The sequence below is a fragment of the Xyrauchen texanus genome, chromosome 47 (assembly GCF_025860055.1).
Source record: "Xyrauchen texanus isolate HMW12.3.18 chromosome 47, RBS_HiC_50CHRs, whole genome shotgun sequence".
Classification (NCBI taxonomy): Eukaryota; Metazoa; Chordata; class Actinopteri; order Cypriniformes; family Catostomidae; genus Xyrauchen; species Xyrauchen texanus.
In genome coordinates, this window is record NC_068322.1 from 11,329,699 (window position 1) to 11,473,877 (window position 144,179).

At 38.9% G+C, this 144,179-nt stretch overlaps 4 protein-coding genes and 1 pseudogene across 6 annotated transcripts; 1 reads left to right on the forward strand and 4 right to left on the reverse strand.

Moving 5' to 3' along the window:
• Positions 1 to 16,875: 16,875 nt before the first annotated feature.
• On the reverse strand, positions 16,876 to 26,464 carry gxylt1b (glucoside xylosyltransferase 1b). Its single transcript, XM_052120826.1, has 7 exons — positions 25,667 to 26,464; positions 22,232 to 22,418; positions 21,804 to 21,935; positions 21,133 to 21,384; positions 17,794 to 17,917; positions 17,525 to 17,697; positions 16,876 to 17,315 (listed from the first exon to the last, which is right to left on the reverse strand). Exons 1-7 carry the CDS (start codon positions 25,978 to 25,980, stop codon positions 17,154 to 17,156), a joined length of 1,344 nt encoding a protein of 447 aa, XP_051976786.1. The 5' UTR covers positions 25,981 to 26,464; the 3' UTR covers positions 16,876 to 17,153.
• Positions 26,465 to 26,582: 118 nt separating this feature from the next.
• yaf2 (YY1 associated factor 2) lies at positions 26,583 to 43,933 on the reverse strand. 2 transcript variants are annotated; one of them, XM_052120827.1, is made up of 4 exons: positions 43,807 to 43,933; positions 43,383 to 43,508; positions 32,453 to 32,605; positions 26,583 to 27,770 (listed from the first exon to the last, which is right to left on the reverse strand). In XM_052120827.1, exons 1-4 carry the CDS (start codon positions 43,830 to 43,832, stop codon positions 27,527 to 27,529), a joined length of 549 nt encoding a protein of 182 aa, XP_051976787.1. In that variant the 5' UTR covers positions 43,833 to 43,933; the 3' UTR covers positions 26,583 to 27,526. The 2 variants fall into 2 exon arrangements, with proteins under 2 accessions (XP_051976787.1, XP_051976788.1); XM_052120828.1 differs by having other exon boundaries at positions 26,584 to 27,770; positions 43,778 to 43,916.
• Positions 43,934 to 45,288: 1,355 nt separating this feature from the next.
• On the reverse strand, positions 45,289 to 50,495 carry LOC127638854 (zinc finger CCHC-type and RNA-binding motif-containing protein 1-like; annotated as a pseudogene).
• On the forward strand, positions 50,191 to 81,976 carry LOC127639016 (periphilin-1-like). The gene is made up of 10 exons (XM_052120825.1): positions 50,191 to 50,341; positions 50,837 to 50,889; positions 52,028 to 52,092; positions 52,226 to 52,435; positions 52,528 to 52,592; positions 59,327 to 59,461; positions 59,584 to 59,756; positions 64,642 to 64,718; positions 69,167 to 69,298; positions 81,041 to 81,976. Coding segments are annotated over exons 2-10 (1,053 nt in total). The 5' UTR covers positions 50,191 to 50,341; positions 50,837 to 50,888; the 3' UTR covers positions 81,236 to 81,976.
• Positions 81,977 to 82,110: 134 nt separating this feature from the next.
• Positions 82,111 to 110,924, reverse strand: LOC127639015 (prickle-like protein 1). Of its 2 annotated transcripts, none has more exons than XM_052120823.1 (8): positions 110,706 to 110,924; positions 90,186 to 90,368; positions 88,043 to 88,156; positions 87,167 to 87,301; positions 84,961 to 85,164; positions 84,648 to 84,834; positions 83,712 to 84,557; positions 82,111 to 83,614 (listed from the first exon to the last, which is right to left on the reverse strand). In XM_052120823.1, exons 2-8 carry the CDS (start codon positions 90,354 to 90,356, stop codon positions 82,701 to 82,703), a joined length of 2,571 nt encoding a protein of 856 aa, XP_051976783.1. In that variant the 5' UTR covers positions 90,357 to 90,368; positions 110,706 to 110,924; the 3' UTR covers positions 82,111 to 82,700. The 2 variants fall into 2 exon arrangements, with proteins under 2 accessions (XP_051976783.1, XP_051976784.1); XM_052120824.1 differs by lacking the exon at positions 110,706 to 110,924 and adding an exon at positions 95,932 to 96,015.
• Between the last annotated feature and the right edge of the window lie 33,255 nt (positions 110,925 to 144,179).

Consider the following 144,179-nt stretch of genomic DNA (forward strand, 5'->3'; position numbering starts at 1 on the left):
CACCACCACTAGTGCATAGTATATTAGGTCAAATGGGACACACCAATTTTTCTTTGTAGCAGCTTAAATATGTAATGTCATATCTATATTGAGTGCACCTGATGCATGCTTTTGTAAAAATGTATCTCCTTGAAGGATTTAGGGCAGCGTTGATAAGACACACTAAGAATCAGGTTTATTGCACCCATTTGCCACCTGTTCCCATCATGGACTTGAACTTGTGACCGTAAAGCCAGCAATGGCCATGATTTGAGAGGAGGCAGATCCTCCATCACACCTATATAGTCCCAAGATAAGTTTCTCTGGAAAATTGGGTTAATTTAAGGGGTCGTCCTAGAAATCCCCACCATGTGACAACCTGTGATTAACAGTTCTGTTCCCTCAATTGATTACACCAGCTCAGATCTTTTATAAATGTATCTTCTGTCTAACTCAAAGGCTGTTTGGGTTTCGCATCATTACAACTCAGTGGAGAGAGACCATCTTAACCTCCTTTGAGGAGATCAGAGCCGTTTGAAAACAATCCAGTCCAATCATTGAATGAGAATCATTCTGCTCATAATTGAAACTCGCCACTTGCTGCAACAAGATGATGTCATATTAGTGGCTTGAGGCAAGGTGAGTCAAATCAAATGCTCATTGTATTATTAGATAATGAATTACAAATATTGTCAGCAGAGATCAGTTGTTGAAAATTTCATGACCTCAGTTTGCCAGAAATTAAAAATTCCAGATAATAGTACATTAAAACTAGTTAGACAAAGAAAGGTGCCCTGATTATATACTTTTTAAAATGGGTCTTTGAAGTGTATACTTTAGCAATATTCGCCACAACTCCTTACACAATGTAGGGGAGGATTTTTTCCCCCAACAGTTTCATTAAAAAAAAAAAAAGTTGCAAAGCTAAGTAAAGCAACCTAAAATGTACATAATATTGAATTTTAAGTCAAATTATTTAGATAGATGCTAATGCTAGCATGCAAGATTATATGACGAAGGGGTCTGTTGTGTTGAGACACTCATTTAACATGCTATTGCTGCCTTCAAGTGCACCTGGGAAGCTTGTACCTCTGAGTCAGGCATTCGTTACTACAACATGTCATGCATTCACGTGGGAAACAAAATACGGAAGAAGCCAAACTTAATTACAAAATGAACGACGGCAAAAAAAAAATGTTTTCTGTTGTACCAATGAATAAACAGGAGTGAATAACCCTGCATCACTTATAAATGACATATATGATTTATTAATGCACTGTATCTAACATATAATTAATTAATTTGCATAACATAAACTGTGAAGGGTGAGTCATTAGTTGACTGTCATATAAAACAAATTAATAATATTGAAATAAATTACAGAAATTTAAATAATTTTGTAAAATCATTAATTCCTATCATATTTCATGTAGACACATCCCTTCCAACATCCCAACTTGGAAACTTGTGTATCAAGTAAATATGACTTTGCGGGATCATTCATGTGCTCGGCACTCCTAATAACAATATTTCCAAATCCAATTGAAGGGCACATTAGTCCCAATACTGGTATGTTGTTTTGCTACACATTCAAAAGTGTGTAATTTGCACTCACCAGCAAAGTACATTCTATTAGTGCATAGTAGAAGCAGATAGCCAGACATTAGAGAGGGTGTCTTTGATTAAATTGGCTGAACTGGTTAGCCACAGCAGTATTTAAATGTATTGACCAAAAAGCTTAATTATATTGAATTTGATGTCAGTTTATTGGCGTACATTGATGCTCTGTTGAAAAAGAGAATCAAATTAATTTATAATGTTAACACTTGACAATACGGTTCCATTTGTTAACATGAGTTAACTACATTACTAAATTAACAATGAACAATACAGCATTTATTAATCTTGATTAATGTTAATTTCAGCATCTACTGTACGAATAATTTTTTTAAGTTTAAAGTTGTATTTGTTAACATTAGTTACTTTACTCACAGTCAATGTACAATACTAGCGTCTTAGGCTAAAATTAACGCACAAACATCCTCATAGCTCATTCTGATCTTATCATCTTATCTTATAATTATTATTTTTTTACATAAAACAAGGATTGAATTCTTTATTTGTTTGTGTGAAAAAGTTACAATTTTGCATGCATCATCCTTGGGTCACGTGCTAACATATTCTTATAAAAAGTATTCAACGTACTATATCAACATATATAGATGCCAACACCGAATCAAATTTAAGCTGCTAATAACTTGCGTAAAGAATTGCCGATCTTTATGAAATTTACAGTGAATTAACAGGTCGGCAAAGTTTGGCTGTATCTAAATTTGGAGTGAATCGGCCAGAAGGTGGCGCTATACTGAGCTAATTGCCATTTTTGCTAATAATTTCCAAACCTAAAGGGCTAGAATACAAAAATCTGTTTGTTCTGTATCCATCAGTTCCCCCAAATCATTTGGTCATGTTCTGGTCAAACGTGCTTGGACCCTGATGATTGCCACTTGTGACTATATTTTCTAATTTAAAGTCCATTTATTTAGCTAGATACTAATGCTAGCATGAAACAATGCATTACAAAGGGGTCTGTGATGTCGAGACACTTATGACATGTTATGTCCCAATGCTGACGTGTACTTTACCATCAACAGCGAAGTCCATACTTTTAATCCATAGTATAAGTAGGTTACCAGAAATTAGGGTTGTATTGTTTGTATTCATAAAGTGTTGCCTTCCTCTCGAGTTTCTGCTCAATTTGTTGCAGTAAATTAGAGGGAACACCCACACTTTTATTGCCTGCACACATTGACAGCCTCTAATGTACTACAGTATTATGATGATGTACTGTTCATTAGAGCAAATGTCTTTCAGGACAAGCTGTTCACTAAAACACTTTTCGGCTCAAACATCAAAGAGCCATCGGGCTGGAGATGTATGAAAGTTCTTTAAGTGATTTCCACATTTTGTCCATTTGTGGTAAATACTCATTAAGCCTTTTATAAATAATCCCTTTTTGCATCAATATACATTCTGGGCTTCCTGAGACCTCAATACGCTGAGTGTGTCTTTCTAAGAACCAGGGTGTATTGCTCATAACCAGAAAGGGAGCAATTATTCAGAAAATGTGCTGCGGAAAGCAATACTGGGCAAATATAGAAAGACCTAGATACAGAGAAGAGTGAAAACTAGTGTGAACTGTATGTGTGTGTGGTTGTGTTATTCTATAGTGTTGGGAAGACTCTTGTTGAACGGATCTGAATCATTTGAAACCTTTGTAAATTTTTAACGCTCCTTATCCTTTATATGTGACAAAGATGTATTGCACCAAAATGAGTATCTTTCTGTGATGTGTGTGTGTGTGTGTGTGTGTGTGTGTGTGTGTGTGTGTGTGTCTGTAACATGCCATCTAAAAATTCCCTTCGGACTAAGATCTTCACCAGGGGCCGTATTAAGCAATTTATCAATCTTATATGTTAGGATTTCAGTTAGGATCTCATTTAGAACATTGAACTTAAAGAGATAATTCACCCAAAAATAAAAAGTCTGCAATCTACCTATATGACATTTTTCCATGGAACACAAAAGGAGATGGCCTCAGACACCATTCTCTTCCACTGTAATGAAAAAACATGCAATGAAAGTGAATGGTGATTGAGACAAACATACTGTCTAACATCTCTTGTGTTCCACAGTGCATCCTGTATACCTCGAGTTCCTTCTGATGAAATCAGATTTAATTTTTGTGCATAACAGTGAATGAACAGTGCGTGGGGACACTGGGACTTCACGCGAGCACAAACACCACTGTGCTGTCCACTCATACATCTCGCCCCATCATAAGTCTGGCACATTAATTTGCTATATTTCGCACTGTCCATTAACATATCTCAGTTTCATGTTGAACCGACACTAACAAGAAATGTCAGTGGTGTCATCAACCCGAAAAGCAAGGAAAGGAGCAGCATTCAACTCTGTGTCTACTTCGTTCTGTGTGACCCAAGCAATACTGTCAGTTCTGTCATTTTGAATTGACTTTGACATACCTCAGAACACTGTTGCACTTCCCAAATGTTCTGCCAGAGTGTTGTCAAATTCTGCCAACAAGTTCTATGAAATGACCTTTGTTTGAACAATTCTAGAGCTCCTACATTCCAAGATTGATAACGGCATTCATCAGTTTTTTCAAGATGTCATAGATTTTTGTTACTTGGTCGTTACATTTCACCAACAATGCAGCAGCCTGACTGAAGGCCATGTCAAATCTGACTTTCCCAAACAGTTTCAGCTTCAGAGTAGATGATACAGTATTTGACTTTTTGATTTGACATGTCTGTCTATCCCTTTCCATAGGTTTTTTAGATCGTTGAATCCATCTTTCACTCATGGGATATGCGAGTCCCATTCAAACAGTAGACAAGGTCGACAAAAAAATCTGTTCAACACAGACGATACTGTAATCCATTCTTTTTTCATATGGAAACATCATGGCGGAAACTGGTCCGTCCTCCCTGTTGTGTAATTGTGAAATTGCATACTTCCGTCAGTATTCCGTGCGTGTCATGTCCGTAAATAAAGAAAAGAAGGTCCTGCTATACAGAGCATGTGTATGTGCGGCGATGGGCGTCATAGTAGTTTGAAGCAGAAACCTTGTAGTCACAACACATGAGCAACATTGGTCATGTATCATTTAAAAAGGCAATCCTCTGGGGAATCTGCCATTTTCAAAATAAAGAAACTTTGAAACGAAAAGTGTCTGCAAGCAAAAAGGGAAAGTGACAGAGCCCCTAATAATAAACCACGAAGAAACATCGGCTTGGCTTTTTCAGAGGTGGCGACAACTCAGAGAAGAGAAAGCAATAACTTTTTTAACGTTATTTATTTTGAAACAATTGTTTTCAAGGAGTCAAAACAACAGCGGAAAATGTGCTACTTGCTAATAAGATGGATATAGATGGATATCCACCTTTTTCTTCCTTTAGTTATTTATTTAATAATTTGTTTAGGGGAGGGGGTGAGTTTTGTTGTTGTTAGTGACATTCGCTCTGAAAGGTTGATCACTTGTAACCATGTTAACACCAGTACTCCTCAAACCATCAGATTCATCCGCATAGAAGAGCAGAGCCAAAGACCAGCTCACGTAATTACCAAAACTATGTCCCTCTGCAAGCTCTATTCATTAATCGCTAGAGGGCCAAAAGTTACATAGTGTAGCTTTGAGGCACGGCTGATAAATATTTTTTTATTATGACTGGTTATTTATGCAGAATGACGCAAATTTAATTTTGCCTCCCTTCAGCCTTTTTTGGACACGTTTTTAATGTAAGCAAATTGCGTTGCATTATTTGAATATTCTGATTGGTCAACTCGCTAATGAGGAGGAGAGTACAAGATCAAATAATTTTTATTTTTGGGTGATTTATGGCTTTAACATAAGACTTAAGATCTGTGATATGGCCCGAGAAGAGGTTTACACAAGACCCACCAGCTCCCATGGATAATGGAACTTCTCACACAAGCTTGAAGTCTCTAATCTGCTATGGTTCTTTTGAACTGCTGGAGGTGGAGGTGTCTATAAATGGATTGCATATGTGCTGTTGGTTTGTGCTGCGGGCAGAGCTTGTTTACCAAAAGTAATTTATGATAATGTTCTTGGGCAGTCATCCTGTTGGTAGATGAGTTGATTTCAATTCCTCTACCACATTTCATTCATTCACAATTTACAAATAAATGAATGCTGTTGTTGTTGGTTTTGTTGGAAATGTATATTATGTAAATGTATCATATGCTAAAGGCTCAAAAAGGACACACTGATAAGACTCAAAGTTCCCAGCTTGAGTGTCTTTCTTTCTTTGTTTCTTCAAAACAACATATTCATGCTCCCATCAAGATTGATTGAACTTCCTAGGTGTCTCGATATTCTCTAGACAGTACACCACATCCCCTGGAGCATCAGGTCTGTCTGAATCTGTATTCCCTCACCAGTACCGACACATCCAGTGAAGGACAAATTAATTAGCTGGTCCAAACACTGGCAGATGGCTTTGAAGGACACTCACTCTGCTTTTTGTGAAAGCACTTGCTTATAGTCATTCCCTTATAAATTCACATAGATTTCCCATGTCACAATTTTTTTTCCACCACTTAACATGATGCAATTTGTCCAGGGGTTGTCATGCACCTATTATTTTTAAGGGGGCACAAGTGTCAGTCCTGACTCAATTTGTGCCTTAGGCAAATTCAGACATGACCTAAAAAAAAAGAGACTTTTTGATATAACTTAGTAAAACTTGAATCAGTTGCAATACACATTAGTCTTTCAGTGATGCAGTGTTTTGCTTTTTGCTTAATGCGAAAGAGGACCTTAGCTAAAACCCTGCTCTAAGTCTATTATAAAACCAAGAAAAATTGCAAATGAACATTACAGCCAGTCATCACCAATCACCATGCATGTTTATTGTATGGAAAAGAGCAGTTTTGACATTTTGGAAAAAAAAGTCATTTAGCTTTTGAGCAATGTTCCCTCGAAGCTGGTATGAGTATTTCTGTAACTGATGAGCTCACACAACAGTCTATAGAATTTACTCAGAATGGTGCCAAAAACAAAAAACATCCTGTGAGCGACAGCTCTGTGAATGGAAAGGACTTGTTGATGAGAGAGGTCAACAGAGAATGGCCAGACTGGTTAGAACTGACAGGGTCTATGGTAACTCAAATAACCACTCTGTACAATTGTGGTGAGAAGAATATAATCTCAGAATGCTATATATGGAATATATATATATATATATATATATATATATATATATATATATATATATATATATATATATATATATATATATATCACTGTTTTTTGGCCCTGGCACAAAATGACCAGCTAACATGATTTCACTAATCATATCAGCAGCACCTGGGAAAGTGTGAACGAGTACTAGTCTAGTGAAATCACTCTATCATTCTGATTGGATTATAAGAGCAGACTGATTGCTATAAAATTAGGGAAGAAGTGCTTCCAATCATTGTGTTCTTGTTAGCAATGGTTACCTCTAAAGTCTAAATCTAAGTCGTGCAGCCATCATCGCTTTGCATCAAAATGGTCTCACATGCAAGGAAATTGCTGCAAAGAATATTGCACCTGAAAGAACCATTTACCGGATCATCAAGAACTTCAAGGAGAGAGGTTCAACTGCAGTGAAGAAGGCTTCAGGACGTCCCAGAGTGTCCAGCAAGCACCAGGACCATCTCCTCCTGAGGAGTCAGCTACAGAATCATGTCACCACCAGTGCAGAGCTTGCTCAATATTGGCAGCAGGTTGGTGTGAGTGCATCTGCACGCACAGTGAGGCGAAGACTTTTGGATAATGGACTGGTGTCAAGAAGGGCAGCAAAGAAGCCACTTCTCTCCAAGAAAAACATCAAGGTCAGACTGAAATTCTGCAGGAAGTACAAGGATTGGACAGCAGAAGACTGGTGCAAAGTTATTTTCTCTAATGAAGCCCCCTTCTGACTGTTTGGGACACCTGGAAGATCGATAGTCCGGAGAAGAAAAGGTGAACGATTCCTGTGTCGTGCCAACAGTGAAGCATCCTGAGACCATCCATGTGTGGGGTTTCTTTTCATCCAAGAGGAGTGGGTTCTCTCAAAATTCTGCCCAAAAAACACTGCTATGAATAAAGAATGGTATCAAAACATCCTGCAAGATCAACGATACAGGAGCAATTTGGTGATGATCCGTGCATTATCCAGTGTGATGGAGCACCATGTCACAAGACAAGAGTGATAATGAAGTGGCTCAGAGATCATTACATTGAAATTTTGGATCTGTGGCCAGGCAACTCCCCGGATCTTAATCCCATTGAGAACCTGTGGTCAATCCTCAAAAGGCGAGTGGACAAGCAGAAGCCTACCAATTGTGATCAACTCCGAGCACTAATAAGGCAAGAATGGATCGCCATCAGTCAGAATTTGTCCCAGAAGCTGATATCCAGTATGCCAGAGTGAATTGCAGAGGTTATGAAGAACAAGGATCAACACTGTAAATATTGACTCTTTGGATATATTGAATGTTTGGTAACACTTTAGAATAATGGTCCGTAGTTAACAAGTAGCTATGCAGGAAGTAATAGGTAGTACTGCATTAACACCAAACTTAATACTATTAACTAATATGGAAGCAATATTAACTAAGCAGTAAGTAATAGGTAATTTAGTACAAAGGTAGTTCCTTGGTAGGTATTTGATTATTACTAAAGAAATATATCCTCATTGAGAACTACTTGTGAACTAAGAAATAATAACCAATTAATTACTAATCACAAAAGTAACATGTCTAAAAGTGAACAATTGTGGGGGTATGGTCATCATGGTCATAACATTTCAGAAGCATGTGCCTCAATTGGGTTCTTTGTGGAAACCAGTTTATGAATATTATCTCCCCCCAAATACATTAGCTACAGGTTGAGATTGTGACTACTACTCTTGCCAAAGGATGAACGTATGATCTCTGTTTATTTCAAACTTAAACATAGAATAATACTAATAATGATATATTTTTTTTAAATCTTAAATAATTAGGAAGTGATGTTGACACTCTCATGATTGGATTAGTTCACTATCATGAGCTCTATTGAGTGTCAGTTCAATATATCTCAGACTCCAAAGACCTACCTTTATGTTACAGTGGCTGCCTGAGGAGGACTTCTCTTTAGGATATGAATATAAACATTGATGTTCTCTTGTCAAAAACAATTTGCATCTTTAATGAAGAAATTGGCTGCATTTATGTTGCGATAAGCTTAAAACCACATCTTCCAGATTACAGTGTTTGTTATAGTGCCTCACAGAACCTGTACAGTATGAATCAAATATAAAATTAAATAACTTGGGTAACACTTTAGAATAATGGTCCGTAGTTAACAAGTAGCTATGCAGGAAGTAATAGGTAGTACTGCATTATTCACAAGTAGTTCTCAATGAGGATATATTTCTTTAGTAATAATCAAATACCTACCAAGGAACTACCTTTGTACTAAATTACCTATTACTTACTGCTTAGTTAATATTGCTTCCATATTAGTTAATAGTATTAAGTTCGGTGTTAATGCAGTACTACCTATTACTTCCTGCATAGCTACTTGTTAACTACGGACCATTATTCTAAAGTGTTACCGAATGTTTTTGTCAATAAAATCCTTTAAAACTCATGAAATGCTTATCATTGTTTTCCAGTATACCATAGAAACGTGAAAAAATTATCTACAAATACTGAAGCAGCAAACTTTGCAAAACACAAAATGTATGTCACTACCAACACATTTGGTCACGGCTGTATTTATATATATATAAAGGGTTGGGGAGTAACAGAATACATGTAACGGGATTACGTATTTAAAATACAAAATATAAGTAACTGTATTCCACTACAATTACAATTTAAATAATTGTTAATTAGAATACGGTTACATTCAAAAAGTATTTTGATTACTGAAGAGATTACTTTGCATTTTATTGTCATTTGTTTCATTTAATTTTTAGTCCTTTCAGATGGAAACATTTATACTTGTATGATTATTGTTTTCCTGTAAAATATCTAAAAATCCTTAAAACAAGATCAGTTTGATTTATCTTGTTTTAGAAGCAACACTGTTACTTTTGAAATGTATTCCACTTCAGATAACAGAATATATGCAGTAAAAGGTCAGTAACGTAATCTAAATACTTTTAAATACTTACTTCTACCCTGGTATATTTTTTTTACTTGTTTTGACAATAAAAACTTTGCCAGTACAGTTAGACAAAATATACATTAATCAGATAAATCAAACTGATCTTGTTTTAAGGATTTGTAGATATTTTTACAGGAAAACAATAAAAAAATTATTATCAAGAATATATGTTTTTTTTTTGCCCTAACATCAAAGGTCTTACTAGAAAAATAAATTATTATCCGTGAGTTTTCTTGATTAAAAAATATGATTGTGTCTGGTAACATGGTCATGTTAAATGGCTATAAATAGCATTTTAGCTTAGCGTAAAGCTGACAATTTTTACAAGGTTTATTTATATTTCTTCTGCTCCAAACTGACTTCAAACTTACTTCACTGTCTGCTCGTATGAATGTAACACATCATAAGAAACTTTAAATTGCATCATTTTTATGTATAAATGTTTTGAAAGGATTACATTTTAAATAAAAAAAATGACAATAAAATGCAAAGTAATCTTCAGTTAACAACATACTTTTTTGAATGTAACTGTATTCTAATTACCAATCTAAGTACAATTACAGGAATACAGTTACTTATATTTTCTATTTTAAATACAAATTCCTGTTACATGTATTCTGTTACTCCCCAACCCTCTATGTGTATGTGTATATGTATATGTATATATGTATATATTTATATATTCTGCTCAGGTAAGGGTTCTGCCAAATAGAAATAGGATTATCTCAGCAAGATGAACTAACAATGCTTTTTTACAGCATTTATTAATCTTTGTTTAAATTAGTTTACAAAAATACTATCGTTCCTTGTTTATATTAGTTCACATTATTGTTAACAAATACAACTTTTGATTTTAAAATGTATGATTATGTGTTGAAATGAACTGTAACCAATATTAATAAATGCTGCCAAAGTATGTAGTTAACCTATGTTAACAAATGGAACTTTATTGTAAAGTGTTACCGATACACTTTTGTTTTTAGTTATGCTGAATTGCATTCAAAATCCACTTGGCTTAAAAACCAGTTGGAATGGGCATGGCACTTCTGCATGTGTCTACTCCAGAGAAGCCCTAAAGTATGTACTTTGAAAAACATCTGCTGCCGTATGAGCGTTTTATGATAATTTATTTCAAACAAAACCTCTTATTGGAATACTATTAACTACGAAAAAGAGGATTAGGAAGATTAATTCAATGTCTGAGGCAGCAGCGTCATTATAAAGCTCATGATTTCAGCAAGTTGGAATGGAAACTAGTACGATTCAGTGTGGCCCTCTTTCACTTCCAACTGCAATTACAAATAATCAGTCCAATCAGTATGCTAATCTCTCGTGTTCAAACCGACGATTCATCAAAGTCACTAATTTGGTGGCTGTCTTGGGTCTTTTATTTTGTCCTCTTTTCTGCAAATGTAATAACCGGTTAACATTATCAGTGCCTTATCAGGCCAAGGCCAGAACAATGGTACCAGTCAAGCTTAAATGAGCTGAAAAAGTGGCAGAAAAGACTATGTGCCAAATAAAGAGAGAGTGTAAGGAGAATGAACGGAGAGGCCTATCAATTATAGCTCAATTGTTTCCCATTCATTTATATTTGAATGAAGGGGAGACATGGCTGTGTAGCTACAGTTAGCAGGGAATACAAAGAAACCAGTGCGTAGGAATATAGAGACTAAACAAATGCTTGCGCATGCGTGTCAGATTTTGTATCTAGGCACAGGTGAATACAGAAAACCCCTGAAGTCCCATGTCCCATTGTTTGTGTGCTTGAGTCAATCACATTGAGGAACTAAAGATCTAAACACAAAGCTAAGCTAATGTTACAGCAGCCGCTATTCGTGAGCCTCCATGAAGTAAATAGAACAACAGTGAATTCATTATTCTGTAGATGAGAGAGACATTCTTTACAATTCAAATTGCAGTTTTATCTGTTTTTAATCTGTCGTCATGTCTAAGATTTGATGAAGCAGTGTCTTTTGAGGGCCCAGTGCCAAATGATGATGTGTTTATCAGCAGAATCGCATAGGAGCCGTAATTATTCTCACACAGTGATTAAGATTTAGATTTCCCTCAAGGTATAAAGACTTGTGTTACGCATACTCATGCACACAGATTGCAACAAATGAATGTAAACAGTAAGCCATCAAATGAATGATTAATCCCTTCTAATTGGAGATGTTCATTTTAAGGCAACATCAGCTGCAGTGTGTGGAAGAGTGCATGGCGGGGATGCTTTATCGTCACAGGTCCTCGCACAAATCAAAGGTGCAGATAACGGAGTGAAGCCATTCAAAAGTCATCTACAAGTGATGGATACTCTTCTGTATTAGTGGAATGTGGTGACTGCTGCATTTTTGTATTGCAAAGTGACAGTTTAATTACCTTTGCCTAACATGAAGATGGAATGGGTGCAAAGTCACAGTGAGAGCAGATATACATTTACAGTGTTGAGAGGATGTTGTTGAGTTTTTTCCCCTTTAAATTATCCTATGAATCACAGGAATGCTCTGAATTTTGGTGAGCACAGCTAATTTTAAACCTGTTCACCCCTTATGTGGATCCAGAGCTGCTATCAGACATCATCAAGTGTCTTTGTGTTCAAAACAACATTCACTTTACTGAATATTAATGATGGTGCTTTTACCAAAAAGCATTACCAAAGAGGTTTTATGACCAGAAAACTAGTTGGTTTACAAAGTTGGGTAGTTGACATGACAAGTTTCAGTAGGATCCTGCAATGTGATGCGGTATGCTCCATCTAAAAATACCTTAAGCCAAAAGTTTTCCATTTCTTTCATGATTATGAAGCACCATATTAATCTCATACTGCATAGTAAAATCTTCATATAGTCTTCTTATTTATAAGCATCATATATAGAGCTCATATTGAGAGACTATGCTTTATCACTGCAGAAGCATTTAAATGAACTTGTAAGGGCAAAAAAGGTGGAAATATTGGCAAAACTTGAAGGAATTGATGACCAGTTCTTTCATCTAAAATATACACTTTTTTTGTGTACATTCATCTATTTTAGCCTAAAAACACATTTTGATTGGAACAATTTTTTTTGTTGTTTTAAGTTGAGTTTGTTATTAGTCATAAGTTAATGTTGACTGTTCTGCCAGTTTCCGTCTCCTCCTTGCCCATCCTTTCCTCGTTTCAATGTTGCTCCAAAATTATTCAAATATCTTTCAGATGTTCAAGTTACCCATGCCATGATCACGGTTACGTTTATGTGCATGGAGCGATCAGCAATGCGGATGCGGCAAGTATACTTTGGCCTTTAGCCTCCTCGTTAGTGCACATCCCTCCCATGCCGGAGACGCCGGTTCGAATCCCATTCTGTGCAGGTCAAGCAGGACCGGTTACAGTGGTGCCGTGACCTGGATGGGGGTAAAGCTTAGAGAGCGAGTGTATGCGGAGCCAGCTGGTACATGATAGTTGTGCAGTATGTGTAAACCTCACTCCCCTGACCTTAAGAGGTGCACTAGTGACTGACACTGGAGGCTGTTTTGTTGTATTACCACAATATATATTCACTTCTGTACCATCTTTGTAAAGAGGGCTAGAAAAATTAAAAATTTGACTGCAAAAAAGCATCTTTTCGTAAAAAGTAACAATTTAACATGAACATTCTTTATCAAAGAGAAAACACCTTTTCTTTGACATTACAATGATGATGATACAAAAAAAAAAATTCTCTCAACACTGTGGCAACATACATTTTTATTCCATAGAAAAAAAGGTAAGAGAGTGATACACTCATAATACCAGTAAGAGAGTGATACACTCATAATACCAGTACATTCATACCAGTCCTTTAAGCTTCACATTCAGCTATTCAGCCAATCTCTATACAAAAGCATAAATATGCAACAGAATAAAGATGCAACCCCTTCATTTATTCCCCTGCCTCTGTACCTGTTTCACACAGACTCTGCTTGGCCATTGATTAGATGTTGGATTGGCTGGGTTTGCACTTTCTGCAGTCATGGACTCCTCTGAGTGACCACACAATGGAATGATTTGGGTGCCAGGTAACTGGCGTCTGTGGGTGACAGGTGCCCCCACAATGCAGCAGCGCTCTCTGTCGAGTCTATTCACATGGCTGTAATTACCTAATTGAAAAGCACGCTGGGGGAAATAAGAGAGAGAGAGATAAGGTCTATTTTCCAAACCACTGGCTGCTTTTCTGTTGACCAGAAAAAACATCTATTTGTTGCCACTTGGGGTAAATATTGTCCAAGGGAGAAATGAGGGGAAGGAAAGTAAAGATGGGGATCCATTGTGAATAAGGGGCTGATTCAGACAGGCTCTGTTTGATAAGAGGACATACAGATGAGGGAATGCACAACAGACCCAATGATTTTTTGTATTGGCCTCCATGAAGAGAGGTTGATAACAAAGAATGGAGAAGCTGACAAATGGTATTGTACAAAAATATATTGAACATTTTTATATCTGTTTTTCACAGGGCAACAAGGTTGGAAGTTGTTCAGCTGATAAGCATGTAATTTAAAAACAAATTAATTGGTATAATGGTTTCTTTTTCTTCATTTCTATACACTAACTTTAAGTCTACAAAGCATAAAAGGTTTTCTCCTTTTTTTTCTTTTTTTTGCAAAATGTATATTTACACACCTTCATGTCATCCCAGATGTATTTTTTATTCTCTTGCAGAACAGAGACAAAGATTTTTATAAAAATATCTTAGCTCTTTGGGTCCATACAATGCAATTGAAAACTTTGAACTTTGAAGCCCCAAAAAGCATATAAAGGCAGCATACAAGTAATCCATAAAACTCCAGTTCATAATTCCATGTCTTCAGAATGAAATGATAGGTGTGGATGAGAAACAAATCAATATTTTAGTTATTTTTTTCTATAAATCTCCACTTCTTTTTTTTTTTTTTTTTTGGCGATTCGCATTCTTTGTGTACATCGGCACCTACTGAGCTGGTCAAAGGTAGATATTTATTTAGAACAGCTGCTAGTATGGTTTGTTTTAGTCAACGAGAATAAATCAGTTGACAAAACTTAGTGAAACACCAATTATTTATTCCCATTAAAACTCAAATACTGTATTGTTGTGTCCTAGTATTATTATCCTGACTATTTTTAAAACAAGAGGAAGACCTCTTACAGGCCATCATAATTGTTGAATAAGTTCCAGCCTGTGACCTGCACATCTGTATATATCAGCACTGGAGCCTCAGGTGGTTCTAAATATTAATTATTTGTGGCTACATTGATCTGTGAGATTTAACTATGATATGTGACATTAGTCTCCTCGTTGTGGATTGTGAAGTCATTTTGACTTTCTTAAGCAAATGTTGTCAATGATTGAAATGAACTGTATGAAGCCTTGTGCATTAGCAATTAATCTAGATAGTTGCTGCCTGTGTCAGTTTCCATCCATTGGAGAATGCAGTATCCCCTCATAATTATTGGAGATCCACAGATTCCTACTGAATCTACTGTAAGTTTGGGGATGCAATTGTCTTTTTTTTTTTTTTTATCTTTTCTTTTTGTGCTTTCACAGCACAACTGATATCTCAATAGTTTTTATATTGAGTTGAAACAATGCTGCATCCTAGTGGACGTTATTATAAATTCTGGCTCTTAGTGTAAATTTTGGATAGTGTTATTTTGATTTGTGATAATACAATTGGAGAACAGAGGTAAATAATACATTATGTTTGGCAGCTTTGATGGTTTAGAAGCAGGTCTTTCATTTTTATGTCAGATGTTTGTGGTTTTATTTTCATATTATCTTCTAGTTTTGAATTACAGTTCCTTCAGGCTCACAATATATGGTATACATAAAATAAATATATATCTGTCTATCTATCATTGTCTTGAAAATGAGAAAGGCAATTGTAACATAAGGAAACTTCTGCATATAGCTTAAAATAACATTCCCACACTGAAAAAAAACATAAACAAATCTGTTGGATTTCATTAAAATATATATTTGGCATTTTTGCTTCATTTTTGATTTTTTAAATATGAGAGAATTTTCATTTTTGGGTGAACTAAACCTTTCTCACCCTCATGCCATCCCAGATGTGTTTGACTATTTTGCAGAACACAAATTATGATTTTTAGAAGAATATGTAGGTCCTTACAATACAAGTGAATGGATGCCAAAATGTTGACGCTCCAAAAAGCACATAAAGGCAATATTAAAGTAATTCATATGACTCCAGTTAAATCCATGTCTTCAGAAGCGATATGTGGGTGAGAAACAGATCATTATTTAAGTCCATTTTTGCTAGTAATTCTTCTCCATCCTCAGTAGTGGTGATATGCATGAAGAATGCGAATCACCAAAAACAAAAGAAGAATGTTAAAGTGGAGATTGACTGAGCAGGACGGAGAATTTATAGTAAAAAAAATATTGATCTGTTTCCCACACGTATTATATCGCTTAAGGTACTGATTTAAGCACTGGAGTCTTATGGATTACTTTAATGCTGACTTTTGATTTTTGGAGCTTCAACATTTTGGCACCCATTCACTCACTGTGGACCAAAAGAGCTGAGAAATTCTTCTAAAAATCTTCATCTGAGTTCAGCATATGAATAAGGGTGAGTAAATGATGAGAGAATTTTCATATCAGAGTGAACTATTCCTTTAATAACAACTAATTAAATGCCCAAATACGTTCTTTTTGACCAAACAAACAAGCTTAAATTATTGGAGCGCAGTGGCTTATGGGTATTCCTCACAAACTCAGTTCTGCACTTGATCATTTGAGTAAGTAGGACTTAAAACCTTAATGTTATGGAGTTTTAATCCACAGAAGTTGAAGGAACTCACTATTATACATTTTCTTTGTCACTCTTAAGTTCATCTTAAAATTGATAATTGTGTTGTACACGTTCATGAAAATTAAGAAGAGCTAAAGATTTTATAAATATGTGCATTTCTGAGTAAAAACCTATTTGTGTATTTATGGTTGAATTGAGAAATAATTTTAGTTTTTCAGTGCATCTTCCCCACTTACATTTTTTCTGAAACTGAAAGGATTCTCCAAATGAAAACTGTATTTGTTCAAATAACATTGAAGTAACAAAGGCAAAGTCTAAATCTGACAATAGTGAAATAATTTAATTTTATTTATATGAACATAACACAAAAAATACATATTTACATTTTCAAGTATTTCCCACTTTGTGTCTTACATTCAAAAAAAGTCTTTACCAATTTAACAAAAGAAGCAAACGGCACCATCGCAGATATCTGTAAAAATGTACTTGTCAGTTTGCTAAGATATAAAAACTCCAGCTGAGATCCAGTTTTTACCCGTTTTATGTTGTCGGAGCTTAAACCTGCATGTCTGGAACGGAAAGTTCACAGATTGCACAGATACGACTGGAACAACATGCGCTCTATCCAGTCTCAGAGAATCAATTATACGCTTTAAAGTCACAGTATCACAGCTCAGCCACCTGGTGGAGTCATTCTCTGGATCCTTCTAACAGTCTTTCCAAGTCCTCTGGTAAATAAATTACTAGCTTTCCCACAGTATGTGTGTGTGGTCCCATTCAGCGCATCCTCCAGGGGTAACAAGAAGGATTTTACAAGATCCTCTCCAAATTTGTACTGCCAGTGAAAAGAAAAAAAGAGAGTCAGCTCTGTCTGAAAGGCATAACCATTGTGGAACATGCATGGGATGTAGGAAAAGTTTGATTCTTTGCACCTACAGTATGTCAGTTACCATAAACAAATTGCTCTGATGTCATTTCATAAATTCTGTTTGATGGTGGATCTAACTATAGCCAATGCATGGATAAAGCTGGCAGGTAACGCACCTGTTTAAAAGCTTCATACACAGCCTTGAACGCAGGCTGTTTGTCACTATGATACACTCCTCTGTTGCCGTGTAGCATGACCACGCCCTCCTCCTCAGCAGGACTGCAGTTACTGCCGTAAATACAGTGGTCAGGACGGTAGTTCCAATGGCAGGGGAAGATGAATAGCATCTCTGGGTGGACACACATACACATCTGTTACTGAGACTTGAACAGCCCTGAGGCTACAAAGAATGTTGATTCAATACAATCAATGCATAAAGGCCTACCTGGATTATAATGGAAGATGATGTTAATGAGGTCTTGATCGCCCCAGGTTATGTTAAGCTTATATTTCTGTAGTAAAGGCATTAGAAGCTCTTCCCAGTGAAGACCAACCAATGTCATGTCATTCTGTCCACATAAACAGTCAAAAATACAAAATTTCTAATTATATTAACAAATTATAGGGATGAAGTATATAAACACTGAATATACCAAACAAAACATACACAAGAGCAGAACAGTTTGTAACCCAGCCTTTAACCAAGTAGCCAAGTAAAACATTTAATGATAGCATTGCCACCCTCTTCTGGACTAAAATGGAATTATAAAATATTCAAAACACCACAGGCCGAACACACAAGTTCAATGTTTAAGCTTGATCAATTTAGCAGTTAGCCCCTGATAGCAGATACAAAAAGCATGTTTCTCTATTGAAGACCATTCAAAAGTAGCTGTGTGTATATAGATATATTGAAAACAACATGTAAATAAAAAATTACTATTATTATAATACAATAGTATGTCTGTCTGCTGCAAATTCTAATACAGAGTGATTAGTCACATGGCATTTATGGCTTAGGTGATTGGCTGTGTTAAATGAAGCTTAACATTGTCGTTGTGTTTTTTTTTTAGTTGCCACAGTATGCAACAGACTGGCATGTCTTAAGGTCAATATAAGGTCAAAAATGGCAAAAAAGAAACGGCTTTCTCTTGAAATTCATCAGTCAATCATTGTTTTGAGGAATGAAGGCTATACAATGCTTGAAATTGCCAAAAAAAACTGAAGATTTCATACAAAAGTTTACATTACAGTCTTCAAAGACAAAGGACGACTGGCTCTAACAAGGACAGAAAGAGATGTGGAAGACCAGATGTACAACTAAACAAGAGGATGAGTACATCAGAGTCTCTAGTTTGAGAAATAGACGCCTCACATGTCCTCAGCTGACAGCTTCATTGAATTCTACCCGCTCAACACCAGTTTCATGTACAACAGTAAAGAGAAGACTCAGGGGTGCAGGACTTATGGCAAGAATTGCAAAGAAAAAGCTACTTTTGAAACAGATTAAATAAAATAAAAGGTTAGAATGGGCAAGAAACACAGACATTGAACAACATATAATTGGAAAAGAGTGTTATGGATCTTAACCCCATTGAGCTTTTGTGGGATCAGCTAGACTGTAAGGTGTGTGAGAAGTGCCCGGGACAAGACAGACACATCTATGGCAAGTGCTACAGGAAGTGTGGGGTGAAATATCATCTGAGTATCTGGACAAACTGACAGCTAGAATGCCAAGGATCTGCAAAGCTGTCATTGCTGCATTGGATTTGTTTGATGAGAATTCTTTGAAGTAGTTAAAGAAGTTATAGTTTTATATAATATATATATATTTTTTTTTTTATTGTAATAGAAATGTTCACATTATTAATGTCCTTGATGAATAAAAGTACCAATTTCGTTCCATAAGAGCAAAATCCATACATTATTCCAAACATTTGGCCACCAGCGTATGTATATATACAGTGCCTTGCAAAAGTATTCGGACCCTGACCAATTCTCTCATATTACCGAATGGCAAATGGTACACTGAAATTTCATTCTGATTGATATTTTATACAAAACACTTAATCTTAAAATCAATTATTGTAAGGTGACATCGTTTTTTTGATGGGAAATATTTTTATGAAAAATACAAAATAATTACATCTTGCTTGCAAAAATATTCAACCCCCACACATTAATGTTTGGTCCAGCCACCATTTGCTGCAATAACTGCTTTAAGTCATATGTACCAGCTTTGCACACAGTGACAATGTGATTTTGTTCCATTCTTCTCGGCAGATTTGCTCCAGGTTGTTCAGGTTGGTTGGGTGAGGCTTGTGGACTGCAATTTTCCTACAGTGCCACAGATTCACAATAGGATTGAGATCAGGACTTTGACTGGGCCACTGTAGGACATTTATCTTTTTGTTCTTGAGCCACTCCAATGTTGCTTTGGCCTTATGCTTGGGATAATTGTAATGCTGAAAGGTGAATATCCTCCCAAGCTTCAGTTTTTTAGCATACAGGTTTTCTTGCAGTATTTACCTATATTTTGCTCCATCCATTCTTTCTTCAATTCTAACAATTTGCCCAATCCCTGCTGATGAGAAGCATCCCCACAGCATGATGCTGCCAACACCATAGTGGTGTGTCTTGAGGCATAGGAAATGTTAGGTTTGAGCCACACATAGCACTTTGAGTTTTGGCCAAAAAGCTCCCTCTTGGTCTCATCTGACCACAAATCCTTCTCCCAGCTGGGTCACTCACATGCTTTCTGGCAATTTCCAGATGTGCTTACAGATGGTACTTTTTGAGTAACAGCTTTTTTCTTGCCACCCTCCCATACAGGCCAGCGTTATGCAGTGCTTTTTATATGGTTGACTGGTGCACCATTACTCCACCTCAAAGTGATTGTTGGCCTCTCTGTGGCTTCTCTCACAACTCTCCTTTTTGTTAGAGTACTGAGTTTTGAGGATGGCCTTTTCTTGGCAGTACCTGGGTGGTGTGGTGCACCTGCAGCTTCCACTTCCTGATTATGGTAAATGGTCTGCACTTATATAGCGCCTTTTTTAACCTTTTAACCTAACCCAGAATTATTGATCCAACTCTGCTCACTGAGATATCCAAACACTTGGATATTATTTTGTACCCTTTCCTTAATCTATGCATTTGTATTACTTTATCTCTAACTTCTGTGGAATGCGCTTTTGTCTTCATTTTCCTTCAGATTCACAGGAATCCAATGATCCTTCATCAAAGGGCTTTATATCCAGAAAATGTGATTGCAACTTTAATGATTCACAGGTGGATGCCAATGGAAAAGTAACTGTGTCCTCTTTAGGGCAATTTCATTAATCGGTGTAACATGGCAGCTTCCACAGCATAGGGCTTGAATACTTGTGCAAGCAAGATATTTCAGTTTTTTGTTTTTTGTTTGTTTATATTTCCCAACATAAAAACAATGTCAGCTAACGATAACTGATTTTGAGTTCCAGTTTTTTAAAATAAAATATCAAACAGAATGAAATTTCAATGCACTATTTGTAATTCAGTAATATGAGATAACTGGTCAGGGGTCTGAATACTTTTGCAAGGCACTGTATATATATATATATATACACTGGTGGGCAAATATTTTCTTTTTCAGAACTGAGTGCCCATGAAGCAAAGATGGGTCACATTCTTCCACCAGCTGAACAGCTGTCATTAAGATACTAACAGATAGCTCTTATCAGGTATATTAGACCTCCTTGCAAATACATTGAGGAAGAAAGTTTGGTGTCCGACCTTCTACTCTCACCTTGAATTGTGCCATTCGCATACGGGTCATATTCATCAACATGACACCAGAGTTGATGCCAGTTTTTCCATAGTATGGATGCCGGGAGAATCGACTGTACCAGGCAATCTGAGGCTCCTCGTGCTCTGGTGCCACGGCTACCAACTGATTGGAGTTAAAGTGTGCCAACATGCCCCAGATTAGCTCTACAGGCTGCAGGAAGAGGACATCTGTGTCCACATAGAGTAAAGAGTCAACTTCCTTCAGGATCAGCTATAGAGGAGAAAAGACAGGAATGGGAAACATTTATTACAAATAATTTGTCAAACTGTTAGATCCCATAGTAAATTACTGTTTTATACTACAATAACCTCTTATACGTCTAAATACATTTTTTATTACTCATTTCCCCTTTAAAAGTGAAAAAAAGGTCAAATGCCACCCATTAATTAGAAATTTATTTTGAACACTGTAGCCTAGTAGTTTGTAATATATGCAAATTAGGCTGCCATTTCACCAAACAATTTGGTGTAATTTGACATTGAGAAAAAAGCATTTTCAAGTGTTATCACTGTAACTTTTTCAGATATTTAAAATTCAAAATCGCATAATCAAGCAAAAATTCAGACCATGTTTCAAATATTTTAAATTGAGCATGCTATTTCCATTTCTAACATTGCAGTGATACACACTGGGATGAAGAGTCTCTGTGATGCACAAGGCTTGAAAAGCTGACTCCACTCTTCATGGTTCTCGTGGGGGAACGAAATGGGATGAACAACATAGCTGAATTTCACTCTGATGAAAGCTGGCCAGGAATCCAACTGCACAAGAGGAAAATCGATTGGAAATCAGTAAATCTTTACTCTCTTTACTTTCTCAGTGGTAAAGTGACACTGAGACGATATATGAAGTCTATATATGTTAAATGTTGTAGCACAACAAAGTCAACACACAATGACTACATGAATTTGCATATCAAATAAAAATTATAAAATTTAAGATGACTTGCTTTAAAAAGATTCTAGGGCACAAAATGCAGATTTATGTTGTTAATGCAGATTATCAAGGGTATATGCATGCACATGTCAAAAATGGCAGCTAAAAGGCTCATACTGACTGTTGCCTTTATACTGGTGTGCAACTGTTCCTCTGCAAAGATGTGAAATCTCATGGCACGGCTGCTAAGCATGGCTGCAGTCTTGAGCATGTTGACAGCTTCCCCATGTCTCTGTCCACACGCCACCACAGCCAGGTGCATCAATGCCTCTTGCTGTCCAGCAGAAGTCACTATGTGTTCAACATATCTGGATGGATGGGTAGGGACACAAATAAGACCAAAACTTAGGCTAGAACAGAAAGTCATAAATCCAGCCATCATCACTATTAAGGATTGAATAAGACTTTTAACTGCATTGTATTTTGTCTTGAATGCAACAATACAGTACAGTACATGTGATACATGATAAATGTAGACCAACATTACTCCATGATTGTATTCTTTTTCATATATTAGTTAGATGGAGGGTACAGTATTCTGTATTCTGGCATGGCTCAACAAAAACATTAACAATGTGAATTCTGCTGATTTAAATATGTAACAAAAGCAACATTATCTAGCTGGCTCACAATAGGTTTTTCAAATTTATGAAGATGACTAGTGACAGAGAACTTAAATATTAAACTCATTTTCTGACACATAAACATCTTTAGGGATTGAAAAATGTTTTTCATTAATTTCCATTTCGAGCAGAAACTGTAGTTTTTCGTTCCGGTTCCGTCTCAAATGGTAACCGGTTTGAACAATATAAAAGAGCGGTTAATAATGTTCTTTTTTTAAATGACAGTATTTGTGTTAAGGTTGGGTGTTATACCATTTGCAGTGTTTCCAGATCTCACTTTGAGAAACAAGGCACCTGTTTTTGAAAAAACAAGCTAAAAATTAGGGACTTGTTTCACCCAAAATAAGCAAAACTAAGCGATTTCATTTTTTCCCATGTGGGGGAATTATCAGGATAGAAATCAAAACAAGCATAGTATACAGAAGCAAAAATAAAATAATGTATTTTCATTAAATGTATTCGTAATATAAAATATATACTGTATCCCAAAATATTTCAAATATTTTAAAGATTCATTTGGCCACCTAAAATCAACAAATAGCCAAAATCTGTCTCTTCTGCATGGGCGCGTTTGGACTAAACGTCATCTTTTGTGGGCCACATACTTTGTTTTTTACATTTTTTTTATTTTTACATTTTTTTAAACAGTTTCCTTCAGAATGAAAGTACAGGCCTATGTTCTACTAAAAAGAGAGAAACCTAATTTTTTTTCCAGCACACACACACACACACACACACACACACACACACACACACAAACACAAACTTGTTTTATATCATTTTGGGGACTCTCTATAGACTTCCATGCATTTTGTGGATTTTATACAGATCTAACAATAATTTCTATCCCCTACCCCTAACCCTCACAGAAACCTTTTTACATTTTCAAAAATATATAGTTTAGTATGTTTAATAAGACAATTCCCTCATGGGGGCAGCTGGGCTGGGCCCCACAAGGTATGTGATCTCAGGTTTTACTATCCTTGTGGGGACATTTGGTCCCCACAATGTAGTATAAACAAGTGCCTGACCGATTTATCGGTCTGTCGATATTAGCCTTTCACAGATTTATCGGTACCGGTGTATATTTTTACCAATATGCGCAAATATAAAAAACATTTTCAGAACATATAAGGCAGAAAACAATGCTTTAGAATCGGTGTCATAATGTAGTCTGTCCAGCAGAATGCGCACCGACATTGTTTACAGAGCTGACTCTGAACTGACGATGGCTCTGCAGACAGGGCGGAGTTAAGCGGTGTCTTCTCAGTAAGTTGCTAACTAGTTTGTCAAAATACATACTGGAAAGTTAATAAACAATGATCCCATCATTTTCCCTTTTCAATATAACCAATATAACGTTAACCCTGTCCCTGGCAACCATATCACTCATGTTTATCACATCTTTATGCTATGTTAGCCAGCTATAATTTGTCAGTGCAGTCAGTAATGTAGCAGATTGAAAGGTAAACATCAGAGCATCTTTTTGCAGCTCAGCAGACAACAGTGCGGTGGTGGATTGTGTCTGTTGAGTGTTGATTTCATGCTACATTGTTACGTAGTTGGTAAGACGCAATGCTGGAAAGTAAATAAAGTCCATCTTTTACTCTCTGTGACAGTGAGCTTATAGCTAACTAGTTAACCACATCGCTCCTTTCATTGCTTGTCAGTTGATTGGAAGCTAAGGAGTAAACATGTATTCACCAAATTGTTTTATTCAGGATTCACAGTTTGGTACCCCCTTCAACCGAACAATTGCATTTATAAAATGTAATAATTAAAAGTCTGGTTTTCCACCGTTGAATGTTTTCGCTGAACTTGTATAGCAGAATACGGTGTAACACCACTGATCTCTTGACTCTTGTTTTACAACCTGCCCATAATTGACTGCCAGTATTAATATAGCATTTGATTAATACTAAACAGTACTGATGTTTATTTAGTTATTTATTGTATTTTTATTTATTCTTTATTTTCCTCAGTGTTCATTTCTAGAATTTGTTGACAATGTATAATAATAATGTTGAATATTATTTGATAAAAAATAAAGCAGACTTCTGAGTACCATTGTATAGTCATATCGGTGCACAATCCACATAGAAAAGGTCTGTTTTCATTCCGGCTCAAAAATGAATTATATCGTCAAAAATATCGGTAATCGGTGAATTTTCCCCCTCTGAAATCGGTATTGGTCTAAAACAATCCCATATGGTTCAGGCACGGACACACACGCGCGCACGTAGTGGGCCAAGTGAAAATGTAGGTAAGACGAGCAAAATATCGACAGAAAATATCAGCTAAAACCAGGCTGTGTTTCACATTCTTGTTGACTGTCACCTTCAGTCATGTCTATGAAGTTGAGATATTTGAACTGACATTTATAACACTTTTTAGCTCAAAGCTCTTCACAACACTTCACGAGAAACGCTGGTGTTATATGAGAGTGGCCTGGTTTGGCTATTTCTGTTGTGTTAGTGCTGCTGGTAGCACTCTCACATGAAACATCTAATGAAACTGACAGAGGTAGGTGTGATGTGAACACCTTCCACCATAAAGAGTTTCTCAAGTTTGTGTGGAATTACTCTCGCTGTTGTCATATGCATCGTTTCTCTTTGATGTGGATACCATGAGTAATGGACATTTCCTGTTTTTATGACGCCAAAAATTCAAAGTTCAGAAAACTTTCGGTAGAACAGTTCGCTACTGCTGCATCATAAACTGAAATCGAATGTCACATTTTGATGCATTATGATTACGTCATTAATTCTTTCAGTGTTGTCACATAATGCTTCAATGTAACTTTCTAACAGCATATAAACTGGAATTCTAAGTTTCAATGAAGTCTTATTTTTTGTTAATCCCGCACAGATTTAAACAGAAAAATACACGCTAACTAGAATGCCTGTAAAACAAATTGAGATAAATCAGATTACCCGAATCTGCGTGATACAGTCGTGGTGTGTCGTTGTTTTGGTTTTGCTCCATTGAAGTTTTTCGAGACGGAACGTGCCTGAGGCTCCGTAACTACCTTAACGCCGGCCGAATAACTTTGTACATCACGTCTACTGAACAAAAATAGTAAAGATAAAAGTGCGATAACCACACATACGCCAAATGTTTGACCATATACCCGCATTCTTAAGCATACGGTCACTGGTTTCGCTTGATATGAGTCAGGGGGGATCTGTGTACTCGCACCGAAAGACCACAACCATCCCCCACATACATAGTTCTCCCCCAATGGCATGAGAAAGACTCCTGCTATGGCAAGCCATTTTAAGGTTTATTCCTCAATACTTAATCTTTTAAGTTACCATTTGGAATCATCATTATAAATGTCAAGGGAAAAAAATTCAAAGTGTAATCTCAAATTAATTAAAAAAGTAACAAAATGGTGGCCAGAAACTAAACAAGTATGAGTATATTAAAAACAATTATTAGTATGTTTTATGGCTCAATATTATGGCTTGACCTATTTTGACTAGAACATCCATAAAAAGTTCCTGCTGCTGTACAAGGCAATTTCTTTTTAGAAATAAAAGACCAGATTGTGTTAGACACTGTTGTAGGGAGTTGTAAATTAAGGAACACGCCTTCTCATAGTGTTATTGTACTCATGTGCCAGATTTTGCATCACTCCCCACTGCAAAGTTAAATGAAACGCTTGGAGGGCCCACAGTGAATATTACCCTCATGCATAGGAGTTTTACAGAAATTAAACCAGGTGAATTTAAGAGTATAGAAAAGAAAGAAAAAACTGGGATTGCCATTCAATCCCAGTTTTCCAGTGAAATAAATGTGTTTGGTTGACAACAGGAGTCTAAACCTTAAACTTTATTAAGAGATATTTCCTATACTGCAATATATTTATATAGCACTGTCCATCATTAAGTAGGGGATGAAGTCAACCTCTTACAAATACATTTTTCATTTCAAGTCATAAAAGTTGTCTTTTGGAATTAACAGAATTATATAAAAGACATTCTAACACAAAACAGCGCTGGTAGAACAACTAGCTGCAAAAGTGGTGCAATATACCATAACGAATGTCCAAAATGACATGAATAGGCGAACAATGAATTTCTGCTTCAAAAAACCAAACCAAGTACCAGCAGGTGCAATTAAAAATTAAGCGAGGAAGTGCTGTTTTGTCACAGTTATTAATAAATGGCCTAACGCTCACCCCCTAATGCATTTGATGTGTATTAAAGTTACAATATGGAACTGCTGCAATTGACATTTCACTAATGTTGAAGTAAATGTGTTCACAATAACATGCCAGTTGACTCAACATGTTTTTAACCACAAAGATATTTTAACCTCAGGGCTAATTCCCAGAATGCAACCACTGTGTAACTGCACTGTGCAGCAATTACAGATTGTGTTTTAAAAGAAGATTACAAATGATGCCATGATTGTAAAGAGAACAAGACTTGATGTCAATGTCTAAATCCGAACAGACAACAGTGATCTGATTCATAATACTACACATAATGTTGCTGCTATACAGAAATAAAATCGAGAATTGTCAATTTATTTTCATTTTTTTCTGTACACAAAGTTGCTTAAAAACTCTACAGTTTATCTCAAGATGACCTACTGGGCATTGTAACAAACCAGGAAAACCATATCCTGGGAAATCCTATAGTTGTGGTAGTAGTGAGAGATGGCTTGTATTGTTAAGTCTGTCTTGGTAAGTCTTAGCGTACATAAACTTGCTCCTGTGTCTGTTCGGGCTAAATGGATATATTAAATGCAGATGACTACAAGTAACATTCATAATCCAAGGGTTCTTAGTGAGACTCCCCGTTGAGTGAGGACCCCTCTCCTCGTGGAGATGAGGATCTGGAGATGCCCCTTTCTGTGTTATCGGAGTTGGATCCGCTCTGACTGTGGTGATCTCCAAATGCTGCACTGGAGGAAGAACCGGAAGAGGGCTTAGTTTTCTCCTTAAAGTCTGTTATGATAACTGTTAGATCTCCCACTGTCACTTCCAGATGCTGAGCGCTGCTCCGGTCCACATTTTTTAACCTGGGCCTGTAAGGTAGGGAAAAATGGAAAACAAATTAGACCTGTCTTAAGCCAGCGTTCCACTGGGTACAAAAAAGAAAACCTTTCCTATTTAGTATTTTTTCAGTCTTGTTTTCCAGTAAACATATCTAAACATCCTTAAAACAAGATACATTTACATGAGAAGAAAAAAGTCAAGATATTAAGATTGTTTTTTTTAGTGATGCCCGATTCTTGTAAGAATCATTCTTTTGAGCCGATTCTCAAAACATAACCGGTCAACAAAATCGAACTGAAACTAACTTTAGTTACGTTTGATAATGCAAGGCGCATAGCTGAATTACTTGAACTTGTTGCGCAGTACGTCGAACTGTACGACTCAAAAAGAACCGAATAAGCCAGTCCCACAAATTGTAAAAGTTTGCAGAGGATTACAGAGGACTTGCAATGTGCGGACACATTAAATGGCAGTAGCCATTTTTTTTTTTCTGTTATTTTTGAATTATTTAAAACTTTTTTTGCAAATGAATATCTCAAGAATTAAGTGGGCATTTTTAATTGATAATTTTACCATTACATTTTTTTATATATGTTCGTTTTCTAGTTCCAGTGTTGTGTGGGAGTTTTTAAGAACTTATAAAGAAATCTGAATTTCATTAACTTGTGTATCAGCAACAACATATTAAACAAGGCTAAATGCAGATGACTAGTAGCCTGAGATCAAGTTCGAAATGATCAAGTTAGACTGAACTAATCAAATTAGGCAGAATGGAAAGTCAGATTTTTGGTCGTGTTCAACTAAAATAGAACCGAATGAGCTGGTCCAACTAACTGTCGAAGTCTGCCATGGATTACCGAGGAGTATGATGAGTGAGCTGCAGAAACATGCGTGTATCGAGGAGTTGAATGAGTATGGGATGAAATGTACGTTTCTTTAATAACTAACAAAAAAAAAAACTTAATGGAAATATGCTTATGACTAGATTTTAACATTTTTATTGAAGCATGCAAAAACTTCTCAGTCTAGAGATTTAAATGAATTTTAATGTTGTTTATTGTGCATGTAGATTATATTTTAAAATGTTATTAGCTGAATCATGGTTTCTGGTGAGTTGATCAAGACTAGTTTATTTTCTTTATATGCTTTAGACATGTAGAACATATCCACATTTGTGCATCCGTGTCTGTATTGGGTGCTTTAGGTTCAAAACTTTTTTTTTTTTTTATAAAAAGTTATCCAAGATGTACTCAATATTTGTCAGTTGTATTTGACATGGCAGGATCTAGGGCTGCAACTAATGATTATTTTGATAAATGGACTAATCTAACGATTATTACAATGATTATTTGACTATTCGGTTGATTATTGCAACAATTAATCATTAGCTCTTAAGCGATTCAGCTTGTGCCTCGACTTAAAAGGTTATTGTGGCAGACCCTCTGCATTTCAACGGGAGGAGGTAGTGGGGACAGGTTGAACACTCCAACGTAAGACTTTAACGATACCACTTTTCAGTTTACATCAAACGTAAACTTGCTTTTCAGCACACCAACTAAAAGCATTCAACACCCAACAGCCTTGCTTTTCAGTAGACACATTAACACAAACACACATATACGGCTCCAAGCGTCTTCTCTCCTTAAATACTCCTGCCGCTCCTCACTGGAATGCAAGAATGGTGTGGCGTACAGGTGGAACTCATTCACCACTCATCTCCCCAGCCTCACTCTGCCCTAGATGCCACAAATCCTTAAAGCAAGATACATTTACTTAAGAAACATAAGATATTTAGACCTGCTTTCAGAGTAAATATCTTGAATATAAGTGTATTTTTTCACTTGTTCGTACTTCTGCCAGTTAAGTAAAGACAAAATATACTTTCAAATATAAAATACTTAATATCTTATATGCTGTTTTTAAGGTAAATGCATCTTGTTTTAAGGATTTATAAATATTTTTAAATATGAAAATGTATTAAATATCATTCAACATTCTCCGATAACAATTTTTTCTTCTGCCGTATAGCTCCTAAAGTAAATGTGCAGAAGGAGTTTTAGATATTTATATTGGAAAACTCTAACTCACAAAAAAAAAAAAAAAAAAAAAAAAACAACCTCTTAATAGAGCAGCATTTCACAGAATTTATTTATGATACGATACACACCGTAACTCATACAGTATATTATGATTCACTAAGCCGCAAGCCATCATGTTATAATCTAGCTGCAGCAAGCAGGTGCGAGGGATTAGTGTCTCCGCGTGAGAGGACAGGGTTTAAGTTTGAAACTCTCTCTCGCTGTTTTTCCACATGACACTGACCGCACAGAGAAATGCCAGTTTCAGCGTTTGTGCTTATTTACACAACTGGGTCCTTATTATTTGAACTTTAATAAAAGGATACATTTAAGATATAATGACGGGGTGTTACCTTTTTAGATGCTCTGGCAGGAAAGTTTTGCTCAATTGGAACGCCATGGTAAGGTTCCACTTTATTTCATGTCAGGAAAATACTGCTTCTGTATTTACTTATTTAGATTTTTTGTACTATAATTCCCTCATACTCTGCAATCTACATTACCTTTAAGGCTGTTTGGATGGTTTGGAGTGTGTTTGGACTGTTAGTTGCGTTTTCTTCCTTTTTTAATTCAGGCACGAACATCAATAGTGTTTCAGATGATCTCATGTTGCGTTTAATGAGATCAAACGTCTGCTCGACAACAACAAATTATTGACAATTATTTTTTTATTGTCGACGTTGTCGATAATGTCAACTAATCATTTCAGCCCTAACGGGATCACAGAATGAAACTGATGACAATTAACACCCTTATTATAACGTAATTTAATTGTTAATAATCAGCAATATGCATTCACATATGGCTTTATTTGAATGTTTCACACGTCTCCGCTGGTACGATAACTTGGGGACAAAGCGGGGCTTTGACGGCACCAGTTTTAGTGATCATGGGCAACCGTTAGTTTTATCACTCAGAGATGCAGTGAACGGATTGTAATCCGTCCGCCATGGTTGTTAGTTCTTTAATGGATAAACTCAGTGTACCGTTTTCATCCGCGATGGCGGAAATGTACATACAGTCCAACGTGGTTAGACGACAACGCGGCAAATCTCAGTAAGTTACAATAATACCTTGAGTATTAATAGCAGCAATGAGTGGACTCGGCGGTCCATAAACTGTACAAGCAATAACCGTGATACACAAAAGTAACACACTATAAAATCTATTTCTGCCAAGACATAAACCTCTTACTCGAGGCATGTGAGGACACGGGTAGAATGTGTATTCGTCTGTCGTTTGACTCCGACTCAGTTCCTCGATGCTCGGGTGATGACAGCGGTGGTACATCGGTTGATTCACGGCAGGTTGGCAGATAAATAGGCGAAGTCAACTCGGTTGAAGCGGGAAGAGAAATCTTCATTTCTGCAGGCAAATGGGTGAGACGCAGATTGCTCAGTGGTCTCCTTCGGATCCGTTAAAGTGCTCGATGGAATACAGAAAAATCTCAGCTCGTTCAGCGATATTGAGATTGTATGGCCAAAGTTCAGGTACATATGTTAATTCCTTGGGCAGCGAGGCTACACCTGGGAGCTGCAGGACTACAACTAGATGCAGCAAATACTGTCACTGGAAGCAAAGCTTAGAAAGATCTCCAAGGTTTTTATACTCTCGATGACATCATTGCAAAAACCAAGGTTACAGTGAGGCACTTACAATGTAAGTGAATGGGGAAATTTATGGAGGGATAAAAGGCAGAAATATGAAGCTAATAACTTAATACATTCTTCTGTAAAAAATATGTGTATTATTTTAGCTGTAAAATGGTTTAAATCATTGTTTTTACAGTTGTTTTAGGGTTTACAGCATTACGTCGTCATGGCAACGAAGTTGTAAAATTGGATATAACTTTACACAGAAAAGGTTAAGTAGTGATTATATCACATTAAAACCACGTTAACAGACAATTTTATTTTTCGCATTTTCACGTTGTCGATAACAAAATAGCGTTAAGGTGGTTGGAACTAGGCTATTGTGTGTACGAACCCACTATAACCAGTAACATTTGCCATTACACGATCGTTTAAAGTGAAAAAGGAGAGCTTTGTATTCACTATCAAAGTTTATGTTTGTTCGTTTATATTTTCATGGGAGTTTGGCGCAGACCTCTGCTGACGACGTATACATCAGAGCGCTTGAAAAGCGGTTCACGTGTTCTTCCAGAGATTCTGCTGTGACGCTCAGAGTTCAAATGAATGACACACAAACCTGTCGTTGGTGGATATATTCGCTTTAGAATTCCCTTATTTTGGGCATTAAAATGTGATTAGAATTTGAAATGCACAATAACTGCGATCAGATGATTATTTAATAATCGCTACAGGCCTAGGCTATACTTTTAAAACAGTTAGTATTTTAACATTTATGGATTGGCCCATTCACTAAATTACCAAATAACTTTTCATTTGGTTTTAAAATGTGCAGTAACCAACAATCACAGCTTGCATGATACTCTTTTCTCAGACATAAAAATCATATATATTCAAATAGTTTTCTAAAGGATGGCAAACATAAATTATACTTTTCCATATAGTAAGATACCTGCTATGTAAACTGCAAAAGCCACCTCCCCTTAATTTGTTTAGGGTGAAGGATCTGTGGAGAAAATTCCAGAACACAGGAAATTGTATCACCTCATTTTCTTGTGGTTATTCTTTTTCAGTGTTGGTTCTCTCTCGTTCTTGTCTTTCTCGGTCTTCTCCTTTTTCTCTTTTTTGGGCTGTGTGGGTGAAGCAAACTGTGGTGGGACTTGCTGGGCAACAAGCTGGGAAACAGGACGAGGTTTCCTGTGGAAAAAAAAAAAGAGTTTAGAAAATAGGCATGGATGAGAGGTGAGAAAGGAAATGATTTCAAATCGAGAAGACATGATCCAAACTCAATAGGGCCTGATGAAAAGGATTGTGTGGGAAACAGCAAGTTAAAACAGGCAAGAGTGGAAGCCAGTTGAGTAATCTTGCCTACATTGAGTAATCTAAGAAGAATGTGTTTTCTCAACAGTTGAGAAACAACAGCAAATTCACTCAGCGGTTTTCCCTTCTATAGCAGGAAGATAAAACACTGGGAATTCAAAGAGAAACACAATGCACAACCAATAGCTTGCGGCGTTTCAACATGCAATAGACTGTTTATGGTGCTTGCTAATGCTCATACTTAGTGACCTTATCAAACCCCTAACTCTAAAGTCAAAATAAAATCAAAATTGACCATATTTATTTGATTAATATGCGTTAGTTGTCTTAATTGCAAACGATTCATCCTTGCATATTTACTATTGTATAAATAGTTTTTTGACCTCATAATTTTGTTATCAAAATGTCACGGTGGATAGGGGGTGTGTATGTATGTTGACTGCAAACTTGCACTCAGGTCTGCCTCCTTTCCGTTATGCAACACCCACTTTTCACAATTCAATCAACAACCCATGGATAAAATTAATTCCCCTCTCTTCATTTTTTTCTTGTTCAATATGCCGTTTTACTTGGAAATATAGCACGATATGGAAAAACAGTTGGTGGCAATTTCCATTTCATGCTAACTTCTCTGCATAACTCATCCTCTATGTTATGGTTCTGAGTAGTACCTCAAATTGTGCAGCTTGTTAAGGACAGGTGTGCTATTGCTTTTCTAAGATTTTTGTCTGGCGGATTTTAAAACAGGTAAAAAGTTACTCAAAGAGCGATGGGTGTACATGACCAATTAGCAACTGCTAAGTCCTACTAATAAATGTCTGTTAGGATATTGTAAAGCTTTTATCATATGACTGCATCAGAAGTTGATATCATAAGTAACAACTTGACAGCTGCAGCAATTACAGGTAATACATGAACTACAACATTGATTTCAGATGAGCGCACATGGGCAACTCCTGTCAATAGATTGGTGCAGAGAACTGTGATCATTGCTTTAATGTCAAGAACAGCTGCTACGGGGGCCTAGGTAGCTAAGCGAGTAAAGACACTGACTAGCACCCCTGGAGTTGTGAGTTCGAATCCAGAGTGTGCTGATTGACTCCAGGTCTCCCAAGCAACCTAATTGGCCCAACTGCTAAGGCGGGTGGAGTCACATGGGGTAACCTTTTCGTAGTCGCTAGAATATGGTTCTCGCTCTTGGTGGGGCGCATGACGAGTTGTGCGTGAATGCTGCGGAGAATAACGAAGCCTCCACATGCACTATGTCGCCGTGGTAACGCGCTCAACAAGCCACGTGATAAGATGCGTGGACTGACTGTCTCAGACGCAGAGGCAACTGAGATTTGACCTCAGACATCCAGAGTGAGACAAGTCACTACGCCACCACGAGGACTTAGAACGCATTGGGATTTGGGCATACCAAATTGGGGATAAGGCAAGTGAAAACAGCCATTATTAGTTGTTGGTCTGGCAAACTATCTACCTTCTGCATGTCAAGAGCAGGATGCTTGCTGTTTGGCTCTTAACACCCTTCACATTTAGCACTATTAGAATCTCCATTCACAGGAAATCAATCTATTACATTTTGTTACATTTCCTCTTTGCCAGACAAAATAATCTGAATTAATAGCGGCTGATCCTGCTTACTTAGGAAGCTTCGTCATGAGAGAGAGATTTTATGAAAGGACTCATTTTCTGTCTCACACATATATATGCAACCAAGCTGTATATAATCCTAGCTATTAATTTGCTTCTTTTGCTATTGTAGCTTTCAATGCCTTTGATATAATAAAGATAATGCACAGTCAGTCAGTCATTCAATATTGGGTATACTTTGCAATAATGACTGGCTGACTGTACATTATCCCACTTATTATATGGCTACTTACAAAAAACTAACAAAAACAATGCAACTCAAATCAATATATAATTTGTAAATACAGTATACTATCTGAAGAAAATCGATTAGCAAGGACAACTGTCAAACATAGTTTAGCAGTCAGTATATGAAAATATTTCACTGCAGAATACAGTGATTAACAATTCAGAATCAAGTATTCTAAAGAACCATTTAATAAATTATACTGCTCTGTTTGATCAATACAGCACTCAAGCCATGATAAACAGACAGTAAAGATGATATTACTGTAACAATAAACAGCAGGAAACCGCACTTCCAGGTTCTTCAGGGCAGCAGCTTTCAATGTTGGATAAGAGCAGCGCTGCAGTTTTAATAATCTTTTAATATGTTCCTTGATTGTTAACTTATAATATTACATATATTTGTAAAACATGATATATATTTGTAAAACATGATAATTTTTTCACCTTCCTGGCCCTCGGTCAAAAACGCTTTGTTTTGGTGCCGTTTCTCCATTAAGACTTGACAGTAAACACCCACAGTTATGATTGGCTCTCTGCTCTTGACTGACCTGCTTTCTCCAGCAAATGTCTATCTACCCGCATTGTGAAGTCACATTGTGGAGGAAGCAGAGGACGATTCATCTTGGCAGCTTGGTTTAAATAAATGCTCTTTTTTGCAGTGGAGGAGGAAGTTTTAAGTTCTGATACTTACAGTAGGTTTTTATGGTACGAAGACCTCTTATATGTCAAATGATCAAGGAAAATTGTATTCCTCATATCATGACCTCTTTAGAGCAAATCAATACATGTAGGCTCTTTCTGAACTATTTGGCCAAACCTGTTTTATCTTATAAGCAGCATTTGGCCTGTATTGTAAAAATTGCTCTCCATTTCTCTCATCAGCCCACATATTTGGATTGTATTGTTGTTTTCATCTGTTACTGGCACTTTCCAGCACTTTCCAAAAGGAAGAGGAGCCAGTGAACATTTCATTACAGTAATCTTGGCCATGATGACATTGTTAGAGCCCAGGGCACACCAAATTAATTTTCTGCTGGTAAAAGAATGAGTCTTAATGACTATGAGGTGTCAAGGTCATTACGTTTTTGATGATTTTAGTGTGACAAAATCAGGGATTTATCAGCGTAAACCAATTTATGTTACGTTGTCATGGCAACTGAGGTTTTAATATCGGATAGATAAAGGCAGTGTTTACAAATGCACATAAAAGGTTAGTAAGTTATCACACTAAAATCATGTTAACAGCTGGGCTGGTTAATCCAAAACAACCCAGAAGTGCCAGAGCCCAGTGTTTCTTTGTAAACACTGCCTTTATCTATTGTAACAGATATGAATTGAAACACCTGTTCACCTAGCTACAGTTCATCACTACACAGCAAATATAGATGCCAAAAACAAACCTTTGTTTACAGATCAGGGACTATATCTTCTAGCAGAAGGATTGTGGATGCAAATGTTGGCAAATTCTTTTAACCAAGTTACCACCAGTGTTAACCAATAAGCCATGAATCAAACAAGTGGTCAAAAAGGCATGATTTCTTTACTGGCAAACAAAACTTGTTTGCATATTAAGCAATAGTTATTACATCAACATTTGAATGAACAACCGTATACTCCCTTCATATATTTTGTAACAAATTACTTATAAATGGACTGCTACACGCCAAATTAATCTACGAGGTGATAACTTCTGTCAGTTTGTTTAAACAGTTTTGGGTAAAACCATTTAATAAAACCAATAAGGCATTCAAGATTGTTCAATGCAGGTATTGCCAGCACTCTGCTACATGATTGCAAACATCTACAAAGGCCTCTTTTCTTACAGAAATGCTTGGATAAGGAAACCTATTGCAAAAACAAAATAATTTTCACTGTACAATTACTGTGCAAAAGTGAATGACACAAGGGCTTTATTTTCTGAGCCAAGAGTCTCTCAGATGTGTTCATATCTGCATGTTTGTGTAATGGCGTAATGACTGTACTAGGGATGATTGTGTACTCGGGGGGCTAGAGTGATGGGAGGGGACAACAAGATTAATGCGCTACACTGTGTGAACATGCAGTCTCCACGCTGCTCCATGCATCGCTCCACTGCCAAACCCCCATGTTTGACAGATGGCCCTCTGCCTCCCTCCTCTCCTCTTCACACTGTTTTCTGCTGTTCTTTCCAAGCATTTGCTTTTCTGGTTACACTTTACATTACGGTTGCATCCGTTAACATTAGCTAAAGGAATAGATTTATGTGGAACACAAAAGGAGCTGTTAAGCAGAATGACAGCATCCGTCAACATTCACTTTCATAGTACAGAAAACAGATGCAATAAAAGTGAATAGTGATTAAGACTACGTACTGCATACTATCTCCTTTTGTGTTCCATGGAATAAGAAAGCCAGTTAGGTTTATAACAGCATGAGCGTGAGTAAATAAATATCCCTATTTAAAGGGATTACTAAAGCATTAACTAATGTTAACATATTCAGCCTTATTGTATAGTGTTACCAGATCCACATGCCTCTCTCTTGCTTCAGTTTCCATCTTTTCCTTCTTTCATCAAGGGCCCAGAACTGTATCTGAATCAAAATGAGGTCAATCTGTTTGAGATAGTCAACTCAGAATATGTGCCTTTGCATGTTTTGCAAACGATATGCAGAAATATCTCTAATAAATGATAACAGGCTCTTGTAATTACCGGGTAATGTGGCTGTTTTATGTGGCTTTTGGTTTGTTTGGCAGTGGCATGCTGGGAATATTTTCACAAACGCTATTAGTTTTGCCTTTGTGGGCAAAGAAACAAGAGCTTGCAGTGCAGCGCTCAGGGGTTCTGCACACATGCAATTAGAGAGGATTTTACGTGCCGCTTTGCTACTTTAAAACGCCAGTGTAGGAATGGTTGGCTAATTGTCCAATAACCAAGTACTCTATTAGTGAGGTTGACTAGTTTATCTACTAGTTTATCTTTTCCCATATGTTTTACTTATTTTTAGAGAGGGTGAACTAGTGTGCTGTGCTTATGCTGTTGGACAGTTTACATGGTTAAAACCTCTTGGAAAAGTTGCATTGTTAAATTCATCCCTTTTAAAGCACAGTTGCCACAGCCATACACATTACAAGGGATGTTTTTGGATGGTGCAGTGCATTTTGAGCATTTCTCCACCATGAGTGTTGCATTTTTAGGACAACGTCTCAACTTTTAAAAATGTGTCTTGAGACCCCTGCTTCCATTCCATTCCATTGCACTCTGTCTAGCTGTTTCTGAACACAAGGATGCATCTTTTGTAAACACCCCTTATTGGTTCCATGTGAACCTATACAAACTTTGGATGTAATGGTTCAAATTTATCACGGTTAGGTTTGCATCACGGATTTAGGGTCACCGTTTCGGTACAGTTCAGTATTTGTTGTGTTCAGGGAAAAAATTATAATACTGCCAAATACAAAGTAAACATCTTCTATTTGGTAACAGACACTTGAAGAGATTTGCCCTCACTACAAATCACCATGGTTTTACTTCAGTAACCATAGTTTAAACAATTGTATGTGTAGTAAAATCATAGTAATCACACAATTAACATGGTTACAATACTATAGTAAAACCAAGGTTACTATATGGAATCTACAGTATTACTGTTGTAAAACAATGGTTAATTGTATCAAAACTATGACTTTTGCCAGGAAAACAAAGGTGACAACAGTCATTGTTACTTAAGAAGAATGTGTTTTCTCAACAGTTGAGAAACAACAGCAAATTCACTCAGCGGTTTTCCCTTCTATAGCAGGAAGATAAAACACTTAGTTCCTTCACTCAACTTGCTATAAAAATGAATACGAGAATGAATGTCGTAACGTGACTCGAGTATTTTAATCATACACTGAAATCCCACATCTTCATCAATGGAATAGGGCAACATAACTTTGGCTATGATCACCCAAAGTGCTTTAGTTCTCGTTTCATGTCTGTCCGAACTAGCACCGAGTGCCTCAAAGACAGAAGGGAGTGTGTTTTGGGCTCACCTGCGGCTCTGTGCACACCGCACACTATATATCCTCAGGCGATGTCAGTGTAAATAGCTAATCAAATATTGATGTATTACCAGTAAATGGCACTCGCATCGAGCAATGCCTGAAACAGTACCTGTTTTTTTAAACATTGCTGTTGTAATTTACTGCATAAAGAATTTCCCAGACAGGAGACTTAAATGATGCAGGGCTTCTCTCTAGCAGCTTGTTTTCTCTGCTTGCCATTTTGCCAACTAACGCATGCAGAACTGTGATGTCATCAACTGATTTAACAAACAGTTAAGTCAGCTTCTCTCTGTAGAAAGTTGACCCACATGAAACACAAGCAGAGTGTGTCCATTTACAGAGCCATACAGGTGCATTAGCGGAGGTTACAACAGTGCATGTCTATTTGGCGCTTTATTTTCTTCGCCAAACTGTATTATCCAGATGCGTTATTAAACTAGAGATGAACCGCGGAGCAAATGCTTACCGAACCGTGGTTGGTGAACCGTACGTTTCGGTTTTTACTGAGAACAGTTACGCCCCTAATACAAACATAATTCAATGCTTTCTTAGGAAGGATTTTCTGACCAATTATTCAGGCAACTCACCGACTAGTCAATTCTGAAAATATGTTGTTTATAGCACATCCCTACTACATTGCAAAATCACATTTAAATCGCACCTTTGAGCATAAAGAAAAGTCACTACTGAAAAAATGAAACTGCTGAGTCGGAGTCCAGGTAAGATTTATGTTTTGCCCAGTAATCATTCATAATTTAAATCTTTCATTTGTTATCACCTAACCGACAATGACAGCTATGAAGGATGATGCATCCAAATCTCTCCACGATACCCCTAGAGCGCACAGTTTAAGTCAACAAATTATAACTGACAGCCTTAAATTAGTTGTGACAACACAAATATCCATTAGTGTCCAGTCAAATAGAACTCTTATGCTTGCCTGGTGAAACAAAACATAATGCAGCCTTCTTTTGCTCAATCTGTCATCATGCAAGGGCTTGAGTAAAAACCGGCCTGGTGTGAAGGGACATTCTCTCTGTGTTTGTGGTAATTGAGTGGTATAATCTCTCTTTCCTGAAGAGTGACTATTTTCGCTGGGTGGCAGAGTGTGTCAGTACATTGAAATTAGAGGTTTGCCGGCTGGTTCGGGGTCAGCGAGGGAATGACCTGAAATGCTCCACATTAAGCACAGCAGCTTCATCAATTAACTGTCAGTCTGTCAGCACAAGGTAACAACTAGGTAAACAAATCACTCTTCGAACAGGAGCAAATATAGCCGCCAATGGCAAAGCATTAAGAACCCATTCTCTTGTGGTGATTTCCACACAATACGATGATTTGATTGGGAAATTCGGTTCTTCTCATCCAGTTATGCTGAAAAACATGCCTAAGATACACGGCCCACTGATTTCTTTGAACCGAAATGACATTTTTTATGAGATGCTCTGAAAACGTGATCTAAATTAACCCTTGTATCATTCACCACACATCAGTCAGGCTCGGCTAAATCATAGCCTCATAAAACATTAATCTGCTGTCCGCTGCACGCTACTGCAATCTAAACGAAAAAGCTCATCATCATTCACATTCATTGCATGCTCAGGAGGATAACAGGGATGAAAGCAGCAGTCAGTACCAATATAAAAAAAGCATGTTCTTTTGCGTTTATGCATACTAATACGCAGTAAATCTAGCATGAAATACAGCAGTCTAATTTGTTATACTGTTCTTTTGGAGAAATATAGAGAAAAATGCTACACTTTTAAGGTTTAAAGGTACATTTCACCCAAAAATGGAGATCCCATAATTCATTTTAAATGTTTTTTTTTCCCATACAGTGAAAGTGAATAGTGACTGAGGATACCATTCTGGTCTAATTTTGAGTTCCATGGAAGAAAAAGGTCATGCAGGTTACCAACAACATGAGGCATGTAAATACTGTCAGAATTTTTATTTTTGGGTAAACTACTCCTTTAAGAATGTGTAATGAAGTCCTCATTTCTGGTGCAGTCACTCGTAAATTAACGACCTGTAATTATCACACAGTCGAGGGGACATCATCATTAAAACTCATCATTCGTAGCCGTCTCGAAGGCATTATAACAGGGCAGATGCGCAACCATGAGTTTATTTGTGGATATGAGCGTGTATCTGTGTATGCATCCTGATGTGATGATGCCTTCTCTGATGACTGTGTTCTTGATTAAGCCATTGAATGCAAATAAGTTCAGGCCGTCTGGACAACAGCTGCTGTGTTGGCCTGGATGGGTGACAGCTCCCCACCCCCACAGCAAATCTTGCCATCCTCTGCCATCCCACAAACAGATTTGCAATGAAAACTAATATTAGTTTGCTCCAAATAAATGTTACAACACCTTAATTTAGCAGTGGTAATTCAAATTTGTAATAGAAGTGCTGAATTATATAAACACTCCACTATAAAACAATCGTTATCTGGTACTGTTGAGAACCGAGATCTGCAATCATCATTATCATCTGCTTTTAAACGACGATAAGGAATGTTTTACTTCCTGGCCTGATCTCATCTTCATGACATAAGGGAAATAATGGTCTGCCGACGCAGTCCCTGACTGTTCCAAAACAGCCAAAGAGGATTTTTATGATGGATGAGATGAAGGTGAGAAAATACAAGCCCATTACACCTGGGTCTCTGCCACAGGATAGCTCCATTTAAATCAAAACAGGGAGAACAACTTTACCTAATGCTAATTTGAATGCCACATTATCTTTTTTATATGAAAACAATCAAGATTATGTGATAAGTGCTAAATTTATGACTTGAACTTTGAGTTTAAGCAAACTTAATATTTAAAATGTAGCAGATGATATAACTTTGAGATTGCTCATTTAAACATCTAATAGATTTCTGAAAATCGAAGTGCTGCTTCCAAAACCAAGTTCTGATTTCATTTACAGAGATACTTTTGCAGCCCACTAAGTTATGTGCATTATCCCCAATGTGACAGTACAGTGCAGTTCTTGCTTATTGGCTGTTTGATTCCATAAATGACTTACAACAACTAATCTACTTTAAATGTATGCAACAATGCATTTTTGAGAACTATTACAGATAAACTGAATCAAACCCAAATTAATCTGCAATACCAACCGCATAATAGATAATGTAATATCTGCATATATTACACATACACATATTACACATACATATATTACACATGCATGCATATATATACACATTACATGCATTATACACACACACACACACACACACACATATATATATATATGCACACACACATATTTACACACACTGGCGGACAAAAGTTTGGAATGATGTGCAGATTTTGCTCTCATTGAAAGAAATTGGTACTTTAATTCAGCAAAGTGGCATTCAACTGATCACAATGTATAGTCAGGACATTAAAAACGTGAAGAATTACTATTAATATTACATCACAAAATCCTCCACATTCAGCAAATGACAGTTTTGCAGATCTTTGGCATTCTAGCTGTCAGTTTCTCCAGATACTCAGGTGATATTTCACCCCACACTTCCTGTAGCACTTGCCATAGATGTGGCTGTCTTATCGGGCATTTCTCACTCACCTTACAGTCTAGCTGATCCCACAAAAGTTCAATGGGGTTAAGATCCATAACACTCTTTTCCAATTATCTGTTGTCCAATGTCTCGGTTTCTTTGTCCACCCTAACCTTTTCTTTTTCTGTTTCAAAAGTGGCTTTTCCTTTGCAATTCTTCTCACAAGTCCTGCACCCCTGAGACTTCGCTTTACTGTTGTACACAAAACTGGTCATGAGTGAGTATAATTCAATTTAGCTGTCAGCTGAGGACATGTGAAGCATCTATTTCTCAAACTAGAGACTCTGATGAACTTATCCTCTTGTTTAGTTGTACATCTGGCTTTCCACATCTCTTTCTGTCCTTGACACCTTTGTTTGAAATCTTCAGTTCTTTTGGGGAATTTCAAGCATTGTATTGCCTTTATTCCTCAAAACAATGATTAACTGACACATTTCTAGAGAAAGCGGTTTCTTTTTTTCTATATTTGACCTAATATTGACCTTAAGACATGCCAGTCTTTTGCATACTGTGGCAACTCAAAAACAAACAAGACAATGTTAAGCTTCATTTAACAAACCAAATAGCTTTCAGCTGTGTTTGATATAATGGCAAGTGATTTTCTAGTATTAAATTAGCAATTTAGCATGATTACTCAAGGATAAATGTGTTGGAGTGATGGCTGCTGGAAATGGGACCTGTCTAGATTATCAAAAATAGCGATGGTGCTGGTTTTTTTTTACATCAGTAATGTCCTGACTATACTTTGTGATCAGTTGAATGCCACTTTTGTGAAGTACCAATGTACTTCTGAAACAGCAAAATCTGTACATTTATTCCAAACTTTTGGCTGCCAGTGTGTGCGGGTGTATATATGTACACACATACATTATAACAGAGCTCTGTAATAATGTGACCCTGATTGCAAAACATAGCAAAAGTTATATCAATTGAATAATTCTAAATACACAAATAAAGAAAAGAAAATATAACTCTGGCTATGTCCCAAAACCTAATGAGTTCCCTACATAGACAGCACTTTGGTCATCATAGGCAGGAACCTTCGAACGTGTAAATAAACACCCAAAACCCTGTTTTGATAGGCAGTTCGCTAGCTTTTGTGCCACAACCAATAAACATATTTCTCCCAAGCCAGGTATCCCATATAAACATCGTAATGCGCTCACCTCGTTGACGTGCCCTTCCTGATATCGCACATCATGCATTTGAACGCTTCGGCGCTGTTCTTGAATGTACACACGCTGCAGTCCCAGTTGCCGTCGTCACAGGAGGGCTTCGCTTGTCGTTTCGGCCTTCAAAAAGCAAAACAAATACATAGAACATCATATATCGAACCGTAGGCATCTCCGACACACTCATTTGTTATTTTCCATGCAAGTTAGCCCAAGCCCTGTGCGCGCGAAGCTGTATTTTTTTTTTTAAATCATTTGACACTTAGTTTCATAAAACAGGCAGTCCGCCATGGTGGCCACTCTGTTGCGTCTTTCTCATTCACACACACTCAGACTAATGGTCTGTTTCAAGCCCTGAGATGGGCGCATCGAGTATATTGAAGCCACACCTGGGGGAGTTTGTGGTTTATGGTTTTACCTCGTCGGACTCCTCTTGTCTCCCATGCTGTAGAAAGTTTATGCGAAGTGTTGCAGGCACCGCCGCCTCTCGCGCTCTGTCCTCTTGCGCGCGGCTCCCGGCTGTCGAAGAAACTCCAGCACAGCGGTGATCACGTGAGCGGTCTCGCCCAATCCAGTGCTGATTTATTTTCTCTAAAGTCGGGGTCGTCGAGTTTACGTAAACGGGTCGTGCTTCACTTTTTCACCCCAGATTCACCGAGCGCGGTGACCGCGAGGTGTCGGTGCATCACCCCTCCTAAATTACTTGGAAATACACTTTTTATTTCTGTCCAACAAATGAGAAGTTCCTTCAACATCATTGTTGAGCGTTAAAACAAGAAAAGAAAAAGAAAAAATACACCGTGAGATTTTTATTTTAGTTTACTGAGCTCCCTGTAGAATTGTATAACCCGAATAAATAACTCTGAAGCCCTCATAAATTTTTTTTTAAAAAATTCTCTCCTTTTCAAGCAAAAATCTGGATAGCAGTTAAGCACGTATAATTGAAGTTAATGGGGCTAATGCGTAAACGTTAAAAACTAACTGATTCAAATCGTAAGTGGCCATAAGACATAACATTCGCGTTAATATAATTTGTGTGATAAAATCTTTATATTTCAAATATACAGGTAGTTTAAATAAATAAATAAAAATACAATAACCGCTGCAAAATCAGAATTAATAATCATTATTATCAGTACGCACCACTTCTGCCATTTTTAAACCATGCTTATGGACATTTGTACAAATAGCCTTTTTTTTACTTTATTATCATTGGCACTTGTACCTTAATTCCATTTAAATACTATAAATACTATACTGGCTAGGCTCTCCCTGTATTTCATCAACTTTGGATTTGTACATTGCACAATAACTATAAAGTTGGATCTAACCTAATCTAATCATTTATATTATTCAGTTCTAATGTTCTTGTTCTTGGCATCGTTTGATTTCATTCTTGCTGAGAATGCAGACACTGTTTGTTTATAAGAATAACCTTGACCGTGGTGATCACATTCAACTTTTGTGAATCAATTTGTTTTACTTACCTTTATGTTTAACTATATTAATTATATAATCTTAATTATATTACAATTATTGGGTCAAAACAGATCAGAGGACGATACACGTTGCTTAAAAACAGTTTTATTTTCCATTCTGCCTGAAACAATCACAATAATATTATTCTGAAATCCACAAAACTAAACTATATATATACAGGATAAAAATGCATCATATAGAAATCACAATACTATTTTCCAGATATTTTGAAGAGTATTTTTCTGAATGAGGAGCATTCATGACTCATCTCAGATCAAGATATGATTTTTCCTGCCATTGATGGCAATACTTATTTTGATATAATCACACTTTGATGAAAATGGAAATTAGACCAATGTGTGACCTCCTTAATGGGTAAGAACAGTTGAGCAGAGGTGCCTTGAGCACATGAAAGTATGAATCAGTCACTGAGCTCCTCCTCGTCACTGAAGTATGTGCTCTTTTTGATCCTGGGTTTGTGGGTGTCCTCTGATGCAGATGCTCGAGACGTGTCCTCTGTGACCTGCTTTCGTCTCCTCTCCTCTTCAATGTGTGCTTGCTGATAAAATTACATAAAAAATCCTTTGAACATCCAATTTCACTGGAAAATGACTGTAAAATGACTGAACTGCAGACAGGACTTGGGGCAAAAATGGCCCAGATTTTTCAAATGTGTGGGCAAAATATTTTAGTATGTTCAATTCACTGTAGTGAATTAGATTTTTTTGTACATTTTAATTATACTCTATTCCAGGCCTATATAGTTATGGGTTTAATGCATTTACAGAGACCGTAGTGGCATGTAGTTGTCAGATAGTTATTTTTGCTGTCTCAGATGTGAGAGTTTTAAAAAATATATTTTTTATCCCCTTTTCTCCCGATTTGGAATGCCCAATTCCCACTACTAAGTAGTCCCTCGTGGTGGCACGGTTATTCAACTCAATCCGGGTGGCAGAGGACAAGCCTCAGTTGTCTCCGCTTCTGAAACTGTCAATCCGCACATCTTATCGTGTGGCTCGCTGTGCATGACACCGCGGAGACTCCGAATGTGGAGGCTCATACTACTCCCCGCGATCCACGCACAAATTACCACACACCCCATTGAGAGCGAGAACAACTAATCACGACCACGAGGAGGTTACCCCATGTGACTCTACCCTCCCTAGCAACCGGGCCAATTTTTTTTGCTTAGGAGACCTGGCTGGAATCATTCAGCACAGCCTAGATTAGAACTCGGGACTCCAGGTAGTCAATGTTAATACTTACTAAGCTACCAAGGCCCCTCAGATGGGAGTGTTGTTGAATGTGTATAGTGAATTTAAATCTTTGATGAAAAAAATACCCCTCTGAAAACATTGACCGTGAAGAATGTGAAGAAAATACTATATGTCAAATGAGTGTTTATCATGTTTTTCTATCTTGTGCATTATTTACAGCTACTTTTTTGCAGATTTTAATGTTGTTGGTTTTGTATTTGAGTTGATTTGTTTTTATAGGCAACCATATTTAACCATATCAGGTAATCTGGATATAAACAGCAATATTGGTAGTTTCAACCAATGCAAAACAATCGGCTTATACAGTCATAAACACACTTTATGCCACTATGGTGTATGTGGTAAAAGGAATGCCATTATAAATATTATGTAAATAGGGTAGACTGCACCTGTGGTCAAAAGGATATATATATATATATATATATATATATAGTGAAAATTAAATATCATCTTTTCGTGGCACCAGACACTTATACCTGGAAAGGAATTGCCTGACTTAACTGTCCAGTGCTGGATCCTCTCCCTCATCCTCAATGTCCTCTGGTTCTCTGGAAAGAAAATAAACACTCTCATTATACACTCATTATACATTATACACTCTCTCTGACATTACTTACAATTATGTGCATATTAATGATCATTCACACATATTAACATATAATCAACAATCCCAGTATCTAATTATCCTGTTACTACACAGTCCTTACACTTCTTCAGGCTGCTGGGCCTTTTTCTTTTCTTTTTTAGGTGGTGGTTCTCGCTCCCCAAGTACGTTTTTTGGACAGGAGTAGCTTAAGTACCCTTCTTCCTGGGGAAAGCAAAGTATTATCAAAGCCATTGAAGCTATACAATTCTCTTAAGGAATGTTCTAGGTTCAATATAAATTAAGCTCAATCATCAACATTTGTGGCATAATTCTGATTACCACAAAAGATCATTTGGACTTGTCCCTCTTTTTCTTTAATAAAGCAAAAATCCAGGTTACAGTGAGTCACTTACAATGGAAGTGAATGTGGCCAATTCTGAGGGTTTAAAAGCATATAATTTTATAAAACACTTAGTTAAATCAATTCTTCTGTTAAAACTCATGTATTATTTCAGCTGTAAAGTTGTTTAAATCATAATTTTTACAGTCGTTTTAGGAATTTTGCTTTTTTGACATTGCATCGTCATGGCAACGAAGATGTAAAATTGGCTATAACTTTACACAGAAAAGGTTAGTAAGTGATTTCATCAAACTAACATCATGTTAACATGCATATAGTTTACATCTTGTAGCTAAACTTTTAAAATAGTGAGTATTTAACATAAAAAATTGGCCCCATTCACTTCCATTGTAAGTGCATTACTGTAACCCAGTTTTTTTTTAATGCTTTTTTTTGTTTTTATTAATGAAAAGGAGGGATGAGTCTACATTTTTGTGGTAATCAATATTATGCTATAAATGCTGTCAATTGAGCTTAACTTGTATTGAAACCAGTATATTCCTTTAATTATTCAAATGGAAAGTTATGCTCCATGCACCTTCCAATCTATTTCTCCTTGATGATCCAATTAATTTATAATCTAAGTATTTGTAAAAGGGTTTTGAGGAAGAAGCAAGCAGTTGCTGTAAGGGGCAGGCTGCTCATAGTAGTTTGACAACAAACATATCAAAATAAAAATAGTAGTGTCAAACATTTCTATTCCATTCTTAAAATGTCTCCATATCATTTAAACTTAATTGTCAGGATGATACAAACATAAACTGTGTGTTGACACAGTAGTCTGATGACATGTTTACAAATACATGCATCAACCTATCTGGATGTCATACATTTAGAATACTTACACCACACGCGTAACACTTTGACTTGTCTGTATAGTTTCTCTTCTTGATGAATTCTGTAGCTCTCCCATTGTCGATGCTATGCTAGCTTTCACTGTCCTCCCAAACAACTGCAAGTTGAGAGCTTTTTGATAGAGAGTCTGTAAATCTTCTTACCATGCACAAACAGCATACCTGTTTGTTGTTCAATGAGCGGGCACAGTTATGAGCTGACTCTCTGTCTAGGAACAGCACAAACGCAACTCCTTTGCTCATTAGCGTCTGCTTGTCTTTGACGACAGTCACCCTTTAAAAAGTGAGATCATAACTATGGACAAACTTTGACACAAGTAGTTGAGACCGGGATTGGTTAGCTACAGGGGTTAGTTGGCATAGAGTTGATTTCTGGTATTTCTGTAATTCACAAAAGTGTAACATTTTAAATGTTCATCTTCTTGACCTACACTGATTGATTATTTTAAAGAAAAGTAAAGGTGAAAATTTTTACATTTGATCTATGTCAAAAAAAAAAAATTAAAACCCTCTGCTAAAAATATTACTAAATTAATAAAGAGAAATATATATATATATTTTTTTATTTAATCATTTTTGTTAATAGTGATGTGAATCAATTATATTTTGATATAAGATTTGTAAGCCAGTGATAAGCTACACCGATCAGCCACATCCTTAAAACCACCTGCCTAATATTGTGTAGGTCCCACTTGCGCCAACCCAGATGTCAGAACAGCATTCTGAGATTATATTCTTCTCACCACAATTATACAGAGTGGTTATCTGAGTTACCGTAGACTTTGTCAAGTTCAAACCAGTCTTGCCATTCTCTGTTGTCCTCAAGGCATTTCTGTCCACCGAACTGCCGCTCACTGGATATTTTTTGTTTTTGACACCATTCGGAGTAAATTTTAGAGACTGTTGTGTGTGAATTTTCAATATAAGGAATTCAGGAGATCAGCTGTTACAGAAATAATCAAACCAGCCCATCTGGCACTAACAATCATCCATGTGATTATCTAATATGTCAATCATGTGGCAGCAGTGCAGTGCATAAAATCATGCAGATACAGGTCAGGAGCTTCAGTTATCAACCATCAGAATGGGGAAAAATGTGATCTCAGTGATTTGGACCGTGGATTTTGGTTGGTGGCAGATGCTGATTTGAGTATTTCTGTAACTGCTGATCTCCTGGGATTTTCACACACAACAGTCTCTAGAATTTACTCTGAATGGTGCCAAATACAAAACAAATCCAGTGAGGGGCAGTTCTGTGGATGGAAATGCCTTGATGAGAGAGGTCAACAGAGAATGGCCAGACTAGTTCGAACTGACGAAGTCTACGGTAAGTCTGAAACCACTCTGTACAATTGTGATGAGAAGTATAATGCGGGTTGGCGATGTTTTGGGGGCACGAGGGGGACTTTGACAATATTAGGCAGGTGGTTTTAATATTGTGGCTGATCAGTGTATGTTACCTGGCTAATATTATATACAAAGAGTGTGAGTGGGTTTGGTTAGCATATTTGTGTGTGTGTGTTTAATGATTAATTATTATAATATTTGTATTATTAACACACAAACACGGTTCAAGCCAAGCCAATGATTCAATGTATTTTTATAATTTTGGATTTATACATTTATAAAAAAATTATCTGTGAAAATGTTTCATATTAATTCCAAACTATAACTTAATCATATTAATCAATCATATTACTTTAAATAATTATTATTTATGTCTGATATCTGAAAAAGAAGAAAATAGATGTTTGTCACGTTTTTCTGCATCATACAAACGAACTAATAAGCAAAACATGACACTGAAAGAGCCTTCGTACAAACAAAGAAAACACATTCTGGATTTATCAAACTGAAAGACTGTTACCGTTTTTAAGCATCTTTATATTAATGATGAAAACTTATTTTGTCGTACTTAAATTAATTTAAATGAAGATGACAAACTTGTACATCTGATTTTAAGTATCAGAGCAGCGCGAACCGGAAGTGAATGGACTGCCCTTGTCAAAATAATACACGCTCCAGAAAATTAATTATTAACCAATGCCTTTAAAATCAAACAGACCAATAAAAAGTATTCCAAAGTGAATTTAAAGTTGTTGGTTGTATAAATTTTAATAATAAAGAAACTTTCATTAACAGATGAATGTTAATCTTATCTTATTTTGAAAAACAAAACATTTGTTTAGGACCCGGAAGCGTTTTAGTGTTTCATTGTGGCCGTGCAGTTTTGTTTGGAGAATGGACTGAGCATGCCACCTTATTTTGGTGATTAATGCTTAATATCAAGTAATTAGCTACGAAATATTTATTTATGATATTTTGACAGCAGATATGTAAAGCGGAGGATGTAAACGGTAAGTATATGATTGTTTGGATAATGTATGTGTCCTAGGCATGTGCTGGTGATAAACGGTATTACATTGTGTGATATAAACCAGTTTATTGAACAAGAGATTCTGTTCCCTGGAGACATACACATATGGGTACAAACATTGACCTTTGATCCATTTAGGTGATTCCTCGTTCCCTATAAATTGCAGGACAATCAAAAAATCTTAATAAGCTTGAACTACTCAAATACAAGATTAAGATTTGTGCATGCTTCCAGTCTACTCAAATATTTATTTAAACTATTTTCTACTGTATTGCAGTGTTTTGATGGTTCATTTAACTTGCAGTATGTGATTTATCTTGGTGTGAATGGTATTTTATGTTTAAAAACAGACAAATTAGTATATAATGTTGGCTGCCATAACGTAATATAGTAGTCATCTATTGGCTTTGGGCAAAAATGTGTATTCGCATCTCTGTTCCTGTCTTATTGACCTTAATTTCTCACCTGTTATTAGGTAACCAACATCATACAGCTGAAGACATTCCTTTCAAACTCAGAAAATAAAAAGTAAGTTACTTATTAAGGTCACACATTGAGATTTAGCTTAAGAAGTCTGGAAATGATTTCTATTAGACCATGATTTTTTTAATACTGCTTCAGTATGCTCAAAATTATACAACATGGTTGTATTTTTCTCTTAAATTTGTTAATACATTCAACTTATTCTTTCCAGTTTAAAGGTGCACACATATATTTTCTCCCTTTTAAAAAAGTTCTACTCCTAAATATATTAATTGTAATTTTGATGTTTAAAATCATGACCACTCTCATGAGATGGGGACTTTAGCCATATCAGTAACCTTATGAAAGCTGTTTTATTCAACATGGGTATGGACACCCTCATGGGGGCTGCCATTTTAGAATCACATGACCAGTTGAAAATTACTCACTTAAAGGGATAGTTCTCCCAAAAGTCATTTACTCTCCCTCATGTCATCCAAGATGTGTATGACTTTCTTCTGCTGAACACAAATTAAGATTTTTAGAAGAATATCTCAGCTTTGTAGTTCCATACAATGCAAGTGAATGGGTGCCAAAAGTTTGACATGCCAAAATCCACATAAGCACGAAATAAAGGTACTCCAGATGACTCTGGTGTTTTAATCCATATCTTCAGGGTGATATGAAAGGTGTGGGTGAGAAACTGATAAATATTTAAGTATTTTTTTTTTTTTTACTATAAATTCTCATCCCAGATATGCTTCTAAATATCTTAATTTGTATTCTGCTGAAGAAAGTCATACACAACTGGGATGGCATGAGGGTGAGTAAATCATGAGAGAATTTTCATTTTTCCCTTTAATCTGATTAACTGTCTAGTTATAGGACACTTTTGCTCTTAGATTAATCATGGCTGATTGTGAATAGTGAATTTCTACAATGGAATCTGTAATTGAAAACTATTGATTTTGAATTATGCTTCTTTCACACCACAAGGTGTCACTGTAAGTTCAAGAAGACACAAGCAAAAAGTTACTGTGTGCACCTTTAAGATAAAAGTAGCCTCTTATTTTGTGCTCAGAATTAAAAAGTGCTTGCATTAACTAAGTATTCGTTTGCATGTTGATATCTTCTCTGTACATCAGTTGTTATTCTTGAGTCTGAGGTTATTATGGTGCTCATGTCATGTGTGTCTTTATCTCAGTGGCTTTTAGGAGAGATCGAAACCTCAGAGATATTTATGAGGAACGGTTTCCTCCAGAAAGAGGGGTAAGCACTTAACTGACATGATCCTACAGGCCAGTCTGTAGTAGATGTTTCAGCTACAATCTGACTTAAAAATTTTTATTTTAAAATGATCTTGTTAGAATACAGCAACACTGCATTAATCTATATTTTGTAGGGTCCATTTCCAAGAGGGGGCCAAGGAGAAAGGAGACCTCCCTTCGGGCGGCCGGATGAGGAATATGGCCGTGGTTTTGATTATGATGGCCCTCGGTTTTACCCGAATGGTGCCCCTTGTAACTACCCTAGAGAAGATCAAAGGGGTTATCATGGAGACCGCCATCACTCATTTCAAAATGAGCACAGGGGTGGGCCACCTTCTCGAAGGGTATGTATCAAATGTTGAAAAAATTCAGCAACTGAAAACTGCAGGTGTATAATTCAAATTTACATCATATCCATGTGTTTGCATTTCAACAGGAAGACTTCCCATACTACAGAGGCCCGAGAGAGGACCCCCATGCTGGCCGTCATATGGACTTTAGGTATGTCATGCATTTATCTTGCTACAAGGGAAAAGGTGCATTATTAATTGCTTGATTTTGGGGGGAGAGAAGCAAAAGAATATGTACAGTATGCAAATTAATTAGCTCTTTGGTGCATTGCAAAGGTACCATTAAAGGACGGTTCCAGAAAATAGGCTACTTAGAATCCTTAAAGGAATAGTTCACCCAAAAATGAAAAATCTCTCATTATATAGTCACACTTAGCATCCTAGATATGTGTGACTTCCTTTTTCCGACAGAACACAAATGATTTAAAGCTTTTTAGAAGAATTTCTCAGCTCTTTTGGTCCATACAATGCAAGTGAATGGGTGCCAAAAATGTTGAAGCTCCAAAAATCACACAAGTCAGCATAAAATTGATCCATAAGACTCCAGTGGTTGAATCAGTGTCTCCAGAAGCGATATGATAGGTGTGGATGAGAAAAATCATAATTTGTGGTCTGTAGAAGAAAGTAAGTCATACACATATGGGATGGCATAAGGGTGAGTAAATTATGAGAGAATTTTCATTTTTGGGTGAACTATCCCTTTAAGAACCATTGTTCACTTGTTTGACATTTTCCAATCAAGGTTCATATTTAGCTTAAGCCTTTATTCCTAAAATACAAATAAAGAGAAGATTAGAAAAAAAAACTCATGTAATTTTCCTTTATGTATGGTAATCAGCATATTCCAAATTAACTGAGGCACCACTTTCTTTTTCTCATTATTCTGTTCTGAAAATACTGGTAATGCTCTCTATTGCCATATATTGTAGTCTTGTGAAGGGATTTTCCCAAAAATATCTCTCTAGGGAGAAAATTCACATGCTGACGTACAGAATGCTTTGTTTTTATTAAAGGTTTGAACAGATTTGTAACATTTTCACAAGCACTTGTTATAAAAATGTAGGTTTGTCATTCTATTCTGTGCTGATCCAGGCCAGCCGGCATGGTTACAGATTTGTTTTTCCACTGTGGTGCTGACTTTGATTGTACACAAGAAATACATCTGGTGACAAGTGACCAGTCGTGAGATGTGACGTCACTACAGGCATTCCACCAGCACAGTTGAGCACGGTTGTCTAACTGTGCTGAGAATTCCAGGCCGAGAGCATTTTCTAATGGTGCCGTGCTGAATCGTGCCCAGGTGGAAAAACTACTGTAACCATTCTTCACTGTGCTCAGAACCGTTCGGCCTGATGGTTGAAAAGAGACAATTATTGCGCCAGCAGATGGCAGAACTGTTCCTTTTGAAAGCCAGCTACATTCTCTTCAGCTTTAATTCCTTGTATTTATGGTTTGAGAGAAGGAGGGACACAAGTCAGGTTTTTTAATAAGGAGCATAAATCAAACTCTGAGTTGTCCTACATTCTCTGTAATGGTTTTTGTGGTTCAGCTCCCATGGAATTACCCAGAGGGAGTCACTCTGCCAACTGGATGAGCACTGGAAGGTTCCCAGAGGTTTTTGTAGCTCTATATCTCTATCTGTCTCTCTCCGATAATGAATTGTAACAGTTTACAGCAGGAATTGAACCCAGTGTTTCAATTCCCATTCTGAGAAAGCATCACCAAATCTGTTAGAAGTTTTCTTAATTTAAAGGTGTGCTAGGGACCAGTCCCAAACACTGCCCTCTATAAAAGTAGTGTTTAGCTGGTTATATCATTTTAGCATTGTGCCTAACATAAAGGTGCATCCTGCCTCTAAGTACGTACGTAGTTTTTTTTTCAGTTATCCAGAACTTAAATTGCATTATTATTTGAATTGCATGAAAAAAGTGTGTCATTCACATTTTTAATAAATTATAAACAATATAATTTAGAAAGTGAGCATTACGTCTTAAGACTAATTTAAACACCTCTGATTTGCCTTTGGATTCAAGCACACAACGGCCTAAAATAATATGTTTGTAAATAGAACATTTTGGCACAATGGGTGTACACCTAAATGGAATGCTGTAATTGATACTTTTCATAATTATATACTTGCGACCACTATAATTGTAATCTCGATTATTTTTTTCTGTTAATTGTGGAGTTCTTATTTAGAAGCTGTTGCTTTGAACTCTCATTATGAAGATGTGGCTATATATAAACAGTGCTGTAATTCCTAAACCGTTGCTTTATTTCAAGTCCTTTGTGGTGACATACAGAACCAAAATTATTAAAATCGGGTCTAGGTCCAAATACACATGGACCGAACTGTATCTCTTTAAATTCTGAACAGCACAGCCCAGTCTCACCACTTGGTGGCATTTTAATAACCAGGTAGAGTAGAGCAGCACCATCTGTTTATGCTACACTACGTATTAAAATCAGAGGTTAACTCATGGGTACAATGTTTGACCTCTGTGTCCTTTATCTGGCCATAAAAAGAATTTTCCTGCTAATTAGAATGATCGTGCACATCAAGTATGCTTTACAAATTCACCTTTTAGTTTTGACATTTTAAGTGCTTTAATCAATTTTGATGGGTTGTGATTGGGACTGCGAAGTTAACCTTTCTTTGGCTCAGGGTAATATCCTGTCCTCATATTGGTAGTAAAGACAGACATGTGGTAATTTGCTCTGTTAGTCCAGGGCAGACCGGGTCACCTGCACTTCAAACGGATGTGAGGGTCATTAAAGTTTTGCGAGGTCACTGTGTGCGTACACATTTTCGTGTGTGTTTGTGAGAGAGGGACCTGGCTGGGGTTCAGGCCAGGGTCACTCGGACCAGGTGCCTCTGATTCTTTTACGTCCCCTTGCTCGTCTATGCGGCAGTCCGAAGTGGCATATAATCGGCCTTGTATGACCGGAGGGCCCCCACAGAGAAACCAAGTCGAGGGGGGCAGAGTAAACTGAAGGGGTTTTACAGCCGCTAGAACAGATGTGTGTTAATGAGTGTCTTGGCTGCGGTGCTGCTCTGTTAGGCAGCATTGCGACTTTTTACAAGGCTCATTTTGCCCTCTTCTTTGTGCAGTTTATATTGAGTTGCACTTTACAAGCAGGATGTGAAGCCTCTGGCATGATCTTAACGCAAATAGGTAAAGTCTTAAATTAAGCATATCCCAGTATGGAGACCGGTTTAAGGGGATCTTCTGTGTGAGGGTTATCTTGTATAATCAACAGATACAAGATATCTAAATGTACCTTTCTTAATATAGAGTTGCTTAAAAAGTATTTGGATATTTAAATGCAAGTTAAAAAAAAAGAAAGAGTTTTTGGTTAAAAATGAACAAATTTCCGTTATTGATTGAGTACATAAACAACCTTACCGTATTCCAATTCACTATGGTAAGGCTATAAAACTAATGTATATTTTAAGCTGTTGGGTTCGATTTGGTGTGAAATTGCGGGCTTATAACGTTCATCTTTGCGTCATTACGTCATATCCGCACACACAGGAAGGCAGTACCGGCCATCTCATATTCCGGCTGGAGAAACTAACTACGCTGTTCAGCTCAGTTCAGTAACACTCACAAAGTTCAGGACAGCATTGTTGCAGTCTAGATGGATGTTTATCTGTTATCTGTTTGGCGAAGTTGTTTAAATGTTATAATGTTGGATATGTTTTCTGGTATGGTTGTTGAAGCTTAGATTGGTTGACATGCTTTTATGAATCGAACATTACATGTGTGTTAACCAATCGCAATTTATCTATGTTGTCCGGTGAAGTTACTGTAACATGTTTAATATGTATGCATTCTGAAATGTACTTCTTGTAATTGTTATACTGCATATTTAAGCATATCATTCTTTTACTTTAATAAAGTATATTTGATCCCCATCATTATTGAATCCTCGTTTAATGTTTTGAGTTGTGTGCATTGCATAGACTTACTATTGTGGTAATGGAGGCTGGATAATATAGAATAAAAATAATAATAATATTCTATTGAACTCATATCAGCCATATCACAAGTTTATTCTCTTAAATTGAAAATTATAGTACAATTCAAACATTAGTATTTGATAAAACACTTGAATAATCATGTTAAGATATACTGGTGGTGGCTGAGGAGAGTCATTTAAAAGTGCTTTGAGTGTAAAATTCATTCAAATATGTAAATAAGAGAGTTGTTTGTCTTCATGAAAGTAATATTTCCTTTTCAAATGTTTAATCATATAACATAATATCAACATGAAAATAGCTCTGGCTCCAGTCATGATCACACACAGGCGATGTTCAGGTAAGAGCAATTTGGGTGATTCATCCACTAGAAGAGCAGTGCCAGAACACAACTGGCATAATGTGTTTGGTTTCGAAGGCTGCGTCCTCTGGAGGTCACATTGTCGGCCGCATACATCATCGAGGCTGTCTTGTTTCAGAATAGCAAGTAGGACACTTCGAATGCAGCCTTTGAATGCAACATTCTTTCACGGAATTTGAAGAATGCAAGAAGTGTACCTTCAAGTCACATTTTCTTACATTATTTCTTGATTATTCTAAGTAAAATGTGTTAAGCATTATCTTTTATGCCTTTTGTCCACCCCCACCCCCGAAGTAATTGCCCTGAAGCCTTTGCCAAATGAGTTTGCAACATGTGTGTGTGATCTGCTTCTCTCTGCTTAAAGGCCGTAACACACCAAGTCGACGGTTGGCCAATGTCGGGCCGTCGTTGAGCATCTGTCGGCCTAGTTTTTGGAACTAGTCGGACCCCCGTCAGCAGCTTTTTGGCCTATTGAGCATGTTGAATCAGCTGCGGCTGTTCAGCATGGCGAACCAGTGCACAAGAAGAAAAATGGATGTGACAAAAGCAAGCAAACGACGAAGGGCTGACAATGCCAGTGCCAATTGCAACTTATCAGACATATTCGAAGAAGCTATATTACAAATCCATCTGTGGTGAGTGAGATTGGTGTGAAAATGGCAAGCAAAATGTGCTTTGTTTATGGTTTGTATATCAACAGTGCTAGCTTTTCCAGTTTCCCTTTTTGAATGATGAATACAGACTACTGCCACCTGCTGGTATGGACCGTTATTTCCTCTCACGCAGGCACAGAACGTATCTGCTAGTTAGCCATTTGGTGTAGTCTTTGCATTCTGTTCAAGAGCAACTTTTTGGCCCAGACGCTGGCGACGTGAGGCGACACCACAGTCGGCTTTTGTTGCCACTAGTTCTTTGATGTCGGTTGGTGTGTTTGGTCCTTAAAGTGAGGAATAAAAAAAGAGGTGTGAAAAGCTTTAACTTGCCTTTTAGGAAAAGATAGTTTATGGGGAGGTTTTTACTGGAGGAGGGAGATTCTGGGCATCATGTTTCCAAGTTGCTGGACCTAGTGTCCAAAATGACCTTCCCAGTCCTAAAGGTAATGGAAGCACCTCTTCCCTTAACCCTCGACCCTTCAGCCCAGCACATTCGGCATCTGACCCTACAGGTTCAGGGGGGCACTACTCGTATAATCTACCATCTCAGATGAGCAGACTGTTTCTCTTTAAGACCCTTCTTAACCTTTAGGAGGCAGTGGACAAATAGTAAAATCATGCATACAGTGCTGTGAAAAAGTATTTGCCCCCTTCCAGATTTATGTGTATTTTTCTTACTAAATTGTTTTAGATCTTCGAACAAGATCTAGTTATATAGTAAACACAAAATATAGTTTTCAAAAAAAATATATATATTTTATTAAAGCAAAAAAGTTATCCAACACCTATATCACCCATGTGAAAAACGAACTTACTAAGTATGATGTTCTTTTTGTTGAATTCTGTGTTTGATTTACGCCAGATGTAATGGGAATCCTGTCTTCCAAACAGTTCCTCTTTTGACTCATCAGTCCACAGAACATTCTCCCAAAAGGTTTGAGGATCATCAAGTTGTGTTTGGTAAAATTCAGACGAGCCTTAATGTTCTGGGTTAGCAGTGGTTTTTGTCTCACCACTCTTCCATGGATGGCATTTTTGCCAATGTCTTTCTGATTGTGTAGTCATGAACAGTGACCTTTATTGATGTGAGAGAGGCCTACAAGCCTGAGTTGCTTGGATGTTGTCCTTGGCTTTTTTTATGAATTCCTGCATTTGTCATAGCTGTGCTCTTGGAGGAATTTTGGAAGGTCGGCCACTCCTGGGAAGGTTCACTGCTGTGCCAAGTTTTCTCCATTTGGAGATAATATCTCTCACTGTGGTTCTTTAGCAGATCCTTTGAAATAGCTTTGTAACCCTTCCCAGACTGATGTATTTCAATCACCTTTTTCCTCTTCATTTCTGGAATTTCTTGGCATAGTATTCTGCTGGGTGAGACCTTTTAGCCAATTTTATGCTGCAGAAAAGTTGAATTTGGTGTTGATTGAAAAAAGTTCAATGATTTGATTGAACAGGGCTGGCAGTAATCATGTCTGGGTGTGTCTATTCCAGCTGAACCCCATTATGAATGAAGATTCAGAGATTGGGGAATTTAGTACCTAAGGGAGTAAATACATTTTCACACTGGCCCAGTTGGTATTGATAACTTTTTTGCTTCAATAAATAACATTATTATTTAAAATCTGTATTTTGTGTTTACTCAGATTGCCTTTGTTTTATGTTAGATTTTGTTTGAATTTTTGCAACAATTTAGTATGAGATACACAAAAACAGAAGAAATCAGGATGGGGCAAATACTTTTTCCACATCACTGTACTTGGATTTTTGTCTATTGTTTTCATCTTATTTTGTGTCTGTTTTGATGTAGTATCTTTTAACGAGAATATCCTTTTCAGATATTTCTGACTTTACTGATCTATAATGTGAACTTTTTGTTTCTTTCCCTGTCGCAGACAGGGCAATCGAGCATGTCCTCCCTCAAACGCTCGAGCCCAGGGTTCTTACCCAGCACCCAAGTCTCTTTCTACAGTGGGCCCTGATGCTGGAGATGACACCCTAGTGCAAGCCATAATGAACCTGGATCAGGGGTTCGTATTCAAACACATTATCTGAGATTCCTTACAAATAAGTTTCTTTAGTCATTTCCTACCAGAAGACTAAATAGATGCTTAAGAGAACATGTACTGTATGTGTGTCATCTCCATCACAGGGATGAGCGAGACAACTTGAGACGAAAGGCTCCTTTTCCTCCAGTACGTGAGCGTTCTCCAGTTCGGCGTGACATCCCCCCTTCCCCCCACAGTCGGGGGTCCAGCATCAGCAGCCGCAGCTACTCGCCAGAGCGGGGCAAAGCGCACCCCTTCCCGCCCCAGCAGGGGAAAAGTATGAAATATCTCCAAATATCTCCAGCCTAATCAGTTCAGGATGTTTATCTGTTGTTACATATAGTTAGGTCCAAAAGGCTGAAACCACATTGAAAATATATTATTGTTTTAATTTATACATAGAAATTAACTAATCTTAATTTTTCAGCTCAGCTTTTCACTGAAATTTGTTATTCAGATAATATAGTTATCATGAAAATCAAAATGGAAGCATTTTCATTAGTTGTCTCAGACTTTGGGAACTCGCTTTATATGTAAAATTAGGGATGCATGATATATCGGAGGCCGATATATTATTGACCAATAACCGGGAAAATCCAACTATTATTATCACGCCGATAATGGAATTGCAGCCGATATTTTCGGTGACGATTTGTTATGATTTATTTACTTGCAGCTGAAATTCTCTGACTGCCTGCGGCATCTTTCCTACAGGCAGAGTCTCAAGCGACAGTTCGTGTGCGCATACACTGTGTGTCTGTGTGAGTGAGAGCCAAGCTTATGTTGCTCTGTGAGGATTATTTCAACATCTCTGCTCTATATGTTTTTTGGGCTGGTTTTAGTCATCTGTTGTAAGTAACGATGGCATTTCCCATATTCTGTTTATTTCATGAGGCAATAAACGAAATGCGACAACAACATGTATATGTACTGTATGTGATATGGGCGCTATCGTTTTCACTTATTACTTCATGAAACATATTGTTACTTACATTGCAGCATTGTGATTAAAATAAGTCCAAACACGAATCCCAGGAAATGAGGAAGCAGACACTGCTGCAAATGAGGCTTTATCAGTGGATTTCAAAAAGTATCCAATACCTCCCATTGACTTAAATCCCATAATAGATTTGCATATTAAAAACAATGGCAAACTGAGTGGGATCAATGCATCATGAACAAACTCCATGAAATCAGCCCTATTGTTGGCAAAAGAAGTTCCCCTCTGTTTTTAAATCACTTGGACCAGATTGACTACACCCGCTGTCGTATTGGTCCCTCCAGGTTGACACAAGTTTTTAATATTAAGAGAAAATTCACCAACATGTACCTTCTGCAAGAATCCATTATCCCTGAAACATGTTTTATTAGACTATACTGGTCTTAACCCCGTGAGAAACCTTTTTTATTCAGTCAGCAATCTGGAAGAAATTTGTAACAAAGTCAAACCGAATGTAATTTTAGAGTTTTTAGGGAAGATTTTTTTAAAAAACCCTTTATAGAATTCCTTACAAATGGAAATATCCATAGAAGCTGGCATTAAAAACAAACAAACAAACAAGTCCAAGCACAACCTAAAATGCCGCATTTAATAAGTTATACAGTGGAGCTGTCACAGATGAGCGCTGTAGCAATCATCTGTGGATGAGACATGCATAAACACATGCACGGTCATTCATAACACACACAAACCACCGCTGCACTCGCAGTCCGGCTGCCAGCACTAATAATACACCATGTATACAGAGATTAGGGTTTGTTTTTTGTGATTTGTTGTTTATATGTTACATACAGTTTATTACCACATTCACCAGGATTACCATAAACGCCTGTATAAATGGGCACCATCATTTATTCCAGTGCATTATTATTTATTTCTCATTTAAATCAGCATACATCTGTAATATAGGCACATTTATGGTTCATGGTACATCTGCCAAACCTGAAATACCAGTCCAAATTCCAAGCTTTTAAATGACATCTATTTTAAAATGAGAAGCTTTTAATGAATTTGCAAGCAGTTTCAGATGAAGCTTATATTTTTTTATTATTTTAAAATATTTTTTGTATCGGCCACAATGGACTGTTAGTTATTGGTATTCATATTGCTGCATCCCTATGTTAAATTATTTATGATGGGGTGTGTCAGTCTATGAATGTAAATTTGTAGTTTATGGCCCTACTTGAAAATTCATACACCCCAAAACTCAGCCCACCTGTTCAGTCAGTTTCACCTAAAACACACCTGGACGTCTGCTTTGCACAATGAAGAGGTTTCAGTCTGAAGCCGAAAAAAAAAAACTCCTAAGAAAATCCTTAATCACAAGGCACTTGCAATTATTAAAAAAAGAGTCATAACTTAAGGCGTTTCTTGTAACTGGGCCCAGAAACTTACAAACTGGGCCCTTGGATGACTGAAGTTTTTTCTACCTTCAACAACATGTATCAATCTGCATCTCTACTCGGTATATATAAAAATGCTTTATGCAAAATGGTGTTTTCAGGTATAGACTGTATGCCAAGCCTTGCTGAATTTCCCTCAGAGAACTCTCATTGGTGGGGACTTCCCCACACACAGGCCACAGACAGTACAAGGGGTCAGTGCACTGTGCAGCATGCAGTGTAAACTCTGACCTGAAATGGACTATTTGAAATGTTTGAAAACCTGTTAATTGATTGACTTACTGGAATTTATTGAAAGGCTTTCTTGACTAATTTGCATGAGATCACATTTTATTGCGCTCAGCTGCAGAGTGGAAAAACTTCAAAGCTTTCCTCAGTTGGTTCATTCTTCATGAACTCAATAAACATTCTACATGCTTCCCATGTTTAATCTGAGTAATCATGTTTGGATTTAGACAGTCTTGATCAAAATGACTATACTCAAATGCCCAACTCCGTTCTTCTCTGCCATTTGATTCAAGATTACGGATGATGTCACTCAAAGCCTGACCTAAAAGACTCCCATCTGTGTTTCCTTGTTCTCTGTTACCATAATGAGATCCTCAGAAATAAGCTCCAGAGTGATGCATAGAACAGCCAATATTGGATTCATATGTTTGGGATAACATACCCAAGTGAGCCTTTTTAGAATATACTGCTTTAAAACAACGGAAGTAGTCTTATTTGAGGTCATATACTCTAACCTCTAATATTGATAAAAGAAAAGATTAAAACACGCTTCAGTTATTTGCTTGTGACAACCAAAGAAGTACAATTCGTATGCTAGTTTGTTTAGGGTGTGTGAAACATTGTCTTTTGAGGGAATCTAGATGATCTAGACATTATTAACGTGAACAGGGCCACACGGTTCAATGCAGAATTCAGATGGTCTTCGCAAATGTCTAAGCATTCACAAAGTTTACCAAAACAGTGCAGTACGCTTAGCTTACACTTAATTCTGTTCGAGGCTGAGAACAAGTAACACTACAAACATGTTAACAAACTGCATGAAGATACACTACTGCAATGGCTCACTTCAGCAAAGAGCATTTGCACATCTTGCCGAGGTAAATCGAGGAGATTACTTTTACAGCCCCCTCACGTTTCTTTTAATGCGAATATGTTAGAAACAAAAATTTGTTGTTGTAAATGACTGAAAAATAGTGCTCTTCTGGAATCCTGATAAAGGGAATTTATGGCCCACACACAAGGAAATGTTTTCTCTTTGGTATATATGTGAAAGTTCAGCCTGCAGTCACAGTAACTTGAGAGAAAGCATTGCTAATCGGGCCATCGTAGAGCCTCGTTTTGTTTGTCTGCTCTCCTCTCACTTCCTTTGGCCAGGGATCGTAAAAAGGCCAAAGACATTTGTTGGAGTGCTTACTCTCTTCTAGCATTTATCCTTTGCCCCTTTTACTTTGCCACATGCTTTATTTTGTAGAGCATATAAAGTTTATAGAGTTCTTTTTAGACATTCAGCTTTTCTTAATAGGTTATTGGTTAAACCATGATCAGGGTTCCCATGGTCATGGAAAAACTTGAATCACCAGGTAGTTTTAATATGACGATTGCCAGGCCTTAAAAAGTCATGGAAATTTCTATGGTGAATATATACTGTGTGTTTTAGTTTTGCGCTGCCCTGAATATTTCATTGTCTTGCAGTTGATCTTTGTGAGTGCAAATTCTATGACTTTATTATAAAAAAGAGAGAGAGAAAGAAAGAAATCTTATCCAGTAAACAGAAACGACTGGCAAAGTCTTTGTTACTCATTGATCAAAAGGTGTGGAAACACTACAGGTTGTTTTTTTTAGTTGAAATTTCATTCAAAAGTAGATCAAATCTAACCTTAAAGGGATAGTTTTAAAAATGTTCTTATTATTTATATTACCCTCATGCCATCCCGGATGTGTATGACTTTCTTTCAAACAAAGATTGTAAGTCCATACAATACAAGTGAATAACATCGAAGTCCTTTTTTTACTCTAAATCTCCACTTTAACTTTCACTTTTAGATGTGAAGGTAAAACTAAACATGCACTACATGTGACTTTCAGATGTAAAAGTGATTGTGGAGATTTAGATTTTAAAAAGGACTTACATTTTTATCTGTTTCTTATCCACATCTATTATATTGCTTCTGAAAACAAGTTTTATGGATTGATTACTTCTGTGATTTTATGTGATTTTTGGAGCTGCAAAGGTCTGATCACCATTCACTTGCATTGTATGGACGGATCATCAGAGCTGAGATATTCTTCTAAAAATCTTTGTTTTTGTTCTGCTGAAGAAAGTAAGTCTCACACATCTGAGATGGCATGAGGGTGAGTAAATGATGAGAGAATTTTCAGTTTTGGGTGAACTACCCTTTAACTTCTGGTTGTGGAATTGTCTCAGCTGTAAATCAATTCAGCAAGCACTCTTTCATTTCTAGCTGAACAGATCCGTAGGTGCTGCTGTAGGCACCTGGCTGTGGTTTGCCTGCAGGGAAGCGCCCTGATCTTCAGTAAAGTAACCACCTGGTTCTGAACACCAGCTGGATATTCAGAAAGCTAGCAGGATCCGTTCAAGCATGTGAAAACACTTATGCCACCAAATGACTCGAACAACGCCATATTCCGTGGATTTTTGGGGGATGTTGATCCGCATCCAACTATAGCTGCATTGTTGGCTTATGTCCTGTAACAGATGCCTTTTATGCTTGTCTTTCATCTTCTCACAGACAAGGAAAGGCCCCCCGGCCCCTCCGTAAGTGCATCACAGGACGGATCGCCTCATAGTTCCGTATCAGCCTCTAAGGTGAGTTGCATGTAGCACAACACACACAGTGCTCTTAAACAGATGTGCTTACCAGAATACCCTCTTTCATCAACTAAAATAATAATAAGTGTGACAGCATTCTCCAATTTTCAAAAGCTGTTTCCTTACACCAGCGGCCTTAAACATCTTATATAGGTTTTTAGTTTGACCTTTTACATTAGTTTGTTTGATCTCAAACAAATGTTTGTGAAAAAATAAAACAAAATTAAGTTAACTTATACCAATGCTTAAGTTAAGATTTATGTTTCATAGTCACATAAGAGTTTCATCTCACCTTTTTTATGTAAAATTTGAAAATAATGCACAAAGATAAGACACTGTCTATCAATAATGATTTTTTTAATGGTTGCATCATAAAGTATGTAAATGCATTACTATGGTAATATGCGCTTGTTATTATGTAACAGGCTTAAGATGTGACTCTTAATTTCTGCCTGCTCAATCTCTCTGTATCCACCAAGGGTCCATAACCTGAAATGTTTGAAAATGTTGAAAACCTCTAGCTTATGCTTTATTCTCTATCAAATTATGGGACTGAGTGAGTCATAAAAGGTCCTTTTTAGTGCATGTTTATTCTAAAAAGAACGATTCTGACACACAATGCAGTAAACGCAGAAATATAGTTTTAGTATATCTTGGAACGTTGGCCACCCAGGAAAGGCTGAAAAATCACAGTGAAATCCATTAACTCAACTCTCGGCTTTATCACGAGATAGTATCAAAGGCCCAAAGCACTCTGAGCCTAAACTACATTTTTCCCTTTTTCCCTTTTCCATTCTCCTCTTTTGCTTCTTAGCATAATCTCTCAGCAGTCATGAACAGTATCTGTCTAAACCTTTAGCTGTAGGTAATGTTTGCTTTAATAGACTTTATAAGGCTGAATTAAAATGATTTACAGCCCATTTTATTTATGTAGTCTGATGTAATAGTAGAGTGAATCAGGTTGTACAAAAGTTGTAGGGTATGAATGAATCATTTTAAAGGATTTTATTTGATCGGGAAAAGTGGGCGTTACAAATCAGAATGGAACCACATGCCGATGGGTTCAAAAATACTGTTTTGTTTTTGTTTTTTGATGAATGATGATTGGTGATGTCAGCCAAAAGCAAAGGCAAAGTGATTATAATTAGTGATTAAAATAGTGATTTTGATTAAAGATTACTGAGCCTTTTACTGAGTATGTTTATATAATACAGGTGAAACTCGAAAAATTAGAATATCGTGCAAAAGTTCATTAATTTCAGTAATTCAACTTAAAAGGTGAAACTAATATATTATATAGACTCATTACAAGCAAAGTAAGATATTTCAAGCCTTTATTTGATATAATTTTGATGATTATGGCTTACAGCTTATGAAAACCCCAAATTCAGAATCTCAGAAAATTAGAATATTACATGAAATCAATAAAAAAAAAGGATTTTAAATACAGAAATGTCGGCCCTCTGGAAAGTATAATCATGCATATGTACTCAGTACTTGGTTTGGGCCCCTTTTGCATTAATTACTGCCTCAATGCGGCGTGGCATTGGTGCTATCAGCCTGTGGCACTGCTGAGGTGTTATGGAAGACCAAGATGCTTCAATAGCGGCCTTCAGCTCTTCTGCATTGTTTGGTCTCATGTCTCTCATCTTTCTCTTAGCAATGCCCCATAGATTCTCTATGGGGTTCAGGTCAGGCGAGTTTGCTGGCCAATCAAGCACAGTAATACCATGGTCATTGAACCAGGTTTTGGTACTTTTGGCAGTGTGGGCAGGTGCCAAGTCCTGCTGGAAAATGAATTCAGCATCTCCATAAAGCTTGTCTGCTGGAGGAAGCATGAAGTGCTCTAAAATGTCCCGGTAGACGGCTGCGTTGACTCTGGTCTTAATAAAGCACAGTGGACCAACACCAGCCGATGACATGGCTCCCCAAACCAACACAGACTGTGGAAACTTCACACTGGACTTCAAGCATCTTGGATTGTGTGCCTCTCCATTCTTCCTTCAGACTCTGGGACCTTGGTTTCCAAATGAGATGCAAAATTTGCTCTCATCAGAAAAGAGGACTTTGGACCACTGAGCAACAGACCAGTTCTTTTTTTCTTTAGCCCAGGTAAGACGTTTGACATTTGAAGCCCATGTCCAGGACCCGTCTGTGTGTGGTGGCTCTTGATGCAGTAACTCCAGCCTCAGTCCACTCCTTGTGAAGCTCCCCACACATTTGAATGGCCTTTTCCTGACAATCCTCTCCAGGCTACGGTCATCCCTGCTGCTTGTGCACCTTTTTCTTCCACACTTTTCCCTTCCACTTAACTTTCTATTAATGTGTTTTGATACAGAACTTTGAGAACATCCAACTTCTTTTGCAATTACCTTTTGAGGCTTTCCCTCCTTGTGGAGGGTGTCAATGATGGTTTTCTGCACAACTGTCAGGTCAGCAATCTTCCCCATGATTGTGAATTCAACTGAACCAGACTGAGAGACCATTTAAAGGCTCAGGAACCCTTTGCAGGTGTTTAGCTGATTAGAGTGTGACACTTTGAGCCTACAATACTGAACCTTTTCACAATATTCTAATTTTCTGAGATTCTGAATTTGGGGTTTTCATAAGCTGTAAGCCATAATCATCAAAATTATATCAAATAAAGGCTTGAAATATCTTACTTTGCTTGTAATGAGTCTATATAATATATTAGTTTCACCTTTTAAGTTGAATTACTGAAATTAATGAACTTTTGCACGATATTCTAATTTTTCGAGTTTCACCTGTATAACAGTTTATAAAATGAGTAAATAATAAAGTTTATAATCTGAATAAGCTGTTGGATTAGATCATTTTCAAGGCAAAGAAACAAGTAATTCCTTATTAAAATACACATTGCTTCTTTTGTGCATCATGTAGATTCACCTTTAAAACCTCGTTCAGTTGAAAGTTGTTTTTGATCATTAGACATCTCAGTCTGAGTGTTTGATCTCCCTCCATGACTCTTTTCGTGTGACATAAGCCGTAACCTTATGACATAGATGAAAAGACTTTGCCTGTGTAAATTGGGCCTAATAGGCGGTCTCAAGTTGGGGGGGGGGACTCTTGCTTGTCAAATTCATTGTTAATAGATAAAGGGCATGTATTTCACCATGGTGGGCTCATATTTGTCTGTAATTCCTTTAAGATCCCATCTTAAATACTGTAAATAATCCACCTGGATTGGAGTTTTATGCTGAGCAAATCAGTGTCATTAGTGTTATTTTGCTTAAATATTGTATTTAATTTGCGCTCTACTCATGGCCACGCTTGTCTAATTGCAGTGTTAAAGGTATAGCTCACCTCCCAAAAATCGGAATTTGTTGATTAATGCAAAATATTCCCATTCTTTTGATGCTATATGAGTTTTGGAACATCATTCACTGAAAATCATCACTTTCACCTCAGCTTCCAAGCCTCATTTGTGTTTGCATAAATTCAGATATGGGCGTCAAGATGCATCAGTGATTTTAAATGCCATTGGCTCTTGTGTTTCATGACCTATTGCAACACTTCTTGTTTGAAATATGAATGAGAGGTGCAATGGAAGTGAAGATTTTCAAGGACATTTCTTTTATTCTTTTATTCTTTTTGGTCTATTCCTCACACAAAGCCATCAAATTGCTTGATATACAAGTCATCTGGGCAAATTCTATGGTACTTTTTTGTTACGGTATCGAATTAATTTTCATTGTTTTGAAAAGAAAAGCATGAGCATTCTGCGGAACTTCCCCAATTGTGTTCCACAGAAGAGAGAGCCATTTTGGATTGGAAGAATCTTAATTTTTGCATGAACTATTTGTTTAGCCGACCAATCTTTATTTCCATATTTGTTTTACAATAAGGAAGGGGTATGATTGACTTAAACAAGTCAACCTCCCCCTTCTATGTTGGACTTAACTGTTTTCTTGGTATGGATGAGCATTTCATAGACTTGATTATGGTATATGTCATGGGTTGACTGCCCACTGGATGCAACACTAATATGTCTTGAGGGTTAATGGGGCAAAAAAATAGTTATTTTCTGGGTTTATTTTGAGTCACTCCAGGCCTATTAGTCATTTTCATTTTCAGGACCATAAGCAAAGCAAACCTGACATGGTTTAATCTGGCCCTCATTTTCTGAGACAACCGTGTCTTCAAGTCAGAGTCACAAATCTAAATAGACAGTGCCCACTATCTGGCTCTTTTTTTCTGTCTTGTTTTCATTTTGCCACAATGTAACTGGGGGCTGTTTTCCCTCCTTTCAGCTTGGGAAACAGAACATCTTTTTTTTTTTTGCCTACATTCCTGAATTATGTTGCTCTCCCCTCTCAGTTGACCTCCTGTGTTTGTGGAGGTGTTGGCCCTAAACATGTTTTTGTTCTTGAAAATGAATCCAGTTTATTTATCCTTAAATGACTCCTAGTTTATTTGTGCTGCAGGAGGACATGCCATTGGTGGAAGGGCCCTCAGAGGAAGCTCGGCCCGCTATAGATGAAACCGCCTCCGTCATGGATGACTTTCAGGAGCGACGAGCTCAAGCTGTTGCTGCAAAGGCTCAAGAAATTGAGAAGGTTCGAAACATATCCTGGTACATTTTATTTCAGTAGATTGGAGTGCATGTAAAGTAAGTGAGAAGAGTGGTTTGTCATTTTAAATGTCCACACACTCATTTTTGTGCCCCCTATTCAGGATGCTCTATAATTTAAAGGGATGCTAAAGTTTATGCATTATCTTAAGAGTCTATTAAATATGAGTAAAGACATTATATTTAACAAAGTCCATGCATTTACGGTTCACTTGTCCATCTGTAAATAATGGAGAAAGGCAGTCTCATCAGCTAATAATTAAATCAATATTATGCTCTAAAGTTTGTGCCAGCTGATTTGGCTGACAAATTCACATCCACTTTGACAGAAATTAAAAGATAGGGACGAAAGACAAGAGTGAAACACCCACTGTTTCAGCTCTCTGTAGAAGTTCAGAACGCTCGTTATAAAGTGTCTGCCCTCTCCTTTTCTCTTACTGAGCAACAGCCTTCAGCCCAGCTCAATTTTTGCTGACACTGCTGGATTGTAACTGTTGGCTCTTGACCCAACCCTGGGCATTATCGTTTTATTTGCATATTGAAAGCAAAAATGGTTTTATCCCTTAATCCACAGGAAGTCCTTTTGAATCAGTCAGTTTTAGTATTTGAATAGCTCTGTTCTCTCGCACAATCATTCTCTGCTACAAGATCTTCGCTTTAATTTGTTAATATTTCATATTAACACTCCACACTCTTCATTTTACCTTATTTCGACAAACATTTAGTTGAGAGCAGCAGTGTTTTTTTTTAAATGCTTGAGCTAGATGTAGACTGATATATTGGTACTACCGATTAATCAATGGCGATAGTTGCTTTTTGGATCTATCGTTATCAGCAAAAATGTATGGTGATAGTTGCAGATGATGATAGTTTTTCATCATTACGTAATTTCAAAATAAGAGACCCAGGTGTTCTCGGGCTTGTTTACTTAAAAGTCCTGTGCTATTCACCACATCTGTATTTTTTTTTTTCTGGTTATTTCTGGGATTTTGTTTGAACGATCAACTCCATCTGGGATTTTATTCATTTAGGACTCTGTCTGTGCCCATCACAGTAAGGAAAGTATAAGAAATGTTTTTTACATTATATAAATCAATTTTAAAAACTATCGGCCGATTTAATGGGTTATCACTCTTAATTGTCTATATCACAATTCCAGTGGGTCAGAAGTTTACATACACCAAGTGCCTTTAAGCAGCTTGGAAAATTCCAGAAAATTATGTAAAGCTTTTATGCAATTAGACAATTACCTTTTGATAGGCTTTTTCGCTAATTGCAGTCAACTGGAGGTGTACCAGTGCGTTCATTTTAAGGCCTACCTTCAAACTCTGTGCCTTTTTGCTTGACATCATTGGAAAATGAAAAGAAATCAGCCAAGACCTCATAAAAAAAATCGTTGACCTCCACACGTCTGGTTCATACTTGGGAGCAATGTCCAAATGCTTGACAGATTAATGTCATCTGTACCAACAAAAGTATGCAAGTATGCAAGTATAAACACCATGGGACCACACAGCCATTGTACCGGTCAGGAAGGAGATGCATTCTGTCTCCTAGAGATTATCGTAGTTTGGTGTGAAAAGTGCAATCACAGAACAACAGTAAAGGACCTTGTGAAGATGCTGGAAGAAACAGGTACAGAAGAGTCTATATCTACATAAAAACAAGTCCTATGTCGACATAACCTGAAAGGCTGCTCAACAAGTAAGAAGCCACTGCTCCAAAAGTGCCATAAAAAGCCAGACTACATTTTGGAGAAATGTCTTCTGGTCTGATGAAACAAAAACTGTTTGGCCATAATGACCATCATTATGATTGGAGGAAAAAAGGTGAGGCTTGCAAGCCGAAGAACACCATCCCAACGTGAAGCATGGGGGGGTGGCAGTATCATGTTGTGGGGATGCTTTGCTGCAGGAGGGACTGGTGTAAAAAAAATAGATGGCATCATTGACTCTTATCATTTCCTCACCCGGGGACAGTGGCAGGTGGGGAGTTTGACTGGAGCGGTACACCTGTCAAACGGTAATGCAGGTGTCCTAAGGTAAGCTCAGGGAGGACAGAAACCTCCCGTGGAGCAGAAGGGCAAAAGCTAGCTTGATCTTGATTTTCATTTTGAATACAGACCATGAAAGCGGGGCCTCACGATCCTTCTTGCTTTTTGGGTTTTAAGCAGGTGTAAGAAAAATTGTCACCATGATAACTGGCTTGTGGTGGCCAAGTGTTCATAGCGACATTGCTTTGTGATCCTTTGACGTCGGCTCTTCATATCATTAACTACGTTTCCATCCAAGGATTTTTTGCAAAAAAAGTTTTAGCGCATCAAAATAAAGCTGATAGAGATGCAAATTATCGCTAAAATTTCACAAGTGTCGACATAATATTTTTCCGTTTAACTCTTCTGCATAATCTCTATGTCGATACTTCAAATGTTGCAAAAAACTGATTTGGAAACACTGTTGAGAAAACTGCCATTAACGAAAAAATTTAGTTTAAATTTTAAGTTTACTCCAATCGTTTGCCTGTGTTAATCATGATGACAGTATTCATCCTTGAAAGCTAATTTATTGTACGTTATTATGGATTGATCTTAACGGCATATAGATCCGATGCTGCAATCATGACACTCCCAGGAGTGCCAACACATATATCTCATATCATGCACATCGACAATTGCACAAAGAACAAATTAATGACCACTCTTTGCGATTAATTTAATCGGTAGCCATCCGTTTATTTATTAAAGTTGCTTTTACACACCATTCAAAATAATTGACAGCAGTCATAGAATTAGCCCACAATACAAAAAACATATTTCTGTGCAAAAAGATATTTTAAATGAAAAATAAATACACAATACTAGGAGAACATATAACCCAATTCTATTAAATTATTGTTTTGTTTAACTTTTTTTTAAATATCGGCAAAATTCCCTTTATGAAATTTAAATAAAATACCAAATGCAAAAAGCATTACAAACATTACTGACAAAAAGTCAGCTGAATGACATTCTCAGAATGATCTACACTTTTTTCAAGATGATAAACTGTCAGAACTATTTGTCCAATGCCGAGTTATCTTTCAGAAAACAAGCTTTTGATCATTTTAAAATGTTTAAATATTTTAAATCTAATCCTCTTTACCTCAGATCACATTTGCTGAGCTTCTTCAGAAAATGTAAATTGCATTATGGCACTAAAATTAATTTGAGATGACATCATGTTCAGTTGGTCATTAAAAGTTGCTGGACAAATATGCAGGATATATAATGCAGTTGTGATGGCGGTGCTTTAGGTGATTGTTCAAATTAGCCTATTGAATATCAGGAACGTATCACATACGCAAAACCCTAATATTACACCGCATAAATTTTTCTATAATAGCTGTGCACACAGCATGTACACATCGATGGATGGTCCTTATACTAAGACTGTAATGTTCCCTCACTACTTGGTGCAGGTTGCCTACTTGAAAAGGGCCATGGCGATTGACTTTCGGGTCGGAACCTACGTTAGGCGCAAAATCAAAAGCTGGCTAATTTCAAAGAATTGTCTCAATACTCTCCCCATTTTACCAAAAATATAAAAATTAGGGACATCTGGGAGGCAAATTAGCGATAAACACCCATTTCTGTATGGAAATGGCTTAAGGGCAGATTTTTTTGTGTTTTTTAGGCATGGCGTCATCACGCACACCATTTTTATCGATAAAAGGCCATTTGAATGGAAACAGGCAGAAGGCGGCAAATTTAGCAAAATTTGTTTTACGCATTTTCACTTTGTCAATATCAAATTAGTGCGAAAAGTGGATGGAAACTAGGCTACTGTGAAGCAGAATTCACCAAGCCTTGGCTGGTTTAGACCATCGTGAGACAGGTTAGTTTTACTCTGCTGATGATGTATTGTTGCAGTAGTAATCCTGCTCAGTATGAGAGGAACCACATGTTCAGACAATTGGTGCATGTGCTTGACTGAGGAGCCACTGGTGCAAAGCTACCATCTGTGGGATTGTGACTCGCCTCTAAGGGAGAATTCCCCCCAAATGTAGCGATACAGCAGCACCGTGGGATTCCGACAACTGGCCAGCGAGGGCCCGGCAAGGAGAGCAGTTTGAGATGGGACCGGGGTACGGCTGGATGAGTGCTGCCCCTTTCCCATTACGCACCGCACATTTGTGGAGAAGCAGGTGCTAAATGACTCATAGACAACATGATGACAACAGTCGTCACCCAAATATAACTCCTTTTTCACTGTGCATCTTTCCATTGCAGTCTCTAGGTATAATCATGAAACGTGATGCATGTGCAGAGCGCTACATGGCGCTCTAGGAAGTGTAATTCAGTCATGATCACCAAGGATACTGCTGTCAAGATGTCCAGAGAAACAGGAGTTATGTTTTGGTCTGTTCTCACCAAAACCAACTGGATCACACCAGAAGACATTGATTTAACCACTGGAGTTTGATGGATTGTTTATGCTGACATGATCTGCTTTTCAGAGCTTCATACTCCTAGCCACCATTGACTTGCATTGTATGTCCTTACAGAGCTGAGATGTTCTTCTAAAAACCTTAATTTGTGTTCTGCAGAAGAAATAAAGTCATACACATTTGGGATGGCATGAGGCTGTGGAAATGATGAGAGAATTTTCATTTTTGGCCCTTTAAGGTCATCAAACGATTGTTTCTCAGACCTTTCTCCTAACCTCTCTCAGATCACAGGCATTCTTTTGACTTTGTATTGTTGTATTGAATGAGAAATTGATGACACATATTATTTGGAACTAAAACAACACATTCATTGCATTTAACCCTCTGAAACACCCAGTTCATCATGTTATTATGAATGCATTTTATTGGGAACAGCTGAACATATAGAAGTTTTATGCACCGAAACACAATACGTTTTGGTTTGTTGTTGGAGACTAAAATAAAACTGAACTTTCAGTGAACATATCTTAAAGTTATTAGTGTTGAGATACTTTCCCCCTTTCCATACTTTTATTGATATAATAAATAATTCCTTTTTATCTTTACTGGGAATCAAGAATCAGCCTCCCACAGTACAAAAAATGACACATGAAAGCATGAACACACACACACTTGAAGGTCTAGTGCGACCTTCCTGTTTGATTGGATAACAGAGATGGAGTTCACAGTTTATGTACAATAAAATGTTATAAAACATTAATGGCTGCTTGGACATTTTTCTGCAGAAATAAATTCATCAATCACGACTGATACAATTAAAATGTTATAAATGATCATAATAAAGCTGCCAAATGCATTTTTATAAATGCATTTTAATAAAACATTTATAAAAATAGTGGTCTGTTGGAATTTCCTGTTAACTACCTTACAAATCATCTCTGCTTATTTAGATTTGTTAAATGGTGGTTTATGTTTGGCCCAGAAATGTTTTCTTCTACACACAGAAGACATTGTGAATCATGTAACAGTAAATTACCCCCCTCTTCTCATTGTCATAGAATACATGGCTGAACATACAGTTAACCCTGTGTGGACTTTCAGTCGTGTCTAAGATATTTGTGTGGTGCTTGGTCTGATAACTATTCATATTGCTAATTCTTAGGGTTAGAGGTTAAAACGTCCCATATAGCTTGACATGATTGATACCTCAATTCGTGTGGCTTTTAGACAAGAGGAAATCAGACTTTCACCTGGCAGATGATAAAATAGGTGAAAAAAATACAAAATTTTTTCAAATACATGCATTGCAGGACGGCCCTGAGCTATATCTAGGGACCAGAATATCATAGAGACTATGGGTGGGCTCTTTTGATTAAGAAACACTCAAAGCACCATGGTGGCAAGTTTTGCTTAGCCAAGCAAATTACTAATATAGTATGTAAAAATAGAATTTAATCTCACTCTTGCATTGTAGGTATGTAGTATTAACACAATGCAAAAATGTAGTGATAAGGTGCCTTCATGTAACATGTTAGGTCAACTGATATCTAGTTTTAAAAATGGCACATAAGCATAAGGCATGAGCAACCATGTTTATTGGTGGAGCGTTAATGAAATTAAAGTCACACAGATTGACTCACTAACTCCAATCTGTTTTAACTCCCAGCCTCAGGCTTCAAAGGACTTCCTCTCTCTCCATCTAAATCATTTATCCATTCTAATCTTGAATGATGTAATTGACTCCCCATTAGAATGTTCTCATGGAAGCTCTTACTTTGACTTAATGACTATTAGAGGTAGTTCTCACACAAGACTTTAGGGTCTTTGTGTGTGGGCCCTGGTGATTCCTGGAACCAGGTGATCTCATTTTACTAGAACCTGATTCAGCCATGGGAAAGAGCCCTCTGGAGAATGGCTAATGAGGAGCTCACTGCAGAATTATTAGTCAGCACAATTAGTTGGGAGTGCACATTTCTTTACAGACCCTTTCCAGAGCTTGTAGGGACAGGTAGTATAACCACTGTGGATGTGAATGGCCCTTTTTGATAATGCCCTAACTAATGTTTCTGATATATTTTAAGTACTTCCAGATGTTATTGATGGATGGGTTATGTAATGTTATAGCCATGTTGGAGACTTTGTTGTAACCCTGTTTGTATCCATTTTCAAATCTTTCAGGCATGTTGCATTTGTCCGCACCATCACAAAGATGTGATAGCACAGCAGTCTGATTTTATTACTGTCGACTCGTGTAAATTGTAGAGTAAAATTCAGATATCAGTGTTTCCCACAGGATTTTGTGAGACTGTTGTGGGTAGACCATGGACCCCCCACCGGAATAAAAAAAATTACATTTTAAAGTTAAATACATCAATCTGGTGCACATTTAGAGCAAAATTATGAGGCTATATCTATAAAGAACTTTGTGCTCTTGTAAACAAATGTGTGCTCTTGTTGTAATTTAATCATAAACCCATTGTTTGTATAGATATGAATGGTGATGACACAAAAAAGTCACACCCACAAAGCATAAACAAGACGCAGTTTAATGCAGTTTGCAAATGGTCAAAACACACAATTGACTAGGGCATACATTTGAGCCAGCTCTCGACATTAAGCACTGTCATATGCTTGTCCTCCGTAAAAATACATTGGTAATTCACCTGTCAGAGTAGAAAGTTACTTGTCTGGAGGGAAAAAAGGACATTTAACGTACAGTACATGCTCAAGTGTTGTATATTTTTCTAAAATATGACCGATGCCAAACCTAATAGTGTACCTATGCAATCAACTAAATTCTCTGTGACAGAAATGTAAACTGCACAGAGTAGGGGAGGAGACTATTTCCACATGATAATTATTTTATGTTACATCCATCCATCCATCCATCCATCTTCAACCGCTTATCCGAAGTCGGGTCGCGGGGGCAGCTGCTCCAGCAGGGGGCCCCAAACGTCCCTATCCCGAGCCACATTAACCAACTCTGACTGGGGGACCCCGAGGCGTTCCCAGGCCAGTGTGGAGATGTAATCTCTCCACCTAGTCCTGGGTCTTCCCCGAGGCCTCCTCCCAGCTGGACGTGCCTGAAACACCTCCCTAGGGAGGCGGCCAGGGGGCATCCTTACCAGATGCCCAAACCACCTCAACTGACTCCTTTCAACGCAAAGGAGCAGCGGCTCTACTCCGAGCTCCTCACGGATGACTGAGCTCCTCACCCTATCTCTAAGGGAGAAGCCCGCCACCCTTTTGAGGAAGCCCATTTCGGCCGCTTGTACTCGCGACCTAGTTCTTTCGGTCATGACCCAACCTTCATGACCATAGGTGAGGGTAGGAACAAAAATTGACCAGTAGATCGAGAGCTCAGCTCTCTTTTCGTGACAACGGTGCGATAGAGCGAGTGCAATACCGCCCCCGCTGCCCCGATTCTCCGGCCAACCTCCTGCTCCATTGTCCCCTCACTCGTGAACAAGACCCCGAGGTACTTGAACTCCTTCACTTGGGGCAAAACCTCATTCCCTACCTGGAGTACGCACTCCATCGGTTTCCTGCTGAGAACCATGGCCTCAGATTTAGAGGTGCTAATCCTCATCCCAGCTGCTTCACACTCGACTGCCAAGCGATCCAGTGAGAGCTGAAGGTCACGGACCGATGATGACATGAAGACAACATCATCTGCAAAAAGCAGCGATGAGATCCCCAGCCCACCGAACCGCACACCTTCCCCACCCCGACTACGCCTCGATATCCTGTCCATGAATATCACAAACAGGATTTGTGACAAAGCGCAGCCTTGGCGGAGACCAACCCCCACATGGAATGAACTCGACTTCGTGCCGAGGACCCGGACACAGCTCTCGCTTTGGACGTACAGGGATTGGATCGCCCTAAGAAGGGATCCCCCCACCCCGTACTCCCGCAGCACCTCCCACAGTATCTCCCGGGGGACCCGGTCATACGCCTTCTCCAGATCCACAAAACACATGTAGACCGGATGGGCTTACTCCCAGGCCCCCTCCAGGATCCTTGCGAGAGTAAAGATCTGGTCGGTCGTTCCACGGCCAGGACGAAAACCGCATTGTTCCTCTTCAATCCGAGGTTCGACAATCGGCCGAACCCTCCTCTCCAGCACCTTGGAGTAAACTTTACCAGGGAGGCTGAGAAGTGTGATACCCCTGTAGTTGGCACACACTCTCTGATCCCCCTTTTTGAAGAGGGGAACCACCACCCTGTTCTGCCACTCCTTAGGCACTGTCCCAGATTTCCACGCAATGTTGAAGAGGCGTGTCATCCATGACACCCCCTCCACATCCAAAGCTTTCAGCATTTCTGGTCGGATCTCATCAATCCCCGGGGCTTTGCCACTGCGGAGTTGTTTGACTACCTCAATGACCTCCCCCAGGGAAATAGAATCTGATCCCCCATCATCCTCCGGCTCTGCCTCTACCATAGAGGGCGTGTTGGGATTTAGGAGTTCTTCAAAGTGTTCCTTCCACCGCCCAATAACCTCCTCAGTTGAGGTCAACAGCGTCCCATCTTTGCTGTATACAGCTTGAATGGTTCCCCGTTTCCCCCTCCTAAGGTGGCGGACGGTTTTCCAGAAGCACTTTGGTGCGGACCGAAAGTCCTTCTCCATGGCTTCTCCGAACTTTTCCCACACCCACTGCTTTGCCTCCCTCACGGCCGAGGCCGCAGCCCTTCGGGCCTGTCGGTACCTTGCAACTGCCTCCGGAGACCTCTGGGACAACAAATCCCGGAAGGCCTCTTTCTTCAGTCGGACGGCTTCCCTGACCACCAGTGTCCACCACGGTGTTCGAGGGTTACCACCCCTTGCGGCACCTAAAACCTCGAGGCCGCAGCTTTCCACCGCGGCTTCGGCAATGGAAGCTTTGAACATTGCCCACTCCGGTTCAATGTCCCCAACCTCCGCAGGGATGCCTGAAAAGCTCCGCCGGAGGTGTGAGTTGAAGATCTCGCGGACAGGGACCTCCTCCAAACGTTCCCAGTTCACCCGCACTACTCGCTTGGGCTTCCCAGGTCTGTCCAGAGTCTTTCCCCACCCCCTGACCCAACTCACCACCAGATGGTGATCGGTTGACAGCTCTGCCCCTCTCTTTACCCGAGTGTCCAAAACATATGGCCTCAGATCCGACGACACGATTACAAACTCGATCATCGACCTTCGGCTAGGGTGCTCTGGTACCACGTACACTTATGTTCGAACATGGTGTTTGTTATAGATAATCCATGACTAGCACAGAAGTCTAATAACAAACATCCACTTGAGTTCAGATCAGGGAGGCCGTTCCTCCCAATCACGCCTTTCCAGGTGTCCCTGTCATTTCCCACGTGTGCGTTGAAGTCACCCAGCATCACTATGGAGTCCCCTACTGGGGCCCTATTCAGGACTCCATTCAGGGTCTCCAAGAAGGCCGAATACTCTGAACTGCTGTTCGGTGCATATGCACAGACAACGGTCAGAGTTTTCCCCCCCACAACCCGTAGGCGTAGGGAGGCGACCCTCTCGTCCACCGGGGTAAACTCCAACGTAGTGGCGCTCAGCCGGGGACTCGTGAGTATCCCCACACCCGCCCGTCGCCTCACACCCTGGGAAACTCCAGAGAAGAATAGAGTCCATCCCTATCCAGGAGTACGGATCCAGAGCCAAAACTGTGCGTCGATGTAAGCCCCACCAGATCCAACTGGTAACGCTCCACCTCCCTCACTAGTTCCGGCTCCTTCCCCCCCAGTGAGGTGACATTCCACATCCCCAGAGCAAGCCTTTGCTGCCCGGGTCTGGTCCGTCGTGGCCCACGGCCTTCACTGCCGCCCATATGACAGCGCACCCGACTCCTGCGGTTCCTCCAATGGGTGGTGGGCCCAAGGGATGTAGAGGGGGGTTCCACGTCACTTCTTCGGGCTGTGCCCGGCCGGGCTCCGTGACAAGCCCGGCCACCAGGCGCTCGCCGACGAGCCCTCCACCTGGGCCTGGCTCCAGACGGGGCCCCGGGCTTCCTCCGGGCAGGGTAACTCCTCCTCTTGCCGTTTTATCCATGAGTCATTTGTGAACCATTCTTAGTCTGGCCCCTCACCTGAGGCCACTTTGCCTTGGGAGACCCTACCAGGAGCACATGGCTCCAGACAACACAATCCTCAGGATCATAAGGGCACACAAACCTCTCCACCACGATAAGGTGCTGGTTCCCGGAGAGGTTTATGTTACATATGGTAATCAAATAAAGAAAAGACTCCATCGCCATCATTTACAGCAGGGATGCACATAGTTCTATGGAATGAGATCTACTTTTTTAATGTTATTACAGCAAGATATACTATTTAAAATAACGGCTATACATGATTACAATACCAAAATTTCAGTAGTCGGTAGTGAAATATGATGATTCTCAATACCAGCTTTACCAGTTTTGAAAACCACAACAGGGGGGTAGGGGGTGACTGACTGACTAGGACTGGGAGAGCAACGGCACCAAACACAAAGTTATTATGAGAAGTGTACAAATATTTTTGTTTTGTGAAACTGTCGGGACAAATTAGACGGGCCGCCACAGTCTAGGTAATTAATGAGAAACACTGTATATGATTTGCAGCTTTAAGTTGCATACTCCCCAGGGTCTGAAGCATTGCTTTGATGGCCAGAAGTGTTTGATTATCCTACCTCAACAAACATAACTGAGCTCTTAGAGTTTTGCTTTGGGGCTGTGTTTCATCATCTGGATGGTAGATCTGAAGACACGGTGTTCTTCCAAACATACAACAAAATCGCTGTCCATCCTTCGTCTTCTGTGACCTCGAGTGAAAAAATAAACTTTTACCTCAATAGATTAAAGATGGCTTGGATATGTTCAATGAGACCATTTGGTGTAATGTGTGTTTCCTAGTCAGCAGAGTAGGAGATTCAGTATTGATTTTAAATACTTGTCATGAATGGAAACGTTGAACATAATTATTTGTGCTTATCTATGCATGTGGGTGTTTGAATGATGATAGAAAGGCAAAAGGAGAATCAAATAGACATTTATTTTTTTAGCTTTTTAGATTTTCTTACCTGACCACTAAATATGTTTGAAGCATTTTCTGATCAGTTCCTTTTCATTTTATGAGTTGTGAGTTGTATTTTATAAAAATATAAATTGACATATTACGCTTTAATGTGTCCCTGGTAAACTTTCTATGTGTCTTCATTTCTATGCAGCCCCGTCAATGAAACTTGCATGCTTGAGTTACTTAACCCTGTTGGACAATTTGACCACATTCTAATTCTAAACAATGGATGTGTGTTGTGCAGGTGTACCGTCAGGACTGCGAGACGTTCGGCATGGTGGTGAAGATGCTGATGGCCAAGGATCCCAGCTTGGAGAAACACCTGCAGAACCCTCTAAAAGAGAATCTGACTGAGATCCGTGAGCGATGCCTCGAGGACCTTCAACACTTCATTGCTGAACTCGATGAGGTCATACGTCAGCCTGAACCTGCTGTCTGAGGTGATACCATTTCACTCGACCTGCAGTTTTGATTTTGTAAACTCTGAACCCACACAAGCCCCTCATTATTTTTGATTTAATACATTTAAGACCCTGGACTTTGTACGTTGAGAACTCTGACTCTACCTAAAATAAATCCTCCTGGTCTGAAAGGATGTGGGACATGGAAATGTCTGTATTTTTTTTCGATTATGCAGTCCCATTTATCCTTTGTTAATAGTTGAAGGTGGATTTACTTTAGAATCCCTTTGTAACCTTTCAACATAACGAGTAATAAAGAAATTAAACAACGAAGATACAAGGAAAGCAATGCCAGAATAGAGGGCTTGCTCGTTTCCTTATTTCAAAGACTTAAGAGATTTATTAACCCTGAGTCTAGTTTATGTACTAGATGTTGGTTGTTCTGATCAAGTCTGTATAACTCTAAAGGGTTTTGTGTTGTTGCCAATGAAATCACATATATTTGCATACATTCTTTCAGACCAATGACAAATGTTTCACGAATTATGGTGAGTAATGTTTATGGGTTCAGCTAATTGCTGCTATCTATAAAACTACAAAGCTGTGCATCTAACAATGATACATTTTTGTCTTTCTTTTTTTTTTCAAATACATTTTTCCAGTCTTGATATAAAAATAAACAAGTATTTGTGTAGCTTTTCCTTTGTTTAGTATTATAAAGAGTCTTGAGCCTTCCGTATAAATGCATGTATTTTCTTTTTGAATAAATAAACCGTTTTTGTGATTTCACATTTGAAATTAAATAAAAGTTGCTATAATTAGCATTCAAATATATTTTTCTGTTGTCTCAGCCAGACTTAGCCAATTAACAAACAAGAAAAATCAAGTTGCAAGACAATGTATTAAATCTCTTAAATTGTTTTATTGACATCTTAATGTTAAAAAGGGATAGTATGTTTACCTGTAGGAAATGTACATGATAGAGGTCAGATCTCCCCCAACACTGTTTAAGCGAATAAGCATATCATGGACACCCACATGTTTATACAGCAAGACCATTAAACATATGGATAGTGCATATATATGTTGCATTTGCAAAACCCTGGTCAATTTTGATCATTAGTAATCATAATTCCTTTTGAGGCAAGAAATTGTGGTAATTAATCATTGAAAACATTTGAATATAAAAAAATATCAGTATTCCAATCTTAATTTAACAAATATACAATGCTTGCACTATTAAATAATTATTTAGTTAGTCCACATGCTACTCAGTAATTTTGCTTTTGAGAATATTACTTTTGCTATACTATGTTCAAGAAAATATTGCAAGTTACTTTCATTTGTTCAACACCAACACAACTGGCACATCATTCTTGTAAAGACACAAAATTAAATCTCAATATAAAAAAAAAAAAAAAAGAGTTTTCCAGCTTCTTTACAGTCGGGCATGTTTATGTTCCAACTGCAACAGAGGCAGGCTGGATATCTTTAGTCTAACATCTAAGAAATTATGCAGTTCTTGCCCTTGTGGCCTTTCCTTTTAGGTTTGGTCCGTGAGCCGTAAGGGGGCGTTAAAGCTGTGACCCGGGTCGGATAGTCCTCTGTGCAATAATGTAAGCTTTGGGATCGGGGCTTGGGGATTGGCTGGCCAAGGAAGAACCCCTCTTCCTCAGACTCTGAAGATGAAGAGGAGCATGTTGAACACCAGTCATCTTCATCATCGCCACAAAAGACTTGGACGTGGTCCACTCGGACCATACCCTGCTGAGCATAGTCTGAATAAGTTTGGTGATAGCTGTGAGCAGAAGGATTCAAAAGAATACCGTTCCTGTGTTCAGGTGTGCTCAAACCAATTTCTTTTGGCATTCCAACATTCAACTTTGCCCTCTCCTTAGAAGGAAGATGCAATGCATTTTCTGAACGTGTTTTCCGACTTTGTCTGCCTTTGTGATGATGTCTGGTGGTAGGACATCTTGGTGGCTCCTCTCTGTAATGGGTCCGTCTGCGAGTTCTCTCACTCATTGGTGGTTGCCTCAATCCCATTTCACCATAGTATCCCTTATCCACAACATCATCAGAGAACTTCACTTGTTGAGGTCTAGATTGGGGCTGCGATTGAGACTTGGTCCTTCTCAGCAGAGGAAGATGGAGCAGAGAGGGTAGTTCCTCTCCAAAATAAGTTGGAATTCTGTCCTCTTCCTTCTCATCTTCTCCCTCCACCTCCAGTGCCCCTTCATGGTCCAGCTCTGAGTTTAGACTCTTCAGGGAATTAGCACTCCTGTGGAGCATTGAGGAGTTTAGTGTGCCCATGTTACTTATGTTGTCACAGTCTTCCTCCTCTCTTTCCTGCTCTTTCAGGTTTTGGAATGAGTAGATGATCTGTCTGTTTTTGCCATCTCCATCAACTGAAGCTCCTGTGAGATAAAAGAGATGTTATGAGTAAACAGAGATTTAAATAAAAAGCTAGATATGAATGATATATAGATTGCAGGATGGAGATTATATTCCTACCTGTAATGTTTGAGAGTGCTAGAGAGTCCATAGAGTCTCCAATGGTGTGCTCAGCCTTTCGGAGTTCACTTGCAATGCACTCCAACGAGTCTTCATACCATTGTCTAGGCTCAGACCAGAACCCAGGCCCTGCTCCCTGATCCATCTCCAGCTCTTGAATCTTTCTAGCACTAGCTGGGCCAGGGTGGCTTCCGTAGGCAGAGTCTCCGAGTCCATCCTGAGATTGGGCCCAATACATATCGGTGTGATGTTTTTTACTACCCAAATTTTGGCCACTCATCTTCATCTCTGGTTTGGTCCTATTGTACTCAGAGTCTTTTATAATCCATGGCTCAGCCTGCCAGGTGTCCTCTGTCGGGATGACTCCATGGTCTCCAAATTTCATGAGCAGCTGGGTCATGTAGTCCTCATGTTCAGCCCAATCATCTACACAGTCCTCAGGGGCTTCCTGCTCATCCCTGTCTCTCCAATAGTTTTCCTCTGCAAAGTTTTGTCTCTCCAACTGATGGCACATGGTCTCAGTGTTGTCACTGCAGAGGCTGGAGTTCCTGTAGTCTGTTGCTGAATAGAGTTGTGTCTGCTTACACTGCTCTGTTGGGTGACTACTCTTGCCCATTCGTATGCTACGCCGAGATTCCCGTGATCTGGCAGACTGAAAGGCTGAGTCCGAAGAGTCAGAGGCATGGACATCCTCACCTAGGCTACAGGCTTTAGAGCAGTAGATCCGACCCTCTTTTGGAAGAAAGGGGCAGCCCAGAAGAGAGGTTTTGCATTGGGCACAACAGAAACATTTGTCAGTGGCATGCCAGTGTACACCCTCATACGTCATTTGAGCATGGTCCACTCCTGAATAAAAACAATATTAATCAAGTTAGAAACAACTTACTTTTGCCATAAACTTATATCTGTTTAAACATTGTCCTAGACTTGACTCACCGATATTTTCCCCACAGGCCTCACAATACTCTGCATACAATGACTCAAAGCATCCACAGCAGAAGGGTCGTCCATCCTTCATGATGTACCTCTGACCACCTAAAATTGTCTTGCATTCAAAGCAAGAGAAATGCTTCATGTGCCAGTGACGGCCCTCTGCTTCGGTACATTCGTCAGCAAAGATTATCTGAGAACAAATTGAAGAATTTCAAAATTCATCTTAACATTTAGTTGCTTTGTTTTTTGACTCTTTGTAAAGGGTCAATAATGGGACCCTTTCCAAAGGGAATGATTTTGTCATTTTAATGCCTACCTCATCGCATGATGAACACCGTGGCTTCAGAAGTTCTGCATGGTGTCTACCGCAGTAGATTTTTCCATTGTGGTAGAAATAGATTAGGTCTACCAGAAGCTCTTGACAGGTAGAGCAGGTAAAGCATGCTGCATGCCAGCATGGCCCAGGGCCCGCTCTTGAAGCCAACACAACCATCTCTCCACCCTTGATGTTCTCTTTACACTACAATTCAAAGCAAGATCTTATTAAAATCAGTTTCTGACAAATCTTTCATGTAGTATATATGTCTGCTTTGGTAAGACATTGGCAGGATTACATTGTATTGGGTTTTACTCTGCATTCTTGTTTGGTATACACACATTATGTTTTACTTAAAATGGACCCCCACCTCTGTTGAAATGGCCTTGTAAAGACCAACTGAGAATGACCAAATGCATGATCACAAGTCTTTTTAAAAGCAGTGTTGCCAAAGTATTCATTTCACAGCTGCTTCCCATTATTACTGGATGGCTGTTGGCCTTGTTGAGTGTCCCACAAATTTTTTTCGGCAACGGAAACCAGAGACCAAAGAACAGCGCTGTTCTGCTGTCTTGAATGGCAACTTGTGGTGAAGGGATACATCTGTTTTTCTGAGGTATTATGATGCTGGACCCAAGACTTTTTTTTTTTTGGTTTGTGTTTAAAAGTCTGCACAACAGGAAACAAGCTTTGCATTGGCTCACATGTGCTGACTCGGGCCCTGAAGGAGATGGTCTTCAGCCAAAGATTGTGGGTTGTATGTGCTAATCCTTATTGTTTTCCATGAATTGCCTATGTGCCTTGGTTAACTGTAGGCCATCATTTTTCCATTTGCCTGATTACAAGTTGTCTGATTTGCCATGAAAATTGTCCACACTGCTTCTCAGGGAATGTAGTATAAAGCAGAAACTGTTATCATCATTAGTTGATTTTATAGGGCCAGAATCTATTGTTGCATACATAACTATAGGCTGTCTAAAGCCGCTTCATTCAAATGTAACCAATGATTAAAGGTGCAGTATGTAAGTTTCAGAAACCCTTGTTATTAATGTCACCTGTGTCCGTTAATTGAACTGCAGCCAGCTACCTGTTGCTCATGCTCTCGTTTGTGCACACACTCCATAGGGACGTGAGCATTGGTCAAAACAATGACATAATGTACAATGAGACAACGTGATTCACCGGCATCATGCTGACAGATGAGGTGGCATAATTAAAATGACAAAGTTATGATTGTTTTACTACAAACTTTGAGACTGTATTATATTTGGTTCTCCAGTGCTGGGACAGGGCTAAAAAGGTGGATATAGGTCTGACTATTCAAGACTGTAGTTTGAAGTGATCACTTTTCTTTGCATGATACATTGACTGCATTTATACGATAGCCTATGTTGGCATTAGCTAGCTAGCCAGCTTTATCAATTGCTGTTAGCTTCATTTGGTGGAAGATGACAGGAGCTGTTTATAAAATTATAAATATATTATAAATATTTTGACACAATTCAGTATTGATGTGATTCCATCACAACTGTCGTTTTAAAATATATAGATGCACAATTGTATAATAATAATAGAATGTATTTACTTTCTGTATAACCAAGTTACGTTACACTAATGAATGGGTCCTTTTGCATTATCTTAAACATTTGTCTAGCATTCATTTCATGTGTTATTGTAGTTTACTTTGCTGAATAATTACATATTAACATTGTTTATGACAGTTACTGTGCAGGCAAGATCAAATTAGCTAAAATTACACAGATCAATCCTTATGGCACTATATTTCCCATGCTTTGTAGTTATGTAAGCTTACCTGTCAAATAAGAAGAACGCCAATTCAGGGTTTGTTTTGATCCCCAAAACCGAACGAAGGTTTGGATCAAATACCCTGCCGATGTTCACTCTAGTTTTTGCTCGACCACGATCACGTTCGCGCTTAGCCAGATGAGATTCAGTAGATAATTATTTTACATTTTTTGTGTAGGAGTCAGTGTTGTGCTGAGAGCTGGACATTTGCTGGATTCCATCTCTAATATAACATTACCTAGTGTTGCAGTTTGTTGGGACTTTCAATAGTGGAAGAGAAGCGATTACTGTCTGAGGCAAGGCTCTCGGAGCACGCATAAACTTCACATCCTATGGATTTGCCCGGCAAAAGCGACCCGCTCAAGAAAAAAGAAAAAAGAGCAGTCGTGCTTCTACGTACATGTTCACAAATGTGCTGCAGGGCTCTTGGAAGCAGTTTTGGGGTTCCTCTGCCGAGTGCCGCCTCCTTCCTCTGAATGCTGAACATGTGGAGCTCTCGACTCTCCTCCTCACTAAGGGTCTGGCAGTATCGGCTCTGTATTAAAGGAGTGAATGTAAAAAAGAATATTTGCTTAAACGAAGAACAGATTAAATACAGAAATCAATTTCATCAAAGGCTTTATGCTCTTCCAAAGGGGCATCAACAGACAAGCTTTTGATGTGAATATTGTGAGATTATTTTTCCAACATTTCTGGGGCTAAGTTAAAGTATACAAACTGCCCTCAGAGTTTACACTAGACTTGTGGAAGTCATACAAAAAGACAAGAGACAAACAATTCGCTCTGTTTGGCAATGTAGGGAGGTAAATAATGATGCCAAGTAAATAATTAAGAGCCTTATAGATCCATAACCCACAGTTATGCCAACAATTTGCTGAAGCACACAGTTCTAGGTCTGACAACAATTGTCAGACATCACAGAGGAACATTTTATTGCTGCTAGCAGAAAGGATCACCCTTCTGTGAAACCAATTAAGAGCTTTGTATCCACACTTCAGCCTCTTTTTATCTGTTATATTTTAAATTCCTCTTGTACAGTAGTTCATAGTCCTGCTCTTGAAGTACCCCAGAACTGCATATTTTTGGTTCATTAGCTCATTAGTTTATCCTCTATAATCTGTGTGTTTCAGATAATCGAAACATTCCAAATGTGCCCAGCATTGGTTTATTCCACGACCAGGATTGAAAACCACAGGCCTAGTAAAACCATTCTGTATTCTAGCAGCATATGTTATCTGCATCACTTTTATTGTTCTTTTTTTAACATGCCTTATACCTCATTGTCATGTGGAGGCAGCTGATAGAGGAGTTGTCTGATCCTGTGTTTCTCTCCTGGGCTGTTGACATATGGCACCTTCTCCTCTGGCAGGCAGGAAAAGTAGATCTGGACCTGTTTGGGACAGAAGGCAAACGGAGAGAAAGAGGATTAGGATTTGCTTTCAACAGCTGAAAGCTGAAATGAGACACCAGCCTCAATTGGTGCTACATCATTCAGCCTGTCATACAGGCTTCTCACAATTGTCTCCCCAACAAGGGAGAAATGGGTATATCATTGACAGGGACAATGCGTTTAAACAGCACTGTCTGTTAATGATGACCCTGAAGGATATTTAAGGGGCAGTACATAATTAAAGACACAAAGATCAGGCATCTGTCTGTTGGAATGTCCCTTGTGTTGAGAGTTACTGTGAGGATGAATGTGGACTGTTATTTCTGTTGTAATGGGGTTGTATATATGAAGTGTGAGTGGGATTTGATATGGAGAGCTGTCATACAAATTGCCCTGAATTCCCTTTAAACCTCTACTAGTGCTCACAATTTCATTTTTGCCGTCAAGCTACATTTTCCCACATTTAGAGCTTATTGCAGTGGGTTTAATAGAACTGAGGGAAATGCTTTCATGAGGACATTAGGCCTCCCACTCCGTGTTTTAAAAAAATGTAAAGGTGGGGGGTTAGAAAAATAGATTTAAACTTCATTCCAGACCCTCTCTCAATTTTGACCCTCCTCCTCCCCTCTAGGTTCTGCATGAGTGTTTGTGTATTGCCTTGTTCAGTAAAGTGCCAACTAGCCTCAAGATACAGGCTCAGTTCTGTTTGCTTACTGCACACAGCAAGGGAAAAAAAGGTTTTCTAAATGGCCGTGTTGTTGGGACTAGTGCTTGAACCACACATGTAAAATTCTGGCAGTATAGGGCAGCACAATAAAGTGAAACACTATCTTTGACAGCAGTGATATTTTGATTTCTAGTTTCTAACAGACATTCTTAAAGATTCAGCATACACATTTAAAGCGTGGAAATTTGTGGAAAGGATATGGCATTTGTTTAAGCATTTTGCCATTAAAGAATTCACTTGCTGGGACTAGTCTCTGTTGTGAAATAAAATGCTGCAACATTTTGTACACTGCAGGAAGGATTCAAAGCAATTATCACTAATTCTCATTGCTCACGATGGTGTTTCTATTCCAAGAAAATATTGCAACTTTTGAATGTGTAAATATTTTCTCTCTCTAATTGTCCTTGGGCTCATATTACTATTCTCTGTAGATGTTCACTGGTTTCTTTTGCCTTATCTTTAAAACTTTTAACCAGCCTTCATAGTTGTTTTTCTCTTTGTTCATGATGGGCATACACAAATTCTCCCTTGCCTATGTGACGTTTGTTTCCCATTCTGTAAATTCACAGCCTGCCATTGTGCAGCCCGTCAACACCCTGCCAGTTAGAAATAGGTCGCATGCACATGTGCTTGATGTCAAGGTTGAGAGATCCAGTCTAACAGCAATCAAAGAGCTTGCCAGACTTTGCCTCATTTCAGTGTGTAGAATCATTAAGAGCTGTTTTCCCCTGTGCAAGGTCATTTGCAGCTGTTTCATAGTGCAGAAAAGGTCTAGATGCCAGGGAGGCATGCATTCTCTAAACCTTGGATGAAGTCATGTTTAGATGCTCGAACTTCTCTGCAAAACTTCATACCTGTGTGTAATGGTAGTGCATTGGCAGCCATCGAACTTCAAATGCTTGACTGGCTGGTTTTATATCACAAACCTTGATTGGCTGAGAAATGGACTTGGCAAAAAAAACACTTTTGAAAACCACAAGAAATGAAGAGTTTTGTAATCATGAGGGAATGCTCTGAATCACTGCAAAGTGGTTGTGTTTAATGTTAGCATTTTTGCTGCTGTGAAATATGCCCAAAATTAACTTTTACAACTTTATGGAGTCAAAAGGGACAGTTTTAGTTTGTGGGACAGATTATAAACAGTTTCTTCCCAAACTTTTGGGTTGTCTGCAGTTAATTAGAAGTATCAAGATCATGGGGTATGGCCATCTATATTTGTAGCTATGGATGTCTGCTATAATTATCATATTTTAGTAGAACATCTACACATTTGAGAGAGTCTGAAACCGCCTCAGTCCATACCTGCTCAGGTCGCAATCCAGGGGGAACCCAGGTGTACTCCTCCAGAGCGCATCCAGAGTCATCATCAGAGGTAGAACTCCTCTGAAAACCAAGTGCCACTTTGGCTCCTCTCGAGTCCATGTGTAGTGCCCGAGTAGTGGGCCGGGTCCCTGATGAAGTCTCGAGACTCATCAGATGGGAGCTCTGTTCAGGTTCAGAGAGAAGAAGTTTCAGTCTCTTGTTGTCAAAATGGGTTTATTCAAACATTAGCCTGGTACATCATTAGTATTCTTTCAAAGTTCTTTGTCATATTTTCCCTGTGACTATTTTTAATTATTTTTACTATTAACTATTTACTAAAAGTTTAATAGGGCTATACTGCCCTACAAAGGCAAAACGCCGTAACATCATGTTTGGTCAAAAATGAGTTAATGTCATTTTTGGGGTATTCAAGACCTCCTTTATCATGTGAATAAATATCGTGAGTCAATTTGATTGTTTTAACGAGAAATTAAAGGGCTATGACAACCGTAACATCCAAAACCATACGAGAAACCACAGCAGAATGCCGTAACAGTTGTTACGCCCTTAGCCTTTGTTCCGCACGCTGAATTTGAGTTTAAGGTGTTCTGACTTTGTTTCGCCGGGCATCAAGAGAGATGTTACGGTGCCGCTGTGATGTTACTGTACTCTGGCTTTGTCATACTGTCAAAGATTACCGCTCTTTTATTGTCACCAAACCGCGTAACATACACACGCACACATCTTTGAAATAAAGTGTAGACTGCCGACTGCTTGTTTGTATTATTACTCTGTGATAGCGATGTGATAGGGCGATGGTTCAGATCTGTCAATGTCAGTGACAGCCCGGAGCTTGCTAAATTTAATCGGTGTCACGTAAATTAGCGCTAACGTTGACGCTGACACTCGCCTCACATCAGATGCTGAAAACCAAATATTAAATACAGAGGCATCCTACCTTTCCATGCAATCCGATATAATCCATAGAAGATATAATCCATAGCAATGCACGTCATCTGCTGTATCCACAACAATCCATACGTGTTTGAGCCATATTTCCTTCTTGCAGGTGTTCACGCCAGATTTTACAGCTGGTTATCGCTAACGTCCGTACAAAGTAGGCTAACCTAAATAGTAAAAGTAATTCCAACTTTTTTCGGTATACTCTGTCTATATTATCTCAGAATTAAAAAGTAGTAATCCAAGTCAAGTTCGTTGACTGAGCATCTTGAGCAGTTTGGACTTCAAAGTTTAACCCTTTAACTGTCACCCCTCCCCTTTTTTCGCGATAGACATGAAAATCACTATCCAAACTTAAATGGTTGTATTTCAAGAATGCTTTGTCATATATACCTATTGACAAGTTGTGTTCCAAATTTTAGGTTGATATCTCAAAAAATTAGCTTTCAGTAAGATTTTATTTAGGCGCAGTAAAAAACTTGGAATGAGCAGTCTCTAATCTCTAATGTATTGGTCTAATGTTTAATTAATTATTACTCTATATCTTGCATTTAAATACATATACCTTTGTATTCAATTATAATTAAATTATCTTTATTGTGAAAATATTTATTGTATTTATCCATACTGTACATACTGTACTGCAAAGTAACTTATCTGTTATACTGTTTAACTGTGTTAGTGTTGCCGCACTATCCTGATCATTATAGCACTAAATAGGAACAACCAAAGGTCTTCTATATAATTTAAAACAAATACCATGATGACTAGACCTTGGTTAGGTGTTCTTATAATGGATGCAAGTATGGTGAACAGCAAGTAAATATTGATTATATGTCAGTTACGGCCTTTTGCCTTTGCATGACTCCTGATTTTGGCACATGATACAAAGGCAGAGTACATTAACTGCCAAACAAGGGTCAAAGGTCAATTTTGAGCTCAAGATTTTTTGCATACAAACATTTCTTCTGTATAGCAACTAGTTGTGAAATTTTGGGAGTCCTACCTATAATACTTTTGTCTGGACAAAACAGAAACTTTAAAGTCATTTTTCTCAGTTTCACACTCTAGTGAGTTAAGGTCTTTTGCTTTTGCAGGGCAGTATAGCTATAAGGTGAGTACAGGTAAAATGGGTACATTTCTGATAGTTTGTCATGGTTGTTGTGTTTCATGTTTCCTTTGTGGAAGAATGTTTTACTCGAAACTCTACTCATGGCAGGCATTTTCCAGTGCTGATGCCAAGTGTTGGGTACCTCCACAATTTCTTTGTCTGTCTGGGCCTTGAGATAGAGAATGGCTAGGGGAAATTGCGCTTTGAAATGTCAGCATAGTCTTGTCTTTCAGACCAAACTCTCTGTTGCAGATAAGTCATAGTGTAGATGAAACAGGATTAAACGCTTGAATCTCTTTCTCCAGGCCTTCTTTATCTTGATGCTTGAGCTCTTCAGAGCACTCTCTGTCAGATAAAATGTATTTGGTCCCAAGGTGTTGAAAAAAGCTCTCCTACCTCATTCCAGTCTTTTGACTTGCAAATGAGGCTGATGTAGTATGTAAACGTCCTTGTTTGGGTTGAGTTTTTAGCTTCACAAGACCCCTCTCAACTTGCACTGAGTTATAGGAAAAGTCCTAACACATCTTACCCCATTATCTGACAGATAATGGTTTTATTTTTCATAATTTTTGTTTGTTTCTTTGTATACTGTAAGTTTTTATATGGTTTCTTGTCTTTTGGTCAAACATAAATGTATGAGAGGATTTCTTGAAGCTGATCACATTTTCCATATCCTCTTAAACTCTGCATGTAATACAAATTTATGCTATTTACTTTGTTAGCGCACACTACTAGTCTTGTGGTGAACAATTCATCTTTGCAAGTTAATCAACAGAAACAAATTTTTGGTCTTTGTAATTGTCAATCAAAATCAGAAAATTAGCTTCGCCTCTGGAATTACATTCCTTCTCTGATGACATCAGTTTGACGACTTGGGCAGAACCATTCCCCTCCAACCTTTGACAGTGAGTAAAAAGACGCATAACAAACAGAGATGGGGAGGAGGTGCATTTTAGGTTGTGGCTCTCCCAAAACCCTTTTCCCAATCCCCCCAATACCTTGGTTTTGGGACTGATGGCTTGATTTTTTTTGCATTTCAAAGAAGGAGGGATATCAGAGAGGTTGTGGTTGTGTTTGAGGCATTTCACCCATGAATGCTTAAAAAATTGGACAGCACACAAAATGGGGTTTGTGAAATATCGGTCCTTAACAGATACAGATTGGTACCTCACAAAGTTTGACGGTAAGTGACGAGCAAGCTCATCAGAAACTTTATTTGTCACTAGCCGTGTTATCCGCCAGCTATATATTTAAACATAGTTTTGGCTACTGTTCTACACAATGCACCCTATTTAAAACCTTTGCCAAAATGCAGTAATTAAACACCAGTTAATGTGATAAAGGTTGCAGCAGTAATAGCGAATAACAATTAGTTTTGAAAAATTAGCATTATCATTGGGAGACATCGAATTGCTCTCGAGGGTGAACTTGTGCCTGAGCCTCCACATCCAGGTTACCATTAAGTACTCTCAGCAGGTAATGGCTCAAACATGTAAGACCTGATTCCCATGATAAAATTATCCTATGTATGCTCCTCGTCCACCTCCGCCTGCTGTAAACAAACTGCTTCCGCAACAAAAGCTATTGCTGGTAGTGTGTCACGCGGCGAATAAAACTGATTGTAATCTTGCGTTCAGATCTGCCTTTATTTCTGTATGGAACACCTACTTTTCCAATCAATTCCCAGTGGATAAAATCAAGCCCGCCCTCTTTTTCCTCATTCAATATTCCGTTTCACACAGAAATACACCACGCTACTGAAGTAAAGTCGGTCGCAACTTCCGTTACATGCAGACTTTAATGGTAAATGTTATTATATCTTCTTACCTTGACCACATTTCAACTGACCTTCTGTGACACCACTCAAATGGAAATGCAATTTAATTTCCCACATCAGTGCTCACTAACCAAACAGAATGAACACACTTGAATGAGAATGAACCATCAGATACAGAAATGCAGCCCTATATATGGACCTTTGAAAGCAGCATTCCAAAAGGGTTGTACACCATGTCAAAGTAGTAGACCACATTAAAATCAAAATGAATGTCCCATAATGTATATAGATAGCTTTAAAGTGGGCTCACAAAACTATTGCTGTTGCTCTGTCAAAGGTGCCTGCTAATATAAATGAAAATACTGTAGCAGTAATATAAAATGGCCATATTTTGCAGATCTTGACAATATTTAGTTATTGAAATGAAATTCATATCCAGTGTACTCTGCTGTAGACCAGTACAGGTGAGAAATTAAAATACAATTTATTTGGTCTAATAACTTTGATACTTCTAAACACATCAACATTAAACTCTCTCTCTCTACATTCTCTGCAAGCTCTCTCCTTCAAAACTCTGTCGTTGAAAGTAGGAAACGGCTGCCATGAATTCCAGAGCCAACATACACAACCACTCATATTACACCTTGTCACTCTCTGGCAGTGACACAATATGCGGCTTTGTGGCAAAAACAAAAACAGTGCGGATCTACCCTGCCCTGTTTTCAAAGGAATACATTATACGTTGGAGGAAAGGAACATTCAAGCGAGGTCATTTTTAAAAAGTCCCAACAGCGGAGAAAGGTAAACACGCTCCAGATGTATGCCACTGAACTGACGGGCACCTCAGAGGGGAGAGTGAGCTCTTAGCGCAGGCCAGGAATTACTAAATCAAATATGAAACGCTTTATAAATAAACACAGATTGGAGCATGACTTAACTGAAGGTTGGATTGCAACAACTCCACCTGAGGCTGAAATTTTACAAGCCTGAAGTATAAAAGCTTACCAAAGGAAACTGTTCTAATGCAATGCGTCAAGAGAGCTAAGTGAGTTTGACTTGCTGCAATAAGCATAGATTTTGCCAAGCAGTGATACATTCAATGCAGAGATAAAAAAATGGAGATGATTGAAATCCGCTGCACCCCCACTAATAGGCATGTTGATATAAACCATTACATATTTTCTATTAGACTATCCAAGGCTGTAAACACCACAAACATTTAGGAGGAGATATCCCACAATTATTCAGATTTGGGGATGATCAATCATTTTTTTTGTTTAGTTCCCCAAATGAATATGTGGCAAAATACTAGCAAAGACCCTATTATTTTAACAGATTTCAAAAACAGTTGGCAATACAGTGTTACACGAGGGTGAGTAAATGATCACAGAATGTTTAATTTTTGGGGTAACTATGCCTTTAAACTAACTGGAAATCCACCAGAATAAATAATCTGAATACGTAAATGGCCTCTGTTGTGTTTAAAATGGAAGGAACATTTGAAGCAATACCAAGTGCCTCTTTCTCCATCCTTGTTTCTCTGAGACCAATTTCAGCCTCTCCTACCTGATTCCAAAACTGCTACTTTCTGTCTGTCATCAAATAGCTTACTTATCACACACAACCAGTTTAGCTTTGACTCTACACCCTGCTAATGTGAGAAGTCATGTGCCAACTCTTTCATATCTACAAAAAGAATGAGTTTCATATTTACAATGCGAGACTAGTTCAGACTTGATTCCACTGCGTAGATCCCATTTCAAAAAACATCTTGCCTTTGTGAAATGCATCCTGCAGCATTCAGAAAAAGCCTCCAATTAGTGCTAGTTTCCATGGAAGAGTCTAGCAAGCATGTCCACAATTATATAAGTCATGTAATCATTGAAATCTGACTTAACTGGAAGTTTGTCTCACCAACAGTAGTCTGCCACCCATAAACACTTAAGTTGTCTTGTACAGAGAAAGAGAATGCAATTGTTTCTGTCCTTTTAAACATGTTCAAATGAATGTACCGATGTGTTTGCCAAGTAGCATGTCCCCAAGTTGTCAGACCCTGGTCCATCCCCTTTGCACTCAGGCCCTCCCCTGCACTTCACACTCTAGATTCAAGCCCCCTGCCATCCACTTCCATCCCAAAACAACACTCACCCACATTCCTCCAAAGCCTACGGCAAAGCCTCTTCAATCGACAGTGCCATTTGCTTTGTCTCTAAACACTCAAAGTCAAGTACATCCTGAAGGAGTTCATTTAGTACTGAATGTGTCTCACAGGATTTAAGTTGCATAATTTGGCCTGTTGTTTTCATCCAATGGTCCAAAAGTTCCTGTTATTTTAGCAGCACTTGTCATGACAAGGAAGAACAGAGAGTGCCAAGGAAATATATGTTCACAGAACAGATTAAGGTACAAGAATGCTACAATTAATTATGCAACTGTCAGTCCTGTCACTTTGTCAGTCTGGGTTTTTGTGGTGACTGGATCCTGACCACCTTGTTCTGTGTCTGTGTTGTTTCGTCTTTTTGTTTCTGTATGAGCACACGGCTTCCGGTTGTGGTTTCCCTGCCGTGCACTCTTCGGTTGGTCTTGTGTTTCATGTTCAGGGCATGGTGTCTGGATCCTGACTCTCCTTTCTGGTCCGTTTCGGTTCTAGTGTCTGGACACTCATGCTCCATGTCTTATATTTCATTGGCATGAATACATTGGTAGCATGCACTCACATTAATTGTTTGTGTCTTGTCTCTCGCAACATCGGCTTGCTTCGCTTTGCGCTGCACATCCGGGTCATGATCAGTCTTCACGTTGTGCTGGGGTTCGTTCACTTCTGTCTTAGATGTTCACTCTCAGTCTTGTGTCATACCCTGCCTACTTGTTTCCACATTTATCAGTTAATTTGTCACACCCCCTTCCTTCAGACAGGGCTCAGTGTGTTGACTGTGACAATGGTCCCAATGGCCATCTCTCACCTCCACACTTTAGCCGAATACAATGACTTTATTATGTTGATTCCTTGCCAAATCGTTTAGAATCTCACAAAGGAGAAGTCACTGACGCATGCGTTTCCTCTCTCTGGAAACTTTAAGAAATATGGTTGCATTGTCAAATAGCATAATCTATAATGTTGTAGGGATCCATTTAATATAATAAAAAGAATGTTCAGGCTATTTTATGATTGTAGAGGAAGTTCCAAGACACCACTCCTGGTATTTGCTTAATGATAGATGTGCTTTTTGTCATTTTGCTCGACATAAAAGCTGGACCATCCCCACGTGCAGCTCTGTTAAGTCATTGCTACACAGACCAATGCAGAGTGCTTCATCACATTCCACTCTAAATGTTAAATTAGTCTGAATTAAGCCTGTAGACCTTCTAGACTGAACAATCGCTAAATCATCCCAGTAAGACTTCTGAAAGCTACAATGAAGCAGACGTATTATTGTTAAACTAGGGTTCAAGATCTGGGAGGTAGTTTTAGAAAGCAAGTTATGATAGCAAAGAAAGAAAGCCAAACAATATGTATTCGCTCTACAGTTTTTGGCTGAAATGTATAAGAACCACTTAACCATCTCACTTAACCTTAAGGATATTCTCTATTCAAATGTCCTTTCCCTCTTTAAGATGTTTATCAAGAACACCTTGAAAATGGCAGAAAATGCCATGGCGATTCTTTGTAAAAAAGGAGAAATATGAACCACATGATCCTTAGCAGATAAGCTATGGCACGTGATGTCTAAAGAATGGAGAACAGAAGTAGGAATTCCCTAGAATAAATAAACAATATACAGTGTATATGCTGTTTAAAATTAAGTGGACAATTTGATTGTCATGACATGCATCCAATTACTGTATACGTCCACAAATAAAATCTTGGTCGCTGTTTGTTAAACATAATTGAAAAACAAATGGCAAAGAAAAGTTGCAGATGCCACTTGGTTTGTCCTTTTGTATCTATTGCAATGGCATTCATATGTTTTTAAGTAAGACTTAATAGTCAAAATACTTTTGTATGATATTGCAGATGTTTCCTCAGACAACATCCCTGTAAAGCAGTTCGATGGAAAGGAGGCGGCGAGAACCGGCTCAGCAATATAAATAATAGTTCTAATGATACATTTAAAAAGACACAAACACACACACACGACGGACATGTCCATAAATGATCTATCTCTCCTGCACAATCCTCCGCAGTCGGCCTTTATCCCTCTTGGAGGCTTGATTAGCCTTATAAGGGACCGGGTGTGTATAATCACGACCCGGCCCCACCCTCCGCCCTGCCACATTCCCTATTAATTCCTCGTGCAAGTTCTTCAATGTGCATGTGTAAATGGTGGGACAGCACACCCATCCTACTTCCTTAGAAAACTTAAGTTGCAGTATATTATCCCAAGCCCTGTACAGTTCAGTTTCCTCTACACTAAAGGAACAGGAAGCGTACAAAACACCTTAAGTTCACATCCTCCTCTTCTCATAGTACAATGGTGTGTCCTTCCCCTGGCAAGCCATTATATGCGATAACGCATATTTCACCTCTTTGCCACACCAATTGACAAGTGTTTAAGAGTGAATGCTGTTCTGCTGCATTCACATGTCAGCGCTACCTAACTAATAATGCTTTTTTTCCAGTGGCCTTTGACCTGTGCACACACCCTGTTCCCTCTGCTCATCTCTCTTAGTCTTTAGATTTGCTCCATTCTTTCCTGTGTTAATAACAAGGCATCAAATTAATTGATTGTGGCACAATTGGTTGCATCAAGCTGCTCCAATTACAAAAAAAAATCAACACATTTATAAGCAAAGAGGGTCGTGTTTGTGTAAAAGAAGATGCAGAATGTTGTCCAGCTAGGGTCTTCAACTTCAAACTATTCCCTGCATTCTCTGCACTCAGGCTTTGATCATTTATCTCCCCCATCACAGGCTCTGCAGGAAGCTGATTGCTCTATTGATTTGATAATGACTGAATCACAGTGTGTCATGCTGTATGTGTTCTAATTCACACTGTCAGTACAACACATCGGAGACTACATGATGTACAATGTTTACGACTGCAGTTTCTTTAGATACACTATTTTCTTTACATATTTTGCTTTGAACAGCACTGAGGATAGTAGATAGATAGATAGATAGATAGATAAAGAGGAAGCGATGCATCAGTAGTGTTAATGAATATATTTTTGAGGGCTTTCCAGTACACTGACACAGACTTGTTTTTTACACTGACATATTTTTTACTGCCTGCATGAGCATTTTTGTAATTTAATTCCTTTGCATTAGACTTCCGTGTGCATGGTAAATAAGGACATTATAAATATAGTTCAGATAAAAAAAAATATTACATTGAACAGGGTCTATAAAACTTTCAAACCTTGACATTGCTTGCCAAAATGTGGTAAAACAAAAGCATAACTCAACAATTGTTTGTATTGAACACCTTTTTGTGACATTAAATTAGGGCTGTAGAATTAACGCACTTAATCATGTGCACACAATAATCATGTGGCACATGATTATTACTGTATAATCATGTGCCACATTGACTATACAGTATATTGACTGTATAGTCAATGTGCAGCTTATACAGAGAACAAACCACACTTACATGTATGACAGCACAAGATGGCTCGTTTCAAAGGCTGCGTGCTAGGTATGACGCGTCCTTTGAAGGCTGCAGTATACCGAGTGTCCTCCTTTAAACGATCCTCATTTAAACGAGAATTGGAACATAACATGGTTGCTATGACAGCACGGCACTCTTTAACAAGCACTTTGAGTGAGAAGGGAACAAAGTCCCTCTGGAAGGGAATGCATGAGGTATATTTTAGGAGCGTTATAATGATGTAAAGAGAAAAGAAAATAGATTTTACATGTGTACTTTTAGTCTAATACTTTATTTTAAATATATATATTTTTATACTCTGCACCCATCTACTGAGGTACTTGAACTTGGGAATTAACATTCCTTCCATTTGAACATCATATTTACGGGCAAATTGGCTTTATTTTTTTAGACATTTACATTGAAGCTAAGAATTGTGGGTTGTGAGTGCCCATGAAGGATACACCTCATGCAATGAAATAAGGTTGCATTCGAAGTGTCCTACTCGATGACGTATGCGGCCACCAAATGCAACCTCTGGAGGCATAGCCTTCCAATCGAGACACAGCCGTTGAGTCTCATTCTTGCATACAAATACAGCTTGATGGAGCGCAAATCTGAATACAGGGATCTAAAAGATGTTTTGTTTTTTGTAAACTACGTTAAATTTGGCACAGCGACCTAAAAATGGTATGATGATTATGTGATATTATTTTATTTATAATTATTGAATCATTATTTATTGAATTATTGTTATTTGAGGGGCTTTCTCAGCAAATATTTATATATGCGTTTTAAATGTAATTAATTAATCAGCATACCATGTAATTAATTTGATTAAACATTTTTAGCGATTGACAGCCCTACACTAAATTTGTTCAGGGTAACAGACATCTGCTCCACACTGATCTTGAATCATCCAAATTACTTCCTCACCCTTTACAAGTGTAACAATTTGATTGATCTTAGATAAGCATTAGCATTATGGCTGCCAGTGTTGCCATAGCCCCTCAATTGTCCATACAGTGCAAATCAGCACACATTCACTCCCCCTGCAGTTCACAAAGACCTAATTCACATCCATTATCCATCCATTCATATTCAGCATACTAACTACTGAACTCACTTCTGAGGTTTGAATTTGAATTGATTTGACCTTTCACACTGGGAAACAGGCCTTCAGACACTGATTAAATGAACTCAACCATTCCAAGTAAAGTAATATGTCCATCAGCAATCTTTAAAGGAATGCTTAAAGGTCTGCTTTAGAGCTTTTTGCTCTGCTGTGGTAATATTCTGAGTCACAGTAGAGTAAAAATACACAAGAAAGTGTGAGATATCGGGTCATAAAAGAAAACTGCAAAGTTGTGTGTCCAAAAATGTCTATGGGTGTTTTCAAGACACCTTCACAATAGAACAGGGCTGCAAAGCCTAATAAAAAGTCTGACGTTCCACTGCAATAAATGGCCCTGAATTGTTTGCAAGTGGAAAAATATTTGATTAGCAAGCATTACCACTTTGCTGTTATTTGTACATTACATTTATATTTATGCATTTGGCAGATGCTTTTTATCCAAAGCGACTTACAGTGCACTTATTACAGGGAAAATCCACCAGATTTCCACACAAATGTATAGCAATAGAGTCATAAATCAATTATATTTATTATAAAGAAAATGAGGTATATTTTTGGTTTCATTTAGATTTTTTGCATTGTGAAAAAAAAAGAAATCATACAAATTAAGCACAATCCCCCCATACATTTACAAGTTTGCATTACAGTAAAATACTGTATAACAATGAATGTTTTATTTAAATTAGCATCATTTAAAGACAGAACAAGGCAGTAGTCAATTTATAATGCGTAAATGAATATATTTTGTGCATGTGTTTGTATCTATTACTCTTATTGAGAAAACAGACATTTTAACATTAGTAATTTCCATTCCCTCAACCACAAAATCAAGTATACAGTAATTTGCGGTGGTCTGAAAAATGTCTTGAGGGCCTAATGTAGAATGTTGAAGACCACCCAGCCCAACAACAACCCTCCTCAATCTCAACTGGGCTTCTACAGAGTGCAACGACCCCTTACCTCTCCATCTCCTAATTACAATAATTTGCCTCATACCAAACGAACACAGAACATCTGCTCCCAATACTGCTGACTGTGATTATTAAAGAGATTTTACTCCTGGGCCGACACACAGAGGAAGCGCAACAGACAGGAATAACAAGGAGAGGTACAAGTCCATACGATTTTGTTTTTATTAGCAAGGATACATTGCAACATGTTGAAGCAATGAGGCCGATATATTTTGCTAGTTCATTAGTTGTTTTTTCCTGGCACCAGTTCCTGGCATGCAGTTTAACTGGGTGATGATGAAAAGATCATTGACTGTAAATGTGGTCGATGAACTTCACCCACTTCTTTCAGGTAACATAGAAGTGGCCTGCACAGGGTTGTTATAGTTTTTAAAATTTCACTTTTTTTTTCTTCTTCGTTTTGTGATATAATTTTACATTTCAGTTTAGTTTTATTTCATAGATATCTTTGGAAAATTACAAATTTTTGTTTCATTTTCATCTTTATAACACAGCATCACAAATTGTTCCACCAGTCTATGACGACAAATTACACTTTGTTAGAAAATGCAACATTGATTGAAACTATGAAAATGACTTTTGTTAATGTACTTTAATAATCACTTTGCTCACATTTATGGCAGTTTTGGTTAATGATCAGTTAGTAAGTTTTAATAAGCAATCTAGGTAAATAATGGAGTCCACCTACATGCCATTCTAAGAGTGCTAAAAACAGACCTCCGTCATTCTGATGATAACTCATGCAACTCTGAATGCTATCTTGCATCATTCCCATTTGGAGGGTAATTACTCCTCTCCCAGGCCAGCAGGGAAATGTAAACCAGTACACAGAGGAGGGAGTATGCAACAGTAATGACACTAGACCCTAAGGCAATTTGATTGTTTGGCCTTAAATCACACAATGCCCTACTATACAATCCAGCATCCTTCCCATAATTCATAAACCACAAACACGACAAGCAGGGAGCTAATCACCAACTTTGTATTCTGCTTGCATTTTGACAAACTTAACTATACATTTCTTTCACTGAGAGGCTGTTGATACATGTTAGGATAGTGTCCTTTGGGGTGGCCGCGATGAAATGTAATTCAACACTGAGTTGATATAGTAATCCGCACATAATGCCTTTCCGTGTCTGGGATGAATCGCTACTTCCTCTGTTGCTTAATGAATCTCCATTTTTTCCTTTTCGATTTTTGACTCATTTGCCTTTGCTGGCATGTGGCCAGTGTGTAGTGATACAGTATATCTTTGCCAGTATGCAATTTAGTTGGTTGGCCCTTTACATATATACTCATGCCAGAGTTTGTTGTCCTTAGTCATAAAAATATCTGCAGACATGATATGCATTTATTTTATGATTAATGCAAGATCTATTTAAATAAATGTATTTGTATTGGTCAGAGGTTGCTCTTTCAAAGCTTAAGTGACTTTATAGAGTTCTCCTTTATGTTTCATTTCAGCCTCAACTTTGTTTCAGATGTTTCTCAGAAAAGTCCAAAGCAATTATTGGCATATGGTTGGCATATTTGGTCTTGGAAGAATATGATAAGAAATGTTTGAGTTGATGTTGAAATCTCTTAACCCAACCCTGGCAAATCTGAGCACAGTATGTGATATTGTTTAGACTTTAATTTAATCTCACTGCTTTCTACGAGAAACAATTGCAACACTAAAGAGATCTCATTTATTATTTGTGTTATTGTACGCTTCCTATGGGTCTGCAGATACATGAGGGAAGAAATGAGACACAGAGAGAGAAATTTCAGTTCATTAGGCAGAGAAAAAAAAGGGTCTTGGGGGTGTAACGTATAGTGATCTTTATCAAATCTCTCTGTGGAGTAACAAGTGTATTATTGAAAGGTAAAGTCCTCTGTCCACAAACAGATGTCATGGGCCCTTGGGGAATTACGCAAATTTTCACAGCAATGTAAACAGTGGGCACACACACACACACTGTGTGAATTTCAGCAACTTCATGAAATAAAACCCACAGAAGCAGAAAAGATGAGACACCAAAACAAGCCTTTGCATGTTGCATTTCACAGCTGAATGTGTTTAGATAATGAATCTCATCCTGATGTTTTTCTTTTCTAGAGGGGGTTCATTCATATTAGCACATGGTGACTCTTTACAACTTGTTACTAATGCAAGCGATTAAACCCCCATACCTTAACTTGCCAAACAGGCACACAATAAAATTTCTGTTTGGTTGCAGTTTGCTGGAAAGCCCAGAGCATTCATTAGCAAACCATTGTGAATTTATAAGCATGTCTTCCGTCCCATGCCATGTGAATGAATCCATTACAGTATTAAAGTAAGTATTACAAGGGTCATGACATGCATTTGTATAATATGTTCCTTGAGGTTCACTTTTAATAATAGAATATTTCTTTACACAAAAACAGTACTATATTTGTAAAACATGATCACATTCCACCCTCATTCTGACCCTCTGTCAGAAACACACTGTTTTGGTGCTGCTTCTCACTGGGGAGTGGTGGTGGTGTAGTGGTCTAAACCACATAACTTGTAATCAGAAGGTTGCTGGTTCGATCCCCACAGCCACCACCACCACCATTGTGTCCTTGAGCAAGGCACTTAACTCCAGGTTGCTCCGGGGGGATTGTCCCTGTAATAAATGCACTGTAAGTCGATTTGGATAAAAAGCGTCTGCCAAATGCATAAATGTAAGATTTGACTGTAAATGCCCACTGTTATGATTGGCTTTCTGCTCTTAACTAACCTGCTCTCTCCTTGCTGTCTCACTGCTTACCGCTGCTGGGCGGGGCTTCAGAATTGATAATGTGAAGTAGTCATTGATGTTTAGTGTGGAGGTGGTCAGATGCCAATATCTACCACAGTGTGAGTCTTTTTGGCAACTTGGTTTGAACAAATACTCTTTTTGAGGTGAGGAGGAAATTTTGAGTTCTGAAACTTACAGTATGTTTTTATAGTACAATGACCTCTTCTATGTCAAAAGATCAAGGAAAATGTGATCCCTCATGTCATGACCTATTTAAAGAAATATAATACACATTTCAGTGGGCTGAATGTGTTAATATATATATATTTTTTTACTTTTTTCTACTTCTTCATATGGATGGTGAGAGGACCAGAAATGATGTGGAGAAGAGAGGGCAATAGGATCAGGAAATGTTGCTTGCCAGATGAGCACCATTGCTCAATTTGTCACATGCATTAACTAGGCCACATATTTTATTGTACTGTCTGCAATGAGAAAAACGTTTGGATTAAAAGAGATCTCACAAAGTTTCTGTGTGAGCGAGAGTGAAATAGAGGTCCTGTATCTGACCTTTAATTAGTGAACAGCAATATACTGATTGAGTATGGGACTTGACTAAGTGTTCTGATTAGTGTAGACTTTTTTAAGGCCTGGGAATGCATGACATTCGCATGAAAGTAAAAAGAGAAATCTGGACACACAATATCACAACTGCCCTATTTTACGTCAAAAATAGTTATAGTTATGATGTATAATTAAACTCAGTGACAGCCAGTTTCTGTTATCCAGTTGGCCACATTATTGATCTGTAATACATCTCAATCAAAAAACAATCATATTTCTGGCAGCATGCCGCCTCTTAGCTGTCTGGATCACTGTATGATCATCTCCGTGTCAGTTGAGGTGCCATTAGCGTCACACTCTCAAAAGCAGTGGCTGCCAAATGTCTGCTGCACGTGTTCACCCTGTCTCATCTTTACACTTTGATTATAAGGTAGCTGAAGACAGCCGTCTGCCTGACTGAGCAAAAACATTACCTCCCTTAATCTCTGCTCTGATACTGGCTGTCATGGGTAATTAATGTTGAACTAAATCAACTTGCTCTCACTTGCATGTACAAAAAACTAAACAAGAAATGTGCTCATCAAAATTAATTGCTATGTTCCCTTGGCTTTGCAAAAGATATTTGACTTGTGCTTCCTGCCCTGCAAAGAGTAACTAGACACTACACACTTTTCAAAATTGTGTTATGACCAAAATCATGTCTCTTAAGCCTGTCTCTTTTTCTTAATCTTTACACTGCAAAGGTGGCACAGAAGCTGCATCTGAAGTGGCTTTGAGGTGTTTTACACAGACGGTTTAATGCTGCTCAGAGATGGCATGAACGCATTTACATCAGGGGCAGTAATAGGATATGATGTTAATATACAATTATTACAAATTAATTAAAATAATAAATTTTCCTTTAAATATAAAACTAAATTATAAAAGATATGCTCTATCATGGCAACAACAAAGTTTAAGGGTGCTCTGATGCTGCATTTCATTTACACTAAGCCAAAGCAGTATCAGAACTTCCTTTGAAACATGGGGTTGAGGTGAGTCAGGCAAACATAATTTGGTCTGGCTTTTATGCAGCAGTGTGTCTTGCATTTTCTATGCAGAATTTTGAACAGGCACAGAGTAGCCTTAACTCAGCTAGGTGCCTTTAGACTATGATCTGTCCAGTGACAGACAGCTTTGGCTCAACTATGCTTAGAAAAATGTGACACTTTAAAATCCACACAAAAAACTTTTAAGCCATTATCCTCAGTTTCAGTGCTGGTGCGGTAAAATTGGCTTTGTATTGGGCAGCTTACCTTTTGTTGTTTTTAGTTAATCCCTTTGTTTTTTTTTCTACTTGGATTGTGGGGATATGGCATGTTTTAATATCAACCCGCTGTTCCACAACTTCATCAGGATGTGGTTCATGAGTGAGCCAAGGACAGACATTTGTATTTCATTTTCAAGCACTGAGGAACCAGGCCCTGAGTAATTAGAAACAACTCAAGCATCTCCCACACCAAGCCAGACAAGTGTGTTTCCCTACAAGCTGTTAGTCATGGCGAGTTATTTCCATCTGCTCTTTTGCACTCACATTTGTTCAATCTTCCTCAGCCATCCTGATGTTGCAGTGTAAAATAATATAGAGAGGATTTTGTGATTTTTGCTTCAAAGAGCCCAATATGTTGGAGTCGTGGCCTGGTATTTAACACAAGTGCTCTGACATGTTGAGCCATGGTGCTCATGTGGATGATGCAAGTCATGTAATTTGCCAATCCCATTTCCCCGTATTCTCCCCATCGTTTACTGTCCTCTCAGCTTTCTGTTTAAATACAAATGGCTAAAGTAATAAAAAAGAGAACAATATCCCATTGTCCTTTCCAAAAATGTTGGGGACTTGGGCTGTCAAGCTCCAAAAAATGATACAAAAGTACTGTAAAAGTAGTCAATGCGCACTATATTCCATATCTTCTGTAGCCATATGATAGCTACCAGGACAGCCCTAAATTTAAAGAAATATCCTGGGATCAATACAAGTTAAGCTTAATCATTAATTAAGCATTATGCGTTTGTGGCATAATGTTGATTACCTCAAATTATGTCCAATTTTAAAACTTTGTTGCTATGACAACACAACGCTGTAAACACTAAAACAACCATAAAATGATGATTTAACTTAACAGCTCAGTTAATACACAAGTTATAACAGAAGATTTAAAGGAATACTTTAACCCAAAAACGAAAATTATCTCATAATTTACTCACCCTCATGTTATCCCAGATGTGTATGACTTTCTGTCTTCTGCAGAACACAAACAAATATTTTTAGAAGAATATCTCAGCTCTATAGGTCCATACAATGCAAGTGAATGGGTGCCAAAAATTTTAAGCTCCAAAAACCACATCAATCAATATAAAAGTAATCCATGAGACTCCAGTTGTTTAATAAAGGGTGTAGGTGAGAAAAAGGGAGAACAATTTCTAGCAAAAAGGGACTTATATATTGAACTGTTTCTCACCCACACCTGTCATATCACTTCTGAAGATATGGATTACTTTTATGATGCATTTATGTGCTTTTTGGAACATCAACATTCTGGCACCCATTCATTTGCAATGTATGGACCTACAGAGCTGAGATATTCTTCTAAAAATCATAATTTGTGTTCTGCAGAAGAAAGTCATACACATCTGGGATGGCATGAGAGTGAGTAAATGATGAAAGAATTGCCATTTTTGGGTTAACTAACACTTTATTGTAAGTGCTTTTATAAAATTGTTCTCTTCACATTTCTACCTATAAACCTTCCAAAAACGAGGCGAAAATTTAAATTTGTGGTAGGCCTAATATGAAGTCAAATGAGATGAACTTGTTTTGAACCTGGAATATTCATTTAAATGGTTATTTGCTTAACCCCCCATTCCATTTTTCACAGATAATTCCCACATGCTGAGCTGTGGTGCTCTTGCAGATGATGGAGGTTTAAATACTCTTTAGAATGTCTCTACTTTGTGTATGAATAAAAATGATTAAATGGCCAAAATTATTGACAAAAGAAAACTTAATGGCATTGTACTTTCCAAAAAAATATTGTATTGTACTGTGTACTAGCATTGACTTATGTTGTTTTAGACATTTTGTTGTACTTTTCTGTTGTTGTTGCTGCTACCTAAGGAAATATCTATTGTTTAAAATAGTGGTTTGGTGTACTTAACTAGGCTGAATGCCAGCTGGCCTGCATCAAAGTCAGACTGTTTGTCTCCATCTTCAGCTCAGTTAAAAGGCAGCTTGTCTGTGTCCCCTCTCCATGCTTGGCAGCATTCATGGGCAGAGCAGATAGAGGCCTGCCAAATGTGTTTGAGGTGTGGGGTGATTTGCATAGGTGAGCACACGTCAGGGCCTCCTAGCATAAATAAGGCACAGTGAACCCTCTCTGTTCTCCGCTAGTAAATCAACACAGATACGTATACAAGCACTCCACGGAGTATGTCCTGTGGGCCTGGTTTAGGGGTTAGAATCGCTCTTTCTGTCTTTCTCCTAGCTACACATACACACGCAGACTTGTTCTTACACAAATATCCCTCTATTTCACATCCTAGACAAGTTTATGTATCATATAAATTCCAAACCTGGTCCAGCTTAAGCAACCCAAAGAGACAAAATGCACAATAATGCTGATTTTGTTCATTTTCTCAGGACATGCTAAAATGTAAAACAGAATGTTCTCATTTTTACCATGTGCAAAAACACATCCCTAACAGGCAAAGCCCTATTATCATTTTTTTTTTTTATATATAGCTTGTCCTTGATACAATCCTGATATCTTGAACTCCAGTTTGAGTGTCAGAACCATACATTTTGGAACCATCCAGGATTCATGCTTAGCACAATGCCATAAAACTAATAATTCACACAATTGAACAACAAATGATGAATGACCAACTTCAAATACACCTAAGAGATCTTAGACCGGCCAGGAGGAAACATCTCATCGCTAGAATATTCCAGGCATCTGAAACAGAGCTTCACATGTGGTCCTAATATATAATCTACCATCACATTCTTTACATAACAATCTCAGATCTTTCTGGGCAACATTTGGAAACCTGCCACTCAATTCCACTCAAGTCACATGAGAGCCCCCCAGGGGTCTACTTAACTGGTTTGTCATTGACTCCCACATGGAGTCAATTTTAAAATACCAAGCATTACTATATATATAAGTAGATATCTTCTATAAATGTTACAACAACCTCCAAGTTTAAACCATTGTAGGGAGCGTAACGTTCAACTAGCGTGTAACCACAGTACGTCACCGTTTGCGGAAACGATACAAATGAATGGAGAGTGCCGTAATCTGACACCTACATGTCGCAAAATCCCTGTCTTCTCTTATAAAACTGCATTTTTATCGTAGTACTCCACATAGTTAATTCCAAAAGGATTGTTTAGTGTAAAGCATGTTGAAAATGAGCGGACAGGCGGTCAAGTCATTAAATGGTGAGCTGTTTCCTCACAAAAGCAGTTTATTCAGCACACTCAAGCATCTCCGAAATAGACATCATTCTAAAACGGCCTCTTGTCTCCTCGCTAGTGTACAGATATAGAATGTCTTTGGGACCGCTGAGTTATGCCTTACATTGTCAACCTTGTAGGCTAAACTTGATAGAAGGGTTCTGATAAAAAGCAGTAAAGCCTTAATCTGTAAAACGGTTCACCTAGTTTACAATATGGACTTACGGTCTACATAACAACGCAGGCAGCAAGCAACCCGTCAGGTCAAATTCTACACCGAAGCAGCCGCTAGGTGACACTAACACCTTACGTACAGCGAACACGCTCCCAATACTCCCTCAAAATATTATATAGCTACTGCTGGAAAACAGCACTCGGTAAGCTTCAGACGGCACAAGTATCGTTATTAAGGAATTTCAAAGATGTTTTTCTTTTCCTCAATCTACAACGGTTACAAACGTCACGCGGAGGCAAAGCGCGTGACTGATAAACTCAGTGCAAATTTGCGTCGTCAAAAAGAGAGAAGGTACCCGTAAAAGATAAAAACGACACGTATTTAACAAGTACACACTTTTCTAAGGGTGAAATTGTCTGCTACGGTTAGGATAGTTTTATCATGGAGAAGGTGGGTCTTTCGGTCACGGCTTTACGTCAGGCGACAAACGGCACCGTGAATGACAGGAAAGAGAGAGACTTTAATGCCAGCCACGACCTGAGTGACAAGGAACAGCTGAGCGTGTGTACACACATCTGGAGACCCGCAGGGGTTTCACACCATCCACTCCACATGCAGCGTCTTAAAGGAACTCGTTGGTTGGCAGTTTAAAGTGCTGGTACATATGTGTGAATGTATTGAGTTCCTTTTCAAATATTTGCGTAAGAGGTGCCATATCATATCATTATGTGTTTAAAGTAAAAACTTTTTTTTAAGTAATCTCGCGCATGCATTATGAAAACTCATAGAAAGTAACACACTTTCTTTGCTTTCTCTAATCGTACATTTAATTTGCATCTAAATATCTTAAAAAGATAAACAAGCATGATTTCTATTTTTTTTCCACTGTTGTTCATGTTTCTGCTAATTATACTAATATAAATTGTAATTTTATTATGAAGTGCTATTTAAAAAAAAAAAAAAAAAAAGATTGCACAACATTAGTTTATACTTACACGGATGAAGAAAGTGGACGAAAAGGTTGATCTGATTTATTCCCGTAGTTGTTAGAAGTTACTCACAACTGCTGTCATTTCCTTGAGTCCAGCGGTCAGAAATGAAAGCAGCGTTCTTGGGATTCAGTATCCAAATAACGCAAACCAATGGGTCAGCATAGCGGAGACGCAGAAAGCGAGTTTGAATCCCAGCTGCGAAAAGTTAGCATTCAGTCTGTGGCCCCGCCAGTTAAATTCACTCTTGTGTGTTCACTGCGATGAAATGACATTAACGTTTCTCTCCGCCGATTGGTTTAGACGCGCAACCCCCACCAACCCTCCACAGACTGACATTCTTGCTTCTCCTCTCCCACTTTCCTTAGGGGTCCAAAGTAAACTGTGCATCAGCGGATGGATGAATGAGCAAAAGTCCACATTGGTTTTGGGCACATATTGATAAATCACATCGTTATGCATTTAATTTGACCTTAACGTCAGATTAGCAGTAATTTCCCTGAAAATATTGAAAGGGGATAAGACGCTTTTAAGAAAGGATTTTCGGTGATTAACTTGAGGTTTCATTTGGGTTCCGTTTGTTTATTAAGTATTTCGGGTTCAATACAAGTTAAGCTCAATTCACAGCATTTGTGGCACAATATTAATGATCACAAAAATTATTTTCAACTCGTGCCTCGTTTATATGTTCAAGAAGAAGAAGCGGTTACAGTAAGGCACTTACAGTGGAAGTGAATGGGGCCAGTCCATAAACAATAAAATACACATTGTTTCAACTGTTTAGCCACATGACGTAAACGTTGGACATGTTAACATTATTTTAGTGGGTATAAAAGTGCCTTCTAACCTTATCAGTGTAAAGTTATCCAATATTACAACTTCATTGCCATGACAATGCAACTCCGTTAAACCTTGTAAGCTATTTCTTTCACAATAAAATCATGTAAAACTGAGTTTTCATCACACAACGTCATGTTTATGAGGGTTATGTCTTGTGGCTATACAGCACTTTTGAAAAAGTTTATGGACTGGCCCCATCGACTTCCATTGTAAGTATTGTTTGGATGTACCAACAGCTTGAGATGAAATGCCATAAGCTTTATTATATTTTTCGAATATTTCATAATTGCATGTCTGTTTACTACACACCGCTGAGAAAGCTTCAGACAAGAATGGAGAGAATAATGCATTTATTATGGTGCCGTTTTGGTGCATTGAACGATGGAGCAGCATTTTCCTTGCGAATTTCTGCTCTCTCCTCGTGTAAAGTTTGTGGTAACTGTGACAGATGGAGCTGAGCATTTCAGCACCTGATCTCTCTCTGCCTGTGCAACAGCGTGTGATAAAACAATGGCAAAATGCAATAAACAGTAAAACCATTTGCGCTCCAAACAAATGTGTTTATGAAAATAATAATGTAGGATAATAATATGATCACATGTAAGGGCAGTCTGCAATATAATGCTGTATAAATTAGTATTTTTGTATTGCTGAAATGGCTGGAGGTGGCTTATCCCTGAAGAGGTCCACATTCAAGGTTGATAATGCGGCGCCATAGTTATGCTGAAAAATAATGTGGATATGGAGCCCTCTAATATAGCTTGTGGCTTCTTCATGTAATACATTAACATTAAAATTAATCTCCCCCGTGACGTCATCGGTAATGGACGTGCTTCCCTTTTGCCGCCAATGGATGCTTTAAATATACCATGGCTGAGTTTGGAATGGCATACTACCCATACTTCTCTTCCTACAGTGGTGGCCAAAAATATTTGCACCCTTGGTAAATATGAGCAAAGAAGGCAGTGAAAAATAAACTGCATTGTTTATCCTTTTGATCTTTCATTCAAAATATTCACAAAAATACATTTAAACATTTAATTAAAGTAAAACAATTGAAAGAGGGTAAATATCTCATTATTAAATAAATATTTGTTTTCTCCAAAACATGATGGCCACAATTATTGACACTCTTAGAAATTCGCATACATTTTTTAGTGCACCTGGGTGAGAAGGAACATACAATTGTTCAGCCATGACGTGTTTCACAGGGCTATAAGTATGAGGTTACACACAGGCTAAATTCCCTTAATCATCAATCACAGTGGGTTAGACTAAAGAATATAGTTCTGATGTGCGACAAAAGGTTGTTGAGCTTCACAAAATGGAAAATGTCTTTAAGTAAATAGCTAAAGCATTGCAAATGCGCATTTCCACCATCAGGGTAAAAACGAACAAATTCCAATCAACTTGAGATGTTAAGAATCGGCCTGGAATAGGACGTGTGTCTATATTGTCTCCACACACAGTGTGGAGACAATGTGGTTCAAGTGGCCAAAGAATCTCCAATGATCACAGCTGGAGAATTGCAGAAATTAGTTGGGTCTTGGGGTCAGAAAGTCTCCAAAAAAATATACGACATCACCTACATCACCACAAGTTGTTTGGGAGGGTTTCAAGAAAAAAGCCTCTGCTGTCATGCAACAACGAACTCAAGTGGCTTCAGGCTCTGGCTTTTGCCAGAAAGCTTACAATGGGCCCTGGTTGGAACTTCCAGCAGGACAATGATCCAAAACAAAGATCAAAATCAACACAAAAATGGTTCACTGAACACAAAATCATGGTTCTGCCATGGTCATCCCAGTCCCCTGACCTGAACCCAATAGAAAATTTGTGGGGTGAACTGAAGAGGAGAGTCCACCAACATTAGAAAATATATTTGCCCTGTTTCAATTGTTTTACTTCAATTGAAAGTTACATGTTTTTTATTTATTTGTATGAAATATCAAAAGCATAAACAATGCAGATTTTTTTTCACAGCCTTCTTTGCTCATATTTACCAAAGGTGCCAATATTTTTGGCCACCACTGTACTTCTTCCATATGTGTCTATGGCAGATGTAGTATGGTAGTATGCTACTCTGAACTCATCCTGGGTCCTGTACAGTACTCTAGTGAAAACACTATAAAGTTATGCAGAGAGATTGACACAAACTAAAACAGTTGTGAAAATGAATAAAACCAGAATTAAACTAGATATTGGCAGTTTGTAACAAACATTAAACAGAAAAAACACACAATACAAAAACACAATGCAAATATGCCGGCAACCAGACTGTGTGCGTGCAACGGTGGTACATGTGTTTGTTATGCGTGTGCGTACATGCACATTCTCAGTCTCATTCACAGGCACTCATACCAGTGCTCATCTGCGACAAGTGCCTTACTGTAACTGAGATTTTTAAGTTACAAGGGACGTGTCGAAATAAATTTCTGAGGTAATCAACATTATGCTACAAATGCTGTCAATTGAGCTTTACTTGTATTGAACCCAGGATATTATTTAACATTAGTTAACTACATTAGATGAACTAACAACAAACAATACTTTTGCAGCATTTATTATTATTGGTTAATGTTAATTTCTACATATACTAATATACTTTTAAAACTGAAGGTTGTATACATTAAAATATAGTTAATGCATTATCAGCTAACACAAACTAACATTAAAAACTTGTATTTTTAGAAACTAACATTAATTAAGATTAATAAAAGCTGTAAAAATATATTGTTCATTATTAGTCCATGATACCTAATGCAAAAACGAATGGTAACAAATGGAACCTTATTGTACAGTGTCACTGGATTTTCTTTTGTGGATGTGCTTTATTAACAAAATCATGATGCAATTACTGTTGAAGCTGAAAGAGATATTCCCAAAAGTTAAACCTCAAACCATTACAGTCATGTAGTTTCCAACCCACACAACATTGTTTCTTCTGTTGAACTCAGAAGGAAACATTTAGTAAAATGTCCTAGCTGCTCCATACAATGAAAGTGAATAGGGTCTGGGGCTTTCCAGCTCCAAAAAAAAAAAAAAAGTGCTCCAAAAAAAAAGTGCTCCATAAAGTACAATAAAACTAGCCCATGCAACATATGACTTATATACATATAACTTCTGTAGCATACGGTAGCTTTGCATGGAGAAATCGTTATTTATAATTGGTCACACCAACCTTAGGTTTACTGTTGATGAGACACGTGTGAACCAATAAAGTTTGATTTATCTCACTGAATGATATCAAAACATGCACCCCATATTTTCAAGGCAATGGCAGCCCTAATTTGGCACTGACAATTTGGGAAGAATAGGGAGGCAGAGGTAAACTTAACTGCACCCTTTGGCACCCCGTAGTGAAGTGGCTCACTCAATGGCACTTGCCATTAATCTTTACCATGTTTTAGTTAAGGTTTACTTTAAAAGGCAAAACTATGGCTCATATTAATCAAATAGTTATTGCATAACCAGAAATCCTATTGTACAGATAACTTAAATCGATAACTGGAATTTTGGGTTAATATTACACAGCCAAATTACTTCAGTCATCGACTGTCTGGCCTGTCCATCAAGAGCTTGTTACCGTGTGTGTTTGCACTGAGACTTAAACCTTACCACTTTAGAGAGCAGAAACATCACTTTTCTTGACACCTTGACAGAACCGGCTCCGCAGCCCTCTGCCGCAGACGGCCTGGGCCCCTGACCTAATTCACTGGGTCTGCCACAGGCTGTCCTCTAACCCACAGACACAATGACAGGAGAAACCCCTTTCTACAATACATTTTAATCTCAGGGGCTTATCTCCCCTATTCACTTTAAGTCTGCATACTCACTGAAACACACATGCATACGTACACCTCTCACAATTGGAAATGTAGAGTCAGCTTCTAAATCGTTTTCTCTCTTTCTCTCTCTGCTCTCTCCACAGAAAAGGACCCCTAACAGCACTTCAGTCCTTTATGTATCCCACAGACAACTGAAACACTAATCCTATTTACAGTGAGGCATAAAATGTAAGACTATACGCATGCTGGGTATGAAGGAAAGTACAGATTATCTCAGCAGAGCACACATCTGACTGAGAGAGAATGCGCTCTGGCCATCCCCAACTGCCATTTTGTGCTTTAAAAGTGTCTTTGTCTTTGCCATCTTCCCAAAAGGCCTGCACCCCTGAGTCTTCTCTTTACTGTTGTACATGAAACTGGTGTTGAGCGGGTACAATTCAATGAAGCTGTCAGCTGAGGACATGTGAGGCGTCTATTTCTCAAACTAGAGACTCTGATGTACTCATCCTCTTGTTTAGTTGTACATCTGGCCTTCCACATCTCTTTCTGTTCTTGTTAGAGCCAGATGTCCTTTGTAGACTGTAGTGTACACCTTTGTAGGAAATCTTCAGTTGTTTTTGTCAATCTTCAGTTGTTTTATAGGCTTGGTATAGGTTGTACATTGTATAGGTTCCTTTTTTTGCCATTTCTGACCTAATATTGACCCTAACACATGCCAGTCTATTGCATAATGTGGCAACTCAAAAACAAACACAATGACAATGTTAAGCTTCATTTAACGAACAAAATGGCTTTCAACTGTGGTTGATATAATGGCAAGGGATTTTCTAGATCCAAATTAGCAATTTAGCATGATTACTCAAGGATAAGGTGTTGGAGTAATGGCTGCTGGAAATGGGACTTATCTAGATTTAAAAAATAAATTTTTCAAATAGCGATGGTGCTGTTTTTTACATCAGTAATGTCCTGACTATAATTTGTGATAAGCTGAATGCCACTTATTGTGAATTAAAGTACCAATTTCCTTCCAAAACAGCTAAATCTGTACATTATTCCAAACTTTTGGCTGCCAGTGTAGTTTGCTTTCCAAATACAGAAGGTCAGAGATTGCTTTAAAAAAAAAAAAAAAGTGTTGTATTTGAGTGTTGCTTGCCCATTTAAAACTTGCCACTATGATGCTTTTCTTTTTAGTATGTTGCTGTTTAGTTGCTAGGGTGTTCTTGAAGTTTGCTGATGTGTTCTGAGTGGTTGCAAGGTGATTGCTTACTGGCCAGGCCAAAAGAGCTCATGACCAGTTCCAGAACTGTGGTTCCAACCCAGAATTTAGGGGACAGATTCACAAAAATTTTTTTAAAGGCCTCAATTTAATTCCATAGAACTTCTTCTTCATTCAGGTGTAAAAAGAAGTTCTAAACAGCCGAGCAACGGTATACTGTTTCCGAACATTCAGACACCCACCATGCTGTGGGTGGCATTTAGAAGTACATTTAAATATGAGGACGCTACATGTAAAACCTTAAACCTTTATTATCAATTACTTTATGCCACATTCTGAATAGAATTCACTTGAGGTCAGTAAAAGAAGCTGTTTAAACCACTCGATGATGATTTGGAGTAATATATGCAGTAGAAAATGTTTACATTATGAATTCATGACGCTAATGAGCTAGCATGCTACACATGGCCATAATATGTGCCGGTTATGCACTGTTAATGTAATTTAGAATTACATTATGACACTGATACAATTGCAAAGATGAGAGTATAAAAGTGTTAGAACAATAATAAAATAATGATGATAGAGGCATGTTATACTTTACAGATGACAGATATGTGAATGGCTTTTGCCTCAGATGGCATATGAGTGAATGGGCACTTGAGAGTATATGAGAAGATTTGAATCTTATAGTAGACAAAAAAATAAATAAAATAAAAATAATCACATGACTTGACAAATGTCTCTAAGTGAAAGATCATACAAATGTACAGTAAATACATTTGCACCAGCTCGCTAATAACTCCTGTTGACTCATTGATCAATGTAAACAAAATTATCCATCAACCTCATTGTTGATAGAGCTCGAGGTCACACCTTCCGATGATGTGGAACAATGGCAGTAAGGTGTTTAGCAGCTGGTAAGCATTTTTCCTGCAAGTTTTTCCCATCGAGCTGTTATGGACCACCGAAACAAATGCAAAAACTCTTTCTTTCTTTTTTGGCCTGATTTTGTTATAAATGATATCACAACCATTCGTACTTTGATTTCGTAGGATGGATAGCAAGGCCTTAAGAAGAAAATTAAGAAACTTCTTTGGGTTAATTATAAGAAGTTCTTAAGAAGGTATCTAGCTATAATGTTGACAGTTTAAGAGAAAAGATAACATTCTTAAATACAAATATTTTAACCTTTTTTTAAAGAATTTTATTCTTAAGAATGATTCGTGAATTCAGCCCCTGGTTCCTAAATGATTCGGGTCCCTTTTTCAGTGTAAGTCCATATGGGATATTATCGTCTACCAGGTAAAAAGTTTTATGCCGGGTTCACACATCCTCCGTGAGCAGGGCAGAACGTTGGACGTTCACATTGGCCATGTCTCTTCCGCGAGAAACGGAAGCGCCTCTGCGCAGAAAATAAAGTTATCTATGTGGTCCTACGCCTACTATCCACTCACTGCCTTTTCTGGGCCGCGGCATCTCGCGACTCATGCTTACAGTGTAAACGGTGTCATCTGTTAATATTTGTGCTGAAACTAAAATGCGCCACTCTCGCCTCGCTCACACCCCGCTCACAGAGGATGTGTGAACCCGCCGTAAGTCCTCTTGCTTAGAAGAGTAATCACACATATCTGCTCAAAAAGTCAGACGATTCAAAGTATCTTCTGAATTACATGCAGAAATCTAATCCTTAGCTTGGCTGGGTTGTGCACAAAATCAGAGAGCCGTCATGTGACGAGGCTTGGCCGGGCCACGAGGGTGCAAGGCCATGCCCTCCTTCTTGTCACACATTAGTATTGACCCCACTAGATGCTTAATTAATCTAGCTAAGAATCTGAGACCTGACAGGTAGCAGGCGATCCAATTTCATTCAGAGTGTGAGGATATCAGAACCGGCTCTATTCTAATAACCATAACGTATCATGTAACATATTTAGTTATACTTTTGTGTGCGCATTTAAGGTAACTCACTCCTTCATGCTGTTGCTGAATTGATAGTTTGAGTGTAGGGTTGTGACCCAGTAATACATTTTGTAGCCTGTAAGAGGGTCAGTAGATTAATAGACGTTTCAGATGACGCATGTCTTTGTTAAACCAAACCCAATGGATTCTATTCATTTTTCATTCCTGCATATTCTGCCCCTGGCAAGAATGCATGGCAAGAAGTCATTAATGTTTCATTAAGAGGGTGGGAAGGGGTGTTAAGTCGCAGTCCAGCGCCAGTTATGCGCCCTGCTTTCTGTGTACCCCACACACTTAAACTCTGCCCTTTGACCAAAACAAAGAGCCTGTTGATGTTTAGAGGAGAGGGTATCTTATTACTCCTGGCTGGGTAAAAATCATTGCCTTATACATACATTGTGAGGCTGCTAAAATGTCCTACTACACTTTACCAGCAAACTATTAATGGAATGTTCCAGGTTCAATAAAAGTTAAGCTCAATTGACAACATTTGTGGCATAATGTTGATTACCACAAAACATTATTTCGATTTGTCCCTTGTTTTTTAAAAGAAACATAAAAAATTGCTGTTACAATAAGGCACTTACAATGGAAGTGAATGCAGTCCATAAATGTGAAAATACACACTTTTTCAAACATATAGCTACAAGACGTAAACAATACATGGTAACGTGATTTTAGTGTGATTAACTGTGGGATTTACCAGCGTTACGATGGTTACCAGATTACATGGCATACCAGCATTTCTTTTGGATATAACTTGTCACAGATGAGGTTATTAAGTGACTTTATCACACTAAAATTATGTTACCACGTATGATGTTTATGTCTTGTGGCTATGTTTTTGAAAAAGTGAGGATTTGAATGTTTATGGACTGACCGCATTCACTTCCATTTTAAGTGCCTCACTGTCACCATAACTTTTGCCTATTTTTTAATAAACAAGGGTTGAGTGGAGCACATTGCTAAATGGTTGCTAGGGTGCTCTGCATGGTTGCTATGGGGTTGCTAGGTGGTTGCTATGGTCCTCTGAGTAGTTGCTAGGTAGTTACGTACTGGACCAAGCCAAAAAAGCCCACCCTATTATATTGTCATCCCTAGGTATGGCTCAGGTCCTGTTTTAGGGTTAGTGGTTTTGAAAAACACACAAACAAACATGGACTGATTGGCTTCCTCCTGCTATCCATTATTTATAGGAGCCTTGTTCCTTTGGTTTATCCCTATTGACTCTACTTTACATTAATTAGACTCTTGGTGAAGCATACAGACTTACTCTCAAAACAGGTCAAGCACACGTATGTACTTCACCGCCTGGTCTGCCCATCACACAGAGTCAATCCAGTCTCTTCTATGCCCTATTAGTGAGGTTTTAATTAGCGTTGTTCTCTGGACGTAATTGACAGGAAGGATTTTTGCTGCGCTTACTCGAGTCAGCTGCTCTTTTGAGGTCCGGATGCAGATGATTTCAGGGGACTTAATATCAATGACTAAGAACTGAGCTGAGGGTTTGCCCCCCAACACTTTTGTTTAAAGCTAATGTAATTTTTTAGATGTTAAAATGCTTCTCATATCCAAGCTTAATATGGAGAGACAACTATAAGTAAGCAATCTGTAGTCTGTGACGCTATCAAAACTTTGCTCTGTTTGTTTGAGTATCCCATCCAGTCCTACACAGCAGCATTGGCTCAACCAATGGCATGGGTTTTGGGTGTGACTAACCATCTGTTTGTCATCCATTGGCAGATTGGGGGAGTGTTTGGGAAATCTGCTAAAAAATATATTATTCTAATTCTGTTTGGTGATGTTGCATAGAAATTCCACACTTCAGCTTTAAGGATTCAGGGTCAAATATTAGACACATTGCAAAACATTTCTCGAAAACTAGACCTTATTTATGAGAAATGCTTGTTTAAACAGTACAAGTGTGAATTTATATAGACTTGCAAAAGTCAGTGTGCAGGATGAGGCTTGAGAGTTGTGTCTTTTTCTCTGGTTCCAGTTGAGTACAATTGAACGGCTGTAGAATGTTTTAAATAATGAGTTCAAATTGAGTTTTCATCTATAGTGAACTCAGAGGCCAAGTGCTGCTTGAAATGTTTGTTTCAGACTTGTGAAGCTCTATAGCTGTCGGTCACACATTGTTTCCAGTCTTTCATTGGGATGGAAATATTTGGCATGTTAATAAGTCTTAACTGTGTTCATCAGATGTTGTTTGCCGGAATGGCCTCTGCTACACTTCTTTACAGTTCATCGTAAAACCATAGCCTCAACTCTGCCTGTTAATGCTAGAACTCTCATTAACATCATTATCTCTCTTGACACACTTTAAACCAATATTAACCCACTGAATTTCAGTTCAGTACTTATGAAGCCAGCTAAACAAACAAACCCAGGGTTAAGACTATCATTGATACTTGGAAGACTGACCGGAACTGTGTGAGATCATTGATTGGAATGTAAAGCAAATTGTGGGTGGTTGTGGACAGGACCAAGCAAATATCTAAATTGTTTCCTGCTTGGCCTTGGGTGGTAGTGTAGCTTGGTTGGATAGGGTGGGGGTAGGGTAGGACTCGTCTTCTGGGTTTATGTTTACTGAGGAAAACTGAGGAACAAACAGTGGAAGGACAAAGCTTAGACCAGCATGAATTTCCATGCTGGTCCAGGCTGGATTAAGCATGGTTTTTTCAGGTGAAGCTATTTGATTAAAAAAGGGCTTGCTTCTCATATCGTAATTAAAGGGACAGTTCAACCAAAAATGGAAATTCTTTCATAATTTACTCACCCTCATGCTTTTCCAAACCTATATGACATATGAAAGAAGATGACAGTCTCAATCACAATTCACTTTCAATGAAAAGATGCAATGAAAGTCAGTAGTGAATCATGTGATTAGTGGACACTTTTCCTAACATCTCTTTTTGTGCTGGAACTACACATTCATTTAATATTCCAAAATGACTAACAACAAACACTTTTTTTTGGATAATAATCTTCATATTTCAAGGAATAGCAGCTTGTTTTAATTGGCAGTATGTGTAGGTTGATCTAGGCTTTCTCCATTTGGACCTGAAGACTTCAGAGTGTTTTCCCATCTCAGTAGGGTGGAAGTGAAGGGCGTCACAGAGCTCCAGGTTGTCCTGTGGAATGTCACAGTTGTATAAGAGAGCCAAGGACAAAGCTGAGGCCAGCGAGTCAGGGATGGGAAAGAGGGAATGGAAATATGGGGGACTTGGATCATTTTGTCAGTCAGAAAAAGTTTTAACTACTTTTGCTGGAATGTTTTTTATTTTGTTTTGTTGCCCTTTCATGTTTCTGCTTTATTTAGCAGCTTAAATATAGCAAACTTTTTGTTTGCTTGTTTATTGTAAATGTATACAATTATTCTTTGTGTGGAAAATGGAAATATGAAAAGTTACATTTTTTAAAACAGGGTGAAGTTCCTCAATCCTGCATCATATACCAACATATGATGGTTCATGTTTTTCTATGAAATTATGTCACATTTGATAAACAGCCCAGTGCCTGCAAATGATCTGCAGATGCTTTTAAGTTAACTGTGCTATTTAGGAACTCAGCCAATGAGCTGTAACGAATCCCGCCTCTTCGGCTCAACCCATTCCCTCGTGTTCCTACACTAGTTCAGTTTCCCCGAGCGTTCATGCTCGCTCGCATTCTCCCCCCTCGGGCACTCATGCCCGCTCCCTATCGCCAGAGTATTAGACGCTTCCGCACTCGCCTCTCAGCCCCTCATTGCACACACCTGCCACAGTCCCAATCACCTGTCATTCGTTTCACCTGCACCGCTGCTTTGGTTCACTATATCTACCACTACACATTCATTTCGCATTTGTTGGTTATCGTATAGTTTACCCCTGCACTTTGCCAGCTACTAGTGATCCCCTAGTTTATCCTTGTCCTTTCTACTTGCTAGATTACCCTGCTATATATTTGATTACCCGGCTTGACCCCTCGCTTCCCTTGACCACTCTATTTGTAGATTTGCCCTTCTGTTTCATCCTGATTACCCGGCTCTCGACCCTACGCTTTCCTCGACCATTCTCTCTGGATTTTCCTTATTGTACCTTCGCCTGCTCTTATAAAAATAAAAGCAGTTTTGATATACATTGTGACTGTCTCATCTTGTGTGTGCGAGTGTGGGTTACAGAATAACCAACCCCACCGCAGGCAGTCACAATGGAAACCGCTGAAGATTTCCGCAGCTCATTGGAGCGGATTTGCACGGCGCTTTCCGCCCAGGGATCTACGGTCGGCCAACACGACCGAACTCTCGCGGCTCAGGGACAGCAGATTCAGGAGATCCTGCAGACGGTACGTGCTATTTCTACTCAGTTTTTATCTGTTCCGCCTGCACCTGTCCCTGTGTCCGTTGATGTTCCCACTGGTGATGTTCCCAATGCATTCCCCAGCGCCGCGAGCTTTCAAACCCCGAGCGGTTTGACGGTTCGTCGGACGCTTGCCAGGGGTTTTTGATGCAATGCTCTGTGTACATGATGTATCACCCCCTTTTGCAAACCGACTGTGAGAAGGTGCACTTTGTTATTTCACTGCTCTCGGGCAAAGCACGGCAATGGGCCACCGCGATTGTGGACGGCGCAGAGTCCCCTGTTGTTATCATACAGTCAGTTCTGTCACCAAATTGCCGTGGTCTTTAATCACCCGTCAGCTGGCCGAGATCTCGGCAGCCGCCTCATGTTTTTAAAGCAGGCGTCGCGCACGGCCGCCGCCTACGCACTCGATTTTCGCACCATTGCCGCGGGTAGCGGGTTCAACGACCCGGCATTATTAACTGTTTACCGCCTGGGGTTGAATGATCGACTCCAGATGGAGTTAGCGTGCCGCGGGGAGTCGCTGTCACTGGAGGACTATATACAGCTCTCTATCACCGTGGATAATCTGCTTCGGGATCGTGCTTTTCGGAGCCCTTCTGTAGTCCAAGAGCCTCCAACAGCTCGCAACCCATCGAGACCCGTAGCTTCCGAGCGCTCTTCCGCTATTGAGCCCATGCAGCTTGGCCGCGCCCCACTAACTCTGGCGGAGCGAACCAGACGGCTGAAGCTGAACCTCTGCATGTACTGTGGCAACCCGGGGCACAGCGTTAATTCCTGCCCGCTCTGCCCTCGGGGCGCTCTCTCTGGAAGCCAGGTGAGAACGTCTGTTTTTCTCAACATTACCCAAAAACAAGTCTGCCTCCCAGTAACGTTGATTTTTAACAATGTCTCTTTCCCTACCCCAGCCCTAGTGGATTCCGGGGCGGCAGGGAATTTTTTAGACAATGGCTTGGTCCAGGAGCTGTCCATCCCCCTCTGTCCGGTCGTACCACCCCTCAGAATCAATTCTCTGGATGGGGCACCCCTCGGAACAGGTCTCATCACCCTCCGGACCATGCCATTGTCCCTCCAAGTGGGCCTTTTCCACACGGAGGTAATCCAGTTTTTTATTATACACTCCCCTAGGGACCCTGTGGTTTTAGGCCACCCCTGGTTAGCTCTCCATGACCCCCATATTTCCTGGCGCACGGGGGAGCTGTTGCGCTGGACAAACCACTGCCTATCCCACTGTATTTCCCTTCCTGTGTCCTCCACCTCCGTAGAGAGCCCCGAAGTGGAGTCGTCTGTTACCATCCCACCTGACTATTCTGCGTTTGCAGACGTGTTCGCGAAGACCCAGGTACGCCTTCCCCCCCACCGTAGTAGTGACTGTGCCATTGAACTCCTCCCGGGGACTCCACTCCCCAAGAGCCGAGCCTACCCTCTAACATTGCCCGAAACCAAGGCCATGGAGGATTATATCGATGAAGCACTCAAGCTGGGCATCATCCGGCCGTCCACATCCCCGGTGGCGTCCGGTTTCTTCTTCGTGGGCAAAAAGATGGCGGACTCCCCCTGCATCGATTACCGGGCCCTAAACAAAGCCACTGTGAAATTCGCCTACCCCCTACCTCTCATCCAACCGTCCCTCGAGCAGGTCAGTAAGGCGAAAGTCTTCACAAAACTCGACCTCAGGAGTGCGTACAACCTCGTGCGCATCCGCAAGGGGGACGAGTGGAAGACGGCGTTCATCACCACTAGGGGGCACTATGAATATTTGGTGATGCCGTATGGCCTCGCCAACGCCCCCTCAGTGTTCCAGTCGTTCATGAACGACGTCTTCCGAGACATGCTAGACCGCTTTCTTCTCGTCTACATCGACGACCTGCTGATCTACTCCGCCACGCTCTCCGAGCACACCGTCCACGTCTCGAGGGTGTTGCAGAGACTACGTGAGCATGATCTCTTTGTTAAGGCCGAAAAATGTGCCTTCCACCGCCCCTCCGTCTCATTCTTGGGCTATGTCCTATCAGCAGGAACCATGGAGATGGAGACCGACAAGGTGGCTGCGGTTCTGTCTTGGCCCGTACCGAGCACGCTCAAGGAACTACAGCGGTTCTTGGGTTTCGCCAACTACTACCGGCGTTTTATCAGGGACTTCGGCAAAATCGCCGCACCCCTCACGTCCCTCACACGGGGCAACCCGAAGTTCCTCACCTGGAACACACCTGCCCAGCAAGCCTTCCAGGCCCTTAAAGAGGCCTTCACGACCTCGCCGGTCCTTCAGCAGCCCGACCCCACTCTCCCGTTCGTGGTAGAGGTAGACGCCTCTGAGGTAGGGGTGGGGGCTGTACTCTCCCAACCCCACGGAACTCCTGCCAAGTTAAAACCGTGTGCGTTTTATTCCCACAAGCTGTCTCCCCGAGGAAAACTACGACGTCGGGAATCGAGAACTGCTGGCCATCAAGCTGGCCCTGGAGGAGTGGCGCCATTGGCTGGAGGGCTCAAGGTTCCCCTTTGTCGTCTTCACTGATCATAAGAACCTTGAGTACCTCCGCGCAGCCAAGAGGTTAAACCCTCGGCAGGCCAGGTGGGCAATGTTCTTCACCCGGTTCAACTTCACCGTAACCTTTCGTCCGGGCTCCCAGAACCTCAAGGCGGACGCCCTGTCTCGCCTGTTCGACCGTGGTTCCGAGATTCCCGGGTCAGAGAACATCCTCCCCATGTCGTCCGTCGTAGCACCCGTCCAGTGGGAGCTGACGGAGGCCATCCTACAGGCCCAGGGTGACGAACCCGCGCCTCCTCAGACCCCCCCCAACAGAGTATATGTCCCCACTGCTATCCGCCCCCAGCTCATGCAGTGGGTACACACCTCACTTTGTTCTGGCCACCCGGGGATTACCCGATCCACCCAACTGCTCGCTAAGAGATATTGGTGGCCCTCACTCGTTGACGACATTTCTGACTTTGTTCTCTCTTGTCCAGTTTGTGCCCAGTCTAAAACGCCCCGCCACCTTCCTGCAGGTCTCCTCCAGCCATTGCCCGTACCTGACCGTCCGTGGTCTCACATAGCCATGGACTTCATCACAGATTTGCCCCCCTCCGACGGCCGGACCGAGATCCTGGTGGTCATTGACCGTTTTTCGAAGATGTGCCGTCTTATCCCTCTGCCCGGGTTGCCCAATGCTACACAGCTGGCCGACCTGGTGATAACCCACGTCTTCCGGAACTTTGGCATTCCCGAGGAGATCACCTCTGATCGGGGCACCCAGTTCACATCCCGCTTCTGGCGAGCTTTCAGCGACAGGCTGGGCATCCAGCTCAACTTCTCCTCGGGATACCACCCTCAAACCAATGGCCAAACCGAGCGCCTCAACCAAGAGGTAGGCAGGTACCTAAGGTCCTATTACGCCCAAAACCAAGGCAGCTGGCACACCTACCTCCCTTGGGCCGAGTATGCCCAGAACAGTCTGGTCAGCTCCTCTACACACCTCACCCCCTTCCAGTGCGTCCTCGGCTACCAACCACCTCTATTTCCGTGGGAGGCTAACCCCAGTGACGTTCCAGCGGTGGATGCCTGGGCCCAGAGAAGCGCCCAGGTCTGGAGGGCCACCCATGACCGCATACAACGCTCGGTCCAAACCCAGAAAGCTAAGGCAGACCGCCGACGCCGTCCCTGCCCCCTGTTCCATCCGGGCCAAAGGGTTTGGCTCTCCACCCGTGACATCCGACTCCGGCTGCCGTCCAAGAAGCTAAGTCCGAAATACATTGGGCCCTTTAAAATTATGTCACGTATTAACCCCGTCACCTATAAGTTACTTTTACCACCCCGCTACAAAATTTGTCCTGTGTTTCATGTGTCCCTTCTCAAACCAGTGCACTACAGCCCTATGTTTCCACCCACGGCAGCCCAGACACCCCCTCCACCACTCGATGTCGGTGGCCAGCCCGCCTATACAGTCCGGGCTCTACTTGACTCCCGACGTCGAGGAGGCGAGTTGCAGTACCTGGTCGATTGGGAGGGCTACGGACCTGAGGAACAGTCATGGGTGCGATCTAGGGATGTCTTGGATCCAGCTCTCAAACTGGACTACCACCGCCAGCATCCCGATCGCCCCGCACCACTTCCTAGAGGTCGCGCCCCTCGTAACCGAGCGCGGCCGTCAGGAGCCGCCCGTAGCAGAGGGGAGTACTGTAACGAATCCCGCCTCTTCGGCTCAACCCATTCCCTCGTGTTCCCACACTAGTTCAGTTTCCCCGAGCGTTCATGCTCGCTCGCATTCTCCCCCCTCGGGCACTCATGCCCGCTCCCTATCGCCAGAGTATTAGACGCTTCCGCACTCGCCTCTCAGCCCCTCATTGCACACACCTGCCACAGTCCCAATCACCTGTCATTCGTTTCACCTGCACCGCTGCTTTGGTTCACTATATCTACCACTACACATTCATTTCGCATTTGTTGGTTATCGTATAGTTTACCCCTGCACTTTGCCAGCTACTAGTGATCCCCTAGTTTATCCTTGTCCTTTCTACTTGCTAGATTACCCTGCTATATATTTGATTACCCGGCTTGACCCCTCGCTTCCCTTGACCACTCTATTTGTAGATTTGCCCTTCTGTTTCATCCTGATTACCCGGCTCTCGACCCTACGCTTTCCTCGACCATTCTCTCTGGATTTTCCTTATTGTACCTTCGCCTGCTCTTATAAAAATAAAAGCAGTTTTGATATACATTGTGACTGTCTCATCTTGTGTGTGCGAGTGTGGGTTACATGAGCATATTATGGTATTTGACTGTGGAGATAAAGCATACATCCAATAACATACAGTCACTGTAAGAACAGTCAAATCTACGTTGCACAATCAGTGACTTTCTTGTTGTGTCCTCAAGTGGGGGAACGATAGTAGTTCAGAAGTGATTTCATATTTCTTTTAGATTAATGTTTAGTATGTAGATAGTATAGATTTGACTATGAACAGATTAAGCAAAGCACACAGCTGTAATTTTATGAACATTTCTGCAAGCACTCAGAGCTAAAATGAACTGAAAGCTGCAACCAAAATCCAAAGCAGATTTTGGGAGGATCACACCTCCCTCCCCTGACAAACAGCTTCTCTCATGTTTCTGAGATAAGCCGGCCTGTGAGACTGTGACCGCCTCTAATAGGCTGTCTGCTCCAGGCAGAGGTGAAGATCAAGAGGAAGCCTAGCTCTCCCCATTCAGTCTCTCTGGGTTTGAGTTTCTGCCCCTCCGCCACCCTGATCCTGCATTGACCCAGTGGTCACAGGACACTCTTAAAAGAGTGCTTTGCTCTCAGTGTGAAAGTTAGCAGCTATGAAATTGGGAAACCCTGAACCTCTATTCTCCTCCTTTACCTGTGACCACCCGCAATCAGAAGATCTTGGTCTTTGTGTCATTCACTTCTATCATTTTGTTGCGTAGAACACAAAGATATTTACACCGTGTCTAAGTTACTCTTTTGCATACAATGGAATTGAATGGGGTCTAGGGTTGTCGAGATTAAAAAAATGACCAAAAAAACAGCAAAAAAACAAGCAAAACAACAACAACAACAAAATGATCACTGAATTCATTTGAAGGATTTTCAGCGCAAAGCTATTGAATTGCTACAAAAGTCTCAGAATATTGCTCACAAGTTGTATGGGGTACTTACGACCAACAGTTGTCATTGTATGGAAAACAGAATCTTTAACAATCCATAGAACATCTTGTATTCCACGGAAGAAAGTACGTCATGGGTTTGGAATGACATGATGGTGAGTAAATTATGAGATATTCAATTTTTGGGTCAACTATTCCTTTAAGGATGGCGTGACAACACTGCAGAGACCTTATTCATGCACGCATGTCTGAGCCCGAAGTTGAAACCTGTTTTTTATATTTGAATGGGTCATATTGAATACAGTACAAGGCTTAATCAAAGATTCCACATTGAGAAATCCGCTCACTGTCTGTGAACACAATGATGCAAGCCAGGAGTAATGAACACATACATTAAGTCCAAGCTAATCAGGGCTTGTGAAAATAGTTGAGCTCCTAATGACAAGTAAAAGAAAACAGACATTCAAAACACAATGTAATACTCTCTTAGCTTGAATCAAATCTGTTTGGTTAAGCTTATGTGCAGCTGATTATTTTGCCATTATCTGAACTTAAAAACATCTGATCCATCAATTTGTCTTCTGTGGTAACTGCTCACACTTTCAGAGTGTGTTTTTTTATTCCAGTGGTCCAGGCAAGAGCTGACTGGCAGTGTACAGAATTTTGTCCCTCTGTAGTTAAAACCAGTTCCTGGAGAGACATCTGTTGAGCATGTGCCAGACGGCCTCTGTCTTCACCTCAAGGAGAGTCATTGAGAAATGGTTGCTCAGGAAAAAAACTCTACATGAGGCCTTGCTGAGACCAGCCCTTTTACCCATGTCCCTGAAAAAGACCTAGCACATAGGCTTCTGACTCTCTTGCTCTGGGTCTCCTTCATTCTCACTTGTGTGATTGCCATTCAGTAATCTTTCTTAGTGAATGTGTCTGCCTTTATGTGGAATTTGTATAGTCTCTTTTTTCCCCACATATCTATCGTTCTTTTGTTTCTCACTCGCTACATTTCTACAGATTCACTCTTTTCTAATTTTCTTTACTCAAACTAAAACATAGAGTATGGTGGACAGAAAGCAGGAAATGATAAGGAGAAGAGGGGGACCAGGATTTTTTTTTTTCCAAGCCAGATTTGAACTTTTGTTGACCACATGAGCACCACAGCTCAATATGTCAAAGTATGAGCTGTATCCGTTTAGCCATGGGTCCAACATCAAACCTTTTTTGTTTATTGTTTCTTATGTCATATTTCATTGTCTCTTTAGTTGAATATATGACAACAGATTCAAACCTCCTAAAAAAAAAATAAATAAAATAAAATTCAACAAACCTAAATATATGCCTTTCTTTAAATAAATGCCTGCTTATGAGGAACACACCATTCCTAAAACATAAAAAAATGTAAAAAGTAACATCTCTGCCAACACATATTGTAATTGATAAATTGAATTCACTTAAAACACATCAAACTGCCCCTATAAAAAACATACTCGGACTGACTATCATGAAAAATACCTTCGTTCTATAAACACATTTAAGCATTTCGGTCTTCATTATGTTGTTGACCCATGGCTGAATGTGGTTTAATTATGTTTACTTGTTTATCTAAGATCTAGTATAGAATTGATTGTGAAAATATACTTTAGTGGGTAGAATTCACCAAAACATTTGGTGTTTGAAACCAACCATTTTGAACCACTTTATTTTGTACTTTTGACTCCAAATCTTATGCCTATGTTCACACAGGCATAAAAAAATCTGATATTTTGCATACAGTCACTCAAATCCGTTTAGGTTTTTGTAGTCTGAAAAGGACAAATACACATTAAACAGATTTTTACAAGCCTCATCCAAACCACATTTGAAGGTGCTTTGGAATACGATTAAAATGATATATTTCTTAATGCGTCTCAGTCTGAACGGTCAAATCAGATTTTATATGTTTTATTTTTTGCCATTTGCTGTGCACGACAGTTGTAAACATCAGGTTTTGTGACGAGAAAACATATTGTGCTCCAAACAACATAATTAATGCCTTCACACAATTTAATACAATAATGATGGTGACGCAGTAGGATCAATACAAACAGAATTTTCTATAAAAATCAGTTCAGCCTGTTTTATTACACATTTCAACCTTACAAAACTCTCAGAGTGGAAGGTAAACAGGGCATAGAGATCATCATTTCTGTATGAAACAGAAGGGCACACAAAGCACTGCAAACCTCTTATAATTACACAAACATTGGCTTAACTTACCCAAAGGTATGCGCTAAGTTGCAGTAACCATACAGGTTTTGAGAAACCACAACGCGATAAAGTATTGAATGTCAAGCACTGACGTGCGGTCTGGGTAGGCAAACTAGGCACTGCCTACCCTGCCAAAATTCAAAAATAAAATGTTTATTAAATAATAAACTTGTATTTATATTTTTACTTTTTATTCTTGTGATTTATATATGCAATATGTGTGTTATTCCAATTGTTTAGACGTTATGATGACAAATGTAGCAGTTACGCATAATCAACTAAAAACAAATGGTAGAATAAGCAGTGCTTTTACGGTCCATTCATTGCAGACGACAAGCGGAAAACTCATGTTGCGCATGCGCACTTCGATCCTGTATTCTTTAACATGTACGGCAAAAAGCACAAATCTGCTGTGCCTTTTGACGTAAATATGTTATGCCCGTAATCATCTCCGTTACGTATCAGACATGGACCAATTAAAATCGAGATATTCCTGGACATTTGCGTAGCTAACGTCATTACACCACAGCTAGCCAAATTCAAAATCAAAATGACAGCACCGGCCGTAATCACGGAATTAAGAAATTTTTCCAAGCTCGATTTTAATTCCAAATATGAGTTAATTGCAAGAGGGAGGTCAACGCCAGCCTTAGATGGACTAGTACAGCAAAAGGGCCCAAAAATTATCCGATCATTTCAAACTGATTGGTATGTAAGAAAAGATTGGCCATGTGGCTGTGCGCTTGTGTGTGTGTGTGTGCGTGAGAGAGAGAGAGAGAGAGAGAGAGAATACACGATATACATCCTGATTTGTACATTTCTTGATATGCCGCGCTTGTGCGTAACGTTCACTGTTATTACGTATTATTAGCTTAAACAATAAATCAGGTAATCTGGCTTTCATAACTCAGTGCCTAGCCTCATTAAGACACCACCGCACGTCACTGATGTCACGTGAATACAGGACGCTTGAGTATTTTATCACAGGACGCAGGTCATAGTCTCACCATCCGACCTTTTTATGATTCAATACGGGATGCTAAGCCTTCAATTCAGGATGTTTTCGTTCTCTGCTAAAATACAGGACCCCAGGATAAAAGGCGTCCCGTATGATATGTCATAATTTCAACTAAAATACTGGCCATCCCCGCTAAAACAGGCATCAACAAATATTGCATATGCCACCTCTCACTTTTTTAAGCCCTTGTCTGTGAAGAATGTTCATATTTAGATACTGCCCTCATTAAAAGATTAATCAATGTTAAAACATCCATCTCTAAAATCTCATGCATGGTGAATATATGCAAGTTTTATGCATTACCATGACAACTAATGTGGACATTAAGCGACTGTAGCGACTGTAGTCTGAACAGAAAAAAATCTGATCTGGCCACATATAACTTGCAGTTTGAACAGTCATTTGGATTTGATGAAAAATTAGATTTTTCCTGCAGTGTGAACAAAACCTTATTGTTGTGTTACTGAGATACAGTACAGCCCTTGTGACAACTTCTCTATGTTGCAACCAGTGTTGGGTAACATTACTTTTTAATGTAACTCATAGAATATTGTTTTACATCTTTAAAAATGTAACTTAATTAATTAAAAAGTAAATTTTTATGGAAAGAAAAGCGTTACATTACTTTTGCATTATTTTTGTGTTACTTTTTTCTCATAGCCACTTTCTCTTCTGCTATGCTATGCTTTCCATACAAATAAGCCATGCATTGCATACAAGAGACATTACAGGTCATGCCACTCATGTCAAAACAACATAGTAAACACTTGAACCAGCATCTTAAGTCAACTTAAGATGTTTTTCAAAAGTCAGGATAAAATTAAGTGGGGAATGCTGACCTAACATGTTCAAGAAATATGTCTCGCTGTCCTTTTCTGCATATCGCGGCGCTGTTTTGTAGTCCGTTCAGCATAACATATTAGATTATCGTGGCCCATTCGGCCCATTACGCGGCTGACCCTCCGGCCCGCTCGGTTCTCCCGATGGCCAGTCCGCCCCTGATCGGCACAAAATTGCGTTGGCCCACCGGGAAAATTTCCGCTATGCCGGATTACCTGTCCAGCCCTGCCCATCATGTACTACGTCTCTTCCCTAAAGTTTGCACACTTTCACTCATGATGTCTCGCAGTACAGGGAAAGTAGAGGATTACAAATGCAACGCATTACTTTATTTAAAAAGTCATGCATTATTGCAAAATAATGCAATATTATGGTCTAAAATAAAAACATATTGCGTTACTTTACTCATTACTCAAAAATGTATCTGATTACGTAACACATATTACTTGTAACACGTTTCTACCCCAAACAATGGTGGCAACAAGCCCTAGACTCCCCTACATATATATTTATTAATGCTATATGCATAACATGCATATACAGTATATGTCCTTATATATACTGTATGTATACAAGAAAAAAACCTTTGTCTATACATTTATTTTAGATAAATTCATTATATTAGTAGTTTCCTTCCATGCACTTTAAAAATTATAACAGCAAAATCAGATCTTATATGTGACCCATATATCACCCATTTGTTTCATAAATATACCCTTCCTACAATTTAAAACCAAAACCTTGTAATCATAAGTCACTTTTATACTTCCCTTACCCTTTATTTACAAAACCTCTTTCTCTCTCTTTGTTCTCTTCCTCTGTCTGGACCTCTATCCAAGATTTCACCATCCATTTTCGCTTTCAAATTCCCAAAAAGCATGCACATTTTCTCTGTAGTAGATCTAACAGAAGTCGATCTTTGTCTGAAAGAATAATTTCTGTTTAGACATGCACTTATCCCTTATCTATCTTTCTGTGTCATCTATCTATCTCTCACTGGCTTTCTCCCTACCACACACAAACTTGTAGGTACTTAAGTGCATGCTCAGCACTCTATCTGTTGACTGAAGTGTAGCAGGTCCAGAGGCGATTGAATGCACACAGAAGTGTGACAGTCAGTGTTAAGATTCACTGTTTTAAATATGATCCTGGAGCAGAACACCTGTGCTGTTCACAGTCATGAGTTTAGCAATCACAAACACACATTCACATGACACTCTCATTCACCCACACATGTTCCTTCTCGTTGTTCATCACAGAACTACAATAGAATTGATTAAACCTTAGTATGGGCAAGTGATGCTATCCAAAAACTCTCTCCTTCCCATGTGTGATTCCCTGCGGCCAAATCACTGCAATGCTTATATTCAGTTCAACAGCATGATTACGAGAGTGGTACTGCTTTTATATAACAGTTCTACAGTAAGATGAAGTTTAGATATGGACAGTTTTTTGCTGTTTTGTTTCTGATAAGGGGACTGGAACTAATTGTTGAACAATTAATTTTCTTCATGACCATTCTCTTTGTGATCCTTTGTGTAAAGAAGTATTTTTCTTTCCTGCTGTGATTTAAGACTTGTCTTAAAAGATGCAAAAGAAAGTTATTATATGTTGTGCAATTATTTTAAAAGATCAATTCTTTTAAAGACTAAAGAATGTTTAAAGATTAAAGAATGTTGATTACCACAAAAATAATTTTAACCCCTCACCCTTTAAAAAAAGAACCAATTGAGGTTACAATAAGAATTACACTTACAATGGAATTAAATGGGTTTACTGCACATGTCAACATGGCAACAAAGTTGTACAATTTGATATAACTTTACTTAGAAAAGGTAAGCAATTTTATCACACAAAAAAAATCATGTTAACATGCATATTGTTTATGTCTTGTGGCAATACTTTTGATATATATATTGATATACACTCACCTAAAGGATTATTAGGAACACCTGTTCAATTTCTCATTAATGCAATTATCTAATCAACCAATCACATGGCAGTTGCTTCAATGCATTTAGGGGTGTGGTCCTGGTCAAGACAATCTCCTGAACTCCAAACTGAATGTCAGAATGGGAAAGAAAGGTGATTTAAGCAATTTTGAGCGTGGCATGGTTGTTGGTGCCAGACGGGCCGGTCTGAGTATTTCACAATCTGCTCAGTTACTGGGATTTTCACGCACAACCATTTCTAGGGTTTACAAAGAATGGTGTGAAAAGGTAAAAACATCCAGTATGCGGCAGTCCTGTGGGCGAAAATGCCTTGTTGATGCTAGAGGTCAGAGGAGAATGGGCCGACTGATTCAAGTTGATAGAAGAGCAACTTTGCCTGAAATAATCACTCGTTACAACTGAGGTATGCAGCAAAGCATTTGTGAAGCCACAACACGCACAACCTTGAGGCGGATGGGCTACAACAGCAGAAGACCCCACCGGGTACCGCTCATCGCCACTACAAATAGGAAAAAGAGGCTACAATTTGCAAGAGCTCACCAAATTTGGACAGTTGAAGACTGGAAAAATGTTGCCTGGTCTGATGAGTCTTGATTTCTGTTGAGACATTCAGATGGTAGAGTCAGAATTTGGCATAAACAGAATGAGAACATGGATCCATCATGCTTTGTTACCACTGTGCAGGCTGGTGGTGGTGGTGTAATGGTGTGGGGGATGTTTTCTTGGCACACTTTAGGCCCCTTAGTGCCAATTGGGCATCGTTTAAATGCCACGGCCTACCTGAGCATTGTTTCTGACCATGTCCATCCCTTTATGGCCACCATGTACCCATCCTCTGATGGCTACTTCCAGCAGGATAATGCACCATGTCACAAAGCTCGAATCATTTCAAATTGGTTTCTTGAACATGACAATGAGTTCACTGTACTAAATGGCCCCCACAGTCACCAGATATCAACCCAATAGAGCATCTTTGGGATGTGGTGGAACGGGAGCTTAGTGCCCTGGATGTGCATCCCACAAATCTCCATCAACTGCAAGATGCTATCCTATCAATATGGGCCAACATTTCTAAAGAATGCTTTCAGCACCTTGTTGAATCAATGCCACGTAGAATTAAGGCAGTTCTGAAGGCAAAAGGGGTCAAACACAGTATTAGTATGGTGTTCCTAATAATCCTTTAGGTGAGTGTATATATATATATATATATATATATATATATATATATATATATATATATATATATATATATATATTTTTTTTTTTTTTTTACATTTACAGATTGGTTCCATTCACTTCCATTGTGAAGTGCCTCACTGTAACTGCGATTTTTGCTTTTTTTTTTTAAAGGAAAGAAGGGACAAGTCGAAATTAGTTTTTGTGGTAATTATAATTGTGCCACAAAAGCTGTCGATTGAGCTTAACTTGTGTAGAACATGTAATATTCCCCCAAAAATAGCAAAAGCAAAGTTCTGTCTGTCTCCTTCAGTCATTAATGTAGTTCAGTTTGTATATTCTTGTATATTCCTTTAACATGGAATAGTAGAACCAAATATGATTTGGCATTATGATAAACGAGTGTGTTTGTGTATCTAAAATTGTCTGCTCTTAATGTGAGGTGCCCTTTCTAAGTGCTCAGATAGAATGTAGAATGTGTGTGTGTGTGTGTGTGTGTGAGAGAGAGAGAGAGAGAGGGGGAGAGAGAGAGAGGGAGAGAGAGAGAGAGAGTGCGTTTTGTTCCGAAGGGACTGTTCACAACTCTCTCCAGACTGCACCTGTCCTTGCCATCAAGATCTCTAATTAATCACAGAGGACCTCCTCTACCCTACTTTCTCCCTCTCTCCTCCTCTTTCTCTCTCTTTTCTCTACAGTACTTTCTCATTGCCATTTTTAGCCTGACTGTTGGCTTTCTAGCTCCTACTTATACATAAGTAGATATTCAACTTGACGCAACACTACGAATACCCTTGGTGTCTTTTTGGATATTTCAATCATATTCAACGCAAAAGGCAATAAATTTAAATTCTGTCTTCATTTACTTAATCTCATTTTGTCGAAAACCTATTTGACCATTCTTTCATAGATCACTAATATTAGGTAGAATGTTAGGAACTGTTTCAGTCACCATTCACTTTCACTGCATCTTTTTTCAACACATTGGAAGTGAAGTGCGGCTGAGGCTGCCGGTGCCAAATATCTCCTTTTGTGTTTCACGGAAGAAAGACAGTTATATAGGAACAAATTGTGGGAGAATAAATGACAAGATCATTTTCATTTCTGGGTGACCTATACTTTAATATGAAATTTATCGTATCAATTCACTGATTAAGTGGAAACAAACCCCATTTTAATGAGAAGAAGCCAGAGGCAAATATCTGTTTGAGTTGTTTGGCTTTAAACTTTTTTAAACTCCAGTTTTGAAGTGGCTTGTCACCTCGGGGCTAAGGTAGGCAGCTTTTTTGTCTCCACAAGGACGGTGTATTCCCACAACGGAGCACGACATCTCTCACCATTCCCACAACTATGTAAACACAAACCCGTGCCAGCGAAAACAGCTGAACATGTGCAGAATATCATCTCTGCTCCTTCACACCACTCTGGTCTACTCACAAACTATACTAGAAGAGACGTGCGTACTGTAAAACCGCCATAGATGCATTTCAGAAATGCAAATTATTCAACTCTCTGCCAGCATCCTTTATTTTGGTGACTAGAGCACTGTAAGAAACACAACACTTCTGTTTTTATACTTTATATCTCTTCTGGAGAACTTCACCTAATTTGAGAAAAATAGACACCAAATGCAAAAGAGCTCATGTCTGATTTTGATATGTGGCATCCAGTGCTGAAATTTTAATCAAAACCTTTGAAAGGAGAGCTTCATTGAAAATTAATTGCAACATAGTGTCATGGCAACTCACTGACACTCAAAAGCTTCTTGTACTGCAGTTTATTGAGTTGCTTTGCAAACAAAAATAAAGGAGCAAATTTCATCTTTGTAGAAATATGCCAAGTTATAATGCTCTTCTCCATCATTTGATGAGTAACTGCTCCCATGTTCAATTGAAAATGTAAACAAACATCTCTCTAAAGGAAAATTAATTTCCTCTCTTTGCGGGTGAGATTAGAGCGTAACAGTGCCCAGACACTTTTTCAGCAGTCTTGGGTCCAGAAGTATTTTCCCATTTATTTTTTCCAATAAGGATTTCATAAAATTCTTCATAAAAGAGTTCTAAGCCATGAACTAAACAAATCAGCTCCGAGGTAAATCACAAGATTAAAAACTTTGACTTGAAGCAAAATAGTGTGTGAAAATTGGAAACAAAACTAAGATACTTTAACGAGGTCACAAACTACAATCTTATGAAGCATTGCAAATAATGTAATTGAATGAAAATTACACTATAGTGTAATATTTTGTAATAAACTTAAAATATACTAACTATATAATTGACAACCTAAAATCAAGAAACTTGGAACATCCTATCTGCCAACAACCAAGAAAGGTGTCCAGGTGTACCTATGAGAATTTGCGCTGTTTTGAAGGCAAAGGTAAGTGATAAATGAAAAGTCTTTATGCTATTATTTTTGATGACATCCTCTCTATGCAAAAATATTTCACAAGTGTTTAAAACGTTTGCACAGTACTGTATATATTAGAGTTGTCGAAGTAATGCGTCAACACACATCCTTATATGGTTTCCCCGCCCCAGCGCACCAAGCTGTGGCACAAACACGCTCAATCCTGGATGGTTTCGATGGACCGCAGGGACGAAACACCTCCTCCCCCCTCCTCGACCGATCCGCTAGTGAGTTTCAGGAGTCAGGTAAGTGCTTCGATGTCTCTCGAATCAGCACCGCCACAGGGCTCAAGTCCCATCAATGTGGCCTCCCTGGCTCCGCCCCTCCACAAGGCCCCACATGCCGGTACGCTCTCCAACCCGTCGCGGTGGCTGACCTGGACCGTCCGAATCGGCTACGCGATTCAGTTTGACACATCATCATTATTAACACATAACTATTGCTTACCAAGCCCAGAATTTGCTGCCCCCTGCAGGGCTATGAGCCCATTCCGCCAGGAGTTGGCGGCCTCTTGTGCTCTGACCAGTGGCGCCTCTCTAACAGACATTTGCAGAGCAGCGGACTGGGCTACACTCAACACATTTGCGAGATTCTACAATCTCCGGGTCGAGCTGGTTTCGTCCTGTGTTTAGCAGGAATGAACAGGTAAGTCCAGGTCGTCCGGGTATATCGCTTGCACATAGCACCTTTCACCTCCCCTGAGCTGAAGATGTGCATTCTTAATTCCCAGTAGCATTCACAAATTTGTTCCCTGATTGACTTCTGCCTAGCCCTGTGGCATGTGAGTTTGCTGAGAAACTCGCTGCCAGCTCAGTACTTGTGCAAAATTAGCCCCATACTGGGACAGGTGCTCAGCAAATGCTGGTTCCCCATAGCTAACCCCCACTGAGAACATGTCCCTGCTGGTAAACTGCATCTTCCTTGGGCAGAGACCCCTCTCTGCAGTGTCTTCCCCTTGGGATTGAGGTTCCCCTAGGGAACGTTGTGGTTACTTCTGTAACCTCCGTTCCCTGATGTAGGGAATGAGTCGTTGTGTCCCACCTGCCACAACGCTAAACTACCCGCTGAAATGGCCGGGTCCTTATTCTCGGCTCCTCAGCACAAAACCTGAATGAGCAGTATGCATGCCCCCTCCTTTATACCGTATGTCCAGGGGAGTGGCATGTAAATACCACTTGCCAATTCCTATTGGCCTTTTATCAAAGATCAGAGGTGTCTCGGGCTCCCAAGAGTGACACCTAGTGTCACTACATCGATACAACATCTCGTTCCCTCCATCAGGGAACGGAGGTTATGGAAGTAACCAGGATTCTTTGGGTGGTTAGTGAATAAGATACAGCTTTTTGGTGCTGAAAAACTGCAAACTATAGTGGCAAAATTGTTTAGTAAATTTGCCAGATAATGGGAAAAACTCAACAGACCATACATCTTTGCCATAAATAACTCACTATGGTTTTTAAAAAGATTTCTATACACAAAATGCACAAGAATGTTTTTAGGAAATTATGTGTTGATTTATATTTGCGTTCTTTACCTATTGCTGCATCACCTTGTAAATATTTACAATGGACACATAAACAAAAACTGTACATTTTGGTCTAGAACCTACTTAATCTTGTCTTGGAGTCTTCCTTTGTATGGTTCATAGATATTGATCCATTAGTAACATCCGTCTTGATGCCAAGCTGTAAAAAATATACCAGATGCAGCTGGGCTGAAACCCCTGAGCCATAATTTCCTCCCTTTTCATATATTTGAACAAGGGAAGAGCTTATACAGAAAATATCATCAAACAAATAGCCAAATCCAACATTGTGAAATTATTTCCACCTCCCCAAGGGGTTTGTCAGAGTTGATATTGAAAGTTCAATGTGGAAGGTTAGAGTCTTTGCTAGGGTGGATTTTAAAGTGCCATCATTTAAGCTTGTAGCGCTTAAGCAAAGCAGTGAGTAAATGGCTCAATTTAGCCAAACTTCATGCAATGACTCAGAATAAAATGTACTGTGAGATTATTTTGTATACTGTGCTAACCTTTCTTTGACCTTCCTTGGGTCAAAAGATCAAGCTTAAAATGTGAGATTTGACTCTTGGGCTTGTCTCATGTCTGATTCAACACAAAATGCAGAACATCAGTTCATGTTTGCATGATTGAAAAATGCAACCTTTTCCTGTAGGATTAATTAACTTGATGATTTATTCATGGCTCCACAAAGACATTGTGCTACATAACTGCGGTACTCTCAAAATTACGTGTACAGTTAATAATAAGCTCTTTGCGAGCTGTGAAGAGGGAGTGTGGGTATGTGTGTTTGTCATATATACAGATAAACATTTTGACACACACCCTCTGCTTTACAAGATAACTGCCTTCTCTCATACCACAATCTCTACACGTGTACTCACAAATCAAGTGTCAGGATGCCCCTATGAAATAAACCCCAACAGTCTGGGTCATGCCAAATGGACTAGCAGCCATGAGAATAGGTGAGACCTCTGGCGCCTTTCAGATTCACTTTATGCTGGCTATCTTAAATAGTCACGGTGCCACAGAGTCCTACAGACTTACATGTGACATTTTGAAATAAAGAAGCAACTTTGTGGCTAATATGGATTCTGCAGACAGAGTTGCAAATTTAGGAATACATGAAAAGACAAAGCTCTCAGGAGCTACTGTATGCAATGAATGCAATGAGCTGTGGCTCAGCTTGAAACAGACTCTTCACAAAATGGTGACTCAACAGAAGATCCTCAGAGGCCTGCATCAGTTTAAATCTAATCTACATCTAAAAGTCTCAACTGTGAGCAAGAAAATGGCCCAGGGGACAGAAAACCCTTGACGTTTCATTAGCGGCTCTAAGTCATATGAGTGGGTAAACGGAGTGGATATGTTTCCAATCATCCTGAGACGTGAGTCACACATGAGCCTGCTGAATAACGCATATAGACACATAAGAACAAGGGAGAAAATGAGAGAGCAAAAGAGAATGAAAGAGAAAAGACAAAAGAGCTAAGACCCACAAAGATGTTTTCCATCAACATTCTCCACACTACCTTGTCTGATCCTCTTATCATATGAACAGAATTGTCATTATTTTCAACATACTTACAGAGTCATTGTTTACTTAGACAAACACACCCCTCCATTCCTGAATCACAAACTAGATGCCCTTGAAACAAAGAGATACACATTCCACAAGGAATAATAACCCTGTAAGTAACCACAAAAATATTGACGTGGGCTCACGGATTCCCCTGATGTTGCAACATATTATGGGGGCTACAACAGTACCTTAGTTTAATGCAGAGGTCGTAATGAGAGGCAAAGCAGAACAAATATGCACTGAGAGATCTTCACAGTGCCAAAGCCTGAACTACAGTATGTTTTACACATTACAATATATATATTTTTTCCTCATCTCTTCTTGGCGAGGTGTAGACCGTCAATGGAGCCAAGAGAGGACCTGGATGAGGGGGTTTGGATTTGGATTTTGCAGTGGCAGGCCCTCATAGTTTAGTGCCAAGAAAAGCAACCCAGCTGAACAACAGTGAGAGATGGTTTTAAACAAAGGATAAACATCTCTGGTCCTCCAGGCCTCTCCTACCAGTTTGAAATGGAAGACTTCATCGTGGCTGCCATATAACAGCATTGTATGTGTTTCTCTGCACTTAGCTTGACAGCTAAATAATGCACCATAAATCACTTGTTACGCATTACTACTCATAAGGCTTTGTCAAGACTCTCAGACCTTTGGGTAGCTCTAAAAAGCTTGTGTTGGACAGTGAAAAGGGATTTCCAATAAGAAATCAATAGAGAGATTAAAATAAACATTCTTGTCATCAGCCATTTTTACTCAGATTTCCATAGACATGCTTAAAGATCTCATTAAATTGCTTGATAAGAACAGTTTTCTTTTCAGTGCTGACGTGTGTCTTATTGGAACAGAAAGTTGAGATGGGGCATATTGAATGGCTCATCTCTTTTTTTTAAACAGGCTATAAATAGCATTTAAATAGCCTTTAGTTTACATAACAGGCTTGAACTTGATTTGCTACTTGATGTTGCTAGTCAGTTACAGGTGTTGTAAGGGGAGGACCATTCTCATTCTAGAGAGCATTTTATTGAACAAAATGGGTCTGTTCCAAAACCTAGTGAGCTGCCTTGCTGTCTACTGCCTACGTAGGCAGCAGTCTTCCAAGGCAGCATCCTTACTGATAGTATGTCTCTAAGAGAGTCAATTGGAACATGCAAAAAAGGCGGCTGCTCTGCTCATAATTCAAATAGCGCTCCTCACATGCAGCGCACGGAACACTTGACCTGCAACTAATTTCAATACAAGTGACGCGATGGAAACTATGCAATCTTCTACTGAGCAGAAATACACACAACAAAAACACATTTTGGGTAAAATAGTCCATTTTGTATCATATTAAACTGTTATTTATCTATACTTTTCAGTATTGAATGGATTATAAGTATTTTCTCTCACTTCGTCCACCATCTTGGATTTATATTATGCATCGCTGTGCATTTTGGGATCACCTACCAGGGGAAGGATACATTTGATGCCACCTTAGTATTTGTCCAAAACTCTTACATTTTAAGAGGCAGCATAATTAAGATACATAGCTTTTGGAACAGCCTTCGTGCTTGGAGCGTGCCTATGATGTTTTAAAATGCTGCCCCAGAGGGCTCTCACTAGGTTTTGGAACAGACCATATGAGTGAGTGCAAGATGAGTCATCAATATTTTTGGTCCGTTATCCCAGAAGAGAAAGACTGTACATAAATGTACAAATCTGCTAAAACTTACGCTTTTAGGGGAAGACTTGCACATAGGGGATCAAACCTAACAGAAATAAACTGAAAGCCACAAAACTCCAATTTTCATTTCATGGGGTCCTAATGGAAGGCTAATCTAGCTTTAAGAAACAGGCTTATATTATTACAAAGCTCACATCAAAGTGTAAAAATTGTGTCAAATCATAATTATTAAAGCTTTGAGGTTGATGGTGTGTAAGGTAATATTTATGCAGAAAGACTTCAAGGTAGGATTTGAACGTGTCAATGTAGAGACTGTAAAAACCCAAGTATATCGTAAAACCAAACAATTCAGTCAGACAGACATCACTGAGGTGTATGTGGATTGGCCGGGATTGGCTCTTTATTGGACCGAACACTCTCACTGTCTCATTTGAGCATTTTTTGGAGGTCTCCAACTGTGTGTTTACATGCTTTTTCTTTCTCTCAGTAGGAACATATCCCCAAAGCTGCAGGGGTCCCCACGGAGATGACCTTTACGCTGCTAAGGCCAGAGGTCGACGGTCCCAGAGGGAAACAGTGGCAACACCCCAGTGGCTAAGGAGCTTGAGGCATTCAGCAGACTAATGGGCTCTGACTTCATCATTAAAAGGTGGCTGTATGAGAACAAATCATTATACACACCCACAAATTGATTAGTGAGATACACAGTGCTTATCCACAAATTTGCTCAAGTTTGACTGAAACAAAACAATAATCTATTGTAGATTTGCATCTTCAAGTATTTTGTATAATGCCCCAAAATGATGAATAACATAATTTCATGTATTTCGTATCACTACATGGTTTCCTACTTCTCAAAATAATTTAAACTCGAATCAACATTTAATGTCTGTTTATTTATTTGTTTTGTAAATAGCCATGTAATAAAAGGGATACAGTTAGGGTGATACGATCCAGTTGGTGTTTATTTTGAGATATTGCCTGATACATTATGCCTTACTAACTACCTTTTTTCATTGACACAGTGGTAAAATTGGAAAACGAGACAACTGCAAGAAATTGTGGTAAGGACAAAATATAGTTACCCTCATTTGTGAATTCTGAACTATGCCTTTATAGAAACCTTTTTCAAAGAAAGCACTGTATGAAGTGGAATGATACCCACAATTCCCATCGAACGGTCACCCCATCACCCTAAACTTGTCCCTCTAGTTTCGAGCAATTGGATTAGGCTGTTTAGTTCGTGTAGTGTCAGAGGCTAAATGGATGGCTGGGCACCATGATGGATGAACATTTCCAACAAGGCGCCTTTCCATCTGACACACCAACATA

Excerpts from the sequence above, each read along its gene's own strand:
- gxylt1b (XM_052120826.1), bottom strand. The coding sequence starts at position 25,980 with ATGCCATTGGGGGAGAACTATGTATGTGGGGGATGGTTGTGGTCTTTC. Across the intron at positions 22,419-25,666 it reads ACTGTATCACGCAGATTCGG|ATATGTTGAACACATAGTGA; the intron begins GTAATCTGATTT and ends CCATCCATCCAG. Across the intron at positions 17,918-21,132 it reads TGCGAATGGCACAATTCAAG|AATGACATGACATTGGTTGG; the intron begins GTGAGAGTAGAA and ends TTATGTGGACAG.
- yaf2 (XM_052120827.1), bottom strand. The coding sequence starts at position 43,832 with ATGGGAGACAAGAGGAGTCCGACGAG. Across the intron at positions 43,509-43,806 it reads GACAAGAGGAGTCCGACGAG|GCCGAAACGACAAGCGAAGC; the intron begins GTAAAACCATAA and ends TGCTTTTTGAAG. Across the intron at positions 32,606-43,382 it reads AGGAAGGGCACGTCAACGAG|GAAACCTCGTCCTGTTTCCC; the intron begins GTGAGCGCATTA and ends TTTTTTCCACAG.
- LOC127639016 (XM_052120825.1), top strand. Across the intron at positions 59,462-59,583 it reads ATAATGAACCTGGATCAGGG|GGATGAGCGAGACAACTTGA; the intron begins GTTCGTATTCAA and ends TCTCCATCACAG. Across the intron at positions 59,757-64,641 it reads CCCGCCCCAGCAGGGGAAAA|ACAAGGAAAGGCCCCCCGGC; the intron begins GTATGAAATATC and ends ATCTTCTCACAG.
- LOC127639015 (XM_052120823.1), bottom strand. The coding sequence starts at position 90,356 with ATGAGTCTCGAGACTTCATCAGGGACCCGGCCCACTACTCGGGCACTA. Across the intron at positions 87,302-88,042 it reads TGCCTCCACATGACAATGAG|AGCCGATACTGCCAGACCCT; the intron begins GTATAAGGCATG and ends CCTTTAATACAG. Across the intron at positions 84,558-84,647 it reads GGCCTGTGGGGAAAATATCG|GAGTGGACCATGCTCAAATG; the intron begins GTGAGTCAAGTC and ends GTTTTTATTCAG.